Here is a 143,055-nt window from a genome sequence, read left to right on the forward strand (position 1 = left end):
TTCCAGTCTTTAACTGTCCAGTTTAGTTGAGCCTGTGCCCACTGCAGCCTCAGCTTTCTGTTCTTGATAAGGATGTGACAATGTCAAAAACCATTAACCATTAAACCATTAACCTTTAACTGATTTTTGACATTGTGACACTATTTTCAGGAGACTTAAGGACAGTTCACTCCCAATTCTCATTACAGTAACATGTCTGGATGTTGTCAGTGATGATACTCAAATGACCGTAACAGTCATTTATTTATTGCAATAAAAAAGATACTGTTGTACAAATATTTTTGTAATTAAATTGAGTGAAAATGAAAGGCAGTAGTACTACAAAGATGTGTAAATACTTTATCTTTAAATAATATTTCATTTTGTTCTCATTGCTGTAAGAATATCGTATTTACCATCCTTTTTGTGTTACTTTAATGAGAACTGGGGAGTTAAATATGTGTAACAACTGTCAAGATAAGCAAAGGGGGAAACTTGATAGTGTTTTATGTTGTGTTATTTTGGCATTTAGAACCGATTCTGTTACGCTGGGTTATCTTTAGCCACTTTTCCACCATTGGGCCGAACGGTTTTGAGCACAGTACAGAACAGTTACAGTAGCATTTCCACTTGAGCACGGTTCGGCACGGCAAGATCATTCGGCACAGTTAGCTAACTATACTCAACTGTGCTGGTGAAATGGCTTTAGTATGTGCCGCCTCGTTTAGTGTATCTTCATGATTTTATTATCATAGTTTAATGAGTATTGAAGCCTACATTTTTTCCACTTGCCTTTTTTGTCAGGGAAGTAGATTGCTAGCTCATTAAAACAATATATTCTAATATAATTTTTCATATAAAGCTTATATAATATTTTGCCAATAGATATCCTTTTTAGCTAGTCTGGGACCTTTCTGCATGTTCATCTCTGGTGTGTTACTGCTGTCCAAACCTTGTCATGTTTGTGATGTTTAGTGGTAATTGCTTTGTCTAAATCTAAAACATTACATTCTGTTTGATGATATTGCAGAAATCTGAATAATGATATAAAAAAAAGTTATATATATAGTTCCACATATGTGGTTCCACTGAGCTTTACAAAGCGCTTGGGAGCCGATAAACAGTGAAAAACAACAAAAAATCAATTTTCCAGACCACTAAAAACATCCTCCATTTAGGCAATGGAATGAAACACCATGCCCATTACACCTGTACTATTCAAAACATCATATTGTTTCAGGTTGCCATGGAAACTTGTACAGGTTCTATTCAGATCCTCATTTGGATGCTTTCATTCTTCGACAGGCGCACACACTCATTATTTAATACCAGTCATTTAGAAGGAATATTTCCATGCTTTTGAAAGAAATGGATTTTGCTCACATATCATGCTGCTTTGAATAAGTGATTTTACACCGTCGACTGAGGCTGTTAAAAAGGCTGCAGACCTTTCATTCAGAATTAAGACAAATCAAAAGCATGAAACGAACATCTTGAAAATGGAGAATAGCAGCTAGTAGTGAACTGTATTATACAGTGAAGAGGTAGACACTAAAATCAAGCACAGAAAAGCTTAAAACTAGGGATGCACTGATATGAACATTTTTGGTCAATACCGATTTGAACAAAAAATCATAGGTCGATACTTGTATTTTGTCACTCACCTTATTTTTTCATTACATCACTGTTTTACTTAAGAATAATGCTTAAAATAATTAATGAGGTAAAAAAAAAACAACTTTTTTACTGTTCTAATGATATTTTCTATTGAACATGGATTGTAACTGTTGAACACGACAGGCCAACATTTTAAATAAAGCCACCAATGAAAGATAAATAGAAGATAAACATATGTAAAAGGTAAAAATAATAATAATAATAATAATAATAAATATGATAACATGATTATTGAAAATAATGTTTTTTTTTGTGTGTTTTTTTGTTGTTTTTAAATCCCTTTTTCTCCAAATTTGGAAAGCCCAGTTCCCACAACTTAGTAGGTCCTCCTGGTGGCACGGTTACTCACTTCAATTCGTGTGGCGGAGGACAAGTCTCAGTTGCCTCCGCTTCTGAGACTGTCAATCCACGCATCTTATCACGTGGCTCGCTGTGCATGACACCGCGGAGATTCACAGCATGTGGAGGCTCATGCTACTCTCCGTGATCCACACACAACTTACCAAACTCCCCATTGAGAGCGAGAACCACTAATCACGACCACAAGGAGGTTACCCCATGTGACTCTACCCTCCCTAGCAACCGGGCCAATTTGGTTGCTTAGGAGACCTGGCGGGAGTCACTCAGCACACCCTGGATTCGAACTCTCGACTCCAGGGGTGGTAGTCAGCATCAATACTCGCTGAGCTACCCAGGCCCCCTGAACAAATGGTTGTTTTAACAGATAATGAATATAATGCCATCCAGACCGCTAGAGGGTGCCGCTTGCCCACGCAGCTCTGACTGAAGCGCTGAATGCAAACTAGATTTTAAATTTAAACTTAGCCTTTTAAGGTTTAGCAATCATGCGAGGCAACATTGTGATTTCAATCTTAATTCAATCGATCATGCAGCATGGATGGATATTATACCGATGTCTCTGAAGTCAAAGTCTGCTGTGCTGGATTCAAAGGGTTTTGGATGGTTTCCCTTATCATGTAGCCTATAGCAAAGTTGTGAAAGTGCCTTTCACAACTGTCATGTAACTTTTTGGTGCTTTTTCTATATTAACGTGAGAACGGGAAACATTACAAATTAAATATTACATGTTCTTTAGAGTGCCAACCCTTCTATGTCTTGTGGCTATTATTATTTTGTGACTCTTGAGTTTTTACAAAGTGTGTTACTACTTAATTATAAATAAAAAAAATTTTTTTCATGCTTATAACAAATAACCAATTGGTTGGTTTTAATTTGGTCAATAATTGGGCGATTAATATCGGCAGCCGATACATCGATGCATCCCTAATTAAAACAATTAAAATGTACATACTGTATATGCATTCGCCTGTCCTCTTTTACACTAGGCTATTGATGAATAGTTCAAATTAAGGAACTTATCATATAACCAAACAAAACTGGCATGAATTATGACTCATTATGAATAATCATTCCATTATGTGTGACCTCTTTTCCTTCTCTTTGTCTTCAGTGAAAGCCATTAACAATCACCCTGTCACTTGTGACAGGCTTGATGAAAGCAAACCTTCAGCACTTTTTATGTGAAGCTTAGACTGAATAGATTATTTATGACAAAGTCTCACTTATGACCTGGCAAATGGTTAAATTCTGCATTCACAGCAGATAATGGCTTTTTAAAGAGGGCTGACTGGAGGTGTGACATTAAAGGGATAGTTCACCCCAAAATGAAAATTCTCTCATCATTTACTCACCCTCATGCCATACCTGATGTGTGTGACTTACTTTCCTCTACAGAACACAAATGAAGATTTTTAAAAGAATATCTCAGCTCTGTAGGTTTTTACAATGCAAGTGAATGGTGACCAGAACTTTAAAGCTCCAATAAGGACATAAAGGCAGCATAAAAGTCATCCATAATACTCCAGTGGTTTAATCCATGTCTTATGATGTGATATGATAGGTGTTTATAAATATTTATAAAATATTATAAAATATAATTGAAACTTATTTACTTAAACGGATTGTCTGTTTACAGCCCAATAGTCTGATGAAACCACAAGAATATACGACAAACTAGGCATCGCTGCAGTGGTGTGGGGTGTAAAGATGATGTGAATGTGTAGAGTTGTCCTAGTGACCCCGGTCCGATTCTACCTTTTGTCCCACTCTTTTTCCCACCCTGTTTCGACTCTTAATATTTCCTTTAATACTACTTAAAATAATAGATGAAAATGAATATAATTCTTGATTTCATCGCAATGATTTGGTCACGGTGAATGTCGAGGAGTGCAGAGAAGGGTCTGATGCGGAGGCGGGGTCTGTCGATTGCACTCGTTCCCACGGCTTGGCATCGCTTGTGTGATTGCAACAATGTGTTAATTAATATTGTAGTAACCATATATTTTTTGTTGGCAGAAACCATAGTTTTAATGCAATTAACCACGGTGTTACAGTACACAGTAATGTGTTGTTAATATAGTAACTATGGTTAATTTTAAGGTTACTGTAAATTTACAACAAAATACCATGGTGAAACTGGTTACTGTAGTGAAGCAAAGGTAATATATTTCTAAGGTAAGGTTAGGGTTAGGTTTAGGGGTAGGGGTTAATGTAGTGTTTCTGTGGGACTCACACTGCAGTGATGCCTTATACTGTATGTTAGTATTTCAAATCAAATCACTTTATTGTCACACAGCCATATACACAAGTGCAATGGTGTGTGAAATTCTTGAAAATATTTCTGACTGGGGGGGCAACTGTAAGGAGGATAAGAATTGTGAACAAAACAAACAAAACACTACTATGTTGTGTCGGAGCTCGCAACGCAGCAGCCATACTCGCCGCCATCTTGAAACACTATTTAAATAGTGGTGCAAATAATATCTACCACTATTTGCACTGGAGTGTAAATAGCATATACCATTATTTGTATCAGGGTGCAATTATCATCTGCCTCGTTTAAGTCCTTTTTTTACTAAAATCTCCTTCCTGCCCAGTAGGTGGCGATATGCATGAAGAATGTGAAAGTGAAGGTGGAGAATGATAGTAAAAAAATGACTTATAGATTGATCTGTTTCTCACCCACACCTATTATATTGCTTCTGAAGATATGGATTAAACCACTGGAGTCTTATGGATTACTTTTATAATGCATTTATGTGCTTTCGGAGCTTCAAAGTTTTGGCACCCATTTACTTGCATTGTTTGGACCTACAGAGCTGAGATATTCTTTAAAAATCTTCATTTGTGTTCAGCAGAAGGAAAAAAGTAATATGCATCTGGGATGGCATGAGGGAGAGTAAATGATGAGAGAACTTTCATTTTTGGGCGAACTATCCTTTTAAGAAACACTGCACAGATATCAAGCTAATAAAGACATTACTTTTATTAAATTAAAGAATATATGTCCAGGTTCTCATTTGATAGCTTCAACCTTTATATATGTTGAGAAAAAAAAATATTATGGTAATGTTGTTTATGGATGAAGCAAAGGTGTAGTACTAACTGAGTACTAATTTGTCAAATAGTTTAGGATTGAGAATTGTTAAGACAATACACATATTATTAGACTGCATGAGTATATCATTAACTATTTATTTAGCAAAGTTTTTTAAATAGGATAGCAACAAATGTATTACATTTTAATGATTTAGCATTTTTATTATAATCTTTATCATCAATGAATGTAGTTTTTGTTGATTGTTTTTTTTAAATGATAGTTTAAATTGAATAACTCAAAATAGTAATAATTACTTATCTTCTAGAGCAATAGATAAATTACTTTCCTTTATTTATTTTATTTATTTTTTTACTCTAACATACTTCGAAATATTTTCAGTTTAGTTGAGATAAGTTCAGCTTTAATAGAATCTAGTATGCTTTAGTAAAAATCTAAAATACTTAAAGCATTTAGCATGCGTATTTAGAGCTGCATACAGGCTACTTCTTTGTGCGTAAGTCTTGATTAAATTATTACATAAAAAAAAAAAAAAAGTTTTAAATATCTCGTGCTAGTATCTGTTAAACAGCATATTTAATGAGATACTACATCTCCCAGAGTTCACCGTGCGAAAGTTCTCAACCAATCGTCTCGTACAGCAATGTAAGCGCGTAATTCGAAATTGCATCATTCCAGCCAATGAATCGACGCCTTTGGTCTGTTTTGGATAACGGACCAATTGCGTTTCGAGCTTTTAGTTCCGGCCAATCAGAGTGCCGCATTGACCGCGATGGGCGTATCCATTTTTGGGCCAATGAGCTGCCCGAGTTGATGTTTAAACTGTCCGCGCAGGCGGGGCTAAGCGCATGTGGGAGGGGCTTAAGGGAAGTTTCATGGTTGAATGTGAGAGTTGTGTTTTAAACAGTGTAACACTACTAGTTTACAGGAACTGAGTAGGTTAATCTGGTAAACTGATTAAGTCAGGCATCGGATCCAATAATAACTCAGTTTGGCTCTCTGTAAAGCATTATTGCTGTAAACTGACTTCTTGGATCTGCCTTGAAATGAAAGCGGGTGGTGAGTAACTGCTATAATCTCATTTAATGATTAATTTTAAGGTTGTTATCCTTCTTAATTGCGTACATAAATATTTAATAAAGATTATTAGGCATTTATCTTTCGATTTTATTATAACTGAGGCTAAATATTCTGAAGTAATTTCAAAACTTTAGACATGGAGCTGTTACTGACCCGTTTAGCAGTATATTATTGTAATAATCTATTAATAACTTAAGTATAAACCTTCTATTAATCTGATGTGTGTTAATAAACCTAGTTTAATTTACTCTGAGATCAGTTATGATGTCTACCATCCCTGCTTGATCAATAAGGAGCATTGTTACTCTAAAAAAGTAATCAATTACTTACTACTAATTACATCTTCTACAGTGTAATTAGATTACTGTACTAATTACGCTGTCTGAAAAGTAATTGCATTACTTATTACTAATTACTTACTAAAACCCTTATTAACCTCGACCAGATGAAAAATTCAAGGATAGACATGAAACTGTTAATCATATAAAATCAAATAAATTATTCATGAACCGGCCAAAGAATTTAAAGGGGCAGTGTTAAATTAGAAAACATTAATTTTAACATTAGGCTTTAAATTCTGATTTTAAATTCACTATTGTTTTATATAAAATTGTTCTAGAGTCTATACAGTAATCCCTTACTTTACTTTTTTCAATGAAAAAGTAATTTAATTACAGTAATTAATTACTTAGTAATGCATTACACCCAACACTGATAATGAGGGAAAACTGGGTATTAAAACTCCCATTATACAGTACTTTAAAGATAGTGTTTTTTATTTATATCAATATATCTTGAAACTTTATAAAACCTGTTTTATTTTTATGTATTTATTTTTATCCCTTTTTCTCCACAATTTTGGATTGCCCAATTCGCACTATTTTAGTAGGTCCTCGTAGTGGCGTGGTTACTCACCTCAATCCGGGTGGCGGAGGACAAGTCTCAGTTGCCTCCGCTTCTGAAACAGTGAATCCGCGCATCTTATCACGTGGCTCGTTGTGCACGACACCGCGGAGACTCACAGCATGTGGAGACTCATGCTATTCTCCGCGATCCACGCACAACTTACCACACGCCCCATTGGGAGCGAGAACCACTAATCGCGACCACGAGGAGGTTACCCCATGTGACTCTACCCTCCCTAGCAACCGGGCCAATTTGGTTGCTTAGGAGACCTGGCTGGAGTCACTCATCACACCCTGGATTTGAACTCGCAACTCCAGGTGTGGTAGTCAGCGTCAATACTCGCTGAGCTACCCAGGCCCCCAAACCTGTTTTATTTTAAAGCTATTTTGCATGTATTTTTAAGATGGTACCATGGTAATACCAGGGTACCATGTATATAAAACTTGGTAGAGACTCTATTTAAATATAATTGTATGTGAATTTGGTTGAATAATCATTTCGTGCCATTGTATGTAACAAAGAACCATGGCATTACCGTGGCAACAATTTTTGTTGTTGTTGTGGTCGACCAATATGTTGTTAAAATATTATTCCACACAATATCCACCCAAAGTAATATTGTTATAGGTAAACAAAATGTATGCAATATTGGGCTGTCAATATAAAGTAAATCATGTTGTAGTAACACTAGGCTCAATGTATGCTTCTGTTGAAGTCGCACTCAGTCATTTTGTCCTCATTAAAAAGTTCTACAAGTAAAGAAATTAATTGTAATTTTGAAACATTTATTAAATCATAACCACTCACATGAGATGAAGAATTCAGTCATATCAGTAGCCTAAAAAAAGCTGTTTTATTCTACATGGAGAGGGTCCCCTTATGGAGGCGGCCATGTTAGGATCACATGACAAGCCGAATAGAACTCACTTTATCTCAATAACCGTTCAGTTATTAGACACTTTCGCTAATGGATTAAATTATCATGGCTGACAGGCCGATTCTGATAATCTCAAAATTATCTCTACTGAATAGATCATTTGTCTTCCTCTCTAGTGCTCCACTGTCGATGTGCCAAATGTTTCTCTCTGCCAGTACGGAAGCGGGTTCGAAAGCGTCCATCTGCCGTGACGCTGCTGTCTCTTCCTGAAGAACTGCTGCTATGTGTCCTCCAATGCCTCTCCGCTGAAGATCTGCTCGCCATCAGAGCGGTTAGTGCTTTTTTGCCTGTTTCATGATCTATAAAGTGTCTGTAGTGGGTTGTAATGTTGTATGATTCCACAGGTACATTCTCATCTTCGTGGTATTATTGATAGTAATTCGAGTGTCTGGGCTCGAGTTAGCTTCAAGGACCGCTGGCCGGCCCCACGTACTGTATGGCTGTTTGAAAGGTATGTTTGCTGGTAAAGCTTGTTTTGGTCCATTTTAAAACACAGTAGTTTGGAAAATATTGAAATGCATGGAAATATGGCAACGCAACAGGCATGATTTGGCAAGCACAGTTTTTGGCAAAACCATGAAAATTTGGCACAGGGTTTGCAAATCGCAAGATCATAGAAAACAAGCAATTTTGTTTCCAAGCTATGGAAATTAAAGGTTAAGCTCACTTAAAAGCATTTGTAGCACAATGCTGATTACCACAATAAATTAATTTCGATTTACCGGCAGTGTCGTAGCCCAACGGCCCACCCAAATTAGACCCAGTCCCACTCAGAATATTAGAGATTATTCTTTGACTTCAAATATATATTCATAAAATAGTTTTAAAAAATGCATAAATTCCGATTTCTGAATGTGTGACAGAACCGTGTGAATTCGCTGCTTCTCTGTTGTTAATGAAAATTTGGAAAAAATAAAATAAAAATTAGGGTGAAAACTTGGCCCATCTATTTTGGTTGAGGCCTACTCAAAAGTAATTTCCTGTCTATGTCCTTGCTCACTGGTAAATCTTCAAAAAAATCTGGGTTACAGTGAGGCACTTACAATGGAACTGAATGGGGCCAATCCATAAACTTTAAAATACTCTCTGTTTTGAAAGTATAGGCAAGGCAAGTTTATTTATATAGCACATTTCCTACACAATGGCAATTCGAAGTGCTTTACATAAAAAGGTTAAAGAAAATACAAAATATATAAAAAATATTTTTTAGTCAGTTAAGAACAAGAAATAAGAATTAAAATAAATTAAATAAATAAAAAAAATGATTAAAAATGAATAAAACAGGAAAAGAATAAAGAAATAAAATTGTGCAGTGCAATCAGTGAGTGCAGCACAGTGCTCAGTGAAGAAATGCACAGGTGAACAGAAGTGTTTTCAGTCTGGACTTGAATGTGGCTACTGTCAGGGCACATCTATCCTCTTCTGGAAGCTGGTTCCAGCTGCAGATGGCATAATAGCTAAACGCTGTCTCACCTTGTTTTGCGTGAACCCTCTGTATGTCTAACTGACTTGATCCTAATGATCTGAGAGGTCTGTTAGGTTTATATTCAACAAGCATATCTGAAATGTATTTAGATCCTAGGCCATTGAGTGATTTATAAACGAGTAATAGTACCTTAAAATCAATTCTAAATGTAACTGGAAGCCAGTGTAAAGACCTGAGGATTGGAGTAATATGCTCAGATTTTTTGGTTCGTCAGGTGTCTAATGGTCTTTTTGGGAAGGCCGGTGAGGAGTCCATTGCAGTAGTCCACCCTACTGGTGATTAATGCATGAACAAGTTTCTCTAAGTCTTGACTGGATACAAAACATCTAATTTTGAGATGATAGTAGGCTGATTAAGTTATTGCTTTGATGTGACTACTGAAACTAAGGTCTGACTCAAAAATGACACCAAGATTTCTGACTTGATTTTATGTCTTTAGGCCATGGCAGTCAAGGTATGTGTTCACCTTGGGAATTTCGACTTTGTTGCCAAATACAATGACCTCTGTCTTGTCTTTGTTTAATTGAAGGAAGTTTCGGCACATCCAACTGTTAATTTCATCAATGCACTGGCACAGAGGGTCTATGGGGCTGTGGTCATTTGGCGATAGGGCTAGATAGATCTGAGTATCGTCTAGATAGCTATGGAATGCAATTTGGTTATTTTTCATAATTTGGCCTAGTGTGAGCATATACAGGTTGAACAGGAGCGGTGCAAGAATTGAGGCTTGTGGGACTCCACACGTCATGGATGTCCACACAGATTCATAGTTGCCTATGTTCACATAATAACCCCTCCCTGCTAGATATGACCTGAACCAGCCGAGGACCGTCCCAGAGAGCCCTACCCAGTTTTCCAGTCTGTCTATGAGAATGTTGTGGTCAACAGTGTCAAAAGCAGCACTAAGGTCCAGTAATACCAGCATTGATATTTTGCCTGAATCAGTGTTTAGCCAAAAATCATTAAGTATCTTATTGAGCGCCGTCTCTGTGCTATGATGCTGTCGGAAACCAGACTGGAACTTGACCAAGTAGCCACAAAACAAACAGCTTGCGTGTAAACATGTTTTTAATGTGATAAAATCACTAATTAATCTTTACTGTGTAAAGTTGCATCCAATTTTACAACTTCGTTGCCATGGCAACTTAAAAAGAAGGTAAAAACGACTATTTATCCAACTTAACGGCTTAAATAATACAGTAGTTTTAACAGAAGAATTAATGTAAGTGCTTTTATAAAATTATAAGCTTCACATTTCTAACTTTTAAACCCACCAAAAATTGGTCCCCATTCACTTCCATTATAAGTGCCTCAATGTAACCTTGATTTTTGCTGTTTTTAAAGAAATGGAGGAATGAGTCGAAATAATATTTTGTGTCGAAATCAACATTATGCCACAAATGCTGTCGGTTCTGTTCGAGAAATCGTTCAAACCTGGTTCAAAAATCAGTTTGAATCCCAAAATCCTTATCATGTCATCATAAGTGACTGGAAAAGTCAAATAAATGAATTGGTCAAAAAACATGAGATTCCTAATCTCTAACTTTTCCCCTCCAATCTTCAGAGCTGCGGAAAAAGGAAACTTCGAAGCCGCTGTGAAACTAGGAATTGCGTATTTGTACAATGAAGGACGTAAGTTTCTCCTTTCATTATTCCCCCAGTGCTCCTGTGTCATTTTAGATTGAATAGCGACTGATTTGATTGTTGATTAATTGACCGCGGTGATGAAAGCGGTTTAACTGTGATATAATCGTGACGTGTGAATGATCTCGTACAGCTTCGCTCAGTGAGGAGGGGCGAGCTGACCTGTGCGGCCGGATGGCATCTCGATACTTCAGTCTGGCTGAGAGTCTCAGGTCACCGATGGCCGGCCCCTTCATCTGGCTGTTCATCCGCCCACCGTGGTCCATGTCCGGCGGCTGCTGTAAGGCCGTTGTGTACGACCACCTCAAAGCGGAATGTGACACCAACCTGGTAAGTGCCTCTTAACTAATTGTGAGAATGTGATCCCAGCATTCCCTGCCTCTACATTCCACTCCCTCCAGACCCAACGCACAATTTAATTTACTTGTTTATTATGCAATCTTGTTAATTAAACTATGTAGTAAAAGGTAAAATGATTACGATACTATTTAAGTTACAGCTTTAAAGAGATAGTTTGCCCAAAAATGAAAATTCTGTCAATATTTACTAACCCTCTTTTTGTTCCAAACGTGTTTGACTACCTTGGAACAAATCCTGAAACAAATCTTTTTCTTTTCAGGGGCGGAAAGGGATGTTACTACATTGTCTGGCTAGAGTCCTTCAGCTGTTTGATGTAAGTTTTGTTTGTTAGTAAAACTTGCAGTATTAACTCGGTTACAGCTTTCAAGTCCAAGAATAATTGTGTGGCTCTGATTGGATGCCATTAGATGTTCAATCATCTGATGCCTCTAAAAAATCTAATTTGCATCACAACATAACATAATTATTTATGATTAAAGGAAAGAGAGTACAATACTACTACTCTGCAGCAACATCCACAATGTGGTAATATTCAGTATGGCATCATATGCAATTAGAATATTACTATCTTCAATTACCTATAGTTTTCCATTACATATTAAAGGGGTAGTTCATCCAAAAATAAAAATTCTCTCATCATTTACTCACCCTCATGTCATCCCAGATGCTCTGACTTTGTTGACTTTGTTTCTTCTCCAGAACACAAATGAAGATTTTTAGAAGAAAAGTTCAACTCCATACCATGCAAGTGAATGGTGATCGGATATTTGTAGCTCCAAAAATCACATAAAGGAAACATAAAAGTAATCCATATGAATCCAGTGTTTAAATCCATATCTTCAAAAGCAATATAATAGGTGTCCTTGTGAAACAGATCAATATTTAAGTCCTTTTTACTCTAAATCTCCACTTTAACTTTCACTTTCAGATGTGAAAGTGAAACTAAACAGGCACCACATGTGACTTTCAGATGTAAAAGTGAATGTGGAGATTTAGAGTGAAAAAAGAACTTAAATTTTGATCTGTTTCACAGGGACACCTATTAGATGGCTTGAGTCTTATGGATTACTTTTATGCTGACTTTATGTGCTTTTTAGAGGCTTCAAAATTCTGCCACCATTCATTTTCATTGTATGGACCTACAGAGCAAAAATCGTCATTTGTGTCATACACTTCTGGGATGGCATGAGGGTGAGTAAATAATAAGAGAATTGAAAAAAGTTTTGGGTGAACTATCCCTTTAAGGGGCTGTTCACACATGGCATGTTCATGTGTCTGTCTTTGCTGTTTTTTTTTAAATTTATTTTTATTCTATGTAAAAGAATGAGTGGCACATTTTTTAGATGGCGTGTTAAATTAAAAAAATATGTAACCACATGAACATTTTTGCTTTTGCTCAATTGTTTATATAATGTGCTGGACGGATGTTTTTGGCCATTGTGCAGTGTCTTGCATTTTAGTGCAAGAATGTGTTTGATCTGAACGGCCCTTAAGTCTTTAAAAATGGTCACCAAGACTTTCCAAGAATGAAACTTTCCAAACTGACTGAAATATGTCAAGTTTTCATAATTTTTTTATTTGTTCCTAAAGCAAGACACACAATCATCCAGGAAACACTTGTGTTAATTAGTAAAGCTCCTCTTCAGGTTGTATTGACGTTGAGAGCTGAGAAATCAAACGAGCTCCTCATAATGCAGCAGGTGTTAAAAAAAGATTCATGATTGTGTTTATCAGGATGAAGAGAAGCGGGCTGAAGCTGTGGCCATGTTGGAGGAGTCCGCCGTTTGTGGTAATGTTCAGAGTTCTTATCTGCTGTGGGAGCTGAACTGCGGCGCGTCGGTAAGAGCCTCTTCAGCGCTCATGATATTAGCACTTCTGTATCTCTGTTGATTGGTGGTTATCGCGTGTCCCTGCTGATTGTGCTTTGATTTTCTGTCCTAAGACGGCTGATCCCGGCAGGTATCTTCAGTGTGTGCGTACACTCAGGGACTATGCTGCCAAAGGATGCTGGGAAGCTCAGGTGAGCGGAGATGTTGTTTCAAGTGGTTGACCGATATATCTGTTTTACCACAATAAAAAAAATACATAACTGATATTTACTGATATAACTGGTTTTAGCAGTATATCTGTGCCGATAGTTGCTGTTTGGAACTATCGGTTATCGGCAATATTTGATGCCGTTTTTTTTTTTTCTATTATTACTCCTCCATTTCTGGCGCTGGAGGGTTCTACAGTTTGAACTCCTTGGTTCTATGGTAAAAGAGCAGTATAACAGACTCTAGAGGTCAAATTAAAACTTTAAATAATAATAATAAATAAAATAAAAAAAAATTCTGGTCATTGTTGGGATTTTGTGCACAGTAAACTGCATCTGGGATTTTATTCATTTCGGACTCTTGTTGCACCTATGTCTGCACCTGTCAAAGTAAGGAAAGATGTCTTTTTTTTTTTTCTCAACTTTCAGTAAATCTATTTGTAAAAACGATCGTCCGATTAATCGGTTATCGGCCTTCTCCACTAGCTTGATTATCTGTTTTGGCAAAATCCACAATCGGTTGACCCTTATTTCGTATATTAAAGTCAACGACCTTTAAATTCAAAACGTGAAATCAAAATAGACCCATTTTACTTTAACCCTATTGCACATATGTTTTTCGCACTGGTTTGATCACACTAGGCTGGGCTCGATCAAACCGGTGCAATCTGCATTTACGCTGCTGTTTACCAGCAGAGAGGGACTGAAGCAGTTGTCATAATGAATCATCTGCTCAAATAGTCTTTTCAACATCATAATATCTTTCTTTTTCTGCTGTATGTTACAAACATTCAAATAATCACCAAATAAAAGTATAAAGCCGTTTCCTTCGGAGCTACCTGTTTGATGCAGCGCTGCGGCCATGTTTTCTGATGTCAAACAGAGAATGTATAAACTAGTCAGTCCACTTGAGCCTTCTCTCCTTCCGTCCGTCACTCATTCTCACCACTTCCGGTGCTGGGAAAGTGGAAGGGCTAGGTTTTTAGAACCTTCTATGCTCCGCTTTGTATGCTTCTATGACGAACTCAGAATCCCATGCTGCATTGCAATGTAAACTAAATGTCATACATACCCGGCAATAGCATTCACGATCGCATCTTATCTATCGTAATCAATCATTATAGACATCTGAAAACCATATTACATGTTTTATAATATATAATCTGTCCTCCAGTGCATCTGCTGTGATTAAAGAACTTGCAATGAGGGATCTGTCAGTACAGGAGAAACTCATGTGCGAAAGGGTTAATGCATGTTTCTGTGCATGATTCATCTGTGTTTGATTTTTAAATAATTTTTTTTAAATTAGTTTTAATTTTCTTAATTAGTATTTTTGTCTTGTTTTCCAGTAAAAACATCTAAATATTCTTAATACAAGATTTTTACTGGACATGCAAAAATGGCATAAGATATTAAGTCTTGTCTTCAGAGAAATCTGACAAAATGTATTAAACTTCATGCTTAAAAATAATAATTAAAAAAATCTGCCAGTGGGTTAAGAAAATAAACTTGTTTTCCCTTTTGAAATAATACAATTTTTCTTATCCCATTGGCAAATAGTTTTATTGTTTTAAGCAAGAACCTCACTAAATTTAGTTAGATTTAAAGGTGCACTCAGTAATTTTTTTCCTCATTTAAAAAGTTTTACTTTTGAAGAAAGAAACAGTGATTTTGAAACATACAAAATCATGAGCACTCACATGAGAATGACTCCCTTCAGGTCTTTCAGTAACCTCATAAAAGCTGTTTTATTTTCCTACATGGAGAGGGTCTCCTCATGGGGGCAGCCATGTTATGACCAGCCGAATACTACCCACTTAATCTCAGTAACCGCCCTGTTGTTAGACATGTTCATTCATGGATTTAATTAATCATGGCTGACTGTAAATAGTACATTTCTACAATGGCATCTGTAACTGAAAACTATTGATTTTGAATGATGCTGCATTCACACCACTAGGTGTCAGTGTAAGTCCAAGATGACACAAACAAAAAGATAAAAGAGTGCACCTTTAATATATTTTCATCATTCAATCAATTCCCTATATTTCATTTTTTTTTCTCATTTGAAATATTCCATTTCACTTGGAAATTACAGAAGTGAAATGGTTCCATGCTGATTTTTTTAGGTCACTGTTTTTTATTTCCAGCTGTCATTTGCGAAATCTTGTGGCACGTCAAATCCTCTGGGTCTGAAACCACGGGCCTGCGCTGAACTTGTGTCACAATTCTTCCTCTCCGGCCCGAAACCAATGCGACGACCGCAAGAACTGCAGGGACAGGACATCACCACTAAGAGGTATGACCTTAAGGTTTAAGATGCTCTCCTTTCCCAAAATTTCCTAAAAGTCTTCCATTTCTCAGAATTTGATCCCCTCAGAGTCGTGACTAGCCATGTAAACACTGGCTTTCTGAACTAAATGAGTTCAAAAACTAGAGGTCAACCGATATACCGGTTTTACCGATTAATCAGTTCAGATAGTTGCTTTTTGAAGCTATTGGTTAACGGCAAGAATCGATGCCAGAAGTTGCCGATAGTTAATCCACTATCGGTCGAAATTACAGCATTATTAGTTCACTCAGTTTGGCTAAGATACAGTTATCTTTAGATGTCACAGCAGTAGTGCACATTGATTGCAAAAAATAGTTTTCTTAATCTGTATTTTTGTCTTTTTTTCCAGGTAAAAATATCTAAATATTCTTGAAACAAGAAACATTTACGTTGCATAAGATATTAAGACTTGTTTTCAGATAATCTTGTTTTAAACATGAATCTAACCAAATGTAAAGAGCTTTTTGACTTAAACAAGTGAAAACAATTTGCCAAAAGTAAACTCCTGTTAAACTATTACTTAGCAACAAAAAAACTGCCTGTAGAAGGTATATATTTTACACCATTCATGCTAAAGCGCTATTCATAAAGCAATGCAAGCATGTTCTAGCACATTTCGGAATGCAACAACATACGAAATCAAGCTTGCGTAATTTCGAGCCTTCGCGTAATTGCGTAGACTAGTATAAAAACAGGTTTGAATCTGGATTGCATCATGTCCTGACCACATTTTTTTTTGTCTTCCTCGTGTGTCCTAAGGGGACGTGCACAACAAATACGTTTTTTTTTTCATTGTTTTTGTTATGTAAACATGAACTAGACGGACATCTTTGAATGTTGCGCCATCTCACACCATAGCGCCACATTTTTTTAGATGCCGTGTCAGGTAAAAGATGGGGCGTCAACTATTAAAAGCTTGACTAGAGGTCGACCGATAGTGGATTTTGCCGATACCAATAAAGAAGGTGGTGGAAAAGGCCAATAACCGATTAATAAACCGATAGTTTTTTAAAATGGATGGCGTGGCAGTGCGCTCAGCAAGCCATGTGATAAGATGTGTGGGTTGACTGTCTCAGACGCGGAGGCAACTGGGATTTGTCCTCCGCCACCCAGACTGAGGCGAATCACTATGCAACCACGAGGACTTAGAGCGCATTGGGAATTGGGCATTCCAAATTGGGAGAAAAAGGGGAAAAAAACCACAAAAAAAAAGGAAAAAAAAAAAAAAAAAAGTAGAGCACAGACATTGAGGCTCTAAAATTAATAAAATCCCAAAAGCAATTTATTTTGCAATCAAAATCCCAATAATGTCCAGAAAAATTAAGATCGGATGTATAACACAGGACTTTTAACTATAAACATATACTTTACTATAAATATATATTTCACTAGATGAGCTTTATTGATTAAAAAAACAGAAAATTATCGGCAACAATCTGCATAGATTTTTCCGGTAACCGATAGTTCCAAAAAGCAACTATCGGCACCGATTAATCGGTAAAACCGATATATTGGCCTACCTCTAATCTTGAGACCTGCGTTTTAAGATGTTCAGATATTTTCTTTATTAAAGTTAATGGAACACTGATGATGATGTATATTGAAAAGGTTTTGTCTTTGCACTGAGCACATTTGACACTTTTTGGCCTCTTAATAAACAAAATTATTGTAAGACTTTTTCTACACATTGTGTGCGAGCTTCCCCTCTCTTTTGGACCCTTTATTAAATGTATAATTTGTCATGTGCACTCCCCTGAATGTCATGTGTCCATTTCTATTTCACATAGGTACATTCTAGTGGACTGGTTGGTAGAGGTGACCACCATGAAAGACTTCTCCAGTCAAGTTCTGCATGTAACCATTGGATGTGTGGACCGTTATTTGGGGCTCAGATCGGTACCCAAAGCTCAACTACAGCTCCTGGGCATTGCCTGCATGGTCATCAGCACACGGTGAGCTATGACAAACACTGACCACATGAAAGAGACTCTATTAAATGTGTTTTTGCACCTGTCTAATCTCTATTTAAACCCTTTATCCCCTTAGATATATCAGTAAAGAGATTCTGACCATCCGTGAGGCTGTGTGGCTCACAGACAACACCTATCAGTATGAAGACCTGGTGCGAATGATGGGGGAGGTCATCTCGGTGTTAGATGGAAAGATACGGGTCAGTTACTATGGATCTGAATCCCCATTCTCTTGTTTTCACTCTCATCGAACACACACAAAAACTCATTATAGGCTGCTGAATCAGATTAATGTAGCTTTGTATCTGCTTTGAAAAGTGTTGCTTTCTGCATCAGATTATATTTGGTTTTTGAAATGAATATAATACACAGGGTGAAATTAAGGTAAATCTGGCCACTTTTTGCCATCTCACTAATGAAATGTGGCCCAACTTACTTGAATTTAGCCTACATCATGATTCAGTATATTTAGATCCTAATTTGATCACAAATGTTTCTGCTGGAAACAAATTGTGAAAAAGTTGCCATATTAATTTTGATAAGAGGACAAAGATTAGTAACAGTTGTAGTAGTCCAAGGCCTTGTTTACACCTTCGATAAGTTTATCTACATTTTCATGTTTTGCTTTGACATATTTAGCAAGGGTGCTTTAACAGCGCTGGGTAGATTACTTTTGAAATGTATTCCGGTACTCATTACAAATTACACCTGAACTATTATCAGTAATGGTATCTTTTGGATCACACTTTTTAGGTAATCTAATCGCATTACTTTTGATATCTGCTAGGCCTATCACACATATTTCTTGCTCAGATACTCTTTTAAAATATAGTAATTTACACCCTAGTTGTTGCCATTAGCTGATTGGGAATGTAATCATGTAATGAAAAAAGCATCAGTGATCTGATTACACATATAAAATGAAATGTAATTCAATTAGAAGTACTCGGTTTTTGATTTGCGTGCTAACTAGCATGCTAACAGCATGCTGTGCTTTGTCTGTAAGTCATATTGCAATGTAAAACCCCCTTGGGAATAGTTGCATCTTGAACTTCATCCCCTCGAATGCTGAAGTATGTAATTTCTGCGCCACTGAATGGAATTTCAAAAATAAACGTTTTCAACAACTTTCTGAACACGCCCCCCACCTGCAGTTGTTCTTAGGCTTTGTTCACTCTGCAGGAAAAATCTAATCTGATTTGATTTTTAGACTGACTGTTAAACTGCAGGTTATATGTGGACAGATCACGTTTTTTTTTGCTGTTCAGAATGTAGTTGCTTTTGCTAGCACGTCCCCATTAGTTGGCATAGTAACAATGCAAATTTACAAATGTTCACCATGCATGAGAGTTTAGCTGTGGATGTTTTTCATGAGGGCAGTATCCAAATATTAGCACATTCATAAAAGGAAATGGCTTAAAAAATGGGAGAGGTGGCATATGCAATGTTTATTGCTGCTAGGGTTGACAACTGTCCCGTTTCTGCCAGACGTCCCGTATATTATCCCATACGGGACACCTTGTCCGGTATGTCAGCGGGTAGCGAAACATCACTTATTGAAGGCTTTATGTCCCATATTGAAGCATAAAAGGGTTGTGAGACTCTTGAAGAGGACTCCCATCCTGTATTGAAGCGCTCACAATGCTCAAGCGTCCCTTATTCGCATGAGACATTCAACCTTATTGCATTGTGGTGGCTCGCAGCCGGTGTGGGTTACCGCACCTTATAGCGCATCTCTTTGTGTGAGTAAAGCCAATGTTTGTATTATTTTAAGAGATTAGCACTGCTTTGGCTGCCCTGTAACATGTATATGACATATGGGTGCGTTCCATTCAGAAGAGATCACCAGTCCCTTTCATAGGCTTTACCTTCCACTATTAGGGCTGAAAGGTTTAATAAAATGGTCACTCACTTTTTAAGTCATTTAATTTTTTTATTTGTATAGCGCTTTTCACAACACAAATCCTTTCAAAGCAGCTTTACAGAAGGTCAGGCATTAACAGAAAATGAAAATGTAATATCTATAAAGTCTTAGAGTCATCACTGTGTAGTTTGATTAAATATGATTGTAAATTGTGTATAAAAATGCAATAATTAATAATTGTATTTAGAGCCCCAGTGAGCAAGCTGAAGGCGACTGTGGCAAGGAACACAAAACTCCATAAGATGTTTGTTAATGGAGAATAATCACCTTGCGAGAAACCAGGCTTATGAATCCCGAGGTTGAGACAGGGAAACAAATAGAATAATATTAGCATAGATGCCATTCATTTTATTGCAGATTTATAGAAAATGAAAAGTGTTTCCGGTTCCGACAATTGTGAGTTGAAGGATAAATTAGGTGTATTCCTGGCTAAATAGATGAGTCTTTAGTCTAGACTTAAACTGAGTGAGTGTGTCTGCATCCCGAACAGTGTTAGGGAGACTATTCCATAGTTTAGGAGCCAAGTATGAAAAGGATCTACCTCCTTTTGAGGATTTTGATATTCTAGGAACTATTAACAGGCCAGAATTTTGCGATCATAATGAACGTGATGAATATAGCGTGTCAGAAAGTCACTTAAGTACTGTGGAGCTAGACCATTCAAAGCTTTGTACGTAGTTAACAAAAATTTTAAATTAATACAAAATTTAACAGGTAGCCAATGTAACGACAATAAAATGGGGCTAATATGATCATATTTCTTGGTTCTAGTCAGCACTCTGGCAGCTGCATTTTGAACCAATTGAAGTTTATTTATTGAACTTACTAGAGATCCTTCCAGTAATGCATTACAATAATCTAATCTTGAGGTCATGAACACATGAATTAGTTTTTCGGCATCAGCAACAGAGAGCATGTGTCATAATTTAGCAAAATGTCTGAGGTAGAAGAATGCTGTTCTACAAACATTGGAAATTTGATTTTCAAAGGACAGATTAGGATCAAATATAACACCCAAGTTCTTCGCTGCAGAAGACGACGTAACAGTACATCCATCGAGAGTCAAATTATATTTTAGCGGCTTATTTTTTAGAGGTTTTTGGTCCAACAATTATTAAAAAATGTCTTGTAACGATCCTACTGCGTGGCCATCACTATTATTTTCCCTTCGAAATGTCCTCTGAAGGAATCATTTATGCTGTTTGGAACGCATTTTATTTCTTCTCGTTGCAACACCTGACGAAACAACCCATCACACACAACAAATAATGGCTTTTTTTCAACCCAAGAACACATTTGGTCTGAATGGCCCTGTAGATATTCTATTGGATGTGTTAGAGTGTTTTTATAACGTCGTGTCCAGTTAAAACGAGTCCAACTTTTGTACAAATCACTTCATGAGACCCCATGCAGTCTGTTCTATTTGGACGTGTCTTATGCATCCAAACAGGGTCAGGTGAACCTGAAACCAGCCCAATTATTCAGATCGATTAGCTGTTCTAGAAACCCACCAACTATTGGTTTTTAAAAATATATCGTTTTGTACGTTGCTAATATAAAGTCTTGATGTTGTCTTTCAGACCCCTACAGTGTTGGATTATGGTGAAGTGTTGTTGTCTCTTTTGCCCATGGAGCGGCGCAGTGCTCACCTCTTCAGCTACATCTCTGAACTCTCCCTCCTTTGCTCACCTCTGACTGTACCTGGCCCGGCCCAACTTGCCAGCGCCATCCTGCTTCTCACCAGAGCATTGCATAACTATGGTACGAGAATCCCATTGATAATTCTACAACTGGTCCAAACCCTTTCATTTTTTTTTTTATCCCCAATTTGGAATGCCCAATTCCCAATGCGCTCTTAGTCCTTGTGATGGCGTAGTGACTCGCCTCAATTCGGGTGGCAGAGGACGAATCTCAGTTGCCTCAGCGTCTGAGACCGTCAATCTGCGCATCTTATCATGTGGCTTGTTGAGCGCGTTACCACGGAGAATAGCGTGAAGCCTCCACACGCACTATGTCTCCGCGGTAACGCGCTCAACAAGCCATCCATGCACAACTCACCACGTGCCCCACCGAGAGAGAACCACATTATAGCGACCACGAGGAGGTTAACCCATGTGACTCTACCCTTCCTATCAGCCGGACCAATTTGGTTGCTTAGGAGACCTGGCTGGAGTCACTCAGCATGCCCCGGATTCGAACTCACGACTCCATGGGTGGTAGTCAGTGTCTTTACTTGCTGAGCTACCCAGGCCCCCCCAAACTCTTTCATTGTACCTCAGACAAAGTTTTCTTTTACAAAGGTCTTTTTTCACACGTGTATTTCTACAGTTCCCATTTGGCCGACCCAGCTGGAAGAAAACACTGGTTTCTCCAAGCTGCATCTGGTGTCCTGTGCATTATCACTCTACATCAAGTGGTAAGTGTCCATGGCAATTTGTTCAACCGTTTGCAAGTTGTGACGAGTTAACGGCAGTGTTTATAGGAGTGATTTGTTTTATAGGGTTTGGTTTTGCCTCACAATGTGAGATGCATCACAGAACAGGGGTGAAGTTAAGGTCATTTGGGCCACTTTCTACAGTATCTCAAAATGAAAAAAAGTGGCCCATATTACCAGAATTCACCCTACATCATGATTCGGTATATCACAGTATCATAAGTAATCTACAATTAGCCAACAACTCGTGCGGAATTACGTTGAATTGGGCAACAATGACAGCAGAGTTGGAATTTCTATGCTTTGCACTGCTAGAATTTCCCAAGGCAATTAACCACATATGTAAATACTTGCTGAGAAAGGCCCTCAAATAACAATAATTCAATGCATAACGATTAAAATATTATATGTAAATCATTATAAATATAATAATTCAGATAATTAAAGTGCATTACATTATTGCGGCAGACAAGTAAAGCAGTCCACGGCGATCCATTTTGCAATTGAATTTGTCAGTCTGTCTGAGATAAATGTATTAAAAGGGCTTTTCTAAGCTGTACACATGCATCAGACGGACGTTCATGGAGTGTCTCACTTTGGTTGCTTTGCATCATAAACACAGCATTTTAGGTCGCTGATTCTAGTTAAACGTAGTTTGAAATTTAGAAAAACGCATCTCGAGATCCCTGCAATCAGAATTGGCTCCATCCAGCTGTTTGAACGCAAGAACGCGTCCTCATTTTGTGCTGTCACTAGTGTCAGTCAAGCCCATGTGGTTTGTTCTCTGTACAACTGCACGTTATCTATACAGCTGGAGTTTCGCTTACTGCCCCCTGCTGAAACCAGGTGGTACTTCAAGCGTGAATTGCTCTGATGGGAGGAATATTCCTCATTACGGTCCGTGGACATGATTAATTGCATATAAATATTAATCGCACTGAATTAACATGTTTAATCCACAGCCCCAATTTGTACAAATGGAGCTCCATGATTATTCTGACCTTTTGAAAGGTGATCATGGCAATAATTTGGCATTGCTCTTGTGTCGTTTATCATGACTGGTGGTCCGTTGAGTGCATGGAGGCAGGGGAGTGCAGCCAGACCATTTTGAGCTGCACAATCAACGCCTCCTTCCCACTTGTCCGCGTTTCATTAGCCGGATCTCTTCAATGCTGTTGGCACATTACACAACTTGAATCAATAGGTATATTGCGCGGCGTGCAGATACTTTGAGCACACATTCCCTATACTAGCATATATAGGTAGATCGATATATCGGTTTTATGATTAAACAGTGCCGATAGTTGCTGATAGTGTGTTTTTTTATTTTTTATTATTTCTTTGTGGTCCTCTGTTGTCGGCACTGGAGGACTCTACAGTTAAAACGGCTTGGTTCTGCAGTATAACAGCGACCTTTAGAGGTGAAATGAAACAATCGCTGACACCTCATGGGGATATGCTATATTTAAATCTGTCATCATTGACAATATTCATCTATATTTTTATCCTCACTTCAATCCATATTTTGTTATTTTGATTAGATAAACAAGTGTAAGGAAAGTCAAAATTCACTATCGGTTGACCCAGGGACGCAGCTACCCATTTCTGAGCGTGTATGCAAAACTAAATTTTGTGGGGGGGTTGTTGTTGGAGTGTTGTCCATTATAAGCGCCTCCACCTTTACATGGCACCCCTATGTGTTACATACCTTACATATATGGTTTTTGCGCCTCTGGGTCGACCTCTACTAGCACACTACTCTTAGTATTTCTGATATATCTATATACTAGGGATGGGCATTTTCAAGTAATTTTTGAGTAATTCATAAAAAAACAAGTACTTGATTACTTGTAAATTAAAATGTAAGTACAAGTATGATACGTACGTGAATGTATATTTTATTTACAAACGCTACCAAGAACTGTTTCAAAATAAGGTAACTTCAACAAATTATGCTTTCCTTTTGCATAGAAAAAATTAAAGGGATAGTTCACCCAAAAATGAAAATTCTCTCCCTCATGCCACCCCAGATGTTTATGACTTTCTTTCTTCAACAGAACACAAATGAACATTTTTAGAAGAATATCTCAGCTCTGTAGGTTTTTACAATGCAAGTGAATGGTGACCAGACATGTGTAGTTCCAAAAATAATATATGGTTTAATCCATGTCTTCAGAAGTGATATGATAGATGTGGGTGAGAAACAGATCAATATTTAAGTCCTTTTTTTACTCTTAATCTCCACTTTCACTTTTTACATCTGAAATTCACATGAGGTGCCTGTTTAGTGTAACTTTCACATCTGAAAGTGAAAGTTAAAGTGGAGATTTAGAATAAAAAAAGGACTTAAATTGTTCTGTTTCTCATCCAAACCTATTCTATTGCTTCTTAAGTTATGGATTTAAACACTGGAGTCGCATGAATTACTTTTGTTTCCTTTATGTGATTTTTGGAGCTTCAAAGTTCTGGTCTCCATTCACTTGCATTGTATGGAACTAAACAGCTGAGATATTCTTCTAAAAATCTTCATTTTTAGTTCTGCAGAAGAATGAAAGTCATACACATCTGGGATGGCATGAGGGTGAATAAATGATGTGAGAATTTAAATTTTTTGGTGAATTATCCCTTTAAATGAATAATATGCATTAATAAAATGGGGGTGGTTTGGGATTTTAAAAATAACAGTACAAAATTTGCACTTACATTGAAGCAAATTCTGATGACATGAGGGTAATGCACAGATTTAAACTCTGAGTCTACATAAAAGCTCTCATTTTTATAATTTCACATGTTAATATGCAGAAAAACACTAGAACACCAGAATTTGAACAGAGCCATTATCTCCCATCCGTTTGGGCATTTTACATTTTGTCTAAGAGTGAAGCTTTCAAAAAACTCTGCTCGAATATGTCGTGTACACTTCAGGTGGGGATTTTAATAGCTCTGCTGTTCCGCCAGATCCGACAGGAAGAAATGAGATGCCTTTTCTCGTCCTGCACTGTCCAGGCATCTGCCCGTACATGCCACAACAACCATTTTATTCCCTCTTGCTCTGATTGATCTTTGCAAGTTCAAGGTACTGGGATAAATAGGGAGTGTCTCAATGATATTGTATGCAGTGGGGTCTTGAGGTGGTACGGAGAGGAGTTGATTTAGTTTGGTTGAGGATGTTGCTGCGAGGTTTATTCACTCTACACTCACCATGGGCTTTCTCAGTGGAAATGAACAAGTGATCAGTCAAGTGAGTTCACCTTTATCAGTCTGCAGTGATCAGTTTTATTTACCAACACACACCAATGCTTCTATTTTTAGTTTGTCAATTGTGTTTCTTAATTTTGAATCTACCAATCTACAATGGCTTATTGGTAGAAAATGCTGGTTCCTCTTGAAGTCATCATTTTAAGACATTTTATTTTTCTTCAATTAAGTCTTCTATCAAATTGACATCTTTCACTCCAATCACAGTTTTGGTCAAGATGTGCCCAAAGACTTCAGACACGTGTCTTTAACTGGAGTCAAACAGAGGTTTGAAGATGACGCGTACCAGCAGATTAGCAAAGATACAGTGAGTATTGCCTCAGATTCTTCTGTTCAAGATGAATCTGTTGGATGAGGTACAGCAGCTGAACTCTGTTTTTGTCTCAGGTTATGTGTTTTAAGGAGCTCTGTCAAGTGTTTGAGGTCCCAGAGGTGGAGCCGCAAGTGGAGGCGTCCAACGCTAGCGGGCAGCTGACAGAAATTCACACGTTCCTCTCATCACCCGCCAGCAACAGTAAGAGGTGTGAATCAAACATTCGACGAGCAGGATTTATTTTTTGTGATGTATCTGATTAAACTGTACCCTAAAGATGATTGTGTTTTGTGATGTGTGGATGGAGAAATCACACTTGACGGGAACACGGCAGTAAATGTAACTTGAATAGATTATTACATTTTCTGAAGAAAATCTAAGTGTTGCTAGCCTGTGCAAAACTTGTTGCCTGGATATGGTCTGTGATGGTTATGTAGTTACTACTGGGGTGAAAATGAAGAAAATGTTCTGGTCATATTTAAAGTGATAGTTCACCCAAAAATTTTAATTCTCTCATCATTTACACACCCTCATGCCATCCCAGATGTGTGTGACTTTCTTTCTTCTGCAGAACACAAACAAAGATTTTTAGAAGTATATTTCAGCTCTGTAGGTCCATACAATGCAAGTGAATGGTGACCAGAACTTTGATCTCCGAAAATCACATAAAGGAAATAATAAAGTAATCCATAATACTCCAGTGGTTTAATCCATGTCTTCTGAAGTGATGTGATAAGTGTGGGTGAGAAACAGGTCAATATTTAAATCCTTTTTTACTCTAAATCTGCACTTTAACTTTCACTTTCAGATGTTAAACTGAAACTAAACAGGCACCACATGTGGCTTTCAGATGTAAAAGTGAATTTGGAGATTTAGAGTGAAAAAAGGACTTAAATATTGATCTGTTTCTCACCCACACCTATCATATCACTTCAGAAGACATGGATTAAACCACTGGAGTCTTATGGATTACTTTATTGTTTCCTTTATGTGATTTTTGGAGCTACAAAGTTCTGGTCACCATTCACTTGCATTATATGGACCAACAGAGCTGAAATATTTTTCTAAAAATCTTCATTTGTGTTCAGCAGAAGAAAGAAATTCATACATATCTGGGATGGCATGAGAGCGAGTAAATAATGAGAATTTTCTTTCTTCTTTTTTTTCAGGACACTTAAAGTGATAGTTCACCCAAAAATGAAAATTATCTCATCATTTGCTCACCTTCATGTCATTCCAGATGTGTAGGACTTTCTTTCTTCTGCTAAACACAAATGAAGATTTTTAGAAGAATATTTCAGCTCTGTAGGTCCATACAATGCCAGTGAATGGTGACCGAAATTTTGAAGGTCCACATAAAGGGAGCATTAAAGTAATCCATAAGACTCCAGTGTTTAAATCCATATCTTCAGAAGTGATATGATAGGTGTGGGTGAGAAACAGTTCAATATTGTAGTAATTTTTTATCATAAATTCTCGTCCCTGCCCAGTAGGGGGCGATATACACAAAGAATGTGAATCATCAAAAACAGAAGGAGAAAGTGAAGGATTTAAAAAATGTATCCGTTTCTCACTTACCTATCATATCGCTTTAGAAGATATGGATTTAAACACTGAAGTCATCTGGAGTACTTTTATGTTGTCCTTAAGTGGATTTTTGGAGCTTCAAAGTTTTGGTCACCATTCACTTACATTGTTCTGACCTACAGAGCTGAAATATTCTTCTAAAAATCTTCATTTGTGTTCTGCAGAAGAAAGAAAGTCATACACATCTGGGATGGCATGAGGATGAGGAAATGATGAGAGAATTTTCATTTTTGGGTGAACTAACCATTTAGCCCCCAATTCTCATTACAGTAACAGTCATTCTTTACTGTATTACAGTAAAATGATGCTTTTTTGTACAGTGATATTTTTTAATTAAAATCTGCAAAAATGTAAGGCAGTACCAGCAATGATGTATGAATACTTTACTATTTAAATAATATTTTTTTTAAATCCCTCTCTTTACTGTAATGAGAACAACATAATATATTTTTCGCTTTGCATTAATGAGAATTTAAGGGTAAAATGTGCGTAAATGTCATTAAAAATAATATCACAATGTAAACAAATCTTAAATTGCCATAAAAAAGGCTTCATCTTCTAGATGCAATATATATATATATATATATTATTTGTTACTTTTGTGGAGTTATAGGACGAGGACATTTTCTTGACAGGTGTTGTGAGAATCACCCTAGGTCATAGCTAGATGGAATTTTTCAAATCCCTTACCCCAAGTGTGATCATGATTACTGGTGATGCATGCCTAATGATCGTTTCCTTTTAGAACACAAACCTCTTCTAGAGGGTGCTTGAAATATAGATTTAGATAGGCTAATTATACAGTATATGTTAATTGGCATTCTACCCATTTATTCTCTTTCTGTGGTCTAACAGGAGGCGAGAGGACAGCATGCAGCTGCACAGAGGCAGCTTCCTGGCCACGCCCACTGCTGAGCTGTCCACTCAAGAAGAGATGCTGCTGGGAGACATCCAAGACTGGAGCCTGGACACTTCCTGTTCTGGATACGAGGGTGACCAGGAGAGCGAGGGAGAGAAGGACGGAGAAAGTGAGTGGCTCATATTTCAAATGCATCATTTTCTTACTCAAAGGCAATTAGTCAAACTCAATTCATATTGATGTGTTAGTCACATCATGAAAACCAATGAGGTTTGATGTTCTTGACCTAGTTGCCATATTTGATTTCAGTGCTTTTTTATTGATTTGAGAGTGAAACCTATTCAGTCCCATTCGATTAAAGGGATAGTTCACCCAAAAATGAAAATTCTCTCATCATTTACTCCCCCTCATGCCATCCCAGATGTGTATGACTTTCTTTCTTCTGCAGAACACAAATGAAGATTTTTAGAAGAATATTTCAGCTCTGTTGGTCCTTACAATGCAAGTGAATGGTGATCAGACCTTTGTAGCTCCAAAAATCACACGAAGGCAGCATAAAAGTAATTCGTACGACTCCAGTAGTTTAATAAATGTCTTTAGAAGTGATCCAACTGGTTTTGGGTGAGAACAGACCAAAATGCAACTTCTTTTTCACTATAAATCTTGACAGTAGTCTCCTTGGCGATCGTGATTTCAAGCTCGATTACACTTCCTAGTGCTTCATTTGTGTTCTGCAGAAGAAAGAAAGTCATACACATCTGGGATGGCATGAGGTTGAGTAAATGATGAGAGAATTTGCATTTTTTGGGTGAATTATTCCTTTCAGGTTGAAAAGGCCATCTGATGAGTAACAGGCATATTTCTTTCTTCTTTTCCTTCACAGTATCGGCCATGGATGTGCAGATGGAGCTGCCCATTGAGTCTGGTGATTGGCAGATGCATTGTTGCGCGTTCTCCAGTGACGACGACAGCCTTTGTGAGGAAAACAACAACAACAATAATGAAGATGCAACAGGCGGGAGCAGCAGTCGCAGCAGACCCTGGCTACGCCACCTGTCCTCTTCCTCCTCCACTTCCTCATGCCTGTTCTGCACGGACCGCCACAGCTCTGGTTACTCCTCCATCCAAAGCGTGCCCAGTCCGTCCGTTTCTTCATCCGTGGTTCCTTGCGTCTTCTCTGCCCCTGGCCTACCCCAGAATTCCGCTTCTGATTTCCCCCAGAATTCCGCCTCTGGTTTCCGACTGCTGCTGCCACCCATGCAAAGAACTCGTCATCAAGTAAAGAGGAAAAACACAGCTGCACACAGCGAGGGAGAAGCGGAAGGTGGCCAGGAGAATGAAGACGATGGTGCCAACATGGCGTTCCTGAGCTTGTGAGCGGAGGTGGCAAGCAGGCTTTGGCGGAAAGCTGTTGTCCCTTTACACATCACTTCCTGGCCTCCCATCCAGAAGCACTTTCATTCATGGGTGCTGATAGTCTTTATCTCAGAGGGTTCACACACCAGCTTTCAAAACGTCCCTTTTGTGGAAGGTTGTGGAAAAACAACGGTCATGTTTTTTGTCCAGTAATGCATTTCACTTGGAGCCCAAGGTGGGGGCGGGGGCACACTTTCCTTGAACATTGCTGACGGCAAGCAACATGATTAATGCCTGCCAATTCAAAGTGTTCAAATCACTGGAACTGTCACTGCTTTTGATGTCTTGTTAATGTGCTAAATATTTCAGAATTTTTAAATACTTCTGAATTATTAAATCCAGACTGTTTACAACAATCTCACAGCCCAAGGACTATTTCATACTTTGAATGCAGATTTTCCTTCGTGAAAATGTTCTCCGAGTTACATGCAGCTAAACGAACTTTATTTCAAACTATGAAGTTTCATGTCATTACATGCACTGTCCGTACAAAACTGGTTTGTTTACACGTCATTTCAGGGCACAGATATGTTTTTTCTTCATGTATCTTGATTATTTATCGCAAAGTGGATTAAAGTACTCCAGTGTTTTTGTATTGTGTTGTGTTATCTACATCTTTTGTCGTGCTTATGCCAAAGTTTTTTCCAAAGCTAGCATATTTAGCATCTGTTGCAACAGTCCCGAATCTATTATTGTATGAGCGATTGTATGAAACGTTTTGCCAGCATTTTAGCAAATAGATGGACGTTTTGCGAAAATGCCAGTGAAACGTTTATGAATTTGTTTCTAGTTTTTACTAGCATAGCTAGCATCTGCCACAACAGTCCCGAATTCATTATCATACTAGCAATTTCAAAAACGTTTTAGCAAATAGATGGACGTTTTGCGAAAATGCAGGGTAAAAGTTTACGAATTTGTTTCTAGTTTTTACTAGCATAGCTAACATCTGCCGCAACAGTCCCGAATTCATTATAGTACTAGCAATTTCAAAAACGTTTTATCAAACAGATGGACGTTTTGCGAAAATGCCGGCAAAACGTTTACTAATTTGTTTCTAGTTTTTACTAGCATAGCTAGCATCTGCCACAACAGTCCCGAATTCATTATTGTACTAGTGGTTTTGCACACCTTTTGTCATTGTTTTTGCAAATAGATTGGCGTTTTTTTTTTTTTTTTTTTGCAACTACGCCGGTGAAACGTTTATGAAATCGGTAGTAAAATAATGGATTCTTTACCAGAAGCGTTTTGCAAACATCCTGATTCTGATACCACTGATATTTTGACCTGTGAAACTGAAAAACCTACAGTAAATCTGTAACAATTTTTTGTAATCTTTTTTTATTTTTATTTATTTTTTTATTTTTTACAACGAATCCAATGCAACAGCCTAACAATGTGATTGTTTGACATGCTTTCCGTAATGACCTCGAGAGCACTTTAAATGACCAAATGCTGGAAAGTGAAACGTTGCTTTGTAACAAGACTTGATGTTTTATGGCGAACTTTAATATGCTTGAACAATCAACCATATGTATAGTTGTGTTATACAGTATTCATCTGGTATTATTACAATACCTGTGTTTGAGGTTATGACACTAAAAGCATTAAGTTATTGTTGTTGTGCAGGTCTTGTTCATACTGTATGTCGAACATCACTACGGATTACGACTGTAAATAATTATTCCTTGTTTATAACTGTAAATAAATGTATGAAGCTGTGAAAGGCTTGAACACTATAACTCTGTGGTTTGACCTCATGACTGTTGCTGGTCAAACAGTTGTTCAACCTGACAATTGTAAGAGTACAAAGGCTTTTTCACACCACATGTTTTGTGCGATCGAGATTAGGAACAGAAAAAATACGTTCCTGTAGAGCTATTCATACCAGAGAACATTAGCCCGTAAAAACAGTTGATGAGGTGTCTCATCAATTTTTTTACATTTTTAATTTTTTTTAACTTTAAATTCAACCATTGAAGTCGCAATACGAAAGTTTTGGTATTCTAAGTTGATTTTAGTAAGATGATGCCAATCTGCATATTTAAAAAGTAATGAAAAACAATGTTAAATGCAAATGTGTTGTAATTTGCAAATGTGTCCAGACTTAATGCACGTAATGTGCATTGTTTCAGTTTGCCCCAGTACAAAAGTCGCAATACAAAACAATATATAGTTTTACTGATTTGGTTGTAGTAAAATGATGTCTGTTTTTCCACATTAAAAAAATCCTTCAACGATAGTATTCTCATGCAAAAAGACCTATGTTAATATATTCCAATAATTGTGTATTAAATAAGAGAGCATGTAATTTTGCATAGTCAGGGCAGATGCAATGCCATGAACGCAGGTGTTTATAACAGTTAAAGTTCTTTATAAATGAATAATCCAGGTTTGATACAATTTAAGCTCAATTGATAGCATTTGTGGCACAATGCTGATTACAACAGAAAATAATTTCATCTCGTCCCTCCTTTTCTTTAAAAACAAAAACAAAAAAGAGGCAACAATCAAGGTTACAGTGAGGCACTTACAATGGAAGTGAATGGGGGCCAAATTTTGGAGGGTTTAAAGGCAGAAATATGAACCTTATAACTGTATAAAAGCACTTAGATCAATGACTTCTATTAAAACGAATGTATATTTTGAGCTGTAAAGTTGTTCAAGTCATTGTTTTTATGGTTGTTTCACGGTTGCGCTATGACATCAGGGCAGCCAAGTTGTAAAAACTGGGGCCTGGGTATCTCAGCGAGTATTGACGCTGTCTACCACCCCTGGAGTCGCAAGTTTGAATCAAGGGTGTGCTGAGTGACTCCAGCCAGGTCTCCTAAGCAACCAAATTGGCCCGGTTGCTAGGGAGGGTAGAGTCACATGAGGTAACCTCCTCGTGGTCGCGATTAGTGGTTCTCGCTCTCAATGGGGCGCGTCGAAAGTTGTGCATGGATCGCAGAGAGTAGCATGAGCCTCCACATACTGTGAGTCTCCGCGGTGTCATGCACAACAAGCCAAGTGATAAGATGCGCGGATTGACGGTCTCAGAAGCGGAGGCAACTGAGACTTGTCCTCCACCACCCGGATTGAGGTGAGTAACCGCGCCACCACGAGGACCTGCTGGGTAGTGGGAATTGGGCACTCCAAATTGGGGAGAAAAGGGGCTAAAAAAAAATTTTTTAAAAATGGTTAAAACGTTATCACACTAAAATCATTTGAACATGCATATTGTTTACGTCTTGTGGCTATACTTTTGAAACAGTGAGTATGTTAACCAAGGGCGTAGCCAGGAAATTACTTTTGGGTGGGCCTCAATAAAAATGGATGGGCCAAGTTTTCGCCCCAATTTTTTTTTTTTTTTTTTTTTACCAAATCTTCCTTAACAACAGAGCAGCAGCCCACCCTCGGCTACGCCACTGATTTGAAAATTCACAGATTGGCCCCCATTCACTTCTATTGTAAGTGACTCACTGTAACCCAGATTTATGTTTTGTTTTTTAAGAAAAGGAGGGACAAGTCGAAATTATTTTTTGTGATAATTAACATGGTGCCACAGATGCTGTTGATTAAGCTTAACTTGTATTAAACCCAGAATATACCTTGAACTTGACACGAAGTCTAAAAAACGCTTAAAAAAACAGCAAAATAACGCGTTCGTTGTGGATGGGCCCTTTATTTTTTTTAAAAAATGATGCATATTTAAAAATGTATAAAATCATTATAGCCTACATACGAATTCTAAATACGAAGCTTTTTGTATTTTGTGTGAAAATAATTTTTTGGTTTTGTTTTATAAAATAAATTATATTAATAAATTATGCGCAATGACGTAACGCCCACCCGCGCTCCCTACGCGGTTCACAACAACAGACGGATCAGTCACGTGACCGCAAGCGGCCGCCCAGCTGGTGGAGTGTCACATGACCGCATTTGTTGTGTCGGTACCGCAGCAATGTCATTGTCTTTATTTATCAATATTATCGTCCTTATGACTCATATGTACTGACCGGGCACTTTCGATTCTGGAGCCCGAACATTTATTCAATGCTCTCGGATTGAAACAGACGATATTAGTGGCCTGTACAGGTGAGACAGACGGAGTTAAAGGTGAGACACCTTTGTTTTCACACCTGCTACTAGAGTGTGTATTGAATGTGTTCATTTTAGGATGCATTTGCGTGCATTTGTTTTACATTGTGTTTTGCTGTCGGTTTGGGTTAATAAACAAGCTGTTGATCCAGTCCTAAAGGCCTGTGCATTGATCAGATATGAGAAAACACATACATAATATAGTCAAAACAGTGCACTACCATGCATTTCATATAGAGACGAGAAAGCAAATAAATGAGAAACAAATAATGCATAAGGCTTATATTAAGGCTTGTACTATCCAGTTTAGAAATAGACGTAGCTGTGCATTTTAATTATCATATAAACTGCTTAAATTCCAAAGAAAGTGATGGGTTTACTTTAATGACATAAAATCAGTTCAGACAGACAGCCACATGATGTCATTCCCACGTATGTGATATTTATCCTACTGTATGTTAATAATGACCTTTAAACATGCCTTTACCAGAATGGGTTATAAATGGTACACTCAAAAAAATAATAAATAAGTAAACAAATAAAAGACCAAAAAAGCCTATTTTTTTTTTTTTTTTAGATTTACACATTTCAATATCGTAGCAAAATTCCATACACATTTTAAGTTTTTATTTTTAACTAAATTAAATGAATAAAGCTTATGAAAATAGTTATATTTAATTATATTAAGATGACTTAAAATGAAAGTTAGAAAAAATTTAATTAATTTTGATTCAATTAAAAATGAGAAAATGTTAATGAAAATGTTATGAAATTAAACTGCGTAAATCTTAAAAAAAAAAAAAAAAAAAAAATCTGATTTTTTATTTTATTTTTTATCGTTGGGGATAATAAATGTTTGGCTGTGCAAAGACCATCATAATAAATGGCTTTATTTAATAAGCATAAAGTTTAATAGAGACAAATTAAATTGGAACTGCATGACACTTAAATAAATGATTTTTTTACATATAAAATAGGCTACTCATGATTTAATTCAGGGTGAATAATTGGGACACCTAACTGTAATAGCAGTTGACATTAAATACTTTTGGATAGTTGACATGTCCTGAGGTGTTGTATGCTATACTCCATCTAAATGGATTTGTTAATTCTTTATATACACTTACTATGCATACAGTTTAATGACCTCATTAAACATGAATAGATTGCATTTCTCATTTTTAAGTTGTTTTGGATAAGTGTCTGCTAAATGAATGTCTATGGATCTATGTAATATCCATTAAATTCACTTGGATGAAGTTGAAGTGTTGGACATGACATTGTTGTCACACATTGTATTAGTTTTAACTAGGTTTCCCTCACTGATTCATATGCGTATTTGATCTTGTCAGTGTGGCACACTGCTAATATTTCTACTGAAACATCAATAAGAACTAAAATGGCAAATATTTTGTTTGTGCAACTTGTTAAATGCTTGAAATATCAGTCTTATACTCTGAGTATGTGGGCTGGATGTGAAACACTCATTTTGTTTACAAGCTTAACATTGCTACAAAATTCCAGGAATAGCTCTGGTATAAGTAGTTTGAAGACTTCTGCACTGATCTGGTGTTTATTTCCTTTTCTTCCAGGTTGTGGAGTTGTGTATGCTGAAAATGGCCGTTTGGCAACAGTTTGGATTGCTACTCTGGAAAAACTATGTTCAGCAAGTACGTATTTTTCTTCATCCAAACGCTACAGTGTGTGTCATGATATTTTTCTTTTGTTTCAAATCTGGATGATACACTTATTCATGGTTACATTTAATTATATCTTATACCACTGGTCTGTTGAATGCTTAATTCTGATTGGTTGGCGGACATTCTAAGGTGTGCAATTATTTTCCAGTAAACGCACGGCTATGAAGTAGTTCCAGGTCTTGACCGCATAACGGTTCCGTATCACTTCGCCAAATTATTTCAGTTATTTCAGAGAGCCCTACAGGCTACCACAACAAAATAACCAGTTAAGACATTGGTTAAGTACATAGGATAAGAATTACAAACAATGTCTATAATATCCTAAATTTATTTCAATTTAGATTGAAAAGCGTCTTTGGGCTCCCTCTCTTTCTCTCTCTCTCTCTCTCTCTCTCTCTCTCTCTCTCTTTCTCTTTCGCTCTCTTCTCACTCCCCCCCCCCCCCCCCCCCCACACACACACACACACACATACACACACATATTACAGGCTACCACAGCAAAATAACCATATAAACAAAGACATTGGTTAAAGTAAATCAGTTAAGAACTTCAGTCAATGTCTATAATATCCTACATTTATTTCAGTTTCGGTTGAAAAGCGCCCTCATCTCCCCTGCACTTACACACGCTCACACACACACACACACACACACACACTTGAGACTCGTGTCACGACCAACAAATAGAGCCGCACCCCCGTGACTTAATCAGTACAACTATTATAATATTTTCTATTATCCAAAATAACTTTTAATATGTGAAACTTTTTATGTTTCAATGTATTTTGCCCTAATCAGCCTCACATAGCTATAGTGGAAAACACCGTTCTACCCCTCCCCCTCTTTCTTACACACGCGCACACACACGCACACAACCCTGTTACTCCTATGCTGAAAAGCAGCACATCCTCCGTTGCTAGTTCTAAAGTGACGTTTTCGAACTGGTAACATTGGCTTGAGCTGTATCAGAGCTAGATACACTTGATCAATACAACAATTTTTTATATTATCGGAAATATCTGTGGGAAACACCCTCTCACTCCCCTCCACCTCTCTTAAGCTCTCACACACACGTGGACACATACACATGTACACATTATGCACACACTTACTCGAAAGCTAGAAACAGAGCCGTCATGTCAGTCATTGGCATCTCAGTGGGGTTAAAAACAGTTGTTAAGGTTTACGGAAATATGGCGACACTTGCTGCTGCTGAAAAGTGCTTAAACTTACATCTTGGCGATTTTGAAGCGATGATACTTCTGACGAGAGCTGCAACAAATAAAGGTAATCCCACAGTTTCTGAGTTTCTTTCGATCCCTCAAAAACAAATTCACACTCACATGCACAAACGCACTTCTTTATTACTCCAGTAAGTGCTCCAGTAAAGCAGCGCACACCTGAATCCTCCGTTGCTAGTTCTAAAGTGACGTTTTCGAACTAGCAACGAAGGTTTGAGCTGTATCAAAGCTAGATGCTAAATCCGTGCCGGAAGAAAGTAGTTCCACTCACAAGAGCGTTTTAGAGACACAAACCAGAAGATGTCTTGAGATAAAACCCTGAACGATGCCTTAAGTTGTGGTAACTGGGGTATAAGTGGAATAATTGACTCCGGCCTGTTGAGTTGTTGAAAAATAATGCACACCCGAGGTGGTAATGCCGTTATTTTTCAATAATTCAACAGGCCGGAGTCAATTATTCCTTACATAATTATAGAGTAAGATTCTGTCATAAGGATTATTGGGCAATAACAGACTATATGAAGAGCTCGTCACACTATGCTTAATCCTGGGTTAAGCAACGCTCCACACTTGTACATTTGTTTTCGAAGCCTACTGATTTGTGCTGCTAAATGTGTACAGTATGAAAAAGTTTTTGTTTAGCTACAGACAACCAAAAATAAACTAAACAATGCTTTCCTCATTAAATATTAATGTACTTAGTTGCATAAACATGGCAGCAAAAGAGTTTTTGTTTTTGTTGTATATCTTAAGAAGTTAAGAAAACCAATTTACATGCCGACTTTTCCTCATAGACAAGCATTAAAATGGATTGCATCCTAGTCCTTTGACCAATTAATGTTATTAACCTCATGAATATGCAAATAGGAACATTAATCCTGGGTTTACAAATGCACAGTGTGAAAACTGGAAACAGACTCCCTAGGATTTATGGAATGTTGAGCTCAGTCGCATTTGTGGCATAATGTTGATTACCAAAAAAAATATATTTCGACTCGTCTGACCTTTTATTTAATGAAGCAAAAATCTGGGTTACAGTGAAGCACTTACAGTGGAAGTGAATGGGGCCGATTCATAAACATTAGTAACTTACTACTTACTAACCGCTTAATAACCTTGTGTAAAATTACTGGATGTAAACTAGAGGTCGACCGATTGTGGATTTTGCTGATACCGATAACTGAGCTAGTGGAAAAGGCAGATAACCGATTAATCGCTAGAATATTACAAGTTTTTCTTAGTCTTTCATTACTATGATGGGCACAGACATAGAGGCTACAAGAGTCCAAAATGAATAAAATCCCAGATGCAACCAAAATCTCAATTATAGCGGAAAAAAATTACGATTTGGAGCTTAACGCAGGACTTCAAACAAGACCGAAACGCACCAGGGGCTCTTTATTTTGAAATGAGAGAGACTTGGCTCAGTTAAAATGCTCTATATTTAAGTATTTATTTTTTATAGCCTATACAGTATATTCATCAGATTAAGGAGTTTGTAGATAAATGCATATTTCTCCAGATGAGTTTTTTTGTTATTATTCGCAAGATATGATGTTTGTGATGAAGGGGCATGTTTCTATATAGTCGCTAGGAGGAATAAAAAATAATATCGGCAACTATTGTCATAGATATTTGCAGATAACTGATCGATCTAAAAGCAACTATCGGCACCGATTAATCGGTAAAACCGATATATCGGTCTACCTCAACTTTTTGGCCCCATTCACTTGCCTTGTAAGTGCCTCACTGTACCTCGATTTCTTTCTTTTTTTGAGGTAATCAACATTATGCCACAAATGCTGTCAAGAACTGTTTAGTCAGATAATTGGCAGAATTAATCTTTAAAAACAGCTGATTTTATTAAGCAGGTATATTCAAAGTTATATGTGAAGATGTTTCAGAAACCCAGCTAACATGATACCAGTCCATACGCCAGTCGACCTTAAACAATTAGACATAGAAGCAAAGCGCTTTTGCCCTCCTTAAAGAAACAAGGAAATGTTCTGTGGTTTGCTGTCAATAAAAATACACACGCATTTGGTGTCAAATGTAATCATTACCCATGTTCACCTTATTTGCTTCAATGATTTAACTTGGCAGTACTTTGGATCTATTAAATTACTTTTGTGTGCCTTCCTGTATTTGACGTCATAGAAAAAATGTGAGGTCTTTTTTTTAATGAAAGACAAAAAGTGGTCTGTTTAATCATTGCATGACTGTGCGTATCTGTTTCTCGCTCTCATTATGCTGTACATTTGCTCTGTACACTTGTGGATGTTTGCTGTGTTGTGTAAGATCATGTACAAGTTAAAGCTATATCAAATGAGCTTTCAAAACTATCAATTAAGCTCGATCAAAGTGCTGTAAGATGACTAGGGAATCGGTCCAATTCCCTCCTGATTGATGGCTGTTTGCTCACGGTTCGGCTCCGGCTGTTGCTAGGAAACTCAAAGTCAGCAGAGACATTAAACACAGGGCCCTTCATGGCTTCACTGCAGCAGACAGTGCTGCCTTTCAGGGGTTCAGGGGTCAAAAGTTCTTCATTGATCTTAAGTCTTCAGGTACCTGAAAAAAGTTTACACTTATTTATTTGACATATGGCTCATGTGTAATGAAACATACCTCTTAAAATAAATCAATGTGGCATTCACCTGTAGGCAGTGGTAGTTAATGCAAACAAGCTTACACTTGTACAATATCATTGTTTTCTAGATCAGGTTTATTTTATCTAAGTATAATGACTGTAAAATCATCAATTCCACTGTGATTATTAATTTTAATTATAAGGATGACATAATTATTTTTGTTTATTGCCCAACTCCGACAGTTATGTCAAACCTTAGCCAAACACAAAAAAGCCAAAAATTTTGTTTTGTTTTTTGTTTAGAGTTTTGTCTTTTGCATTTTTGTTTTGTTTTTATGTTTTGTAGTTTTTTGTTGTTGTTTGTGTTTTGTATTTTGTTATTTTTAAGTGTTTTGTTTTGTCTTTTAGTCTTTTTTGTTTTGTAGTTTTTATTTTTTATTTGTTTTGTTGTTTTTAATGTTTTGTATTTTATTTTTAAGTGTTTTTTGTTTTGTTTTTGTCTTGTTTTTATGTTTTGTTTTTTATGTTTTGTAGTCTGTATTTTTTGTTTGTGTATTGTTGTTTTTAATGTTTTGTATTTTGTTATTTTTAAATGTTTTTTGTTTTTGTTTTGTATTTTGTCTTTTTGTTTTTGTTTTGTTTTTTGTTTTGTAGTTTACATTTTTTGTTTGTGTTTTATTGTTTGTAATGTTTTGTATTTTGTTATTTTTAAGTGTTTTTTTGTTTTGTATTTTTGTGTTGTTTTTTTATGTTTTGTAGTTTTTATTTTTTGTTTATTTTGTTTTTAATGTTTTGTATTTTGTTATTTTTAAGTGTTTTTTTGTTTTGTATTTTTGTGTTGTTTTTTATGTTTTGTAGTTTTTATTTTTTGTTTATTTTGTTTTTAATGTTTTGTATTTTGTTATTTTAAAATGTTTTTTTTGTTTGGTTTTGTATTTTGTCTTTTTGTTTTATTTTATGTTTTGTTTTTTGTTTTGTAGTTTTTATTTTTTGTGTGTGTATTGTTGTTTTTAATGTTTTGTATTTTGTTATTTTTAAGTGTTGTTTTGTTTTGTTTTGTGTTTTGTTGGGTAGTTATTAAAGGGTAGCTCACCCAAACCAGTCGTAGTGAGGATGCATCGAACGCGTCCGTATGGGCTCACGGTCAAATGAGTGTACTTTGAAAGGCTGAATGCTCGACTGTGTGAGACTGAATGGTAGGAGGAAAAACAAAGTATACCCTAGCCTTAAATGATGGCAGAATTTTAATTTTGAGTTGAACTACTGCCTCACTTAAAGTGATAGTTCACCCCAAATCTGAAAATGTAGCCATCGTTTACTCACCCCGTTTTTTACCTCCTGTCAAATCACACCATTTTTAAGGTTGTTTTAAAATTCTTATAAATGTTCAACTTGGGTTTTTGTCAGCGACTATACTATATAATCATAAATCTACCTAAATTGCCACCCGCCTCATTGACTATGTCTCCTTTGTCTGCAGAAGCGTCAGATCTTGGTAACTCTGGTGGAGATCGCTCTACCTTTGCTCTTCTCAGCCGTCCTGATCGTTCTGCGACAGAAGGTGTCATCCACAATCAACCCGAATATAACGCACTACCACAGTTTCTCTGTGAACGAGCTGCCGGACAAGCTTTGCCCCCATGCCCTGGATCTGCAGCTGGCCTATGTGCCTGGCAACGCCAGCGTGGTCCAGAAAATCGCAGAGGATGTTCAGCAGAGCCTGAGGTCATGCATCAAGTCCGGTAAGAGATTTCGATTTCTGTGCGTTTTAGTGCTCTAAAATAATCATATTATTGCTGTGTTCACGTCATGTTGGAATTAATGTAATTACAGGATTCTGATTTGTGAAAATTGTTCATGTCTTCTTAAAACTCATAATTTGAAGCTGTAAACTCTAAATGCTATTAAAAAACATGGTGACTCGACAGTTGTCACGTCATGTAAGAAGACCCAATGGCAGCCGCCTCAACAGTTTCTGGTAGTTTTCATACAGAATATTTCTGATTTATATCATAGCCAGTGTGACCGGGAGCACTTTTTTGTTCTTTAACATTTAGCAAGAATATAGGTGAATTAAAGTAGTAATTAAAGCCGCACATGGATGTGTTTTTGGCATCATACCCGTTGCCATCGAAAAACAAATAAATTCTCAGTCCGAGGACGTGAACACAATCTGAATTGCCATCTCGTAATTACAGTAATTCCAACAGGTTGTGAACGCAGTACATGATGCAGCCCATGCTTGTGTGTAGTTATGGCTCACGTCATTGGCTGATTCCGATTGCCGAAAGCAAGCCGAAAATGTTTTTTTTGTTTTGTTTTGTTGTTTTCTTTATTTCGTTTTTTTATTTGGTTTTGTATGTTATTTTATGTTTTGTCTTATGTTGTTTCTGACTATTACTAAACTGACTATTTAGTAATGGCTGAATAGTAACCCTCGTTCTTGCGAAACTCTCGCAAGAGCACATTTGCCGCAACCAGTGGGTAAGGTTAGGGGCTGTCAGACCGAACGCATTTGTACATTTAAAAACAAAATAACTAGTTGCTGCGCAACAAATGGATCAGAATGCGGGTGTCTCAGGCATATTTTTAAAAACTGTTCTTTTAACTTGACACAGCATTTTAAAAACATGCTGCAATTCATAACACAAGTCCGTGTTGCATTCACACCGTTGCCACAAGGGGCGCTCTAGTGAATATTAGTGTGAGCTGTCCACTTCTATGGTGAGTTTACTTTCAAGTCAACTACTGTCATGGCGGAGCAACTGTTTGAAGAGAATATTGCTGAGCAAGTAAGTTAAAGTCAATATATTTATAGCAACTTTCCAGAATAATAACACATCCAGTTTAATGGTGCAGACTTTTGAAGGTAACTCTATCACCCCCTTGTGAACTGAGGTTTGTTCCCGCCACAGTAACGCAAGAACGCACGTATAGCATGTTCATTGGGACTGTGCGTTGACTCTGCTTACTCATCACATACTTGTGTAAAGTATGTTTCTGGCCTTAGGATGATGATGCTGTTGTCTCCACAATATTTGCACAAGGAGTTTCCCAGGAGTTTAATGAATGAATAGATATGTCGTGACCTTACCATAAACATCTTGCCAAGTTTTCCAGACATAAATATCTTCTACCTGTCCCTTGAATTCTCTTGGTGTTTATGTTTTTATGAGCTGCTATAAAAGTCCTGTGGTTAAGGGGCATATGCCAATGGTAAGTCAGAAAATAAATGTTTCTCTGGTCTGTTGTGATATTGTGACTCATGCCCGACCCTGTTTACCTTCTCCTCTTGGATCTGAATGGATGAGATCCATTATCAGCTGAATAGCTTTGATATCTTGTCAGGATTAAATCACTGATTGAACATGCTAGTTTAAAAGCGTCTGCAGCGGCTGTTTGTTTTGTACTTGATCTCTGAAATAGTGAGAATTCAAGTGATTTGTGATGTTGCACTCAGTCTTTTTGGATAACTGGGAAGAGGAAGTTTCAGAGTAATGCAGAATTTCTCTGAAATTACAGCATGTCAGGAAGTGAGTTAAATATTTACCCTTTATTTTACGAGGGCGGTCCGGCTGAAACATCATCATCAAAAATGATGATGAAAGAAAAAATACGAACATAGGTATTATTGTTTTAATGTAAATAATTAAAGGTACATCTTTAGTTTCAACAGAATTTGTACTTCAGACCTTTGTGTTGTTGAACAAGAAAACTAACTTTATACCATGTGACCCATATTTGGCTTTAGGCCATTGAAAATGAGTCAAATGTAACACATTACACATGGAGCCACATTGAGAGCCACATATCTCTGGGATTTAAGCATGTAGGGCCTATAATATTAGGATACAAAAAGGAAAGTTTGTCCTTAACCAGAATCTAAAAGGATATTAAAATATCTTAAATGCTTATAGAGTTATAGACACTTCAACTTTAGAAAAAAACAACACAAAGCCCCCCCCAAATTACTAAAAACTAAATAATGATTCTGGCACCTTTCCAAGGTTATTTGTTTACCTGTAGTTTTGCTCCACAATCATAGGCGTAAATTGTCATTTTGACCTCCCTTTAAATTTTAGTCAATATTGATCCATGGCAGTTAATAAGGCTTTCACCATCAACTGTGTATTTCTTTCACCAAATTATCACAAATTTTGAGCCGGCTACCTCTATCTGAGTTGAAATGGAATGACCCAAAAACCTTTTTGCATTTGTTGTGAAGTCCAAAATAAATAAGAAATTGCCCAATTTACAAATTCTTTCCATTTCAAAATCACTTGAACTTACATCACATTGTATTATGACTTCTGAGCTTGTAAGTAGTAACTTTTTAAGAGGACTTGAAGGCAGAATCAGTGTTAGTTGTGGTTAACGTCTTGATGAGAAAGAACAGAGATTAAAAGGGGAACAGAATACAAAGAGTCTTTCCGAATAGTTAATATCACGAGATTGGGTGACGACAACAAGATGAATCGGCACAAAAAAATGTCATGTACTGTGGGCTCCATATAGGGCTGGGTGATAAAATGATATAGATATTTATCTAAAGAAATCCATTTTCGATATCGATGATAAAATTTTGAGTAATTTTCGATATTTATGTTCTACATCAAGACGATCGGATCAGGTACGTGTGGCTAAAAACGCATGCAAAGTAATACACACAACTAGCTAACCGAATCACAGACATGAAATCAGCCTGTTAGGAAGTATTAGCAGGCAGCCCTGCTGTCAAGGAATCCAGTCAGGCTCGGTAGCCGCTAGCCATTAGCTAGCTATCTGGTTAATTATTGTTGTGTAGCAAACAAGACAGCACTGACAATGCAACACAACAGCTGTCGACTGAACACAACAACTCAGACATCAAAACCATTTCTGTTTATTTATGCACTATTTAGTTAACAGTTTTTTCATGAAACATAGTGTTGTCACAGGCAAGAAAGTTTTCTTCTTGTGATGTTCATTGCCGGTGGGCAATCCAGTTTATGGTGCATTACCACCAACTACTGAGCTGGACAGTGAAACGTCACAAGAAAGTCTTTCAATAGAGTCGAACATCAGCTGAAGATAATGAAAGAGGTCACACACCTTATATACAGTAGGATTAAATCCTAAACTGCGTGTACTTGAAAGGTAGCTTACCCTATGGAGTTTACTTGTAAACAAACAAGTTATGTTTAATTCATTCTTGAGGTCTAACAAACATGTGGAATTCAGTTCTGCCCCCATTAATGATATGACATGTATATCGTGATAAATATCGATATGGAATGATATGAACAAAATATTGTGATAATTTTGGCCATATCACCCAGCCCTAGTTCCAAAACTCTCAGACCTTTGAGTAAAAAGTTGAACTGAAAAGTTGAAATGATGAATTTCAGCATGTTTCCAACAGCAAATAAACTGCTGCTGCAGTTAATCTTTGTTCACTATCATTAGCTTTCATTTAGCACTTTGCTCACTGCTGTGTTTGCATTGCACATTTACAACAGATGCTTCCTGGTTAAAAGTTGACTCTTGATGACACTAGATTTGCATGTTGGTCCTCAAATATAGGGAGATCAAGACAGGCCACTCCTCCGGAGAGGGCAATCAAAACCTTTCAGGAGACAGTATTGTTTTTCTGTCCTTTTTAACAAGCTCAACTTGTTTCTGTATCCTTGGTTTAAGCTACAGGTGAACTGAGAGGCAGTCAAGTCATGTAATGTGAGGACAGATGGTTACATGTTTAAGTAATACTTGTCACTGTACAATTATCACTATTTACCCGTGGTGTATGAAGTACTTGAGTAAAAGTACAAATACCCTAATGAAATATCAATTAAAAAACATATTTTAGACTTTTATTTATTTATTTATTTATTTTTTAAAGATTTACGCATTTCAATTCTATCAAATAGAATTGTGTAATTTTTTTTTATTATTATTATTATTTTCACCCCAATTTGGAATGCCCAATTCCCAATGTGCTCTAAGTCCTCGTGGTGGCATAATGAATTCAATGCGGGTGGCGGAGGACGAATCTCAGTTGCCCCTGTGTCTGAGACCGTCAATCCGCACATCTTATCAAGTGGCTCATTGTGCATGACACCACGGAGACTCACAGCATGTGGAGGCTCATGCTGCTCTCCGCAATTCACGCACAACTTGCCACGCGCCCCATTGAGAGCGAGAACCACTAATCGCGACCACAAAGAGGTTACCCCATGTGACTCTACCCTCCCTAGCAACCGGGCCAATTTGGTTGCTTAGGAGACCTGGCTGGAGTCACTCAGCACACCCTGGATTCAAACTCGTGACTCCAGGCCCCCAGAATTGTGTAAAGTTTAACTAAATTTAATTAATAAAACGTAAAATATTTGTATTTTTTATTTTTTATTATTAAATATTACTTAATTAAATTTGATGGGAATTTGTTATGAAATTGAGATGCGTTAATCTTGAAATAATGTTTTTCAGTGAAAGTGCTTGTTTTAAAATTCTACTTAAGTACAAATATACTTTTGAATGTACTCGAGTATCAAAGTATTGAGCTATTACAACTATTGTTTATTATTTTTTTCATTCCAGTATTTAAAGGTGCACTTGTGCTTCATATTTAAAATCTTTTGAAGTCATATGATAACTTTGAGTGAGTAACAGAGCGAAATTTAAGTGTTATTAGCGCCGCACGATTTCAACAAAATATTAATTGTCAATTATTCCCATTAATTTTGCAATTGAGATTAATAGAATGTACATTAAAATATTATTTTGTCTGGGCCGTGTGCATGCCATATTCGTTTATGTAGGCTACACCAGTGGTTTTCAAACCTTTCGATGCCTAGGACTCCCAAATATGATTGTCCACTTGCGAGGACCCATGTTCCTAAAATATATTCTATTAAATTCAAATGTTTTTGTTTAGCGTTTTCACATTAAATATTGTTCCAAAGCCGCTTCACAGAGAATATGGTCTTACAACACCCAGTAAAAAAAGGTAAAGGTGACAGGTAAATGTTCAAGAAATATTGCAGTTAAAAACTAGAGCTGTCAATAGAATAAAATAATCATGATTAATCTCATGATTTCCAGACAGTCTTTAGAAAGCCGAAAGAAACAGTAATGATGTGTTTTTTTGTTTTTTTCTTAACATTTTTATTTTTATATTTTTTTGCAATTTTCGACAGTCCACCAAGCACCAACTTGCAGCTCCCTGGTGGTCCTGGACCCCAGTTTGCAAACCCCAGGGCTTTCATCAATAATCAGTACATCATTAAATCAAGACAAAACGGTGCCTAAATGGCAAACTTCACATTGACTCTCTTAACAGCATGTAAAACAAAACTTATTTATATACTGAATAAATTAAAAACAGAAAGCAACTATCTGACATGTCTGTGATTGGTTACAATACTCATCCACTGCAAAAAAATAAAAATGGAAGAATAGAGCTAAATGGAATGCTTCAATTGGCACTTTTCACGATTTTTTCAGGTTTGACGTCAACCTGAATTTGTTGCCGCATGTCTCTTGAACAGTTGTGTAGTGGAAATGCACAAATGGAATATGTGGTCACAGTGAACTGTAGTTGTATGGAAAAGAGCTTTGTAAAATGTCTACATTTGTGTTCCAAAAAAAAAAAAAAAAAAATATATATATATATATGTATAAAAATACAGCATATATCTTTAAAGAGAGAGCTGAGAAGATGGTACTGTCGTTTCAGATCAAAAGCATGTGCCATTTAATTGGATTTAGGACTTAAACCCTCATCGTTCCCGGTTTTGTCTGTTGTTGTTAGCTTTTCTTTTAACATTATTTTGTCTTGGAAAAAATACCTAACAGCCATGGTATCATTAACATGCAATCTTTACAGTTGGCTGGCAATGGTGTGGTCAAATGGCAAGTCAGTGTCCACACAGCTCTTATAAAGTTCGCATGGTTTAGTTTGATTGGAAAAATAGCTAAATTTCAAGTTATTTTAATCACATTTTATCAGTTTAATCTTCAGACTTTCTTAGCACTGAACTGATTGCATTTAACAATACAAACAACCAGATGAGTGGTGTTTGCCTTTGCGAAACTCGCCTCCACGATGCTAGGGGTGTTATGAGTGGTTGCCAGGGTATTGCCAAGTGGTTGCTAAGGTGTTCTGAGAGGTTTTTAGTGTGTTGCCCCCAATTCACCTCTTTTTAACAAGCTGCATGATTTGCATTATAATTAATGTCGCTTAACGTGCTAATTCTTGAATTAATTAGGGTTAGGGGTTCGTTCAAATCAGAATGAGTAATAGTAATGCTAACTCTATTGATGACAATACGAATGAACTTCATATGGCACTTAAGCCGTGTCTGCCTTTTCTTTCAGTCCGTGGCTTTGAAACAGAGGAGCAGTTTGAGAAGTTTGTGAAAACAGACCCTGAATCAGGGAAGATCTTGGCGGCTGTTGTCTTCGAGCATTCTTTCAAACATGATGATGATCATCTTCCTCTGCAGGTGAGTCGTCGCCCCATCAGTCAACTTTCAGATGGGACAGACCTGTGTTTTGACACATGAGAATTCCTTTAAACTGGCACCATTTACTTGTTCACCCAGATCAGCCTGTATGACTGCAGTGTGAACACATGATGGTATCTGGGTGAATCACATGAGGAAATGTCCAGGTCATACACGTATTTCATCTTAAAACTGAAAGAAAATTATTTAATATATAGAAAATATGTTATTATATAATATAATAACATATATTTATATAATATATATAATATAATATTTTATATAATATATTATATCTATATCTATATCTTTCTATCTATCTATCTATCTATCTATCTATCTATCTATATATATATATATATATATATATATAATATATTTTTTTAAGGCTGTCGATTGAATGCAGTAATTCAGTGCGATTGAATTATTAAAAAAAAACAAAAAAACACTCTAAACAAAAATTAGCACAATTTATTATGTCCCCCGAACCGTAATATGGAATATTCTTACCATCTGAGAAATTCAAGTTTGAAGTACCACCTGTTTTCTGCAGGGGGCAGTCAGCACAACTCCAGCTGTATAGACAACACGCATCTTATACAGAGAACAAACCACATTCAGGCTTGCTTGACACTAGCAATGGCACAAAATGAGGATGTGTTCTTGTGTTCAAACACCACTGGATGGAACACAACTCCGAATGCAGGGATCTCAAGATGTGTTTTTCTTAGTTTCAAAATGTTTAACTTGACACAGCGACCTAAAAATGGTACGTTTATGATACAGCGCAACCAAAATGAGATGCTTCAAAATCTTCCGTCAGATGCATATGTACATTTACATGTCCTTAAAGGTGCTATATGTAAGACTGACAACAAGTGTTTGAAATGGGTACTGCAGTCCAAATTCAAAATATTGGAGAGTTGTCTGCCCCGCCCCAGACTCGAAGCTCATGCGGGTTGCCAGAATGTTGAAACGCAAATTAGCCAACTCAGCATTCGTTTTATAGGATTTCAGGGCTTTAAGCTGTCTCCATCATCCAAAGGCATCTCCAATATTTATCCTTATGTTCAGTAAAATGGGAATAAACAAATTAGTGGATTCTAATGCCAATTTTTGTATTGTCTTATCAATGCTTTAGTCCTGTGCCACAATAAAGTAATGCATTTTAATTATCCAAATTATTATCTTTAAAATACATTTATAATTTTTTTTAATGTAACTATTTCAATTTATTTAATCGTCATATATTGAATTGTTATTTGAGGGGCTTTCTCAGCAAATATTTATATATGTGATTAATTAGATTAATTAGTCAGTGTATCATGTAACTCATCACTGGCCTGGCCCACCCAGTCATGAGCTTGGCCCACCTTGGCAACCACACTCCCAAAAATAAAGTCCTAAAAATAAGTCCTAATATATTATGCAATTTCGCTTCTCAAATAAATTGATCTTATGTATGTAGATATACTGTATATATTGGTAAACAAGACATCATTTTAACTGATATAATTTGTATTTATATTTTTGCAGTGTTTTCCATCAAAGTAATGAGAATCTTAAAATGTGCTTAATTGTCATGAAAATGTTACAATGCAAATAAATAAAATAAAAAAAAACTAATAGTGTTAAAATAGACTTTGTTTTCATTATGCAAAATATAACATCTTTGTTCATTTTGATTTTTGGAGGAAATATCACACAGTTTTCTTTATATCCATCCATTTACCTGTCATTCATGATGATAACCTGTAAATGCATCAACTATTTTGGAAGAAAATGTTCTTTGTTTTCCACAGAACCAGAACATGCAATCGAATATAGCTGAAAGTAGCAGGCCTTTAGCACTCCTGCCAATACCCACAAACAATTTTAATGTCTCCAGCCGCCTGCTCATGTGTTTATCAACTACTCTTTCTCATACTTGAAGCTGTTTAGCTATTTTAGTCATGTGCTTTCAAAGGGTTCTCCATGTGCCTAATGGTGAGTCGAGGCCTGCTCTGGTTTTCATTCTCCTGTGGACGAGTGAATCATCTCTCTAGATGAAAGTTCGGGTCGTAAGTCCATCACTAAGAGTTTTAATGGGTTTCCATTGACTCCAGTGCTGGTCTTGCCTCAGCGTCACTAGCGAGGTGTGGATGAAGAGAAGATGTAGCTAATCTCTACCATCTCTTGTGAACTGTTCCCAGAAACCTTAGCTTTGGCACACCTTTCTGTATTAAATATCACCCATTTTGGTGGTATATCTTAGTGTTTAAGAATTGACCTTAGAGAAGATGGTGAATTTAAACAAGGCTGTAAAGGAGAGCAATAATCTCCAATCCCTTGGATTGGCTTCATTTATGAAACATGAGCAGTTAGTAAATACAAAAATGTATGTGTGATTTTGTTACAATTTATGTAAGAATTGTTATACTTTCCACCATTTTTCAGTGGACAAAGAGATGTTTTTATGTCAAACAATAGTGGCACATATTGAATTGAACATTGCGATCTTCATTTGAATGATCCCAATTTACACCTTTTTTTTATTTTTTTTTATCCCCTTTTTCTCCCAATTTGGAATGCCCAATTTCCACTACTAAGTAGGTCCTCGTGGTGGACAAGTCTCAGTTGCCAGCGCTTCTGAGACAGTCAGTCCGCGCATCTTATCATGTGGCTTGTTGTGCATGACACCGCGGAGACTCATAGCATGTGGAGGCTCATGCTACTCTCCGCAATTCATGCACAAATTACCACGCACCCCATTGAGAGCGAGAACCACTAATCGCGACCACGAGGAGGTTACCCCATGTGACTCTACCCTCCCTAGCAACCGGGCCAATTTGGTTGCTAAGGAGACCTGGCTGGAGTCACTCAGCACACCCTGGATTCGAACTCGCAACTCCAGGGGTGGTAGTCAGCGTCAATACTCGCTGAGCTACCCAGGCCCCCCAATCCCAATTTACACTTCAATATTTGGTGAAAATGCAGATGAGGTATTAATGTAAACAGTCATTTATTTTGTGGGACAAAAAAAGAGGATTTGTATCACAATATCGGACTTGAGGTGGAAATGGAGTCAAATTGACCTGGCGATTTGTTAATTTTGTTAATATTAATCAAAAAACAGTAACAAGAAAACAAGAAACCACTTACGGCTTATGGTTAAATAACTTTTTTAATCATACAGTGAAGACCAGTAATTTAAGAAGTTTTGTTACATTTAATTATAAATATTTGTATAATATATTTTTCTTCTTCTTCTTCGGGAAATCTGTTTGGATACCCTATTAAATATTGCATGATCTGACATAAATCTAAATTAAACAATATTTAGAATTAACAGTAACAGTACGGGACTATAACTGTAAGGCTGTTCGAACCCTGCATGGTGCAAACCATGAATTTTCACCAATGTGACATTAAGACACAAAAAAATCAGGATAATAATTGTATTGCATGTTACTTTAGATTAAACAATGTGCTAAATAACTCTTCTCATATGTTGTCAGGTCGGCTATCATCTGCGCTTCACGTACAGCCCCCGAAATGCACCAGAGAGTGAAAAATCGGAGTTAAACCCAAACAATGATCTAAACTGGCACACCCTCAGCCTGTTCCCCCTCTTCCAGCTTCCCGGACCACGAGAACAGCACAAGGCACTCGGCGGCACGCCAGGTGAGTCTACACTGATGCTTTGTGGGAAATATTAGATGAATGCATCTAGAAATAAACGCAGTATAATACATAACTCATTGGTGTCAAGTGAAAAACAGTATAAAATGGTTTCACAAATGCAATTTTCTTTCCTGTGTTGACGTATATTCTGTTGAAACAGGAATAGGTGGGACATATCATAACTGTGTTTCTTATTTCACAGAGTATTTTATGAGACAAACAAATTGTACATGCTTTAAACTGCATATATCTGTTAAAAGTTTGCGCTGTTGTTACATTGGTTTGATTGCTCGGTCTGAAACAGTGTTTGATTCGAAGAATGCATGCTGCTCTCTGAAGGCAATTTATTCGTAGACAAGCAGCTATGAGAAATGCATTATTTTATAATAATTGCAACCAGAAGCAGGATTAAAATGCAAATAATATGGCAACAGTCGCAGTTCTTTTCTGGAATTTCAGAGGAATTGTGTTCATATCAACTGGGAACTGTACCGGAGTTCACATGAATCCCCGACAACCCTTTCAAGTGGACTGAAGTGTAGTTCAGTAAAATAAATCGAACAATACTGTTTATTTTTTTATTTTGTTTTTTACAACCGATATGATTATTTTTTTTGTATGATTACATGTCCAATAACCGATACGCAGAACCACTATCTTATAATTGTTTTATTAATGGTTTTTTGCACTATGGTAATTAAATAATCTTTTACCAACAGTGAGTATCCATCCAGAATAAGCTTTCTGCCGCCACGATCACCGCGTTAATGAGTCATTAGCAGCTTTAAACTGCTAAGGGGCGATATAACCATAGAATTTCAACAGCCCAGAGCTGAATGCCTCAAAGCTGTTTCTCGCAATGTCACGACCATTCAGTTTGAGGTGGTAATGCTTTGCCAACGGACATAAAATAGAAGAAGAAACAAGAAGAACAAACACTGATTTGCTGGAGGCACGCAGCAATGAAGACCATGATAAACATTTTTCTACAACATTTAGCGTTCGCGAGAATGCCCACGCATCGAGCATCATTAGGCAGCATATTTAAATATATTAAACAATTAGCAAGGAACTTCCGAAAACTTTTAAGACATCTATATCAAATATTAATATTTATGTGAATAAATGCATATAGAAGCCTTTATTTTGTCACATATTATACATTTTGCACATATACAGTGAAATTCTTTTTTTTCCCTCATATCCCAGCTAAGTTGGGGTCAGAGCACAGGGTCAGCCATGATACGGCGCCCCTAGAGCAGATAGGGTCAAGGGCCCAACAGTGGCATCTTGGCGGCGCTGGGGCTTGAACCCCCGACCTTCTGGTCAGTAACCCAGAGCCTTAACCGCTGAGCCGCCATGCAAACAAGATATACAACCATACTGTATGCAGTTAAGTTGAGGTAACAGTTCTATGATGATGACACAATCAAACGCTCAAGGTGGGTGTTAAAGGTGGGCTAATATCTACTTTTGGTGTTTCCAATCCCCCATGCGAACACAGACAAAATCATGTGGGGGGCTGTGACGCTTCAAAAGATTAAAAGAGATTTGGATGTTTAGATTTTCACCAGGATCTTTGGAAAAATACAAGTGAAGTACCCTCACGCTATTGTTCTGTATTAATTTAATGTTGAATAATAATCTTATCATGTAACCATGAACGCTGCCGCCCTATGCTACTGTACTATGGTTTACCTTTTAAAACACAATCAAATATAAAAGTAAATGTATTAATTCATTAATAATTAGTTTGTCCATATTAATAAATGATATAATTAATTAATAAATTATATGCAGTATAAAACCAAATGACCTATACAAATCTTACAGGACACAGAGTCAGTACCAGCCACAGTGCAAAATGGAATGAAATGCAAACAAAAACCATGCAATGCTGAAATAATGTCTGCATTTTTTTGACATTTGAAATTAACTTGTCAAATGTTACAATTTATTTGTGGTCGAATGTGTATTCATGCAATAAAGGCATATTGTTTGACTGCTAGTTGCATTTTACTTTTGCACACATACAAACCAACCAGATAAAGAACTTTAAAATAAGCACATACTGTATATATTTCATTACACTTATCAGAAGGGTTTTATTTGAACCACTCTATTTTAGTCTGTCACTACCAACTAGTCGGGTCAATTATAACACGGGTTAACGGTGTTAATGCATTGTTGTTTTTTCAGTATGGCTAACAATTTAAATTATGAATGTTCACAATGTATTTTCATTTTTATTTTCAGGAAGATAATTAGATGATTAATATCTATGAAGCAACAGTTTTTGATTTATTGAAAAATATCAATTCTGTATATCAATTCATGAGCTAACTAAGCTATAACTTTAATTCTGCCATTAATTTTGCATTGTTAGATCGCCTTCTACACGTCAAAATGTAAAATAATATTAACAATGTTAATCAGAATAATTCTCACTTTCTTCACACTACTATACGATGGTGACAAAAGTGTCCTTTTGCGCCTCCTGTGATTTTGCGAACGAGTCTCACGTGTGAGAATGTAAAGTTTTTACGCGGCGGTACTTCCCGCGGTAAAGAGTATCAGTTTCATTGAGTACCCACTGTACAACAATAGAAAAATAATAACGTCGGCATTTGTGCCATGTTAAAATTTAAGATTAAGTTAGGATTTCGAGAATTAAATCATAATGTTTTAAAAATAAAGTTGTAATGTTACGGAAATTATGAGATTAAAGGTGTAAAATTAGGAGATTAAAGGAGTTTGTTGTATAAATAAAATAGAATCATTTCGAGAGACCCCCCCCCCCCCCCCCGCCACACACACACAATATTACGAGAAATGTCGCGAATATCACAATAGGAATAGCTAACATTCATTCATTCATTCATTCTTAAAATGTTACGACTTTCTTCTCAAAACTTTGTTTTTACTTTTGTAAAAGGCCTATAATGAGATTATTCTCAAAACATTACATCTAAATTCTAACAATGTTGTTTATTCTTGAAATCGCAGATTTTTATTTTAATGTGGCACTAAAACACTGTTGTACATAATAGCTTTAACCTATGAATATTTTTATATAAATAATATAATTTAATACATATACAACACAGAGTTGTAATTACGTTGATGAGGATAAATTACAAGTACGAAGTAAATGTTACAGTATATGTTAATTTTGAAAATAACAACCAAGCAAATGCACACCTTAGATGCAAGGCATGGAAAAGTCTTTTGAAAAAAGAAAGTATAACTGCACAACTCAAAATATAGGCTCTTTTATTTTTCTTACCAACGTTTCGGCAATCAGCCTTTGTCAATGTATATGATTATATATACTGTATATGACAGTATATGTTAATGTAATGTTGGGAGTTTTGCATGGGAGGATTTTTTTAAAAGCTCTGGCTGTTCAAGGCGGCCAGATTAACGTTAAGTTAACATTTAAGTAACATTAAGTTAGTTTACTTGTGAACACCACTGTTTTTGGTTGAACACTCAGTAGTGTAATAGCGTCTTTGGTGCTGTCATTTATCGGTAAACTTGATAGTAAAAGACTGATAACCGATTGAAATGAAAAGTATAAATATCAGTTAAAAAACATTGTTAAAACCAATCTTCATTTGCACACAAGTTCGGAAAGCACCAACCAAAACAAACCAAACTCTGTCAGCGGATTAGTGTGTGCACCAAAAGTGCTAGTGTGAATGCACCCTTTTCTTGTCAACTTTTATATGTAGATTGCATTCAGACTAGCACACATAGACTCAAAGATGAAAAACTCACTTTTTGTGGAGTCAGTTTTTGTTTTCGTGGAGTCTTTAAGCTCACACAGTTGAACTAGTACATTAAAACGTTCTTTCATTTAGACCAGCGTGTTGACTTGTAAATAAGAATCACGGATGTCTTTATTTGTCACTTCCTTACCTTCATGAACAGACTGGTAAAATATTTCCCTGCTTTTGGTTACCTCTCATAGAGCAAACAAGATAAAACTGGCCTGTTCGCTCTCCTCTGCTTCCTTAACTATCTCTTCCTGTACTCAAGTGTTCCTGTGACAGCGATAGCTATTGATTAGGATGTGATTTGGATTAGTTGGCGTTCCCTCCGTACGACGGCCCACAGTGCTGCCAGCAGCATCGAAACGCCTTCATTGATTCTGTTATTAATCATCAGCCCTGTGTTAACGTTAAACTCATGATTGATCTTGTTTGCTCTTGCAGAGTGGAAATCATCTTTGATGAGTCAAACTCCATTTTTGGAATGGCACAACAGATTATGGCATGATCTCTGCTTCCATGACTCCTTTGATCTACATTTAATTGCATTTTAGTTGTGAAAGCGCAAAACTACACAGCAAGTATTTTGATCTCCAAGGGTCATTATGGTTTGAAAAGCCGTAAGGAGAAGTGAGGAATTCTCAGTGGGTGTTTTCAGTGGCAGGAAGTTAGTATTTAAAAAAACTAATTAGAAAAAGCTGTTCTGTTTTTCGATTTAATTAAAATGCTCAGTGTTGATGCCTGTTTGTAAAATGTTGACAGTTGTTGTGTTTCAAACATTAGTGAGGTGGGGCCGATCACACCAAAGACCAATATATCGGTCTGACCATTAATCATTGCTGTTAGTTGATTTTTGGGACTATCGGTTATCGGGAAAAATCTATGCCAAGAGTTGTTTTTTGGAACTGTCGGTTATCTGCAAAAATCTACACTGATAGTTTATTTTTTGAAACTATCGGTTATCTGCAAAAATCTCTGCCGATTGTTGCTTTTATGGAACTATCGGTTATCGGCTAAAATCTATGCCAATAGTTGCTTTTATGGAACTATCGGTTATCGGCAAAAATCCATGCCAATAGTTGCTTTTATGGAACTATCGGTTATCTGCAAAAATCTATGCCAATAGTTGTTTTTATGGAACTATCGGTTATCGGCAAAAATCTATGCCGATAGTTGTTTTTATGGAACTATCGGTTATCGGCAAAAATCTATGCCAATATTTGTTTTTATGGAACTATCGGTTATCGGCAAAAATCTATGCCGATAGTTGTTTTTTGGAACGATTGGTTATCTGCAAACATCTCTGCCGATTGTTGTTGCTTTTATGGAACTATCAGTTATCTGCAAAAATCTCTGCCGATTGTTGCTTTTATGGAACTATCGGTTATCGGCAAAAATCTCTGCCGATTGTTGCTTTTATGGAACTATCGGTTATCTGCAAAAATTTACACTGATAGTTTATTTTTTGGATAGTTTCTTTCTCCTTGTTCCTCTGTGGCCAGTGCCGGAGGATTCTACAGTAAGAACAGCTTATTTATACAGTATAACAGCTGCAGAAGTGAAACAAAAACAATCACTGACACCTAGAGGTGATTTGCTTTCTCTGAATCTTTCATCACTGACAATATATAAAAATGTACAATGTATTTTTATCCTCACTTCAATGCATGTTTTGTTGTTTTGATTAGATAATCAAGTGTTCTAATTTGAGGGTTTGCAAAGAAAAATGCGACTAAATGGAAACATGCCCCGTCAGCAAGTACATTGTGTCTTGAATGTCTTTCATGTATTGTAAGTAATTAATATTCCTCATTAAGCCTCATCTGGTGAAACATATACAGTGTGTGTGTGTGTGTGTGTGTGTGTATATATATATATATATATATATATATATATATACACACACACACACACACACAAAACCCTTCATATTTTGAATATATAGGCTTTAAAGTTTTTATTTAATTTATACTTATTATAGAGCATTGTTACAGGGCCAATTCTCCGTCATTTCAAAATAAGAGTCCCCAGTGTGTTTCGGGCTTGTTCATAATTTAAAATCCTGTGTGATGCACCAAATGTACATTTTTGTTTATTTGTTTTTGGTTATTATTGGGATTTTGTTTGAACAATAAACTGCAACTGGGATTTTATTTCCACCACCTTAGTTATTGGTATAGACAAAATCCACGATTTGTCGACATATATACTGAATGTGCCCTTGAGCTGAAAAAGCTAGATGTTGTGCCTCGAATACAACAGAACGCAGGTTTCTTGAGATGCGTTTTTTTGAAAGTTGAAGTTCTATTTAATGTTGTAAGGTGTCTAAAAAGGTGCAGCAAGATGCTGAGAAAATAATGAGATGTGGTGCAATGGTCAAAGACGTCCGTCTAGCAAATGTTTCCATTGAGAGGTAACTTAGAAACGGTTTAGATAGACGCAAAAGTGCATTCAGTGGCACCGTCTACATAGCAGCTAACTTCTAACTGAAATCTTTTTTGCATCATCCAGCAGTGTTTCTCAATTGTTTTACTATGTAAACATGCGTTAGACAGACATCTTTAACCAGTGTTCCGCATTTCACTGTTTTTCAGTGTCTCATGCAAAGAACTTAAAAAAAAAAGTTATATTCGTGCTCTATTCATGCCGCTACGTCAAGCTTTTTTTAGTGCAAGAATGCATTTGTTGTGAACGGCTCATAAGGCAGCATCCTAACCGAAATGGAACCCCATAAGTGACTGATTTGAAATGCTCCACATGGACAGTTGCTCTGATATTTTGTTATAAACTCATGCATATTTCTCTCATATTTCTGGACAGGATATTTCCGCGAGGGTTTCCTGCAGGTGCAGCATGCAGTGGACAGAGGCATCATGAAGGCGTACAACAGCACGGCAGCGTCGGCCCTCTTCAAACAAACCCAAGTGCTTCTGTCCCGTTTCCCATACCCAGCGTTCATCTATGATGTCTTCATCCTGGCCATCCAAAACCAGCTGCCCCTGCTGCTCGTGCTCAGCTTCACCTACATGTCTCTGAACATCATCCGTGCTGTGGTACAGGAGAAGGAGAGGAAACTAAAGGTCAGTATTAGATGAACATTAAAGAGATAGATCAGTCAAAAATGGCACTTCGGTCATCATTTATTCTCATGTTGTGACTGGAGAACATTTGAAGAATATTCAGGTAGGTCTTTTCCATATAATGACAATCAATGGTGGCTGGAGCTGTCAAGCTTTAAAATGCCTAAAAAAAGCAGAAGTAAAAGTTGTTCACATAATTCAAGTGCTTTAGAGGTTAGCCAATCATAACAGAGGTTATTTACATATAGAAATCTTAGGGGCTGTTCACACAGAATGCAGTTTTGCTTCTGTGAGCACTATTTTCCTATTGTTTTTCTAAGTAAGCATGCGTTACGGATGTTTATGACCGTTGCACTGCGTCTCACACAGTAGTGCCGTGTTTTTAGACACTTTAAGTTCAAAAACATTTCTTGAGACACCTGCATTTAGTTTTATTTGCTGTGCTGCTTCTAGGTTTTTGGTACACATTTGGACTGAACAGCCCCTTAAAAATGGTGGAAAATGGTCACTAAAAACTAAATTATAGAAAGTTTACTGCAGAGTAAAAAGAGTAAAATATGGCCACTTTTAGTTTTTTATTGGTTTAATAAAAAACTGCTTTGTCATATGTATATTTCAGGAGTACATGCGGATGATGGGTCTTAGTAACTGGCTACACTGGAGCGCCTGGTTCCTCATGTTTTTCCTCTTCCTCTTCATCTCCATCTTCTTTGTCACTCTCCTCTTCTGCATCAAGGTAAACTAAACTGTTTGTTGTTCAGAAGTGTGGCGTAAAATACTAGTTATGTAAATAAAACAATAAGTGTTTTTTTGTGTTAACAGATGAGTCCCAATGGAGCGGTTTTGACGTACAGTGACCCCACACTGGTGTTTGTCTTCCTGCTGGTGTTTGCTGTGTCCACCATCAACTTCAGCTTCATGATCAGCGTGTTCTTCTCCAGAGGTGAGTTCCAGATCTGCTCCATCAGAGTATTATTTCTTCTTGTATTATAGAGCCGAGTGTCTTAATAGCATAAAGCCTAATTTATACTGTGGAAGAAGCTGAACTTTTTCTCCTGAACAAAATATAGCACCCTAGGTGATCGAATCGATTAAAAATGCTAAGGAAAATAAATAAGGAATGCCTCGTCAAAACCACACCCATTAGTTTGAACTGTCTTCGACTAGCCGAGTTCTCCTAGGTCAAGATTTTCAGGGGTGTGCACGAAATATCACCAATGAACCCTTTTGCAGAACGGAAACATCAGTGCATTTCGTCATAATTTTAAGCGAACTAAAAGAAACCTGTTCACCCAGTAAGTGTAAATTACCCAAATCAAGAGTTACTGTTTATTTTTTATTTTTTTGTTATTAACAATTTTTTATTGATTCCATGCAGCAATTCAAATAGACACAACAGAAAATGCTAAATCCCCCCGAACATTAACCCCACCCCCACCCGACACAAACAAGCACCCCAGTGGTCAAAATCCAACTGACAAAGACTCACAAATAGACAATAAAACAGCAGAAAATATTTAGAAACATAAATGCCCCTCCCCGAGAGCCTTCCAAAAAGGCTAAATAGCTGCCCCATTTCCTGATGTACATATCCAGGTTGCCTAGCCTTCTACATGCCATCTCAAATGCGCCCAACTCGGCTCACCACTCACGAAATGAGAGCGCATCAGTCGACCTCCATCCCCTGAGGATTACCCGCCTGCCAATCGTCACACCGGTCAGGACCCAGCTCTCCATATATCCATCACCCATATTCAGGTCCGCCCCAACACCCAAAATACACAGTCTGGGGCAAAATGAAAACTGAGTGTCCACTAGGTCACACATAAAGCTCTGAACCCTCAACCAAAATTCTTGGATCTTAACACATCCCCATGAGTTACTGTTTATTAGTAACTTTTACTGTGCACACTGTTTATTATCAGTCCGCCTGAAAACAAAGCTGTGTTTACAAGATACCGGGTTGATAAAATGAAGGTTTTTGAAGATTAACCAATCAATGAATTTGCCCATGTTTGCCATGTTAATGACGTTAAATCTTTGAAAGATATTCCGAGTTTTGATTGAGCCAATTAGTACGTCAACATGCACTTTAAAATTACGATTTTAGTCGGCCTAAAACAATAATTAATTCACGCAAAGATCACAGGCGGCCTCGCAATCTGTATTGTTTTCATATAATTCATATTATTGCCATACAATTCTTATTTCATCGCAACACCCCATACCATAATTAGAAAGGTGCACTCCAGCTTCGATTTTTCACCACAGTTTTACTATGTAAATGTTACAGGGACTTCTGTGTAAAGCATAAAAATAGTGTATTGACTGATGGAACATGTTGTAAATAAATAAATGATTATGGCAGTAAATGGTTGATCTATGTTTTATGATGTTGTTTTTTTATTTTTATGAATTTACGTCAAGATCGTGATTTCTCTCGCTCACTGCGACACACACAAATCTTTCTTCTCCAATAACAGAACTAGTAATGGAAGTTTGAGCTGTTTCGATGAATGATGCTTAAACAGTGGTGTAAGAAATGAGTTTTTACACACAAAAGCATTTTTTGGACGAAAACCTGATTTTGTTTTTCTAGTTATAAACATGTATTTCCTAGAACTGTTGGCCATTTTTAAAGGTGCGCAAAACGTTGGAAACGTCCATTACCTTCATTGATGCAAGTTTCATGTGAACACTGGGACTGACACGTCAACCCGTAGCTAATCTCCTACAAACCTGTTTGAAAACATTGGCACCTTTTTGCACTAGAGAGAGAGAGATTACACGCTCATGGCTGCCAGATTGTACAAATAAAGCATAGCACTGGCAGAATATGATTGGGGGATTTCCTCTCTTGATATCTGGCAACCCCAAATACGTTGAAATCTAATTCTGATCGGCTAATCGCCGTCATTTAAAGTCTGTTATTTGTCAAATGTACAGAATAAAAACATTTTACTTGGATGATTAATTCTATGTAAGTAATATTTGACACAATTGATCTAAAGGGATGGCAAGTGGGGATGGTTTTTGCCATCTCTTTCAACAAGAAATGGAAATGACATCCAAAAAAAGATTCTACTCTCAAGTGATGCCGTATTGTAGCTTGATTATAATTACACATGTAAACGTAATTAGTTGCAAGTAAACTAGGTATACACAAGCACAACTGAATATTCTGCATTGTTTTCTTAGTTAACTCTGTGAAATTGACTACACTGGATTCTTGGCCAGAATAATCTGCAGTATGGACCAGCTTTTATGTCGTTAAACTGCAAAACTCCAGTATAATGGTCATTACGTGCTTTATGTAATGACCACAAATTGTTTCTTGTAGTCCTGATTCGTGCACACTCATACAGCTGTTTCATCAGGTCTTTTTTCTGTGAGCAACAAAGACAAAATAAGATATTCTCTCTCCTGATTGTTACCTTCATATGTTCCATTGCAAAACCACTCTCACAAAGCTTTTGAAAATCAGTTCTCCATTGTCTCTAACCTGCTGTACTTCTTTCTTTTCTCATCCAGACAAAAACCTTAGATTACCACAAACGCCCGTTCATAAAAGCAGGTAACCACCAGTGGAGAAAACCACTAGGTTACTACAATGGCCTCACAAGAAAAGTGACCCTTTTAGTGATTTTGGACTTTGTTGCATTTGATGGGAGCTTTTGTGGACCTCCACATATTTGTTATTAAGCTACGTGGCAACTTTAAGAGTTCACTCCTGATGGGAAGCAAGAATAGCAAATTAAACATGCGTCAGTGTATAAACCCCCCATGCCATGAAGATTTATTGTGGTATTGTGTTTGTAAGTGACTCATTATGATAGCTACTGATTTGAGAATGGGTCATTTTCTTGCAAAGGAGTTGGTCACATTTTTCCACACAAGTTCCCTGTCGTTCAGGTACTTTTGCCACAAGAGAAAGGTTTTAAGTTAAAAGAATAGTTCATTCTAAAGAGAGAATTCGGTCATCATTTCTGCATCTTCATGTTCCAAACCCGTAGGATATTTGTTTCTTCCATGGGATACAAAAGCAGAAGTTTTGGAGACTGTTTGACGCTGCTTTTTTCAATGCAATGAAAGTGGAGAGTGACCTTAGCAGTCAAGCTCCAAAACTTAAGCAGTTTATTACAAGCAAATATTACATATATTTTATATAAATATACAGGTGTGTGTGTGTGTATATATATACAGTATATATATCAGTATATACTCTGGTGGCCAAAAGTTTGGAATAATGTACAGATTTTGCTCTTATGGAAAGAAATTGGTACTTTTATTCACCAAAGTGGCATTCAACTGATCACAATGTATAGTCAGGACATTAATAACATGAACAATTACTATTACAATTTGAACAAAATGTTCAGAACTTCTTAAACTACTTCAAAGATTTCTCATCAAAAAATCCTCCACGTGCAGCAATGACAGCTTAACAGATCCTTGACATTCTAGCTGTCAGTTTGTCCAGATACTCAGGTGACATTTCACCCCACACTTCCTGTAGCTCTTGCCATAGATGTGGCTGTCTTGTCGGGCACTTCTCACGCACCTTACAGTCTAGCTGATCCCACAAAATCTCAATGTGGTTAAGATCCATAACACTCTTTTTCAATTATCTGTTGTCCAATGTCTGTGTTTCTTTGCCCACTCTAACCTTTTCTTTTTGTTTTTCTGTTTCAAAAGTGGCTTTTTCTTTGCAATTCTTCCCATAAGGCCTGCACCCCTGAGTCTTCTCTTTACTGTTGTACATGAAACTGGTGTTGAGCGGGTAGAATTCAATGAAGCTGTCAGCTGAGGACATGTGAGGCGTCTGTTTCTCAAACTAGAGACTCTGATGTACTTATCCTCTTGTTTAGTTGTACATCTGGCCTTCTACATCTCTATCTGTCCTTGTTAGAGCCAGTTGTCCTTTGTCTTTGAAGGCTGTATTATACACCTTTGTAGGAAATCTTCAGTTTTTTGGCAGTTTCAAACATTGTACAGAAATACTCAAACCAGCCCCATCTGGCACCAACAATCATCCATGCGATTATCTAATCAGGCAGTCGTGTGGCTGCAGTGCATAAAATCACACCGATACGGGTCAGGAGCTTCAGTTAATGTTCACATCAACCATCAGAATGGGGAAAAAATGTGATCTCAGTGATTTGGACCGTGGCATGATTGTTGGTGCCAGTTGGGCTGGTTTGAGTATTTCTGTAACTGCTGATCTTCTGGGATTTTCACACAAAACCATCTCTAGAATTTACTCCGAATGGTGCCAAAAAACATCCAGTGAGCGGCAGTTCTGCAGATGTAAATGCCTTGTTGATGAGAGAAATCAACAGAAAATGGCCGGACTGGTTCGAACTGACAAAGTCTACGGTAACTCAGATAATATTTGGCATCATGAGGGGGACCTACACAATATAAGCAGGTGGTTTTAATGTTGCGGCTGATCGGTGTAGATATATTGTTACGGCACACCTTCCTTGGTCTAGGAGTATGGGAAGGTGGGTAACAGATGTTTTGGAGAGAGTGCAAGAGTGATCCTGTCTCCAGGTCCCAGAGCAACCACAAATTACATCAGCACGTGATATGGCAAAAATATAACACATTTATTAAAGAAAACAGTGGGATAAACAGACATAGACTTCAGGGGTGGAATCGGCCAAAATAACAAACAAAAAACATTCTTCCTAGAGGGTGGGGAAAATAAATAAACAGGAGAATACAGAATCTATCAAAGTAAATGGCGTCCACCTCCCTACTAAAGAATCCCACAACATAAGCAACTTAAATGGGTTACACAAAATAAAGCTGGTGTAATAAAACTAGTGTAGAAATTGCATATTCAGCTGTCAAGTTTTTCAAGAGGAGTATAAGCAGTACACCACTGCAAATGACAAGATTGTTACACTACTCACTTTAACATAACAACAAATGTAAAGCTGGGACCAAGAGATAGAATAACTCTTGCAGCAGAAAATATTCTCTGTGCGTCTCTCTCCAAGGTGTAAATCTGAATATAAAAATGAAACTGAATGCATTATTATGTTATAAGTCTGAGTATATAAATGTAAATCCAGAATTTATAAATGTAACTTTGAAACTTAATGCTCGGGCATTTTGAAAGACACACACTCATTTATCACTTTTTATTGTAATGATGATAGTAGGCCAGTTGTCAAATTTTTGACTTATTTCAAAAAGACTTATATGATGACTTACCATATTTTGAAAGCCATAGTTTGGAAGTGGACATAATGTCAAGACATTCATACATATTAAGTGTATCTTAAGTGTCCAAATACTTATTTTGGGGGGCAACTGTATATGATTCAGAACAAGGTTGTCTATTTTTTTTCCCTCTGTGTCTTTACCGCACAGCACGACCACATGTCTGAGATTGTAACGCTCTGCCTCAACATCCTCTTTTATTTTTAAACCCGTAGAGATTTGTCCTCTGTCAGGTTTATAGAGGCTGAAAATGGGCCTTAATCAACACGTCCTGCTCTGCCAGTTCAGCCCATTCAAATGCCAAATGACATACTGTTGAGTCTAAAGAGCTTCTCTGCATCTCTTTGTCCCTTTGAGATGTGATTGTAAAAATAGCACAGTGTGTCATTTTGGTCCATTTGTCGAACAGCAGTGCCACACTATTCTCCCGTCACCTCGGTCTCATCCCCTCTTTTGTGGTTGTGGGGAAGGAGATTCAAGTGTGTGTGTGTGTGTGACTGTGTGTCTTGAAGACCCTTGCACCTTTTACAGGAAGCATTGCTCATAATATTCTTGATAGCACTCATTGTGAATCACATGTCCAGGTCACAATGTACCCTGAAATAAAAAAATAAAAATAATTTTCCCTCCCAAATGTTCACTGTAATTCATCCAGATGTTTTTCTTTTTGGAGTTTTGATTTGAAGTTGGTGATTCTCATTAGATTCTCTAATTTTGACTGTATTATTTTAATATAATTACTGTAATTGTAATACTATTCAGTGTAAATTAAAGACAGTATAACAAATACTACCATTGTTCAATAATACTAAGACTTAAATAATGAGGAATGAACAAATAAATAATACTTTCAGTCTGTGTATGTTTTGAGTAGTTTGATTGAGGAGAAACGAGAAGAAAAAACCCCTGGAAAAACAAGAATTTGGCTTGATTTTTATTTTTTTGAGTAGTGGGTAGAAAATGGATAAACGACTTGAATATTTTATTTACACATGTGGGTGGGCATGAAATGCCCCTTTCCACTGATTTGTCAGCCCACGCCATGCGACAGAAGAAAAGTCCACCGCTATTACAGTTGTACGGATTCTCAGGCTGCTCAAATGATATTGCAACTACATATTATCTCTCTCTCTCATCAAACAACCGGACTAAGGAGTGCCTGTGACACAAATCGTACTAGTCAGAGCTGGGACTAGACGGGTCCGTGGCCATGCCAGCTTTCTTCTGTGTAGACATGAGTACAGCAATCTACGCTTGGCAGAGAACTATAAGTTGTCAGTTTTAGAAATAGCCTACTGATGTCCCTCGCATCTGCACACAAAATTACCCCTTAGTCTTCATCTTAGTTTTATTTAGCTGTCAGCTATCAACATGTGTGAGTGTGGCGAAGCTGTGCAAACACAACCCACAGTGCGGAGTGGATGCATTTACATTGTAGTGACTGCAATTATAATATCTCTTAGTATCCACCAAACTTGTGAGCCGTTTTATCCCTTAAATGCATACCTCAGATCGTTAGCGACCCGGGACATCATTCCACCCCCACTACCTCACAATTTTATTACATTTTTTTCAGTAATGCCCCCCAACTCTTCAGTATTCCTCAATCTATCTGTTATGAATAGTGTAACTTTAAAATGCAACTGCAAAATATACATTCTTTTATAACCACGTTCTTTGTTTTACAAAAATTGTTTAGGGTTGCATGCGACCCGAGATAGTGTAGTAGGCCTAATATATTTGCGTTTCCATTAATCATATTTCATCATGCTATATTGATATTAAATCACATTATTTCGTATTTATGTAAGTTTACTATCACAGCACATCTATTGTTTTGCTTATTGTTCTATTATTTTTGAGTTTTTTCATGCTTAGAGCATATACAAATGAGTCATCATCAATTATCTGCGTCTCAATGGAGAATTTCACTTGCATGTTATGCGTGTATATCATAGGCTACATGCTATTTGTTTCTCAAGGTGGTACTGTTGTTTCAGAGCTTGATTTGATTGACACGTGAGTTCGACTTTGATGCAAACAATACAAAAATGATCAACCAAATTACTTTCATCATAAAAATGCTCCTCTCTTGGTCTTTAATCTATAAGCACAACATTTTCCCACATAGAAGTTACATTTGGAGTAATAAATAGCCTATATTTGGTTTAAATCCAAGTCCTTATTATTATTATTTTCTTTTTTATAATTTAAGGGTTTTTGTTAAATTATTCAGAACGTTTATCAAAATTCAAATCACTCCAAAAGAATTTGCTGTAGGGAGACCAGGAGTAATTGTAACGCTTAATAAATGTAACTTTGGAAAAAACATAAGCTACAGTGCGCATACTGCACCCATTTCACACACTTTGAGAGATGTTGATAGCTGACAGCTAAATAAAACTAAGATGAAGACTAAGGGGTAATTTTGTGTGCAGATGCGATGGACATCAATAGGCTATTTCTAAAACTGACAACTTATAATTCTCTGCCACGCAGAGACCAGAGATTGATGGTGTCTGAGACCATCAATCTGCGCATCTTATCACATGGTTTGTTGCTACGGAGACATAGCGCGTATGGAGGCTTCACGCCATCCACTGTGGCATCTGCGCTCAACTCACCACGTGCTCCACCGAGAACGAACCACATTATAGCGACCACGAGGAGGTTACCCCATGTGACTCTACCCTCCCTAGCAACCGGGCCAATTTGGTTGCTTAGGAGATCTGGCTGGAGTCACTCAGCAAGCCTGGGATTCGAACTAGCGAACTAGCAAACTCCAGGGGTGGTAGCCAGCGTCTTTTACCACTGAGCTACCCAGGCCCCCTTTATTCCGGTTGTTTGATCAGAGAGAGATAATATGTAGTTGCAAAATAATTTGAGCAGCCGATCAGTGGAAAGGGGCGTTTCATGCCCACCCACATGAGCAAATCATATATTCAAGCTGTTTATCCATTTTCTACCCACGTCTCAAAGAAAAAAAAAAAAGACAAATTCATTTTCGTTTCTCCTTATCTTATTTCAAATTGAAAATCAAACTGTTAATCAAACTCATTGCAATAAGGGAAATGTGATTTTTATTTTTCATATTATGGCAATGCAAATTAGCGGCAAATTTGCCCCCAATTTTGATTGACACAATATGAATACTTCTCATTTCCATTACTTCAGCGATTCATTTTTTTATTGAAATAAAAAAAAAAATGTTAGCAATACATTTCTGTATTTTGTCACTATGCATTGATTTTCAGATTGTTTTGTATCATTGCCATAATGCAAAACAATCTGATTCTCATCACTGTAATTTTCATCGCTGTAATTTTTGGTATTACAGATTTTGCTAACTGTAATATAATAAACATTTCTGTATTACTGTAATTGAAAAATTAATAAGAAGATTAATAAGAAGTACAAAAAAAAAAAGCAGAAGTTAACATCAGAATTCTTTACAGTAATCAAAATATGAGAGGGAAATGTGTTTAACAGTCATGAAAATAATGTCACAATGTATAAAATCTAAACTAAAATGTATTTCTTATTTCTGTCTTTTCAATTCTGGGGTGAAATATGACCCGTTCCTGACAGGTCTTCTTGACAGCTTTTTAACGATTCACCTGTAAAGATGCCGATGTTTAAGTCATTTATGTACAATTCAGATGAAAATGTAAACAACTATTCCTTTCCTTCCCTCCTGTAGCGAATGTGGCGGCGGCAGCAGGCGGCTTCATCTACTTCATCAGTTACCTACCATATATGTTCCTGTCGCCTCGCTACGACCTGCTGTCACATGCACAGAAAGTGTCCGCCTGCCTCATATCAAACGTGGCCATGGCTATGGGAGCACAGCTCATTGGCATGTTCGAGGGCAAAGGTCGAAGAATTTTTTTATGCTGTCATGCTCCAGAAATCCTTTTTTTAAGCCTCGCTTTTGTGAAAAAGGAGGTTGACAATCATGTCCCATATTGTCCTTAGGTACTGGGATCCAGTGGCATAATATGTTTGAGTCCGTAACCGTGGACGATGACTTCTCCATGGCTCAGGTGCTTGGTCTCCTGCTGTTGGATGCCTTACTGTACGGCCTTGTTGCCTGGTACGTGGAGGCTGTGTTTCCTGGAGAGTATGGAGTCCCTCTTCCATGGTACTTCTTCATTCTGGTACGTGTTACCTACGTATACATTGTGTACTAGTCATATTGTACACAAAAATTGTGAGAACTGGATAAAATTGCCAGTTGCAGGCGGATTGGTTGGCTTAATGCAGTTTTAAGGATTTTAAGGAGTTTTTGATACAACTTGACACAAGTACACAAAAACAGACGCAAATGCTTGGCCAATGCATTGCTAACACATGCGAGTCCCGTATCACATACTTGGCATGCGTTCTTGCATCACTTTTGCAGTTCAAACCTCAGTACTCAAGGGGGCGATAGAGTTACCTTCAAAAGCTTGTGTCACTAAACTGGATGTTATTATTCAGGTAGCTGGCTATAAACATGTCAAAAGTTCACTTGCTAGACTACTTACTTGCTCAATGAGATTCTGTCCTCCCCCGAAAAAGAAAACTATAGAATGTATTTTACGCTAATGCACGCCATAGCGCCCCTTGTGTCAGCGTTGAAAATTCGATGCCGCGTTGCATTATGAATTGCGTTCTGACACATTTCGGAGCACTTTGATGTGAAATCAAGCTTGCGTAGATAGAAGTTTTTATTTGTGCACACTTACTTGCATAGTGTATGTTTTAGGACTAATAGAGCGCAATAGTGCCCGCCCACTTTTTCAGGCGTTTTGGTTCCGGAAGTATTTATTTATTTATTTTTTTTCATTTTTTTTTTCATTGGGAGTTTGAAGACATGAACCAAACCAACCAGCTCCGTGGTTAATCACAACATTACAAACATTGATTTGAATAAAAAAGTAGTTGAAAATCGAAGAATATCTCAGCTCTGTAGTTCCATACAATGTAAGTGAATCGGTGACAAAATTGTGAAGCTCCAAAAGCACATAAAAGCGTCATGATCCATACGACTCCAGTGTTTAAATCTATGTCTTCAGAAGTGATATGATGGGTGTGGGTGAGAAACAGATCAATATTTAAGTCCTTTTTTACTATAAATGCTCAGCTCAGTCAATCTCCACTTTAATTTTCACTTTCACCTTCTTCTTCTTGTGTTATTGGTGATTCACATTCTTAATGCATAATGCCCCCTACTGGGCAAGGAGAAGAATTTCTAGCAAAAAAGGACGTACGTATTGATCTGTTTCTCACCCACACTTATCAGTTCACTTCTGAAGATATGGGAGTGGTATGCATTACATTTATGATGCCTTTATGTGCTTTTTGGAGCGTCAAAATATCGGCCACCATTCACTTGCATTGTATGGACCCACAGAGCTGAAATGTTCTTCTAAAAATTATCATTTGTGTTCTGCGGAAGACAGAAAGTCACACACATCTGGCATGTCATGAGTGTGAGTAAATGATGGGAGAATTTTCATTTTTGGGTGAACTATCACTTTAATGTCTTTAATGAGGGAATGACCTACAATCCCATCAAGCATTGCGACTGAGGTAATCGAATTAAAAACAATGGAAAAATATAATTAAAAGATAATTGATTATAAGGACAGAAACAATATATAAATTGTGTTGCAAAATATTAAGAAATGAAGTATTTTGGAAGTAGGCGGTCGCTGCATAGCTCTTTCGGTGTGCTTTGTTCGCTGCAATCCTCTGATTGGTGGATTGTTTCCCTTCAGGATTATGGGTAGTGTAGTTCTTCACCAGGAGTTCCACTATTAAACATGATATTTGTTGAAATAACATAGACTGATAGCTTCAACAAAAACATACAGTATACCATCGATTAACATCCTCAGAGCTCATGGTACGTCTGTCTTTGAAGGTTTATAAATTATTGTTAGTAATCAGTTCCCCTATGGGATTTTTACTTCTAGTTCTAGACTGTTCTGCTCTGGAGTGGTTCTTTTACACCGACAGTCAAAAGCGTAGCTATGTGAGACTCCTACAGAACAGTAAGGTTTTCTCAACCACTTGATATTTCTAAACATGAAAGTGTTGATACTTTCTTCTGCACTCAGCCTGTAGATAATGCATTGATTATTTCCTTAATTAAATAAGTTTTGATGACTACATTTCCTCATGCGCATCACAAGGCTTTGTGCTTGCGAAACTCAAAATAAGCTCCTTGTGAACTTGTACACAAGAGGCCAGCGGTTCACCAAAGGGAAGTTTTAAGAGTGAGGACCAACACGATTGCATCTAGAGAATGTCTCTTAGCTGCTGCTCTCCTGACCAGTGGACCCTTGAAAGACGGGAAGCATTCGGTCTTGGCAGGAAAAGCTTGCTTATGTCAACAAGACAGCATTTACAAGCACAGGAAATGCGCACATAAACTTATCTCCAGACTGAAAAGATTTACTGTCGGGTGTGGAGAAGAAAGGCACAGAGAATGCCGACAAGATTTGCGTAAAGCTTTTTTTTTTGTGTGTGCTGCATCAATTGTTTATTCGCAGACTAGCTCATCAGTGGGGCGACAATAGAAATCATGCTGGAGTGAAGGTGTTGTGGTACTATGGCCTCTAATGTCACACTTTTCAGTTATTGGTGTCTGGCTGTCTGGCACCTTTCCCACAATGCTTTTAAGTTTGGACTGAAGTGTTACAGGGATAGTTCAACAAAAAATGACAATTCTGTCATCATTTTACTCATCCTCATGTTGTTGCAAACCTGACTTTCTTTATTCTGTGGGACACAGAAGGAAATGTTACCATTCACATTAATTGCATCATTTTTTTCATACAATGAAAGTTAATGGTGACAGAATGTTCATTTTTGTGAAATAAATCTTTAAACACTTACTGGAAGCTCTATATTGCATATTTTGTCATGCATTCTGAAACTAATGTGGTGGTAAAGTCATGAGACAATTCATCAGCAGCATGACTGCGATTTTTGATGTGTCATGTTAAACTCAAAGGACAGGTGCTGTAATGTACAGTATACACTGATGAACCAAAGCATTATGACCACTCACAGGTGAAGCGAATTACATTGATCATCTCCTAACAAGGCCACATGTCAAGGTCTGGGTAGATTAGATAGTAAGTGAACAATCAGTTCTCGTAGTCAGTGTGTTGAATGCAGGAGAAATGGGCAGGAGTAAATACCTGAGTGACTTTAACAAGGGCCAAATTGTTATGGCCAGATGACTGGGTCAGAGCATCTTTAAAACGACAAGGCTTTTTGTTGGTTTCGTAAAATATATACAAATATACAGTTATACATACAGTACATATATATATATATATATATATATATATATATATATATATATATATATATATATATATATATACACTGGCAGCCAAAAGTCTGGAATAATGTACAGATTTTGCTCTTGTGGAAAGAAATTGGTGCTTTTATTCACCAAAGTGGCATTCAACTGATCACAATGTATAGTCAGGACATTAATAACATGAAAAATTACTATTATAATTTGAAAAAAATGCTGATATGAACTTCTTAAACTACTTGAAAGAGTTCTCATCAAAAAATCCTCCATGTGCAGCAATGACAGCTTTGCAGATCCTTGACATTCTAGCTGTCAGTTTGTCCAGATACTCAGGTGACATTTCACCCCACACTTCCTGTAGCACTTGCCATAGATGTGACTGTCTTGTCGGGCACTTCTCATGCACCTTACAGTCTAGCTGATCCCACAAAAGCTCAATGGGGTTAAGATCCATAACACTCTTTTCCAATTATCTGTTGTCCAATGTCTGTGTTTCTTTGCCCACTCTAACCTTTTCTTTTTGTTTTTCTGTTTCAAAAGTGGCTTTTTCTTTGCAATTCTTCTCATAAGGCCTGCACCCCTGAGTCTTCTCTTTACTGTTGTACATGAAACTGGTGTTGAGCGGGTAGAATTCAATGAAGCTGTCAGCTGAGGACATGTGAGGCGTCTATTTCTCAAACTAGAGACTCTGATGTACTTATCCTCTTGTTTAGTTGTACATCTGGTCTTCCACATCTCTTTCTGTCCTTGTTAGTGCCAGTTGTCCTTTGTCTTTGAAGACTGTAGTGTTCACCTTTGTATGAAATCTTCAGTTTTTTTGGCAATTTCAAGCATTGTATAGCCTTCATTCCTCAAAACAATGATTGACTGATGAGTTTCTAGAGAAAGCTGTTTCTTTTTTGCCATTTTTGACCTAATATTGACATTAAGACATGCCAGTCTATTGCATACTGTGGCAACTCAAAAACAAACACAAAGACAATGTTAAGCTTCATTTAATGAACCAAATATCTTTCAACTGTTTGATATAATGGCAAGTGATTTTCTAGTACCAAATTAACAATTTATCATGATTACTCAAGGATAAGGTGTTGGAGTGATGGCTGCTGTCTAGATTTGATCAAAAATGACTTTTTTCAAATAGTGATGGTGCTGTTTTTTACATCAGTAATGTCCTGAATATACTTTGTGATCAGTTGAATGCCACTTTGGTGAATTAAAGCGACAATTTCCTTCTGAAACAGCAAAATCTGGACATTTATTATCTATATATAAATGTGAAGTAATGCAATCATCAAGTAAAAGGTAAAGTAAAATGTAAATACTTTCCTTGCAATTTGAATACATTTGAGTGTTTACAACTTAATTATCATTTTAAATAATGTTTTTTGTTTTTTTAAACATATTTTTCAAGGTAAAAAATATTTGATAACTTTACAATAAGGTTCTATTTGTTAACATTAATACATGCATTTGGTATCATGGTTTAACAACAAACAGTATATTTTTACAGACTTTATTAATCTTGGTTAATGTTAATTTATGAAAATATAATTTTTAGTTAATGTTATTTATATCGCAATAGCTAACAAATAGAACTTTAAAGTGTTACCAAACAAGGTTAATAAAATTATTGAAGTATTGTTCATTATTAGTTCATGTTAACTAATTTTAACTAATACAACCTTATTGTAAGTTGTTACCAAATATGTTTCACAAATATCAGAAAGTTTTTTCAGGGTTACTCCATTTGACTTGAACGAAATGTGCTTTTTATATATATATATATATATATATATATATATATATATATATTAAAAAGCACATTTCGTTCAAGTCAAATGAGTAACCTGAAAAAACTTATATATATATATATATAAATGTCAAAATATCTGATATATATTTTTAAAGCTTCACACATTCATGTCTAGTTCATGAGTGACTTTATTTTTTACACTAAAACAGAAGGGCTACCTACATATCGGCTAAACCATCTGACTTTTATTTTGGTGGACAAACATTTTTCAAATATTAATCATATTTTATTTAAGAAATAATAAGATTTAAGATAATTCCAAACTACTTGTCAACATTTCATTTTTCAAGAATTTCAGCTTTTAATGAGTGACTTTTTTTGTGTCTGTGGATGGTTGCACCACTTTGAAAAAGTGACACCCCCTGAAAAAAGATCAACATTACTTTGAACTCAAAATTGAAAAAATGTCATCATAGTACAGGTGTATTCAAGTGATTGTTTTGTGTGGATTTAATTTTTAATGTCTTTTTTTAAATTTTTTATTTTTCCTTTTTCACCCAATTTGGAATGCCCAATTCCCAATGCGCTTTTAAGTCCTCGTGGTCGCGTAGTGATTCGCCTCAATCCGGGTGGCGGAGGACGAATCTCAGTTGCCTCCGTGTCTGAGACCATCAACCCGCGCATCTTATCATGTGGCTTGTTGAGCGCGTTGCCACGGAGACATAGCGCGTGTGGATGCTTCACGTCATCCACCTCAGCATCTGCGCTCAACTCACCACGCGCCCCACCGAGAATGAACCACATTATAGCGACCATGAGGAGGTTACCCCATGTGACTCTACCCTCCCTAGCAACCGGGCCAATTTGGTTGCTTAGGAGACCTGGCTGGAGTCATACAATGCAAATGTTAAATTTTTGCCCTCTCCATCTGCTCTCAGCCTTCATACTGGTGCAGCAGTCCTCGTGTGGCCCTGCTGAAGGAGAAGGAGGAAGAGGAGGATGCTGAGAAGGTGCTAAAGGGCAAGTTCATTGAAGAAGAGCCAGCTGGACTGGTTTCAGGGGTGAAGATCAAACACCTGGCAAAGGTACTGTAGGAACTGCGAGTGTGAACGAACTTTAATATTATTATAATTAGATTCATAGCGGAGAGATGGTAGACTCTGTGTGTGGACCGTTAGCATAAGGTCAGTGTGACCGAGACATGGACTAACTCTAGAACCCGTTGAGAAGGTAAACATGTGAATCATTCTGTCACAGGTGTTCAGAGTGGGGAATAAGACCAAGGAGGCAGTGAGGGATTTAACACTCAACATGTTTGAAAACCAGATCACCATCTTACTGGGTCACAACGGTGCAGGCAAGACCACCACCCTATCTATGCTGACAGGTAAGAGACACTGGAGTATTTGAGTCCTTCGCAGATGTTTTTTCACGTTACATTTGAGTTCTTAGCAGATGTTTTTTCATGTTATATATCAAAAGCTTGACTGTAGTTGATACACTATGAATTGTCAGTCGCAGTTTTAAAGTAGCTTTACCTACACTAGAATATGCACACCCTCAATGACTTGGAATGTACTGGGCCCAGCTGATTGGACTTGGGTTAATGCAATGTCCCTTTAAATTACACAAATACTCTTGCTAAGTCAAGGTAAATGTTTTTTTCCTACAGATAGCAGTTATATTACTGATTCTTCTGTTAATGGTAAACATTAATAACAAATATCAGTCGGGGCCTGGGTAGCTCAGTGGTAAAATACGCTGGCTACCACCCCTGGAGTTCGCTAGTTCGAATCCCAGGGCGTGCTGAGTGACTCCAGCCAGGTCTCCTAAGCAACCAAATTGGCCCGGTTGCTAGGGAGGGTAGAGTCACATGGGGTAACCTCCTCGTGGTCGCTATAATGTGATTTGTTCTCGGTGGGGCGCATGGTGAGTTGAGCGTGGTTGCTGTGGTGGATGGCGTGAAGCCTCCACACGCGCTATGTCTCCGTGGCAACGCGCTCAATAAGCCACGTGATAAGATGCGCGGGTTGACTGTCTCAGACGCGGAGGCAACTGGGATTCGTCCTCCGCCACCCGGACTGAGGCGAATCACTATGCGACCACGAGGACTTAGAGCGCATTGGGAATTGGGCATTCCAAATTGGGAGAAAAAGGGGAAAAATCCCCCCCCCCCAAAAAAAAAAAAATATATATCAGTCGGAGGTAATCACACAATTCAATCTCTCTCTGTAATAATGGTTGCTTTTTGTATTTTCCTTCCTCTCAGGCCTGTTCCCACCCAGCAGTGGTCGTGCGTACATTAATGGTTATGACATTGTTCAGGACATGGCTCTCATCCGCCGCAGTCTGGGTCTGTGTCCACAGCATGATGTGCTCTTTGATAATCTCACTGTTCAAGAGCACTTGCTCTTCTACACACAGGTAAACACAGATCACATTCTGTTTACATTTACATCCGTTAAACATGTTCACAAATCTTTGACTTGGAGAGTCTTTCAAGACCAAGTTTTAAAAAGTCTCAAGTCTAAGTAAAGTCTGCCTAACTTTTCTCCCCGGCTTATTCTCTCTTTCTTTCATCTGTCTTCTCTTCAGCTGAAGGGTTACCCACGTGAAAAGATCCCAGACGAGGTGGACCGCATCATTCGGATTCTTAACCTGGAAGACAAGCGGAACGCACGATCCAAGACCCTCTCTGGCGGGATGAAGAGGAAGCTTTCCATCGGCATCGCCCTCATCGGAGACTCAAAGGTCAGTATGCACAAACATTGTTTAAACAAGACTGCTAATTTGTGTATCATGACAGTGCCTTTGTATTTCACATGTGACGTTTTGTGTGCTTAGCAGATGAATTTGTTGCATTACACTCAAGTTCTTTGCAGATGTTTTTGTTACGTTATATTTTAATTCTTAGGAGACGTTTTGTTACGTTACATTGGAGTTCTTATAAGATGTTTTTGTTATTTTACATTTAAGTTTTTTGCAAACGTTTTTGTTATGTTACACTGAGTTCATATCAGACGTTTTTGTTACATTACATTTGAGTTCTTAGCAGATATTTTTGTTATGTTACATTTGCATTTTTTGCAGATTTTTTTGTTACGTTATATTCACATTCTTAGCAGATGTTAATGTTACGTTACTTTTGAGTTCTTAGACATTTTTGTTATGTTACATTTGAGTTCTTATAAGGTATTTTTTAGCAGACGTTTTTGTTACGTTATATTTGCATTCTTAGATGTTTTTGTTATGTTACATTTGAGTTCTAAGCAGATGGTTTTGTTATTACATTGGCGTTCTTTGCAGATGTTTTTAAGTTACATTACCGTTCTTTACAGATGTTTTTGTTGTTACATTTTAGTTCTTAGCAGATGTTTTTGTTACGTTACATTTTAGTTCTTAGCAGATGTTTTTGTTGTTACATTTGTGTTCTTAGCAGATGTTTTTGTTGTTACATTTGTGTTCTTAGCAGATGTTTTTAAGTTACATTACCGTTCTTTACAGATGTTTTTATGTTACATTTGAGATCTTAGCAGATGTTTTTGTTGTTACATTTGAGTTCTTAGCAGATGTTTTTGTTACATTTGAGTTCTTAGCAGATGTTTTTAAGTTATATAGGTGTTCTTTGCAGATGTTTTTAAGTTACAAACGGTTCTTTGCAGATGTTTTTAAGTTACATGTTTTTAAGTTACATTGGCGTTCTTTGCGGATGTTTTTAAGTTACAAACTGTTCTTTGCAGATGTTATAAGTTACATTTGCGTTCTTTGCAGATGTTTTTAAGTTACAAACTGTTCTTTGCAGATGTTATAAGTTACATTGGCGTTCTTTGCGGATGTTTTAAAGTTACACTGGCGTTCTTTGCAGATGTTTTTAAGTTACAAACTGTTCTTTGCAGATGTTATAAGTTACATTGGCGTTCTTTGCAGATGTTTTTAAGTTACAAACTGTTCTTTGCAGATGTTTTTAAGTTACAAACTGTTCTTTGCAGATGTTTTTAAGTTACATACTGTTCTTTGCAGATGTTTTTGTTGTTACATTTGTGTTCTTTGCAGGTGTTCATTTATGTTACATTCAAGGTCTTAGCAGATGTTTTTGTTACGTTACATTTGCGTTCTTAGCAGACATTTCTCATGACATTTCTCATGAATTCCATGCTTGTCTTGGCTAGTTAATGCTGGTAAGTGCTGGTTTGGTGCTAATCTAGCTGGTTGACCAGTATGGCCAAGCCGTTCACCAGCCAAACTTACCAGCAATGCTGTTTATATTTTTCCAGCATGCAAATAAATAAATTATTTTCCATCGGTAGATAAGAGTTCCCGTTAGCGTTAGCCACTCAAATGCTGAGACTGCACATCTGTTTTCCTCTTTCCCTGTAGGTCGTGATGTTGGACGAGCCCACCTCAGGTATGGATCCCTCAGCTCGTCGAGCCACCTGGGATCTGCTGCAGGGTGAGAAACGCGGTCGTACCATCTTGCTCACCACACACTTCATGGACGAAGCCGACCTGCTAGGTGACCGCATCGCTATCATGGCCAGTGGAGAGCTGCAGTGCTGCGGCTCGCCACTCTTCCTCAAAAACAAATACGGTGAGACACAAGAAGTTCTTTCACAAGATATTTTCAGAAGAATTAAGTTTCAAGAGAATGATTTAAAGAAAATAAAGATGAGCAGAGAAAATTTAGCTTGCTCTTGACTACTCAAAACAAACAGAGCAATGTTTTTGTAGCGCCACAGTGTTATAGTTTTCTGGAGAATCATCCTATGAATGGTTTACTTGTAGTTGACTACATATTAAGCTGGGATACAAGAAACCAAATGAATACGTTTTTTTTAATTAAAAAAATGATATGCTTTAAGGGTATTATTAAAGAATAGGTGTTTATAATGTTTTCTTCTGTAATTTTCAGGTGCTGGTTACCACATGGTGATCGTAAAAGACTCTTTTTGTAACGTGTCAGAGATCACTCGTCTAGTCCACATGTATGTGCCCAATGCCACTTTAGAGAGCAGCGCAGGCGCTGAACTCTCCTACATACTGCCTAAAGAGAGCACCAGCCAGTAAGACACCTGCACAGATAACCACCTAAACCACCTCAGAAATCCTATTCTATCACATAGACATGATGTTAACCATTTTAGAAAAAGAAAGCTAATGAGCAAGGGCTCTTTTCTTGATGTTTCACAAATAAATATTGGCCAATCCATGGAGCAATCAGTGTCTAAAAACTATTTACCTTATGTCAGTGTCATTTGACAATCTGTAAAGGAGCCAGATTAAACATGGACTCAAAAGTACTGTGTTGTCATCATTATTTCCTTTAATGATTAGCCTTGATTACACAAACTCAACTGATAGTAACAAGAAAACACTAATAAAAAAAAGAAAAAGAAAAAAATGTGACATATCCAAGTAAAGCAAATCAGATTTTTGTTTGGTGATTCTTGTTAACAGATAGATTAAATTTACCCATTGCCTTGAAACAACACGCTTTTCTCTCTTGACTTACTCTGTCTCCCTCCAAACCACCTACAATAAGAGAGAAGTTTCAGAAAAATCATATATTTTTTTTTGTACTGCACCTCCCCTTAAAGGAACAGTTTATCCAAATTAAAAAAAAAAAAAAAAATCTTGAAAGTAACATTTTAGAGGGAATTTTGGAGAGTTTATCAGAATGTCCTGGCAGCTCTTTTCCATATAAAGAAAGTGGATAGTAACCAGTGGCTAAACGTACTGAAAAACAGCTTAAACCAGCCTTAGGTGGTTAGATGGTCTCCCAGCCTCCCAAGTTGGTCAGGCAGTTATGTTTTGATGGTTTTAGAGGGAATTTGGCCACCTGTGAGCTGGTCAGGGTGAAAGACCAACATACCGACCAGTTTAACACCATGTTTGCCAGGCTGGGCCATGTTTGACCAGCTTAAACCAGCTAAGACCAGCAAACCAACTTTGGCTAGTTTAAGCTGTTTTTTGTTTTTTTTTATCAAGGGAAGCTCCAAAAAGGGCAATAATGTACCATAAAAGTAGTCCATAAGAGTCCATGTCTTGTAAATATCGCATTTGATTGTGAAGAAATATTTTCAGTGTGATTGGCAGTGAATAACAACTTATATTTCATAATTATCACTTTAAATTTGGGTCCGTTTCATGCACAAAGTTATCATATGGCTTTTGAAGACTTAAAACATAACTCATGATTTCTTTCGACTACTTTTATGGTACATTGTGAATGTTTGAGTGATTTTCATTTTGGGTGAACTAAAAAAATATGGATGTCGTTATCTGATGTTTCTCAACAGGTTTGAGCTGTTGTTTGCTGAGCTGGAGATGAACCGAGAGGAGTTGGGCATCGCCAGCTATGGAGCATCTGTCACAACCATGGAGGAAGTTTTCCTCAGGTACTTAGTAAAAAAGAAACAAATAAAAATCCCTAAAGCATTGAGAAGATTCACAGTGGACCCAAAAATATTTAAGTCACTTAATAATGTTTGCATGTAATTGTATTAGACAAAAAAAATATATAATTAAGTGTCATCTACGCTGTAATGTTGCTGGAACTAACTCCACTTTTCTGATTTATTTTTGCTCAATGAATTTGTCCCAAAATACTGAAATGTTTTAAGTCGACAACAGAAGATATGGTTTTCTCCTTTGTTTTAAATGATATTAAGCTTATTTTGCTTTCCCAACTATGCACAATTATATGGTTGCCATGGACATGCACATAAATTATGCATACATGGTTTGCAGATTGTTGGGTTTGTTCTCTTGCTTTGTAATGTCTTTAAACGTATTTGGGTCCAGATATTTCATTCAATTGCGTATCCAAGTAAAGCATTGAATGTGTTTGTACTCTCAGGGTCGGAAAGCTTGTGGACTCCAGTCTGGATATTCAGGCCATCCAGCTTCCAGCTCTACAGTACCAGCATGAGCGCAGGTCACATGACTGGACGATGGATGACTCCAGCAGTGTAAGCGGTATGACCGACATCACGGATTTCACTGACAGTGGCACCCTGATTTCAGAGGACGGCTCCAACATCAAACTCAACACGGGGGTCAGTGTCTTTATATCTGAGGTTCATTTAAATGAGGATTAAATGTGTTAAATTAAATGTAATGATAATAATTATTATTTTTCTGTTTTGTTGACTTGAGATTAAAACTTATTTTATTGCATCTGTAGGTTTCTGTTTTTTTGGAAACAGTGATAAATGGGGTTTGCTAAGGCAAAAATCATTATTGCTCAAATCGAATGGCTTGTTGAGTAGAGGTGTGCTACTCAACTAATCGATTACTTTTCCAATCGATTAGACTTATGCAAACTAAATATTATATGAGCTAATATTGTGTATTATTTTCCATTTACTGTAAATGAGGTTTGCCTGTTACTTAAATGTGGGATGTGTCTAAATACATAAAAAGGATAATAAATATATAAATGTTAAAACCCTGACAGCAATAAACATTAAATGAACATTACATTAATAAAACGTATACATTCAAAAAATAAATGAATTAAGAAAAATATGTCAAAATGGGTAACAGGGTTGCAGAGATGGCTAGTTAGCTAGTTTATAGCTTGACAAAAGTCAAGTAATTTATATTTGTGTAGCGCTTTTCACAACACACATCGTTTCAAAGCAGCTTTACAGAAAATCATGCATAAAAAAAAATGAAACTGTAATATCTATAATGTCTTAGAGTCATCATTGTGTAGTTTGATTAAATATGATTGTAAATTGTGTATAAAAATTAAATAATTAAATAATAATTGTATTTAGAGCCCCAGAGTGCAAGCCAAAGGTGACTGTGGCAAGGAACACAAAACTCCATAAGATGTTGGTTAATGGAGAAAAATAACCTTGGGAGAAACCAGACTCACTGTGGGGGTCAGTTCCCCTCTGGCTATCATCATGAATATAATGTCAATATTAGTTATTTATGTGCAGTGCAGGTCATGGTTTAAGATAAACTAAGTAAGTGTTAAGGTCCAGTGTTTAAAAAAAAATTTTTTTTGAGCGCAGATTAATGACTAATGTCTTTGAAGTTCATCCTGGATTAACTGCAGAAGTTCACATAGATGCATTGTCCTTTGTTAGTTGGCTGATGAAGGCTTTTGTTGGCAATTAATTGATAGTCTATGTATTCCATTTCAACAGTGTAGTCCATCAATAGACAAAGGTGATGCAGGCAGAGATCAATGAGGTGCATCGCAGTTCAACCGGCAGGTCATTTCAGTGAGGTTCAGTGGGGTCCATCCTTAGTCCAAGGTTCAGGCATATGAAGTATCCCATGTCTTACAGTTGGAGTTGGCATCAGTTCATCCTCTGAAGTCCATCGTAAAAGACTGAAGTGTCTTGTGCTCCATTTTTCTAGCTGCTCTTTTGAGAGTGTGATCATTGTACCATGGTGCAGGGCTTTTTTTATTTTTTATTTTTTTTAATTGAAGGGGGGCGACACTATCAAGAGTGCTAGAGAAGACTTTATTTATATTTTCTGTTATTTCATCAAGTTCTTCTAGATTTTGTTTAAGAGTATGTGAGACATTTCTGGAAGATTATTAGTGAAGCTATCTTTAGTGGGCGAAAGAATAGTTCTACCTGAACGATAGCGTGGTGTAGACTGAGTAACATTAGCTGATCGCAGCATACAAGAGATGATGTAATGATCCGAGATGTCATCGCTCTGCGGCAGAATTTCTACATATTAACATCAACTCTGTATGACAGAATTAAATCTAATTTATGATTATGGCGATGAGTTGGTCCTGTCACATTTTGTCTGAGAATATCGATAAATGCTAATCCCAATGTGTCATTTTCATTATCTATGTGAATGTTGATGTCACCAACAATTAAAGCTCTATCTACAGTAACTGCTAGATCCGATGGAAAGTTTGCAAATTCACCAAGGAAATCTGAATACAGCCCGGGTGATCTATATACTGTAGCAAGGGCAAAAGACGACAGAGTTTATTTATATCTGACGGTGTCATATTAAGCATTATTAGTTCAAAAGACAAACTTATATCCTGTCCTCTGAGTAACACCAAAAACTTGTAAATTGTAGCAACACCTCCTCCTCGACCCTTCAGATGAGGCTCATGTTTATAATAAACATGGGGGAGTAGATTCATTTAAACTAATATATTCATCCGGTTTAAGCCAGGTTTCAGTCAAACAGAGCACATCAAATCTATGATCTGTAATAATTTTATAATAATTTACAATTAGTGTTTTGGTAGAAAGAGATCTAATGTTTAGAAGCCCTACCTTTATATGATGTTTATCTATTGTGTTTGGTAGTTCGGGGAGCAGACACAGTCACTAAATGATATGTGATACAGTCTCTATGTGTTGTAGTTTATGTGACCTGTGTCACAGGTCAACACTAAAATTTGCAGTCAACACTAAAATTTGTGCAAATATTAAGAAAATTAGATGAGATTATTTACTTGTTTTGCATAATTCTGTAGAAGGGGTCAAAGTGATATCACTTATTGGGTACCATAATTTTATGATTTAAAAAAAAAAAAATTTATAGAGGCAAAATCATACAATAACAAGGTTGCCATCAAAATGTGGGACACAACTAAATAGTGCATTTTTGGTAATTAAAATAAGTTATATATATAATTATTAAATTAAAGTATAAAATATAATTAAAAATTAAAGTATATATATTAAAATAATAATATAAATAAACATATCGAATAGCTCTTTCCTAAACCCTTCTGTTCTGTGAACAATTTCCAAACAACTGTTTTGTGTGTGTTTTCGTGTGTGGTTTTGCAGATACCGATAACTTTGGTGGCGGGAAATGCAGATAACCGATTAATCGACCAAAAGTTTTTAAAATAGATTTATACAATGTCAAAAATGTTACTTATTCTTTACGTACTATGATGAGCACAGACAAAGAGCCCAAAATGAATTAAAACACAGTTTTAGTTCATTGTTCAACCAAAATCCCAATTATAACCAGAAAAATTAAGATATGGTGCATAATGCGGAATTTTTAATTATAAACAAGCCCAAAAACAAACCGGATACCCTTATATTGAAATCATGAAAAAACTATCGCTAACTATCGGCATAGATTTTTGCCAATAACCCATAGTTCCAAAAAGCAACTATCTGCACCGATTAATCGGTAAAACCGATATATCGATCTACCTCTACTAGTAACCATCCAAAACACAATGACATTGCATAAATATAAATAAGTATCATGAAAATGTTTATTCTTTTTTTGTTGTTGTTGCTTTATTTAGTCGTTGTTGTGGAAAGGTGTTTTTACTAAATACTAGATTACTAAAGAGTAGTTTTTTTTTTTTAAATCTGTTTTCAACTATTATACGGGTATGCATAACAAAACATAAAAGGAGGGTTGAAGGACATGGAATGTACCCCTTTTTTTTTTTATAATGGCATAACAATTTGTACCATATTCTTGGAAGCTGCCAGACCTTAGAGATCAGCTGCTCTGAATGGATTGTTCCACATCTGTTTACCCCCAGGCCAGACTCTACATGCAGCAGTTCTATGCCATGTTGCTCAAGAGGGCACTCTACAGTTGCCGCAATTGGAAAGTCATGGTGGCTCAGTTTCTGGTACCACTCATTTTTACCGTGGTGGCCCTTGTGGTGGCCCGCACCATCCCTGGAGGCCACAATACTCCCCAACTCCGCCTGGCACTTAAACAATACGGCTCTACACGTGTACCAGTCGCCCTAGATGCCAACGCTGGGCCATTAGCTAAAGCTCTAGCTGAACTCTACACCTCACAACTGCCAGCCCAGAATGCCAAAGCTGCCACTAATATATCAGGTAATATCGCACTTAAAGGGATAGTTCACCCAAAATAAAAATTCTTGCATTAGTTACTCTCCTGTTTGACTTCTGTGAACAGAGGTAAGTAGAGTAGCCAAAAACTGTACTCAAGTAAAAGTACAATTATTTAAAAAAAATACTAATCAAGTAGAAGTAAAAGTACTAACATAAATAATAACTTGAGTAAGAATAAGAAAGTATCCAATTAAAAGAGTCCTCAAGTAGTGAGTAACTCGTTACTTTCACAAACGACATAATGGACGTTAACTCCCCTATATTCCATTACATAATACACATTTAACATATATTACAGAATTATTATTTTTTTTATTATTATTATTGTTAATGGAAATTCTGTCATCATTCACCATGATGTTGTTCTAAACCCATATGACTTTCTTTCTTCCATGCAACACAATAAGGAGTTTTTAGACAGAATGTTAGCCTGAGTCACTAATTACTTTCAGTGAATGTGTTTTTGTTTTTTTTTGGTCCATAGTTTGAAAGTGAATGGTGACTGAGACTGTCAGTTCCTAACATTCTTTCTAACATCTTTTATGTTCCACAGAATACAGAAGGTCACACAGGTTTGGAACAACATGAGTGTAGAGAAATTATGGCTGAGCTAACACTTTAAAGGGATAGTTCACCCAAAAATGAAAATTCTCTCATCATTTACTCACCCTCATGCCATCCCAGTTATGTATACTGATTTTTAGAAGAATATTTCAGTTCTGTAGGTCAGAATAATGCAAGTTAAGGGCTCTTGTCAGATCTGAAAGAATTTGTCAAAAAGAAGAGAGGTTTGGAAACCTTTTTAGTAATTATTATGGTGAAAACATGAACAATGTCCCACAGGGACATTATGTATAATGCTGAAATATAAACCAAACCAAGATCATGCTTTATTAATGCCTACTTTTGTTATTTCATAGATTTTAAAGTCCTGCGTGGATTCTTAGTTCAGTGTAGTTACAGTTTTCAGTGTCAAAAGAATTTAGATCATTAGCTCTGTACAGCAGTACTGCTGCTCCCTAAACGCAGAGTACGCAGCCTGCATAGGGCACAAACCCCGGTCGCGCGACTCTCTTCGCCATACGATCGCCATACGATCGCCATACGATCGCCATACGATTGCCATACGATCGCCATGCGCTTGCACATCTCAAAGCATTTACATTTATCTTGGATGTTTACATGAAGTTATACAGTTAATCAGCCCAAAGTAGCTGCGATAGTTTCCAGTACCCCTGCGAGGGCGCCGGTCAAATGCATAAATACTGCTTATGACATGCGGGACTTGGGACAAAGCGCACTGATATATTGCTGCACTGATTTAAAAATGTACACTTAAAAACGTATGCCATAAGAACCCATATTTACAGAATCACCTTGAAAATGACCATCACCTTGTCACAGAAAAGCCCGCGTTATGATTAGAGCCACAACTTAGCTCAACAACTTTCTGCCGTAAGTTGAAGCTGCAATTTTAATCTTGAAATATCCGCTTGTCTTGGTTTTAAATGAAGGCATTGCATGACGAAACTATTCTTTTTTCACTGTGCTGAGCAAAGAAAGTGTTTCACTTTGTTTGAAGAGCATGATGCAGCAGCAATGATGGACTCGGCTTGAGTGACAGACTGTGACAGTGCACAGCTGTGTGAACTTCCGCTGTCGTAAAAGTCCCATTCAATAATCTTTCAATAAATTACGCATAAATTAAAATTAAAACCAGTAATGTAACGACAGGTACGTCACCCGTTGTAATGAAGTAAAACATTTTCATTAGAAATTTACTTGAGTGAGAGTAAAAAGTATCCACTTTTAAACCTACTCTAAAAGTAATTTTTCCCAAAAAAAGTTACTCAAGTAAATGTAACAGAGTAAATGTAGTGCGTTACTGCCCACCTCTGTCCGTGAACATAGCTGTGTCTAAGGGGGGACTGGGGAGGCATTGCCCCTCTAGATTTTCCTCGTGCCCAGCAAGAATGTTCTGAAATCCCCCTCCCGGTCTGATGTAGGGACAAGCACTTGCCCACCTTAAAGATTGCATCTTAGTTCTGGCCCAAAAGGAGATGTTTGGCAGAATGTTAGCTTGGGTCTCTATTCAGCTGCCTCAACAGATTTGTAATATGAATATTGTTTTGTAGATTTGTCGGAGTATATACTGTACAATGCCGAGAGGGAGGGTGGAGCTTTCAACGAGCAGTGCGTGGTGGGTGCAGCCTTCAAAGGCAAAACCAAGAAAGAGACGGAGTTCATTGGCTACTTCAACAACCAGGGCTATCACACCCCGGCTACGGCCCTTATGCTGGTCGACAACGCTCTTTACATGTTACTGGCAGGACCCAACGCCTCCATCCAGACTGGAAATTACCCGATGCCCCGCAACATGTCTGAGACTGCTCAGAGCCAGCTTTCTGAGTAAGTATCACATTTGATATATTTGATATACAAAGGTGATTGTTCTAGTGAAGATATTTGTCTGCATTTTTAAATTGCTTAAAAAACATTGTTGCCAACTACATTAAAAATGTTTAAAGCAAAAAGTAGAATATAGTAAAAGCTAATTAAAAAATAGTTGAGGATTGTTTCCCACTAAATGAACAGAAGAATATTTAATCATTATTTTTATTTATATGAACCAATACAGCAATGCATAAAATAATAATAAATGATTACCTTCATATACTGTTTTGCACTGAGCTAATTACAACAGACGGTTCAGAAGTAGTAGTTCGTTGAAATTAATCGAACTTCCCAACACTAATGCTGTTTTTGCTACTGAAGTTTAAATTAGAGACACAAATAAAACATCGCTGTTTTAGAGCTCTCATCCCATTCATTTTTTCCATAGGTGAGTTAAAGTTTCATAAGTTAGCTTATCACTAAAATTAAAGATTGACCTACCGTGAGCTCTGACGTTGTCAATCAGTGGTAAATGCTTCAGTTGAAGCCACCAGTCCGTGTTATTTCAACTGAATTTTTGGGAAATCAAGTTTAATTGTAGAATTCCTGGTGAACAAATTCACTACCTGTCAATCCTGAAAAGAAACGATCCACCAATCGGAGAACTGCGGCAAACAAAGTGCGCCAAAAGAGCTCCATCCACTCTAATTCCCTACACGTTCAAACTACTTGTATATTTGCAAATAGCTGAATATTTTACAGTGAATTTATAATCAACAACTTTAAACCAATAGTTACATTTGATTACATCATTTGCAATGCTTCATGGGATTGTAGTTCATTCCCTCATGAAAGACGTTAAGTACTTAAGTCTTGTACTTTTTTTGTCCGATTGGCAAATACTTTTTTGCTTCAAATCAAAATGTATGATGTTGTGATTCACCTCGGAGCTGATTGGTTTGGTTCATCGCTCAGAACTCTTTATTGAAAGATTTTATGAAATTGCTATTGGAAAAATGAATGGGGGGAAATCCTTCCGGAAACAAGACAGCTGTAAAAGTGGACAGGTACTGATTCGCTCTATTGTGACACAAGGAGTAGCTGCGAAACCAGTCTGCTGCCATAGTCTTTATGAAACTTAATTGGCAAATAAAAAGCATATTAAAGTCATTACAATATTCACAATGTTGGTTGTTTACTGTATATTGGCAACAAAATAATATTGAATATTTGTAAAGAATTTATATATTTATTTATATATATATATCTTTACCCTAATATGAATGGAATATTTTAAATAAAAATGTCACAAGTCCTTCAGTATTGCTGGAATAAGCATTAAGAGATAGTTTAAAAGAGGTAAATATGTTAAACTGCTACCTAGGCAAAAGTCAGTCCTACTAGGTTAATTGAGATTGTATTCATCCCGTGACTGTAAAGTGAAGATATTTAGAGATCTAGTTTCTAAAACATTCCATTCTTCCCTTCATACTTCTAAGTCTCTTGTTATACATTTTCTCTTGATTTCTCTCGGCAGGAGTAAGACTGGCTTTGCCATTGCTATAAACCTCATGTATGGCATGGCGTCATTGGCCAGCACCTTTGCTCTTCTCCTCGTCTCAGAACGCTCAGTGAAGTCCAAACACGTGCAGCGGGTCAGCGGGGTCTACCTCTCTAACTTCTGGTTCTCTGCTCTGCTGTGGGACCTTGTCAACTTCCTGTTGCCCTGCCTGCTCATGCTGGTCAGTGTGAATGCATCCTTTTGGGGATTCTGAGCTCTTGACATGCAAATTGAACATATTTGTCCTAATTTGAACTTCATAGATCTAAATCTGAGTAGACATTGCATTTAATTTGATATGAATTTGAACAGGACTGTTAGGAATAGAAATACAGTCCATTTTATGTTATATTGTCCTTTCTTGAACCCTACCCCTTGACTCAAATTACAAAAATAGACCTTATTCACGCTAGCGCCATCTTTGATTTTTAATGGGAATGACAACGAGGCAGTGGGGGATAGACTTACCATCTCCTCAATGGACTGTACTGCAGTTTAAAGTGTTTTTGGATCGTTCCACGGACAAAACATTGGTAAAATATCTGTTCAAGAGCATTCAGTATACAAAGAACTCCAGACAACATGAGTTGTGGAAAATCAGATGTGATCTAGGAGCTTTTTACAGCTTTATACCATTCGTGCCATTGAAGTGACGGTAAGTCTATCCCTCACAGCCCCGTTTTCATTCCTATTAAAAATCAAAGATGGTGCTACTGTGAATAAGGTCTATACTCCAAGTTAGGTCTATGAATTTTAGATTGAGATGCATTCTGCTTAGCTGTTTCTTTGTTTGTTTTGTCATCGTTTTCCCTCAGGTGGTGTTTCGGGCATTTTCCTTGAGTGCGTTTGTTGCAGAAAACCACTTGGTGGACGTGTTATTACTGTTGCTGCTGTATGGCTGGGCTGTGATTCCACTCATGTACCTGCTCAGCTTCCTGTTCAACACGGCCGCCACCGCTTACACACGCCTCACCATCTTCAACATCATCAGCGGTACCGCTACCTTCCTCACCGTCACTATCATGGCCATACCAGGTGAGACATCCATCCACACTTAGCTTCTTTAAACATGACAGGGCTTTTTAAATTTAATTTAGCTCATATTTGTAAATTTGTGAAACTTTGCCAAGATGCTATTATTGAAGATGGGTCAGTTAAAAACTATATTACAGCTGACAGCAAACCTGCAGCTAAGCGCTCTTGCTCATTTTACATGTGAAGGGGGTGTATACATAGAAGTCTTTAAGGCACAGCTGCAAGAAAACAGCGTGTTTAATTCTAAGGGTCAGAGAGAGGGTGGAAAAATGGTCATGAACACAAAATTATGGCTAAATGAAAATGTGTCGTCTTCCCCATCTCAGAGCTGAATCTGCAAGATCTCTCTCACCTGCTGGACAAAGTCTTCCTGCTCTTCCCCAATTACTGTTTGGGCATGTCCTTCAGCCAGTTCTACCAGAACTATGAGGTCATCACCTTCTGCACCTCCAGCCCCATTGCAGAGATAATCTGCAAGTTTTACAGTGAGTGTCAGAGCAAAATACCCGAAAAACAACCTGCATGTACACTTTAGGAGTCAAGCCCTGTTCGCAATAGGTTTTTTGAAATGTTATGTACAAAACACATGCACAAGATTTTAGAATGAATCAGTGCAATAATAATCTCTAATAATATCCTTTACACGAGCAATACTTATTATTTTGTACATGATATTGTACTGCAAAGATTAATTTTTATTTGTATTTTATTTTATTTATTTTATTTATTTAATATATTTTATTTGTGTTTTGTTTTTTTGTTTATTTTTTTAATAAAAAAAAATTTAAATTAAAAAAAATAATCCAGCAGCAGGAAATTGTTACTGTATGTTTTGTTTTTTGTTTTGATTTTTTTTGTTCTGTTTTTTCTGTACTGTGCTTTGCTTTTGCTTTTATTTTGTGAAATGTTGAAACAAATTAGATGTTAGAATTTCTAGGCATTAGAAATGTATTTGCATGTTATGTTTTAATTATATGCTAATTATAATTAATTTATTAATTAAATGTTAATTATATTATCTTGTGTATTTCATTAGGGTCCCAAAATACCAAGAATCGCCATTTATATGTTAGAAATGGCTGGTAAACCTTTTAATCTCGTCAGTAACTAAATATTAATTGACAGGCTCAAACACTGATGTCTCTGAGAATTAGCTAGCAGTGCTAGCATTAGAAATTAGGAGTAGCATTCAGAGCAAATCTAGACTGCATTGTCAAACATGTTTTTGCTTGTTATCTGCAGACCTCACGTATCAAGTGAACTACTTTTCTATAGAGGAGCCCGGAGTGGGGCGCTTCCTGGTGGCCATGTTCCTGCAGGGTGTGGTCTTCATCGCCCTGCTCTTCCTCATCGAGCTCCAATGCATCCACATGCTCCTAAACCTCTGCAGGAGATGCAGGAAGGTGAGAGAGGAAATATTTCTGCCGTATTAAAAGTGGCAGCGGTGTTTGTATGCCCATAATCACAATGGTGGACGTGTGTTTGTTTGTCAGACTCAGCCGTTGGAGGAAGAAGCTCTGCAGCCCGAAGACAGAGATGTTGCAGAGGAGAGGAAAAGAGTTTTGGATTGTCAGCCAGTGATTGAGTCTATGGTGGGCAGCCCACTCATCCTACATGAGCTCAGCAAGGTATTAACACACTAACTATTAAGATTAATTATGTTTAAGATTTAATATGAGTTTAGGTTTAATAACACATTTTTAAATTTGACATTAAAATGGAATCATTCTATTCTATTGAATTTCTAATGATATCACAATCCAATCTATCAATAAATGATCAATATTTATTTATCAATAAAATTCAGTGTGGACTTTAAAGGTCAACATGAATTCTCAATGCATTTGTTTTACCATCACATTTGTTCTTAAAAAAGTCATTGTTTTACGTGAGATTTGTGGTTGTGTTACACTAGGTATACTCAAGCGGACAGTCGCTGTTAGCAGTGGATCGCTTGTCCCTGGCGGTCGGGAAGGGCGAATGCTTTGGTTTGCTTGGATTTAATGGGGCAGGGAAAACCACAACATTCAAAATGTTGACTGGAGATGAAAGCATAACTTCAGGGGATGCCTTCATTGACGGCTACAGCATTGTCCGAGACGTTAAAAAGGTATTTTATTTTCTGATATTAGCATTTTATTATGAAGACTAATTCTTCAACATAGGATATTGACATTTGAATACTTGGATTATTAATCATAGTCTGCATAGCCTTACAAAAATGTAGTGATCTGGCAAACCCTTGCAAGGAATGGTATAGGGTTCAATACAAAAATAAATAAGACTTAAATGGCTTCCATAGGTGCAGCAGAGAATCGGCTACTGTCCTCAGTTTGATGCAGTTTTGGATCACATGACAGGGCGGGAAACACTAAGTATGTACGCCAGACTGAGGGGAATCCCTGAAAAATATGTCTCAGCCTGTGTAGAAAACATCCTGCGCTCGCTGTTGCTTGAGCCTTACGCTGACAAACTTGTCCACAGCTACAGGTATGAACATAAGCCCAGAGAGATGGACAGAGGAAGGTTGGTTAGAAAGAATGGATGATGGACCTTACAGATGATAGATGGATGGATGGTTGGATGGATGGAGAGTAAGATATGATGGGATGGATGGCTCGATACGACGGATGGATGGATGGATGGTTGGATGTATGGAGAGTAAGATATGATGGATGGTAGGTTAGAGAGAATGAATGGTAGGTTAGAGATGATGGATGGTATGATATGATGGAAGGATAGTTAGATATGATGGATGATGGATGGTTAAGTTCTCTATCTGCTCCTCTGCACAGTGGCGGCAATAAGAGGAAGTTGAGTGCAGGCATGGCTTTGATTGGCGGGCCGCCAGTGATTTTCCTGGACGAGCCGTCCACTGGCATGGACCCTGTGGCCAGACGGCTTCTATGGGACGCAATTACACGCACCAGAGAGTCTGGCAAAGCCATCATTATAACCTCACACAGGTCAGTCACGCACCATCAGACTCCTGCAGGTATTAACACATGAAGTACAAAGCAGAGTGTTAATGCAGAAAGAACTGAGCATCTATTTCCCACTCTCTGTAGTATGGAGGAGTGTGAGGCATTGTGCACACGGCTGGCTGTGATGGTGAACGGTCAGTTCAAATGTCTGGGCAGCCCACAGCACCTGAAGAGCAAATTTGGGAGTGGCTACACGCTGCTGGCTAAAGTCCACATGGAGACAGATTTAGAGGAAACGGACCTTCAGCTCTTTAAAGACTTCATTGAAACCACTTTTCCAGGTATGTAGATGATGCATTTTGACTAGTTTTATAATTAACAGCTTTAGCTGGGAGAGAATTTCTTTCATGGACATTATAACTGAAATATACCCAAATGAAGCAGAGTAGAATCAAAATCAGAATGGAATTGAAAGCTTGTGAATCGGTACTGAATTTGGAAATCTGTATCAATACCCAGCCCTGTTCTGTAACCCCTCACCTTTTATGGCTCTCACAGGAAGTTTACTGAAGGATGAACATCAGGGAATGGTGCACTACCACCTGACTGACAAAACCCTTACCTGGGCACAGGTGAGTCTCTTTTGTACTTATTCACATAATCACAATAGGTCCGTTCGCAATGGCATACCATCATACTACTCATTTATGTATACTGTGCACAGTATGCCAATATGCAGTATACAAAAGAAAACACTGCTAGAACAAGGCTCTTGACTTGACCTTCCATTTTCATTGCAATAAATTAACAAACAAAATCGAACATGATTTTTGACTTAATATTTCGTCAGCTTGCCAAACAGTTGACGAAACACATTTAAAATAACCATATTTATTTCTAAGATAATAGATGGACGGCACTAGCAGAATTAAATGTTGTGAGGTCATGTGATAACAAAGTAACATACTACAGTTTGAAATGTTTGTTGTCGCTATTTAAAGGTGCATGAAGTTAGTTTTTGAAGTATGTCGAATTATGGCTTACACTGACATCTAGTGGGCTGGATGCAGCATCATTCAAACACCGTAGTTTTCAATTACCCACACCATTGTAGTAATTCTCTATGCACATTAAGCCTGGATTAATTTAATCCATGAATGAAAGTGTCCAATAAAAGGGCAGTTACTGAGATTAAGTGAGTAAAATTCAGCTGGTCATGTGATGCTAACATGGCTGCCCCCATGAGGTGCCGCTGTCTCGTGTAGAATAAAAGAGCTGAATAAAAGGTTACTGATATGACTGAACATTTCATCTCACATGAGTGGTCATGATTTTATAGATATGTTTCAAAATGACTGTTCGTTTCCTTAGAAGTATAACTTTTGAAATTAGGAAAAAAAAAACATTAGGCCGTGTATAAGTATATACTGCACAGTGGTAGTCTTTATTCTGAACAGAAATGTCACATTTCTTACATGCACGTCTTCGTTTAGGTGTTTGGGGTTTTAGAAACAGCCAAAGAGAAGTACTGCATCGAGGACTACTGCGTGAGTCAGATCTCTCTGGAGCAGGTATTTCTCAGCTTCGCTCAGTTTCAGCACTGTTCCGAGAATCACAGGAAATGATATGCTCCAGTGCGAAAAGGGGGGTGCGCTCCTCGAATTCATCTCCACCTGTTGAATGGGAAGTACAGCCTGGGCTAGCTGACCCTCTGTGGAGTCACACCACAGGACATTGCTCAGGTGTCTATCTTCACATACACATTTGTTACATGATCACACACATAAACATACTCCCAGACTCAACCACTCTGTCACATGGAAGCAGGACCACTCATGTACGATCTTGGCCAGTTGGTTATCTGTATACGGTGTTTATTTAAAGTATGTATGCTTTTAAATAGGAAGTCCATCACACCTACTGAAACCGTCCTCAATGGTGCATCTTGGATTATTGTGTCCTGACTTTTTAATTGGTGGGTATGTGCACCACTCGGCCTGCAATGAAAGGACATTTTTTCATGATTTACAAGTGTGACAGGCAAGATGTTGTTTGTGTGCACTTATGTATGATTGTTTTATTATTTATGAATGTCTTTTGTTCATTTGTTTTTCTCCACTTGTTTTCAAGTGTGGTCTTAATGCAGGAGGTGCGTGTGCTTCGCCCCTTTCTGAAAAAATATGCGAAAAGGGTGGAAATATATCTAAATATGGGACATCCAGAACAAGAATACAGAATAATTCTAAATAATACTGCACCTTTGGGCTTTGCGTTGTTATAGGATATAAAATCTACAGAGCAAGTTACTAAGTATAAATTCTTAATTTTATAGAATAACTTTAATTGAAGAATGTATGTACAAAAACTTTGTTCCACCTTATTTAGTCACTTAAAGTCTGCATTACAGTTGTTTACCAGGTATCAATTTCTCCTAGAGAAAATCATTGTCAAAATAGGTTCTTCTTAAAATTTGTATGGCAAAATAAATTAAGTTACTGCTAAATCATTCCTCCATTTTTCAATCAAAACGTTTGTGTTTTAAAAAAGACACTTTTAATCTCAAAGTGTCCAATTAAGACGATTATTTTTATTGTATGATTGCTGACTCATCCTCTATTTCAGGATTGCTGTAAAACGTCAAATAATAATTTTTTTTCTAAGAAGTGTGAAATGGGCTCTCCGTAGATGACCACTATAGTGCTTTGTGTAATTCCATAGATGACCACTAGAGGGCATACAATGCCTTAATTTTATATTCACATCAAACTCAAATGTATCTGTTGATGCACTAAATGCCTACTTTACCCTAACTTGGAGCAAGCCCAGCAATATTTACACGTCTTGTTAATAAATGCTTTTGTTTTTGTTACTGTTGACGCCAGCACACTATTCGATCTTTATTCTGCTGTGTTTGTGTTTGAATCTGATATTGATTTGCACTATAAATGTGGACCAATTCACACTTTTAGAAGGATCCATAGAAAAGAGCTAACAGACCATAAGGCGCGAAGTATCACAAAGCAAGAGGGTTTAATTTGAGATTAGTTTCTAACTATGGGCTTCATTCATGAAACACAAATGCAGTGAATTTGTGGAATTGTTCACAAAATGATTCTTATGGAAATTGTCGCATTGAATTGAACTCAGCGGTGGACCCAATTCATAAAATGTGAGCAGAACAAACCTCTGAGTAAATCGTTCGCAAAATGTTTTCATAAATTGTTTAAGTAACGTTTAATCCAGTTAAATTCAATACAACAATTAACAAAAAAGCAAATGGGATTTTTGAAACTTTTATACATACATGTATTCTACTTGTGTTTCATGATTGAGGCCCAATTTATTTAAGAATGCTTTTACAAATGATTTGCACAGAAATGTGTTCTTGTGTTTGGTGAATGGGGTCAAATGACATTACCTAAGGCTGAACTTCTGCTTTAAGGGCCTTGTCTTACGAAAAAGCCTTTTCTAAAGTTGTGTCACCCTCCGGTCCATTCCTTGATTAAGAAAGAAGCAGCGCTAAGCTAATTTCTCAAATGTATTGCACTCCTATTTAGGAGTCAATATTGAGTCAGATTGGAAAACGTCAAGAGTCTTCGACATCATTATATATCTGTGCAGCAACCTTCTGAAAATCTTCTTTGATGGAAAGTGGAGCTGAGACAAAACTGACATCACTGTAGCTTGCCTAGGTCCACTTTCCATCCAGACTCATGTTAATTGAATGTACTTTCATAGCCGAGGGGAAAAACATGGGTTTATTTGCCACCTTAACCCTCTCCAAACTGACGTACTGTAGATAAAATAGGGCTTAACGGTGACTTGACCACAGATTGTCTTTTTCTATGTTTTTGTCGTTAATTCGTAAGTTTGCACAGTGCTATGGCTGTCATGTCTGAACTGCTTGTTATGAAATTGACATATTGCATTTTAAGGTCAGACAAGCAAAGTTGAAAATGTTCATGATTATAATGTTGATTTAAATGGTAAAATGTACCATAATGCAACAAGGGAATTGTAATCTTGTGTACTGTATGTCTAAATTAACTGTGTACAATGTATGTATTGCCATACCACCCCCACACCCTTTTTTTTTAATTAAAAATGCCTTATGCAAAGGAATTTATTAAGTAGTTTTTTGTATATGCTGTTCTGTGTTCACTACCTTGGTGATAAAGATACTGTCCATTTAATGGTTAGCTATATAAATCCATGGGTTTAAAGTGCTGTACGTAAGTATTATTTTGGGGAATTTGCACTTCATTAAGTGCTATTAAAACTGAATACTTCTCAGATAGCACATGCTTATCTCTGAGACATTTTAATTAACATCTGCTAAACATCTTAAAAAGATCAGATATACAAACATTCTAAATCGTAAACGTCTCAAAGACATCTGCTGAATGTTTTGTTGACATCCGAGAGGAAACGTCTTATAGACATACTGCAGATGAGCAAAAAATGTTAAAAAATACAAAAATGTATGTTTTTAGTTAGAAGTTCTTAAACGTTTAATTGAGTTCAATCTTGACACTGCACCCAAACTGAAGTACAATTTCTCTGTAGGTTTTACACCTGTTTAAATTTCAGTAAAGTTTTTACTTGAAACTCTAAATTCTACTATTTAAACTATTCACCTCAAATCTATTAACGCAAGTGCATAAGAAGCACCAAAACACATTTTACAGCCTCAGTATACCAGTCAACCCTTCACACAGTGAATCATAAAAGCTAATCATCCACCCATGTTAAAGGAGGCCATCTGTTTAACTTTAAACGAGTTCAAGACAATATATAGCAACTGATTGTAGACAAACAATGGAAGATATTTTATTTACACCTACAGTATATAGGATACAGGATATTGGAAAGACCAATAATTATGTATTACATCATAAAACCGTGAAGCATGGGGGTGGCAGCATCATGTTGTGGGGGTGCTTTGCTGCAGGAGGGACTGGTGCACTTCACAAAAATAGATGGCATCATGAGGAAGGAAAATGATGTGGATATATTGAAGCAACATCTCAAGACATCAGTCAGGAAGTTAAAGCTCGGTCACAAATGGGTCTCCCAAATGGACAATGACCCCAAGCATACCACCAAAGTTGTGGCAAAATGGCTTAAGGACAACAAAGTCAAGGTATTGGAGTGGCCATCACAAAGCCCTGACCTCAATCTGAAAAAGCGTGTGCGAGCAAGGAGGCCTACAAACCTGACTCAGTTACACCAGTTCTGTCTGGAGGAATGGGACAAAATTCCAGCAACTTATTGTGAGAAGCTTGTGGAAGGCTACCCAAAATATTTGACCCAAGTTAAACAATTTAAAGGCAATGCTACCAAATACTAACAAAGTGTATGTAAACTTCTGACCCACTGGGAATGTGATGAAAGAAATAAAAGCTGAAATAAATCATTCTCTCTGCTATTATTCTAACATTTCACATTCTTAAAATAAAGTAGTGATCCTAACTGATCTAAGACAGGGAATGTTTTCTATGATTAAATGTCAGGAATTGTGAAAAACTGAGTTTAAATGTATTTGGTGTATGTAATCTTCTGACTTCAACTGTAGCCTATATATATATATGTGTGTGTGTGTGTGTGTGTGTGTGTTATGTATGTATGTATGTATGATCTCCTGAGACACCCCCCACCCCCGTGACTGATGTGTGCATTAACTAGTAGCAGCTAATAAGCATGCAAAATAATAATAATAAATTATAGAGCAAATAGTTTTCCTAAAAACTGATGTCACATATGTGGAAAGCAGGACAAAGTTGTGAAATTGTAATTAATACCAGGCTATGGAATATTTCATCCAATGCTTTATCGTGTGTCCAGGAGTGTTGGTTATTAATATTTTTGAGACGTTACAGACATTACAGATGATTTTCTGTAAAGTTGAATAAATAATAATTATTCCAAGTAATGGCCAGCATCATCCAATCACTGCCAACCATGTTGAAATAAAATGTTGCATTATAAAATTATGAATCTATGTACTGATAATCATTGTCCCATGTCTGTCAAACATGTTGAGTGGTCCAAACATCATCTGCAGCCTGAAATGGTCAGATTTTAGGAGTGAATGATCTTGGTTGCATAGAAAGCTATAGGATGCACCCTTGCTCCCTATTTAGTGAATGACTTAACCTTCAGTGTGCTGTCTGTCTGCACTGGTCTCAGAACAGTTAGAAATGCACTTTATTTTCAAGCTACCTCCATAAAAAGCCTCTAAATGCAACATTTTTCAGCTGTTGCATGAATACATTTATTCTCAATGTGAAAATGCACAGTAAATCTATAGGAATGCATTTACTAATGTTAATGAATAGAACTGTATTGTACAGTGATAATAAAATAAAATGTTGCAAAATTATTATTAAAATGAAGCGAAATGACCCACAGATGTGTTATAGTTGAAAATTATTTAAAATAACTAACATGTTTTTTTCAAATTATGAGAGAAAATGGTCCCAGTTTCCACATATGTGGACTTCGTCTTAATCAGCGCGCTGACGTGCAAAAAATGAATGGATTTTTTAAAGCGGCATATCAGACGAAACTAGAGACGCTACTCTTTACAATCAAACAGGTTTCAATAAAAAAAAAAAACGTAAAGACGTTTCTTACCAGAGGCACTTTTTGGTGGTGCACCTTTAGTAATGCTTCCTGGAAATCAATGTCTGTTGCTGTTGTGTCATGTGACACGGTGCGGCAGAAGTTTAACCACTAAATGACAGCGCAGAGTCTTGTGAACAGTATTCAGTCGGTTTTAATTCATTTAAATTATGCGTTGTGTATAGCGAAGCCAAAATATAACGTCCACACATGTGGACGCGGGGTCACATGAGGTTAATATTTCATCAAGTGATATTAAGGCTATCCATTATCAACAGTTTTTGCTATTTTTTTGCCACAACCATGTATTATAACCCTTTAGCTTCAAATTTACATTTTCATAAACTGTATCTGTGAGCAAAGGTCTTCCTCATTTCCTTGTTCAAAGCCACACAATTCAAAGCTGAGTGAAAGATTGACATTGATATTCATGCATTTAGACTTCATACTAGACATCATAATTAAGTCAAGGAGAAAAGTGAACTTTGGTTTTATTGACAATGTCCAGAGTGCTGAATCAGAGTTGTTTTATACTCTTAACAGTTATACTCATTGAAACATATGTCAAGCCCAATAAAAGGTGACAGTAGGTAAGAGGTTACTTTAGTGTGAAGTTTAACAAAGTTTACAGTAGCTCTGTGTGTCACAGTTCATCATATTTTTACCCTAGAAAGCATATGTAACCTTACCCCCAATCAATGCACATGTGGGTCAAAAAAGACCCAGGTGAAATCTAGATGCTTATTCTTTATACAACTTTTTTTTTTTTCAGGGAAAATTAACTCTAATGATAATTTCATTAGTAATTTACATTTTAAAATAGTTCATATTTCTTTTATTCAACGACACATTGAAAATTGAGTAGGAGTTTTGGGTAACAGTGTAAAAAAGGCTGGATTACAGAAATACGGGCAATGTTTGGTGGTAAAATATGAAATGTTTCAACATATCTACCCACACAAACACATACAAATAAGTACAATGGACAAAGGCATAATTTTCGAAGTTTCAGGTTCAAACACACTAAGACGTGGTCCAGGAGATTTGACCAGTGTGCCCTTGCTGTGAACAAGGCATCTAACCTCAGGCTGCTCCATAAAGACTGTCCCTGTAATGGGTAGGTGTAATGGATATAAGCTTCGTCTGAATGACAACTTTCTATACTTGAATACTACACATAAATACAAACATGAACATGGTATTTAACATATATTTAATTGCACAACAAATGGAAACTGAAAAAAAAAAAAAAATCAATGTTTTACAAAAATAATACCAGTGTAAAATGCATTGAATACCACAGGAAACACTAACATATGCATTATACAGGACCCACATATGCATTCTAGTAGAAGTAGGGGTAGTGATGCAAATTCTCCTATTATTGAAAAAATATTCAACTAAATATTAAAAAGATTACTTCACACAATTGAATGCACCTTAAATGAGTAACACCTGGAGTGGCAGATCAAAAGACCACTTCATGTAAAAATTATGTCCTAAAAACTAGACGCTGGGTCATTTTTGACCCACATATGCGTTCTAGGGTTAATCATGTCAAGGCAATAATATTAGAGAAAAAACGTTTTAACCTGTATTCTAGCCTCAATGGGTTTACTTGGAAAATTTTGTTGAACAAGCTGAATAATATAACTCAGTTATTCATCGAAGGGTGTCATATATCTATGCTGACTCAACCATACTGTTCTCATGGTTTCTTTGCTTTGATGGAAAACTCCCCCACCCAGAATCACATGAAGGAGGAGAGAACCTTATGTAACTATAAAGGTTTGATTACAGTTGGCAGATGTGCAGAAGAGTTGAGCAGCATTTTGCCATTAAGCTTGACTGTACAATGGCTGTTGTGGAGGCACTTCTGCAGTTTTCCAGCACAGGAACATTATTGGGTGCTTTTCTGTTGCTTCTGGTATTATATCTGCTTTCCACTAGCTCCAAACCTCAGAAAGAAGGTAAAGACCCACCAGGACCCAAACCACTGCCACTGCTGGGAAACCTGCTGACACTTGACCTCGAAAGACCCTTTGACACCCTTTGTGAGGTAAGGAATTGACATAGACATCTCTATGCAATGATAATAATAAACATTTCGAAATTTGCAAATGTCTTACTGTGTTTCCTTCAGCTGTCCAAAACCTACGGGAATGTGTTCCAAGTGTTTTTCGGTCCCAAAAAAGTTGTGGTCTTAGCTGGGTACAAAACAGTTAAAGAAGCCCTTGTGAACAATGCAGAAGAGTTTGGGGACCGAGATATTGGACCTAGTTTTAGTATACTTAACAAAGGACATGGTAAGAACCCTGAATTAACTATTTAGACTTTTTTTAGAGGCTTATCAACAAACTGATAATGCACAATTCTTTTAGGTCTAAAAGTTAATGTCTGTGAAACACTGTTCTGTTTTGATCAGGGATCCTCTTTTCTAATGGGGAGAACTGGAAAGAGATGAGACGCTTCGCTCTCACTAACCTGCGGGACTTTGGGATGGGCAAGAGAGGAAGTGAAGAGAAAATCATAGAGGAAATTCAGTATTTGAAAGAAGAGTTTGAGAAGTTTGAAGGTACCACCTGCAGCACACACCTGGACATCTGCAATCTTCTTATACTTTTATGATCCATTAAAACAGACTATTAATTTGCTTCTTTTTTCATTTTCAGGGAATCCCTTTGACACAACACAGCCCGTGAACTACGCTGTATCAAACATCATCTCCGCTATTGTGTATGGCAGCAGATTTGAATACACGGATTCTCGATTTAAAGAAATGGTCGACAGGGCAAACGAGAACGTTCGGGTTGGTGGATCGGCATCTATGCGGGTATGCCAGTATGATTTATCCAACCTGGTTTTATAGAATCACGTTATAATTCCTACATTTTGGCAAAATGATTTTACGTGGCTTGTACTGTACATATCGTAAAATGAACACTTTTATTCACAAATCACAAGTAAAACTGCAGATTATCAATTCATAAACACTTTTCGCCCTGTTCATGCTGTCATATGACTAAAACACTTTTATTACTAGCCAATAAGAGAATTTCTACAAATATCCACTTTTCAGTAACCAGTTTTTTACAAAAAAAAATAAAAAGCATGGTAACACAGTTGACACTTTGAGCTTTTTCCCAACAAACACACATTACAAAAACTGAGATAAAGCCATGAAAAATTTCATAATCCAAATTTACATCACTTGCCTTGTAAGCATAAACTAGCATATGCGTAAAATCTAAAGTATACTTTGGCCTTTAATGTCCATATTAACGCATACTATGTTAATGTGGGACAATAAAGGTTTTCAAACTCTACCAAGTTGTAGCTGGCATCTCTGAGGCTCTCATTAAATCTCTTTGTCCTGTCTCTGACTGTGTGTTTATAGCTTTACAACACATTTCCATGGTTGGGCCCTTTCCTGAACAGCAAAAAGACTGTCATAAGAAATGCTCTGAAAAACAGGGTGGCAATAACTCAGTTGATCAAGGGGCTACTGGAGACTCTGAATCCACACGACCGCAGAGGGTTTGTCGATTCTTTCCTCATCCGTAAACAAAGTGACGAGGTACGAAAATCACAACGTTACATTATTTAACTCCACTTTGCCCAAACATTTGAATCAATTATGCTCTTTATTGTAATTATTAGAAATGCTGGATGAAGCTATTGAATTAAGCTTTTAAGGTGAGTGAATAGAATTGTGTGAATTTTTATTTTTCAGCAATCTGGCGAGAAGGACTCGTACTTCCATCAGGAGAATCTTCTAATGACAGTAGGAAATCTCTTTGTAGCTGGTACTGACACCACGGGCACAACTCTGCGTTGGAGTCTGATGATTATGGCCAAATACCCTCATATACAGGGTACAAACACAGTATTGTAAAGACTTTTATCTCCATGCTTCAATGTTTATATGGATGTTTTCTTCACCTGAATTCAAAGGAACACTGATGTGCTGTATTTGTGTGCAGATCGGGTTCAAGAGGAGATTGACAGAGTGATCGGTGGACGTCAACCCGTTGTGAACGACAGGAAGAAATTACCATATACAGACGCTGTGATCCATGAAACCCAAAGACTGGCCAACATAGTGCCCATGAGTCTCCCCCATACGACCAGCTGTGATGTTAACTTCAAAGGATATTTCATCAGGAAGGTCAGTCAAAAGAATAAATATTTTTGAGGCCAAGACTATTTTTATTAAAATATTATAAGTGAACATCAAGACATTATTTCTAAAATTGTCTTTCCTGAATTTTCCAGGGTACTACGATATTTCCTCTGCTGACGTCTGTATTAAAGGATGAAAGTGAATGGGAGAAACCGCACAGCTTTTACCCAGAACACTTCCTTGATGAGAAGGGCCAGTTTGTTAAGAAAGATGCATTCATGCCCTTTTCTGCAGGTACAGTGAACATTTAAGCTCTCAGTAGTTCTGTTCCAAAACCAAGTGAGCTGCCTACCTAGAAAGCATTTTAAGACATCATAGGCGTGCACCTAAACAGTAGGCAGCAGTATTATACTGCCTTCTAAGGTAACAATTTTTGCCAGCTTCGCATGTATCCTTCACGAATAAGGCAATACATTATGCATTGCATCAAAGGCATCACAGGCACAATTCCGAAGACTGTTCTGGACAGTTGGCACCAAAATTATGCTGCCTTCTAAGGTACCTAAATTTGGCTGATACTGTATGTAAAGCAGCTTCGCATACATGCTTCACAGATGAAGCAATCCCAAATGAATTACGAGGCATTCAGTGCCAATTTAAAAAAAGAATGGGACCCACTTTATATCAGGTGCCTTTAACTACATTTGATACAGTTTACTTATTATATACAAATGTGTTGTTGCATCGTACTTACTTTAAAGTACCTGCATTTAAATACATCTGTAATTACACTGTTAACCATACCCCTAACCCTAAACCTAACCCTACCCCAACCCTTACCCTAAACCCTAACCCATAACCCTAACTCCTAACCCTACCCCTAAACCTAGTAGTTAAAGACACCTTATATAAAGTGGGATCAAAGAAAGTGCTTAAATATATTGTTAGAAAATAGTTCCATCTAATAAAGCTCCACCTACTTTGAGATTAACAGCTAATTCCCGTTAAATCAGTTAGGGTTAAGTTAGGGTTAGAGTTAGGGTTAGAAAATAGGGTTAGGGTTAGATACATACACATTATCTACAGCATATACTTTATGATTGAGAGAGAGAGAGATCATGTGACAGCTGCCTTGAAAACCAGCATTATTTACTTCCCAGTCAGATTTGACTCGAACACAATAGATGTAGGTGAAAAGTTTGACATTCCATAAACATAAATATAAACAAATATGTTTTTTTTTTTTTACATATTAATTTAGTCACTGTTGAGGAAAGCCCAAAAGCATTTTGGCTAAACTTAAGATTAAGTTTTTCACTGTTTTTAACTCGTCAAAAATGACCCGAACATAACAGGAGGGTTAAACAGATTCTTTTACTGATCTTGTGTGAAGGGTTAGGAGGAGGCATGAAGTCACTGATAACACATTTATAGTCATATTAGTTGAAGTTTTACATGTAGTCTTGAGTGTCCTCATATTTAAATAGACCTCTTAATGCCTCCCACAGCGGTGTGGCGGGTGTCTCAATGTTTGCAAACAGTATGTCGTTGCTCAGCTGTTTCTAACTTCTTTTTACCTCTGAACGAAGAATGAAGAAGAACTTCTCCGAAAGTGTGCTAAGGCCTTTAGAAGGCATCTGCCTATGTGGACAGTGAGGTGGATCTATAGGGCTCTCAAGCAGAGTTAATGTCACACATTTGAATTGGAACAAAATGCTTTCTGTGTCTTGTTTAGGCCGCAGAGTGTGTGTGGGAGAGAGTTTGGCCAGGATGGAGCTCTTCCTGTTCTTCACCTCCCTCCTTCAGAACTTCCGCTTCACTCCTCCACCTGGAGTGTCTGGAGATGAGCTGGATCTCAAAGGGATAGTGGGAATCACATTGAATCCATCACCACACAAACTGTGTGCAATCAAACGGTCCTGATCCATGACAATAACATTGATCCTTAGAAGAAACAATAGACCCAACACATTTCACCTAATTTAAAATAGAGAAGGAATGATTTTAACACAAATTTTACTCATGCTGAGTAAATCCGCAAAATGTCAGTATGTAAATAGCGGCAAAAAATCTGATGTGTGAAACCACTTTTGACTTTTTTTGCATTATAAAACTTGTTTTATAACTTGTCTTTTAACAGAAATAAAATATTTTGCAGCTACTTGAACACATTTATGAAGACATTTTCTAGTAGAAATACAAATGTGTTCCACTTTGCACATGAATAGAGCGCAGCACTGACCTTTGTCAATGGCCTTGCTTCCGAAAATGTTTTCATGTCTTCCATGAACATTTCAATAAATTCTTCAATAAAGAGTTCTGAGACATGAACCAAGCCAACAGACACAGAGATGAATCACAATTTTACTAAATTAGATTTTAAACAAAAAAGTACTTGACAATCATAAAGAAGAGAGATGTATAAAATTATTTGTATGTTGGTACAATATAAAAATATTGACTTGTCATTTATTATAAGTAGGCCCAGACATAATCTGGAGACAGTTTTTCACATTTTCTGCCCTAATTTGGGGGTAAAATCTGGAATTCTGCAGAATTGATTTAAACTTGCTAAAATGTGCTGAACTGAGTTGAGACCCTTACACACTTACTGGTTGTTAAAAGTATAATTAAATTACCCAAAATATTGAATAAATGAACATACGAGGGATGTGGGTTATGTATATCTTTCTGAATGAGTCTTCCGATTGTGTCCGCTCAGATTATAAGTATAAAAACAATATATTTTATCTCACTGCTCAATATTCAGATACAAATATACAGTATAAGCTGTTTTAGTGTATGTATATCGACTCCATTACATCATTCACAGTGCTTTATGGCAGTCATATTTCCAAAGAAACATTGTCAAACAGCAACACCAGCAGATGTGGCAGGCAGCGGCTGCATTCGAAAGCTAACACAGTTACTACTGCACCTTGCTGTCTAATCATTTAATGGCCTAACCAAAAGTGTTTTTGTACGAATGTACCTCTTAAGTAAACTGGTCACAGAACAGTTTCATATGCACCTTATTTTCATCCTACCTCCGTGTACAGCCTCCCAAGTCTGCTTTTTCCAACATTTGGATGCAGCCAGCATCTCTCTCGCCTCCCTTGAGCTCATTGCTTTTTCATTGAGCTCTTACCCACAGTTCTCCTGTGGCACTGGGCAGGAGCATGATTCTGATTGACACTGGACTGTTTTCTGCTGCCAGTCTCCATTAGAAACAAGATAAAAATGACAGAAACAAGCCATCCAGAGGGAGAACAACAACCATTTTAAGTATTAGTTGGACTGAAAATATTTTCAGGTTCTGCTTGTGAAGTTGTTGGCCATCACAACAAAGTAGTTAATTATATCAACTTAACTAACCTTGGGCTATAGTTTCATGTCATCTACCCACTTGACGGCACTGATGAAAGATGGTCATTGGAACTCTGTATGGACAGTAGCATAGATAGAAACATTTGTGTGGATGTGCCAAGAGAAATTATCAATTGAATGAGGTCTGTAAACTTTTTATTTAGTTATTTCGATTTATTTTTAATGTTTAGCTAATTGTTTCCAGGGGAATATTTAGGATATTTAGCTACTAAAGCTTGTTTACTTTAAGAATATTAAAAGATCAATCAACAATACTGCTGGCAGACATTTCACCCTGCAGCTTTCACCTGGTTACCCTCTGAAGCTAAGCAGGGTTGAGCCTGGTCTGTACTTGGATGGGAGACCTCCTGGATAATACTAAGGTTACTGCTTGAAGAGTTCTCTTTTTGTCATAATTCATAGGCAGTCTGAGTCAAGATGTTTTTCAGATTTTTCTTGACTAGATAGTTTACGTTGTTGAGCTGTGCAATATTAGTATATGCTGGAGTGTCGGGAAGACTGGCCTGCGGTTGTATCAATAAGTCCAAGGGGCCTCTGAGTGGTCTACGGAGATTAAGTTCAGCAGGTGTGACACCAGTGGATTCTTGTACAGCTGAATTGAGAGCAAAACGGAATTCATGAAATGCTGGTCCCAGTGAGTGTGTTGGGTTCCTACATAAGAAGCCACCATGGTTTTCAGTGTTCAGTTAATTATTTCAGTGAAGTTCGTTTATGGGTGGTGGGCCGTGGTAAACTTTTGATTCAGGTTCCAGCACTTAGAGGTTTCCACAAAGGTTTCTGACACAAACTGAGGTCCTTGGTTAAACAGCACATAGTCTGGGACTCCCCAACAATGATTTCTTTGACCAGTATCTTTGAGATAGTCTCAGCGGTAGTTTTTCGCAAGGGAAAAAGTTCCATTCACCTGCGGTAGTAGTCAATAAAGACTAGTAAAATAAGAACATAGCTAGGAACTCTAGGAATCTTGAAAATGGGCCCATTATATCAACATCAAGCATCTCCCAAGGTCTGGTTACTGGGGTTTGTTGTAACTTACCTGCTGGCTTCTTACCCTCTGGTTTGTAGCTTTGACAAATTGGACAATTCTTGATGTAGCTCTTGACATTCAAACTCATACTGGGTCAGTAGACAAGGGCTTGCAATCTCCTATAGGTCATGTATCTCCTCCTAAATGTGGAACAAACACAACAGCCTAGAACCTAGGCCTTCAAAATAGTACCTCCATTTCTTCAGGACCCAAACCTCTGCAAGGCACTCTTGTTCTAGACAAATATTTTCGTTCTGCCCTGTTTAGCATTCGACTAGCAAAGGCAAGAAATTCTTCTGACCCCAAGCCTCTTTGCTGAACAAGCACTGCTCCAAGAACAATGTCACTAGCTTCTGTGTAGATCACAAAAGGTACGTTAAAATCAGGGTGGCCAATATTGGCGGTCTCACCAGGTGATCCCTAAGAATGTCCAAAAGCTCTCTGACACTCTAAATTCCATTTAAACAATACTCCTTTTCATTTCAGGGCAGTAAGGGGCTCAGCTATTTGTGAAAATTAGGCACAAACCTGTGATAACAGCCAACCATTCCTAGAAAGTGTTGTAGGGCTTTCAGAATGGAAGGTACAGGAAAGTTACGGATGGCTTGAGTCTTTTCCGAATCAACTTGAAGAAACAACAAATCTTTAGAAACAACATGGCCAAGGAATTTCAAGGCGTTCTGAGAATTGAATCCCGTCTCTTAATTTATCCAACAGCACTTGCAGGTCCTGGAAATGTTGTTCATTTGAAGGGGAAAAGACGGGGATGTCGTTTAGGTATACTAAACATATATTGCCCCTGAAGTCCCCTAAGGTGATCTCCTTAGGCATTGGAATGTGGCAGGGCATAACGTTGAAGTGATATAGCCGATAGGAGCACACAAAAGCAGTTTTGTCTTAGTAGATTTGCACCTGCCAGTATCTGCTATTTAAGTCAAGAGATGTGAAAACAGCAGTGCCAGCTAGGGATTCTAGTATTTCTTTAATTGTAGGCAAGGCATATGCATCACTGTGAGTAATTGCATTTCATTTTCTGTAATCTACACAGAATCATAAACCTCCTGGTTTGGCCCAACAATTTGGTGTGGCCCAGTTTCGTTGTTCACACATCAGAATTTTGACGCAGTTTTTCATGTTCCTCCATTTCCATTTAGACCAACAGTCTCTGATATTAGCAGTTCATGGTTTGAGGCCAGCAAACTTTTGGCTGTTGGTGGAATAGGGGCATAAGACAGTGATTGGGTGGGCCTGAATGCCCAATGGGTATCACCGGCCATCCCAGGCCCACCTGTGGCTACGCCAGTGAATATGGAGCCACATGTTTTTTTTATTTGTCCGCCACATGCCACTCAGTAGGAGCAATATTAAGAAGCAAAAATAACTTAGATTGTTAATTTATTAAAATGTTTAATTAAAATTTCTTCCAGCTGCATCTTATGTTTTTTCTTAAAGAATAGATAATTATCCATTCAAATCAGATTGAGACTTAGTGGTTAAAAATCTGGAGCTATATGCATAAAACCTCTCAGAAATGCTGCAGAGAATAAGCCTTAAGCTAAGTGTCAAATATTTCTTAGCAAAAAGTAGGACTTGTGTAAGAGTAAGCTTTTTGTAAAGAAGCTAAAAGTTAAGTAACTTTCAGCGAAGTCTAAGCTTATTCTTAAGTGCTGACTGAGGTGACACTTCAGTGTTGTGAAATAAGCAATATAGTAATGTCTACCCAAAATGGCCGCCCTTAACCACTCAATCAGCCAATAGTGGACATGCAAGGGTAATATGTCAGAACAGCATTACACCATTCCTTTATGATTTAATACAACACACTATATAAAATATTTGGTTGCACTTTATTTTACACTGTGTGTACATTTAGTATACAGTACATACATTGTACTAAACCAAGAAAGTACTGAGTAATATTATGTAACTACATGTACTTAATATGGGTCAAGGTTTGGGTTGGTGTTAGGTTTAGTACCTAGAAATGACTGTAGTTGTTGTAATTATATTGTATTTAAATGTAGAACAGTACTGTAAAATAAAGTGCTACCAAATATTTTGATAATAGATTAATTTGTCAATCAATTCTTTGTTAAATGAGAAAAGCAAATTTTGCGCAGTGTTCTCCTCCAAACAATGTGTGAATTAAAGGCTAAAAAAAGTATAAAGTGTTGTCTATTGTGTGCAAAAAAATAATTAATAAAAAACAGTGCAATATAAATTGCATATTGCTTTTAATATCCTGATAAAAACAGAACAATCGTTTAATGCAGAAGGACAAATTAAATCACTAATTTAAATCATAATAAACCAAAGTCAGCAGCCATATCACCCTGTAGCTCAAGATCAGTTGCCCACTGAAGTTAAGCAGGGTTGAGCCTGGCCAGTACCTGGATGGGAGACCTCCTGGGGAAAGCCAAAGTTGCTGCTGGAAGAGGTATTAGGGAGGCCAGCAGGGGGTCCTAATGCTCCAGTATAGTAATGGGGACACTATACTGTAAAAAGGCACCATCCTTTGGATGAGATGTTAAACTGAGGTCCTGACTCTCTATGGTCATTAAAAATCCCAGGACACTTCTTGAAAAGAGTAGTGGTGTAACCTCTGTCTCCTGGCCAAATTCCCCCTATTGGTCCTTCTCAATCATGGCCTCCTAATAATCCATTAATTGGATATATAACTCTACTCTTTCCTCTCCACCAATAGCTGATGTGTGGTGAGCGTACTGGTGCACTATGGCTGCCGTTGCATCATCCAGGTGGATGCTGCACACTGGTGGTGGTTGAGGAGAGTCCACTGTTCACTGTGTAAAGCGCTTTGTGTGTAGTGTCAGAAAAGCGCTATATAAATGTAACGTTCATTCATTCAAAGTCTTTATGGCAATCCTATTATGGTTACTGTTCTTAAATTATTACTTGTGTTACATACAAGATTTCAATTAAACATGTTCCAACTTTTTTTTATTATTATTATTTATTTTTATTTTTTTACGTAAATTGGACGTTCATCATATCAACAATCTTTGATAAAAATTTATATTTTAGTCTAAATCATTTCGGTCACTTTCTCCGCACGTTGCGCTTCGTTTGGTTGACAAGCATTTGGGTGCGCTCGCTCCATGAATTAGGCCTATTTGAAGTAACAACGATTTGGTTGCTTTAAGGACAAGTTGTTTTGCAAAAAGGAAATGTAAACTTGCATGACTTTGATGCTTTTAATATTTAAAGATATTAATAAATCATTGAAATTTAAGTTATGCACTGAGGATAAACATCTCTCAAGCGCATTAAACAGCAGAAGGAACCTGTCAAAGCATCTGTCCATTTTTCAAATGTCCTTTTTTTTTTTTTTTCATAGAAATGCTTTTTCACATAAAAAAGTTACATTGCTGACAGAGGTTCTCTGTGATAGAGTGCAGATATCCAACTAATCAATGAAATTAATTGTTGATTACTTTCATTATTGATTTTTATAGTTTTAGTGATATTCAGATTTTATCAATTGTTGCAGCACCCTGAAAGATTAGGGGTGTTGCCCATAGTTTTTTTTTCCAAATGCTTTGTGTTGCTGTACATCTCCAATAATGAGTTTTAGTGTATTCATCAAATAAAAAAATTTGATACAATTGAAAGATTATGTTGATTTAGTCTGCTCAACTACGAATCACATCATATTGGTTCAACTCATTCTGTCTTTGTCGAAGAGTGCGTGATCTCCGCATAACACGGTAATCCTTATAGAGGATACATCTCCAGGGCTTTAAATTTACAAGCTGAGACCAAGTCTTAACAGTTAAGAACCTTTATGCATTACATTTATACTTAATTCTAGAAAAAAGAGATAGGAGAGTGAACTTTGATTTGAAGTGTAAAGAGCGCTGGATCAGAGTTTTGTTCTCTTAACAGTTTTAATACTCATCCAACTGTGTGCCTAGCACAATAAGTGTCACTATATCTTTGTATATATATCTTAAGGATGTCAATCGATTAAAATTTGTAACCAAATTAATTACGTTATGTGCCGATTAATAATCAAATTAATTATCTCAATTAATCGCATATCAATATTTAATAAGAAAAGGCCCAACATAATTGTTTTAGCATATAATAATTAAAATAGTGATAAATATGATATATAATAAATATTATAAATCAGATAATTCAAATACATGATATCTTGTACATATGTGGCAACAGACCAAAATAAATGAAAGTAAAATAAAGCATTTCGACAATACAAAAAGGGGCTTTAAAGTGATATTATTGTTTGTTTGTTTCCATATCATTGAACATAAGCCAATTATTGACTTCCCTCTGCTCTGTTTAATTGCTCTATCTCAATTTGTTTGGGTCACATCTCACTTGTTTTCAGTGTCTCCAGTCATGAGGGCTGTATTTTTAGGATGATATTTAAAGTTAAACGTAGTTTGAAATGTTAAAAAAACGCATCTCGAATTCCCTGCATTCTGTCGTGCTCTGTCCAGCTGTCTTCAAGCGCAAAAGCGCGTCTGTGGAAGGCTGTGTGCTTGTTGATTTGATGAGGCATGTTGCCTTTACAGCTGATGCGCTGACTGCCCCCTACTGCATCAAGGTAATACATCAAACTTGAATTGCTCCAATTGTAGGAACATTCCCTGTTACGGAATTTACGTGCAAGTCAAGGGGCATGATTAATTGCGTAAATTTTTTAACGTGTTTTTTTTATATAATTACTTGCACAAAATTAAATTGACATGTATATCAGTTATCATGTTACCACTCTCTGATGTATTTATTTTATTAATTTAAACCCTCTGGCCTCTATGACTTTAGTGCTTTGAATATTTGTTCTTTTAGTACTTGTCATCTATAAGCTGAAGAAGCTTAATCATCCATGGAAGGGTGACATATAACTAGATGCTGACGAGAACTGGCAGGTGCATCATGTACTTTACCTTGTTTTTTTGTTTGTTTTGTTTTAGGGGTCACCGGTGGCAGTACTGACTCACTGGTGCCCTAGGCACCATAACCAAAAGACAAAGAAAACACTTTAATAACATAGTAGTTCATTTACAAATGTACAAGTCTAGTGGTACAAGATGTGTTATTCTAGTGGTCCAGTTTTTCGTTAAATGTGTAAGAGGATGTGGGTTCAAATCCATAACTCTTAATTTTATTTGTATGCATAAAATTTGTATTTCTTTTTAATAAACCACTCAAACTTGCAACTGAGCTTAACAGCCAGTGATCACTGTTAAAAAAAAAGTCATAAAAGTTTGGATCATCATGAGGGTGGTGTTTGATGAATTTTCAGTGTAAAGCAACTGATGAAGTTGCAACTCAATTGGACTGGCTAAAGACATGTGAATATGTGATTTCTGCTACATCGTTTTAGACAAACGCTTGCCCACAGTAATCTTAAAACTTGGCTCAAGAGTCTGCATGACACTTGACTTCTGCCCTCTCTTCTTATGATTACTTGGGTTTAAAGGATATCTTCACCCAGAATCATATGAGGTCCCTCCCTGATGTATCTAGAATAAAATGTTTGGATGCAGAGTTCTGCAGCACTTGGCTGCTCAGCTCGATTGTACAATGGCTGTTGTGGAGGCACTTCTGCAGTTTCTCAGCACAGGAACATTACTGGGCATTTTGCTGGTGCTTCTGGTTTTATATCTGCTTTCGTCTGGCTCCAAACCTCAGAAAGAAGGTAAAGACCCACCAGGACCCAAACCACTGCCACTGCTTGGAAACCTGCTGATGATTGACCTCGAAAGACCCTTTGACACCCTTTGTGAGGTAAGAACTTAACTTTTAAACAATAATATTAACATTTTGATATTTTTTTACAAATGCCTTGCTCTGTTTCCTTCAGCTGTCCAAAACATACGGAAATGTGTTCCAAGTGTTTTTTGGTCCCAAAAAAGTTGTGGTCTTAGCTGGGTACAAAACAGTTAAAGAAGCACTTGTGAACTATGCAGAAGAGTTTGGGGACCGAGAAATTACACCTGGTTTCAGAATATTTAACAACGAACATGGTAAGAACCCTGAACTCTATGTTTGCATTTTAAAACAGTTCATAATTTATCACCCATGTGTATTGAGTGATCATTTTGTTTTATTATGTGGCCAAACATCAAACCGGCAAAGCTCATTTTAATTAACACATCTAATTTCAGTCAAAGTTTGATAGCGTCAAATAAGTATGCTATTTATGTGTAGGTTAATATCTAATAATCATTCAGTGGAGACACGTGAAGAACAGCTGTGAATTTTACTTGAACCTATAATATTTTTCCTTGTACCTGTCCATGTTGTCGTTATTGTCGTGAACGACTCGCACAAACTTCAAAGTGGAAAATAACCTGGGTTGCTCTTTAACAATTGTTCAACTTAAATAAAGCCGGTGGGTTATAAATAAACAACATTGGATACAAAAATATATTTTGGGGATTTCATCTAAAGGCTCTTTAAAAAATTTGTTTTTTTAAATGCGGAATTGAAAAAAAAAATGAAATACGGTTGAGGCTAATGTAAAATGAAAATACAAACAGGGCATTAGCCTACCCATATGCCTAAGAATACATCACCTTAATACATGCTTATATCCCTCAAAGAATTTTATGATTTTTTTAACCAGGCTTTAAAGACATGTATAACAGTTTAAAACAATTAAAATTCTCATTACACATGTTCACTTAATTGGAAAACACTCTAGCCTATAAATCATTAAATGAGATTCAGAAATGACATACCCAGTCCTCGCATGCGCACAAACGTGGTCAAACTCCACATAAGCATCCTTCATATGTTTAATGATATGACTGTATGGAGACCTGATTAACGAACATTACTTACTTGATTAACTTAAATCAGTCAAATAAACTGCAAAATTTAACTTACACGCAACAGAAAAAAATTATTTAAAAAAATCACATATATTACAATTCTGATGTTTAAGTCACTTGAAAAGAGTTTGATTAATGAACAAATTATTTATTTCAAGCTCTGGACACTGTAGCCACCCTCCCTGTCTGTGTTCTAACTCAATAATTAATCATTAAATCAGGGCTTTTCTGCTAGAGTGGAGTCTTGACTTATGGTCACATGGTTCTGTTTTGATCAGGGATCCTCTTTTCCAATGGGAAGAACTGGAAAGAGATGAGACGCTTCACCCTCACTAACTTGCGAGACTTTGGGATGGGCAAGAGTGAAGAGAAAATCATAGCAGAAATTCAGTACCTGACAAAAGAGCTTGAGAAGTTTAAAGGTACCACCTGCAGCACACACCTGGACATCTGCAATTGTGCTATGCTTTTTAAGATCCATTGAGAGAGACAGTTTGTCTTGTACTCTTTTCAGGGAATCCCTTTGACACAACACAGCCTGTGAACTATGCTGCATCAAACATCATCTCATCTATTGTGTATGGCAGCAGATTTAAATACACTGATTTTCAATTTAAAGAAATGGTCAAAAGGGCAAACGAGAACATTCGGCTTGGTGGATCGGCTTCTATTATGGTATGCCATCCACTATTCAATAATCATTTTAGCTTACAAATCATGTTGTTCAAGCAAAGTTCAATTCCTGAAAGGATTATGGTGTGATTTTGAACAGAACAGTACATTATATTAATAAGATGGAGTTACATTATTTAATCTCAAATATATTCACCCTCAAAGTCAACCACCAATACCCTTTCAAAACTTTAATGAGCATCTCTCTCACCTGTCTCTGTGTGCTTGAAGCTTTACAACACATTTCCATGGATGGGCCCGTTCCTCACCAAAAAACATTTGTTTTTAAAAAATATGATGAAAAGTAAGGCAGAAATGACTCAATTGATCAGTGAGTTACTGGAGACTCTGAATCTACACGATCACAGAGGGTTTGTCGACTCTTTTCTCATACGCAAACAGAGCGACGAGGTACGGAAATCACAATCTTGCATTAATATCTAAACATTTTCACACTTGCCTTACTCAGATCATATGGTTGCTTCATTGTTTACAAAGTATTTGTTCTCAGAGTCAGACTGGAAGATTTCAATGGAAATTTGAAAGATAAATGTACTTTGTGGATTTTTGTTTATCAGCAATCAGGCAGGAAGGACACATACTTCCATCAGGAGAATCTTATCGTAACAGTCGGAAATCTCTTTTCAGCTGGTACTGATACCACAGGAACAACTCTGCGCTGGGGTCTGATGATTATGGCCAAATACCCTCATATACAGGGTACAAACACAGTATTGCAAAGAGTGTTTCTCCAATTCTGAATTATGTGCCCTCCAAAGGAACACTGATGTGCTGTATTTGCATGCAGATCGGGTTCAGGAGGAGATTGACAGAGTGATTGGTGGACGTCAGCCAGTTGTGGACAACAGGAAGAAATTACCATATACAGACGCTGTGATCCATGAAACCCAAAGACTGGCCAACATAGTGCCCATGAGTCTCCCCCATACGACCAGCTGTGATGTTAACTTCAATGGATACTTTATCAGGAAGGTCAGTCAAAAGAAACAAAAATATGTGTGAACCGTGTGAATCTTTTTAAGTGCACTTCAAAACAGTCTTTCTAATTTGGTCTTTACTCAATTTTCTAGGGTACCACAGTATTTCCTCTTTTGATGTCTGCATTAAAGGATGAAAGTGAATGGGAGAAACCGCACAGCTTTTACCCAGAACACTTCCTTGATGAGAAGGGACAGTTTGTTAAGAAAGACGCTTTCATCCCCTTTTCTGCAGGTACAGTGAAAATGTAAGCTCCCAATATCTGTTCAAAAACCTAACATGCTGCCTACTTAGAAAGTATTTTAAGACATCTCAGGCATGCACCTAAACAGTAAGCTTTGTATAGTAACTAGTTTTTGCCAGCTTTGAATGTATCCTTCACAGACAAGGCAATATTTATCTCTGCTTTAGCTGTTTTTGTGCTTTGTAGTGTATTGCATAGTTAGCTTAGCAACATGCTAACAGGTGAGTAGAGTAGCCAAAAACTGTACTCGAGTAAAAGTATATTAACAAGTACTGTGACGTAATGTGTGGTGTGTTGCTGAATCAGTGCTCACGTTCCAGTTGTCAATCATGTGAATGGCAGAGCAAAAGGCATTTATTTACACTTAACTTGGATGTTTACATGGATATATACAGTTAATATGCCCAAAGTAGCTGTGATAGTTTCCAGTATCCCTGCGAGGGCGCGGGGTAAATGCATAAATAATGCTCATGACATGCGGGACGTGGGACAAAGCGCACTGATATACTGCTGCACTGATTTAAAAATGTACACTTAAAAACTGATGTCTCAAGAGCCCATATTTACAGAATCACCCTGAAAATGACCATCACACGACACAGAAAAGCCTGCATTATCATTAGAGCCAAAACTTTGACGTGCTGCCTTAAATTGAAGCTGAGATTTTAATCTTGAAATACCCGCTTGTCTTGGTGTTAAATGAAGGCACTGCATGACGAAACTATTATTTTTTCACTGTGCGGAGTGAAGAAAGCATTTCACTTAGTTTGAAGAGCATGATGCTGCAGCAGTGATGGACTGTGACAGCACATGCAGCTGTATGAACTTCCGCTGTTGTAAAAGTCCCATTCAATAATCTTTCAATAAATTACGCATTAATTCAAATTGAACCCAGTAATGTAACAACAGGAACGCTGCCCAAAATTTACTTGAGTGAGAGTAAAATGTACCCACTTTTAAACCTTCTCTAAAAGTAATTTTTTCCCCAAAAAGTAACTCAAGTAAATGTAACAGAGTAACTATAGCGCATTACTACCCACTTCTGCATGCTATCATCAGACTCTACTGGAATCAACTGTGACCATTAACAGATTTGCTGCTCATGAATATGAGTGTTTCAAAATCAGTCACTTAATGGGTTCCATGATTGCCTTCGAAAGTAGCTGACTATAAAGACAGTGAAGCTGCTCAGTAGGCTTTGTAACAAAGCTAGTACACACATTTGAATTCAAATTAAACTGAATTCTCTCTCTCTTAGGGCGCAGGGTGTGTCTAGGAGAGAGTTTGGCCAAGATGGAGCTCTTCCTGTTCTTTACCTCTCTTGTTCAGAACTTCCGCTTCACTCCTCCACCTGGAGTTTCTGAAGATGAGCTTTGTCTCAGAGGAATAGTGGGAATCACATTGAATCCATCCCCACATAAGCTGTGTGCAATCAAACGTCCTGATCCATGACAATAACATCAATCTTTAGAAGAAACAACAACAAGAAACAACATTTCACCTTGTTTAAAATGGAGTTTGAGATTTTAGCACAATTTGTACGTATTCCTAGGAAATGGTCATATTGTACATATCTAAATAATGGCAAGAAATGATACGGTAAGAAATGTGCACCACAAGAATGTGTATATGTTTTGATTATTATAGATCAGTAGTTGCTTAGTTCTCTTTCCTGCTCTATCTAGTCTTATTATGGACTTAATTAGGAAGATTTTCAGGTATAGATTTTAAATTCTAATGAAGTCATTAAATCAGTTTGGTAATTCAAATTCTTTCCATTTGTTTGTATATGTCTTTCTGTAGTTCATGGTTAATCATCCAAAGGTTGTTGGCTCAAATACCAGAAGTGTTTTATGAACTACCACTCATTACTAAGGCGGGGTATCACCAACCACTTCACTACATGATACGTATAGCAATACATTCAAAATGTCACTATTTAATATATTGCTTTGCATCACAATTTAATAATCTAATTGCAAATGCAGAAAACAAAAACTTATAATAAAAAACCAGCCCAATACATATTTTGTGAGTAAGAGTTTCTATAGCACATAAGAACAGAATAGTGTCAAGATGATAATATTCCTGATAGCACATATACATCACCCAGACGCCTATATAATGTGTGTGTTTACATCTGGAATACATGCTATTAAGATTGTTTGCTCATCTACAATATGTCTATAAGACATTTCCTCTCGGATGTCAATAAGATATTCAGCAGCTGTCTGAGATGTTTATCATTTAGAATGCATGTAAATCTGAGTTTATCAGATGTTAATTAGAATGCAATGCTTTCCAGATGAAACAGAGATGGAGATGTACATGTGCCATCTGGGTAGGCACATTTACCATACATCTATGCTTGGATTAGTATCAAAAAGTAGCACACAACAGTTCAGAGTAATTGTGAGCAATTACTTATCCACTCTGACAGGCAAAACTCACTTATATTTGCTATTACAAGACAAGTTTCAAGACCAGATTTTCCCTCTTTACTCTTCCACTGTGGGACAATTGCTGTGCATGGGAAAATTAAATCACGACTCCCTCACGAGCTGCTGGTGGTGCTGTGTGAGGTGATCTTTGTCGTCTCACTTTGTGATCAAAGGTAGCTCATTACTCATGATTCTGCTCGGTCTTTTCTGATAGTTTGTGTAGAACCGAGAGAAACAACTTTCTTGTATTTTTTATTTTTCTTGTTTATCGGCGATTGAGACTTACAAGCTAAGTGACAGTTTGCTGAATCACTTCAGCACCTGACAGTGCCTATCATCTGTTGTCGCAGAGAGAAAGGACCACGGCTCACAAATAATATTGCAGAGTGATATCGTCAGAAAAAACAGCTGAAAAATAAAGTTTTAAGTTAATTTTAAGACAGTCACGGTAGACAGTAGATGGTCAAACAGCGCAAATGTGTGGACTAAACAGCGCATTTGCTTTTAGCAATTTCAGTTAATCTAAATAAGGAAATAACGTCATGGTTACTTGTGTAACCTCCATTCCTTGATGGAGGGAACGAGACGTTGTGTCGATGTAGTGACACTAGGGGTCACTCTTGGGAACCCGAGACACCTCTGGTCTTTGATAAAAGGCCAATGAAAATTGGCGAGTGGTATTTGCATGCCATTCCCCCGGACATACAGGTATAAAAGGAGCTGGTATGCAACCACTCATTCAGGTTTTATGCGGAGGAGCAGGGACAAGGTCCGGCCATTTCAGCGGGTAGTTCAGCGTTGTGGCATGAGGGACACAACGTCTCATTCCCTCCATCAGGGAACGGAGGTTACACAAGTAACCATGACGTTCCCTATCTGTCACTCACTCGATGTTGTGTCGATGTAGTGACACTAGGGGTCCCTATACGAAACGCCACAACTGGTTGAACTGTGTTATGTGAAATGGCGGTGTGTGGTGGGCAGACCACTGTGTGCCTCATAGCCAGCACACCAGGTCGACATGTAATCTCCCCCAACATAGTTATGAGTGTCGAACGGCCCTTTGGGGACAAGTCGACTACCCAAAAGATAGAGACAGGCTAACCCAGTCATGGCCTCTTTTCCCCTTCTCTTTTTCCACTCCCTAAAAAAGAAGGGGGATTATCCGACTGGGCCACCAAGTCTAGTTGGGGGGTGTCCCTCCCAAGGGGAAGACACCGCGGAGACCACACCTCAACCAAAGGGGGGGGGGTATTTAAGTGGAAGAATACGTCACATGGTCTTTCCGACCATGTGGAGAGTCTTCAAGGTAGATCCTACCCAACGGGGGAGGAGTTACTACAAAAATGGAGACTGGGGCAGAGGGGCTCTGCCCAAGGAAGACGCAGTTTGCCAACAGGGAAACAAATTAGCGGAAAATATATATCACATGGGGTTAGCCTTAGAGGGAACCGCCACATGCGGAGCACCTACCCCAGAACAGGACTCTTAGTTAGCACGTGTACTGGGCCGGCAGCGTGTCTCTCCGAAAACTCGACTGCCACAGGGCTCGGAGGAAGTCAACCAGGGAACAAAGTTTGTAAACACTACTGGGAATTAATGGCGCATGTCTTCAGCTCAAAAGGAGGTGGAAGGCGCTATGTGCAAGCGATACACCTGGCCAGCTATCCCGGGCTTATCCGCTTGTATTGCGTGCCACTACCTGGGACGAAACTGGTACTACCCGGAGGTTGTAGAACCTTGCAAATGTGTTGGGTGTTGCCCAGCCTGCTGCTCTGCAAATGTCTGTTAGAGAGGCACCCCTGGCCAGGGCCCAGGAGGCTGCTACACCCCTGGTAGAATGGGCTCGTAACCCTACCAGGGGCGGCATGTCCTGGGCTTGATATGCCATAGTTATGGCGTCAATGAGCCAGTGGGCGATCCTCTGCTTGGAGACAGCGCTTCCTTTCTGCTGTGCACCAAAGCAGAAAAAGAGTTGCTCAGAGATCCTAAAGCTCTGTGTGCGATCCAAATAGATGCGTAGCCTGAGTGATCGTGTCTACCAGCGCTTAGGTCTTCCACGTCCCGTCCAGGGGCCAGACATGGAGTTTCCAGAGGTCTGGTCGCGGGTGCCAGATGGTGCCCCGTCCCTGAGAAAGAAGGTCCTTCCTCAGGGGAAACGAGCCGGCAGACTCATCCGACTGGGGCAGACGAGCATGCTGGGGAATGGGAGGTCCGCGGGGGGATACCCAGCGGAGGCGATCCCATTGGGGTCCCCAAATCGCTCCCAGTGCTTGCCGCGCTGGCCTCATACCCGTAGGTAGAAGGACCGAGGCGGGGAGCCGCGACCGCAACGTTGCCATGGTCATGTTCTCGCAATGAGTAATATATGAATAAATGACGAAACATACCTCTGTAAGTGTGATTTACAACAGGAGAAGACAGACACATCTCACACGTGCCACAATCACGTCATTAACAACTAATTGTTCAGTTCTGTTTTGTACACACTGCGTGGAATGTTTGAAAATGCGGTTGTCACAACCTTCATTTTTCAGAATTTAATTCAGTTGTAGAATGCAGTTGTCACTCCCGTATTTTACAGAACTGTGTGTGTACATTTTAAGTCTAGGCCTTCAGTGCGATTCATGTCATTAAGAAAACACAATTTCACAATGAATAAGACGCTATTTCTATCATACATTATGTGGCAGTCAAATAATAATACCAACTGACATTTTAAAAACACGTCCACGCACGAAAGCCAAAACTTGAAACGACACTTAATGTTCAAGCAAGCCTAATTTTAACTGCAGCATGACTGTTTTGTGAAATTAATGTCAAAAATCATAATTGAATCTACCAAGGAGGTCTATAATACCTTCATTGAATGGCTGTGCTCCTCGTAATCTTGAAATGTAATCTGAATATCAATATTTGTGAGATATATTCCATCCAAACAGTTTTTAGGTTAAATGATCCTCCGTTTTAGTTTTTGTCATTGGAAAATAGTGATCTGTGACATTCTATAATGTTGGATATTAAAAATGTATTTGTTAATGGGGGATCTGTGTACCCAGTAAAGCATTTAGATATTTTATATATATATATATATATATATATATATACATATATGTGATTATGTGTTTTATGCATTAGGCTACATATAACCTAATTTGAGTAATACATACTTTTAAAAGCTATTTGTCTGGTACTTTTAGTGGCTCACATATACCAGTAACAGAACATTGGATTATTTACAATAGCTAATTTATTCCAATGCATCTGAAGTTATCCGTTAAGCCATACACGTCAAACTTTTCAGTGAAAAAACCCAGAAAACCAGAGGCTGAGACACCTTTAACGTTGTCTTGAATCAGTCTTTTTGTTTGCATGCACATGGTGTGTAATTTAGAGTATTTCCACGAAAGCTCTTGCTGATTAGAGAACAACTGCACCTGGAGATTTTATCTGTACAACCTCTCGATTATCGAATATTATATCCCAGTATTTATCTTTATAAATCTGGAGAGGACTAAAATGAACGTGACAGTTCGAAACCGAAAGTTGTTGTGCAGGGCAGGCTTGGACGCACCAGGAAACGAAGTCAAAACGACGCCATACAAAAGGGTGGAAAGGTTGAGTCATTTTCATATGTTAAGGTAATATATCGCGTGCTGTTTTTATCGTTATTGTGTCTTTCTTGAAATATCGTATCAAAGATTTTGAGCAGATGGTTCATGCAGAAGACTAACGAAACAGACATAGAATAACAAATCAGTTAGAAGACACGTTTATGATAATATAAGACTACACTTTGGCACTAAAATGAAACAATAAACTAACATTATGGCACATGAAACGGCCATCTTTCAAGGAGAAATGACAAAAACTCTACTGTGATCTTGAACGATTAACAATGAGCACGATTGTAGAAACACCTGTGGCGATTGTAATGATGTTTTTGTGCAAAGAGTTGGGGATTCATTGTTCTCGTTTTACAAAATAAGACTTATTTCATAAATACACATTTAGACCTTATTCACTCTAGCGCCATCTTTGATTTTGATTGGGAATGAAAACGAGGCTGTGAGGGATAGGCTTACCATTTCTTCAATGGACTGTACTGCAGTTTAAAGTGTTTTTGGATTGTTTCGTGGACAAAACATTGATAAAATATCTGTCCAAGAACATTCAGTATACAAAGAACTCCAGACAACATGAGTTGTGGAAAATCAGATGTGATCTAGGAGCTTTATACAGCTTTATACCATTAGTGCCATTGAAGAGACGGAAAGCCTCGTTTTCATTCCCATTAAAAATAAAAAATGGCACCACTGTGAATAAGGTCTTACTTCAAGTGACCAATCTGAATGACAGTGATATGCTCCGGAGGGATTGCAATTTTGTCACCTGTTTCTTTATACATCAGTCTTATTTTGTACTCTATATTAGATGCACAGACACATCTGACAGGCCATGGACAACGAGGAGGGCGGCGTTGACGGAAAAATTATCCCGTATAAGGAAACAAATATGGAGGACTCTGTTCCGACCCAGAGAGCAGTATCTCCAGAACCCAGCTGTGTGTCTATGAAGAGTAACAGCTCTATGATAAAACCTCCTGTCTTTAGTGATGAAACAGTGACCTCTAACCTTAGGTGAGTGTGATCATGTGATATGTTTAATGTTTAATGTTTTGTTTAGTGTAATATGTTGGTGCATGTTTCCCTGGCTGATATGATGTTGTTATTTACTCTAAACTGACACCTATTGGAGTGGATGCAGCATAAGACCAAAATAAAAGTTTTCAGTCACCGATTGAGAAACAGTTGCAGACAGAGCTCCAAAAATGGGCGAGAGCTTCAGATCGCCAGCAAAGATATAGGGAGCCCCTTACCCAACTCTTTCCCTAACCCTAAATGTCTGTGGAGGTGTCACCCCCTTTTTGAGTTGGCACAACCCCCTTTTGGAGTAACCCCATCCCCTTTTGTAGAAACCACACCCTATTTTGGAGATTCCGCCCCCATTTGGAGATCTCTGGCCTGCAGCTATACCTACTTGCACTGATTGCAATGTTGATGCACATTTGTCAAAAATGATATATCGAAATTAAGTGTGTACTGTAGAAGCCTACATCATGTGATGTCAATATGGCGCTTCGGTGAAAATGCTCCCAGCACCATGTCGATGTACATAATTGTACATAATTTTAAACATAGTTGTCAAAAATGTTAGTCGTTTCTTTAAGTGCAAATATTTAGCAATTAGCTAAAAATTTCAGTGCACCTTGAATGTGGGAATCTGTAGACTGACTAACAAGTAATGCACAAAGTGTAGGCTTTATACACAAACTCAAAAACATGAACCCAAAATGTATGGAAATGAGATCATCTCACGTTGATGTCAGTTTACAATCTCCAGGTGCAGTTCTTTCCTAATCAGCATAGGTTAAGGATCACATCCAGTAGTTTACTACCATCAGACTTGAGGCCCCATGTACCAGTCATTTTAAACAGAACCGTTATGCAGCAACCTTAATGGTTAGATTTGCTGAAGCTTTTAGACTAATGAGAATTGAGATATCTCAGGACTGCTGCAATTATTATACCACAGTGTAGACTAGTTTTGAAGTTCTTGCTTGTTTGACTTCCATTGAATTCAAATTGTTTGGAAAATCAAGATTGTAAAAACATGTACAGTACTGTGCAAAAGTTTAAGGCACTTGAGAAAAAACATTGTGAGGTGAGGAGGACTTAAAAAATAATTCCATTAACTGTTGTGCACTAAACACAGAAAACAAAATTAAATCAGTATTTGATGTGATCACAAATTCACTTGTGCACAGTTTTTGATGGCAGTTGGCAGGTAAGGCCGGGTGTACAAGGTGTGAGTTCTGACACTCGGGAGGTCGTGAGCCCCTGATCACGTTACCCCCCGAGTGTCCCCACGTTAACTGTGCCCCTGCACAGTTAGATAATCGTACAGATGCAGTGGTACACGACATGACTTTACGACCTGGGAATTCCGAAGCAATCGCATGAGTTTTCACACGATTTATCATTACAATACATAAAGCCAGAGGAGGACTTTGCTTTAATGCCTTGCAACTTGCGATTTAGAAATAAAAAAGAAGACTGTCATGGCCAGGGGCTGCATTAGCTGAAAACAAAAACAAAACAAAAAACAAATATGGATTATTATTACAAATGCTGTCCGACATTTGACAGAATCAGATTTCGAAGGGAGGCTGTGTGATTCCATGACTGCATACATCAGTTGTCAGTGTGTTGCTGCTGCCAGTTATTTAAAAAAAAGTATTATTCCTCTCACATGATGCGAGCCGCGACCACACGAGCACCATCGATTTCCATGCAATCTCTCCCGACTCTCCCGGTGCTGTTGGCTTGAATTCGTGAGGTGAGTGCGGTTGAACGAGCCGATTTAGCGATCTGTCTGAAGTTGACCAATCAGGAGAAGGTGTCACAACTCACACGATCAATGAAAACAATCTTTATCACTCTGATGGACAAAGTTTTTAAATTTCCATCATAGTCTATTTTTATTAGTAAAACTTGCATTTGTTTCAGTTCTAGGGCTACATTTAGGGGGTTATGTATGTAGCATCTGTTATAATTGTATATGCACACAAGTGGATATGTGACGGATTTTTTTCAACTCCCCAAGCTGTCTGGTGAAACCAAGGACTTCTAGGTTGAAAGTTCTACCTGTCAATCAAACGCTGCACTAAAACAAGATTTTTAAACTTTGCTCCGTTCGGCTTTAAAGCGCATTTACATGGACAAGACCTCACTGATCTTCTTCAGAATGTCTGCTATCAACATTCAAGCGGTGACACAGATGAGAGGGACGTAGCCTACATCAAACCTGAATAATACAGGTAGCCTACAATAACTCAGAATTCTGCACTAAACGTCATATTTGCGCTGAAGTTAAATCCAAGTATAACTGGCAGGAACGGTGCGTGAATTTTCCACACTTTCTTATTAATCTTGTAAATTTTGTGCAATTTATTATCATGCAGTAACTGGCAGCAGCAAAGCACTGACGTTATGATTAATGCAGTCATAAAATCACACAGCCCCCCCTTCGAAATCTGAATCTGTCAAATGTCGGACAGCATTTGTAAAAATTATCCATATTTTTTTTAAATCAATAGATGAGTTTTTAGCTAATGCAGCCCTTGGCCATTCCAGTCTTCTTTTTTTTATTTCTAAATAAATTACAAGGAATTAAAGCAATCTCCTCCTCTGGCTTTTAATGATAAATAGCGCAAAAATTCTTGCTATTGCTTCGAAATTTGCCAGGTCATAAAGTCATGTCATTTACCACTGCATCCGTACGATTATCAGATAATCTGACTCGTACCGTGTGCAGGGGCTCACAACATGCCAAATGTCAGAACTCGCACAGTGTACACCCGGCTTAAGTTGTTTCAAGTATCTTGGAGAACTTGTCACAGTTTTTTAAAGGATTTATGCTGTCTCAGTTGCTTCTGTCTCATCATGTAACTGACTTAATGATTTTGAGATCAGGTCTTTATAAGGGCTAAACTATCTGTTACTATCTGTCATTAACAGCACACAATTTCACTGGATTATTACACTATGTGCAAAAGGAGTGTTTGGAAATGTAAAATTGATATTCCTGCACACACTAAAGCAGAAGATATAAAATAACCGTGTAAAGACAAATGTTTTGTTAAACATCTAACATGCCTAAGACATTTGCACAGTACTGTATGCTGCAAAAAGAAGCCTACTAATATATTAACACTTACAACAAAATGTTACCAGAGTGCAGACACAGAGAGCAGCATCTCCAGATCCAAGCTATGTGTCTATGAAGAGTAACAGTTCTATGATTAAACCTCCTGTCTTCAGTGATGAAACAGTGACCTCTGACCACAGGTAAGTGTGATCAGGTGATGCATAATTCTGTTTATATATAGGCAATATATATGAAAAACAAATATAAAAGATTTCATACATAAGGTCTCTATGGGAGACCTTATGTTTGAGCCAGTGGAAGTGCTACACTAAGATTGTGTTATTAATATACACACTTTTAGTGTGTGGACAGGCTGCTGTCATTCGGATCTCCCTTTAATGATTTCGGGCTAATATTGCTAAAGTTATGTTTATGGTCACTCTTCATCTAAGTTAAGTTATTCTCTTAAATTATTTCCAGACAGCAGACCCAGAGAGCAGCATCTCCAAGAGCAGCATCTCCAGTAACAAGCTGTGTGTCTATGAAGAGTAACAGCTCTATGATCCTGAAACCTCCTGAGTTTAGTGATGGAGTTGAAACCTCTAATTTTAGGTAAGACATTTCTTCATATCAAGCTGATGGGGAGTGGAACTACCTAATAGCTGATTTAGAATGGCTACATCCACACTAATACATTTTCAGTTGAAAAATTCTTCCTAAGAACCAAATGTGCAGAATCAAAATTCTCCACAACCGGCAATTGAATTTCTCTCTTTTTCTAACTCATCCTAGGCCATTTGTCTGATATGTATGAATTTGCCATGCATTATCTAGACACCCTAATGACAAAAAGTTATGAAAATAATTTTGACTTGTCAAATGGTTTTGCAGATATAGACCAATGAAATTTGGGTGTGGCACTCAATGACTAATTGACCTATGATGCTAAAAGCAATTTCCAAACTTAACATGGAATATATAGACATCAGGACATTATGATGATGCATGTCAAATTGTGTTAAACTCTGCCCATTGTAGGCACTAAAACTAAATAATAATTGTATTGATTTGGGATGTCAATATTCCATCAATGTGCTGTGCCACTTGATTTGGTTGATTTATAAAGTTAGTAGTCTATTTAATTTGTTTTTAAAAAGCAGTATTCAGGGCAATTTTATTATTTTTTTCCAAGGTTTTCAATCTTTTGTTTTCTTATTGTCTTTGTAGGGAAGAGAAGGAGACTGGAGACCAGCAGAATGATTCTCATCATCCAGTAAATTATGTCCTTCAGAGAGTCAAAGACACTCACAAAACCAGCATGAAGAAGAAGTATGAGAGCCTATATGAGGGAATCAAACTACAAGAAAATCAAACCCTCCTGAACAGTATTTACACACAGCTGTACATCATAGAGGGAGAGAGTGAAGGGGTGAATCAAGAACATGAGGTTTTACAGATGGAGAAAACACCAAGGGCACAACCCTTACAAGACACTCAAATCCACTGTAATTACATTTTTGATCCCTTACCTGAACCAGTGTGTAAGGAGGAGAGAAAAGGTAAAATAAAGACTGTTCTTACTAAAGGCATCGCTGGAATTGGGAAAACAGTCTCTGTGCAGAAGTTCATTCTGGACTGGGCTGAAGAAGAAGCCAATCAGGATGTAAATTTCATGTTTGTGCTTACATTTCGTGAGCTGAACTTGATTAAAGATGAGCAGTACTGTCTTCACAAACTTCTTATGGACTTTCATCCTGAACTTCAAGATCTGGACTCAAATGTATTTGATGAGTATAAAGTTGTGTTCATCTTTGATGGTCTGGATGAAAGCAAAATTAAACTGCAGTTTTCAGACTGTGACAGAGTTTCTGATGTGACTGAGACTTCATCAGTGGGTGTGTTGTTGACAAACCTCTTCAAAGGAGAGCTGCTTCCCTCTTCTCTCATCTGGATCACCTCCAGACCAGCAGCAGCCAATCAGATCCCTTCTGAATACATCAACCGTCTGACAGAAATCCAGGGATTCACTGATCCTCAGAAGGAGGAATATTTCAGGAAGAGAATTAGTGATGAGCATCAAGCTAGCAGAATCATCTCACACATCAGAAGAGCAAGAAGCCTTCACATCATGTGCCACATACCAGTCTTCTGTTGGATCTCAGCCACTGTGCTTCAAAACATCCTGAAACAAGATGACAGTACAGAAATCCCTAAAACTCTGACTGAAATGTACATACACTTCCTGATTATTCAGACAAATATGAGAAATCAGAAATATGATGAGAGAGAAGAGAGAGATTCAAAGAAACTCCTGCAGTCAAACAAAGAAATGATTCTAAAACTGGCTGAACTGGCTTTCAAACAGCTGCTCAGGGGAAATATCATGTTCTATGAGGAGGACCTGAGAGAGAGCGGCATAGACATCACTGAGGCCTCAGTGTATTCTGGCATTTGCACTGAGATCTTTAAGGAGGAATCTGTGATTTATCAGAGAAAAGTCTACTGCTTCTTACATCTGACCTTTCAGGAGTTTCTTGCAGCCTTTTATGTCTTTTACTGCTATGTACATAATACTTCTGAGACCTTGAAAGTTTTCGATTTGCTTCATCATTTGCATAAAGGAGTACTGGATAAAGCCCTAAAGAATGAGAATGGACGGATGGATCTTTTCCTCCGATTCCTGCTGGGCATCTCACTGGAGACCAATCAGAGACTCCTACAGGGTCTACTGACACACACAGAGGACAGCTCGGAGAGCATTAAGGAAACTATAAAGTACATTAAAAACAGAATCAAAAAGTGGAAAAACACTTTCTCTTCCGAAAGATCCATCAATCTGTTCCTCTGTCTGCTTGAAATGAATGATCAGACTCTGTATAGAGAGATTCAGGAGTTTCTGAAATCAGAGAAACACTCAGTGAATAAACTCTCTCCTGCACAGTGTTCTACAATATCCTACATACTTCAGATATCAGACGAGGTGCTGGATGAGCTGGATCTTAAAAAATACAACACATCAGAGGAGGGTAGAAGGAGACTGTTACCAGCTGTGATGAACTGCAAAAAAGCTCTGTGAGTATTATTTTCAATTTAAATTAAATTCATGTATAATGCTGTTAACTATTAATGTAATGAAACTGGATATAGACTCATCTTTGATGTTTTTGTCTTATTTACTAATGATGACCAAAAGGAGAGTAAACTGTTCTTTCTATTCCTTTTTAGTGTATTTATACACAAACTATTGTGCCTTAGTTTTATTATAACCAACTCTATGAAAATTGTGTTTATCTTTCAGTTTTGCTGACTGCAATGTCACTGATCAGTCTTGTGAAATTGTTGCCTCAGCTCTAAAATCACTAAACTCTCCCATGAGAGAGCTGGACCTGAGTAACAATGACCTGCAGGATTCAGGAGTGAAGCTGCTCTCTACTGGACTGAAGAGTTCAAACTGTAAACTGGAGATACTGAGGTATGTACAGTAGAGTCTTCACAAACTTCTGAAGACTTTAATCCTGAACTTCAAGATTTCTACTCAAAGATTTATGATGAGTGTGAGGTTGTTCATCTTTGATGGTCTCGATGATAGCAAATTTAAGAGTTGAAGAGTTCAAACTGTAAACTGGAGATACTGAGGTATGTACGTATCTATTATTATAAGTTAAAGGTGAATTTATGTGACTCCAACAGCACCAAATGAATGTGCAAAAAATAATGCCTGTTTTCAAACAGGTTTCACAAACACTTCCCCCATTCTAAACTAACACCACTGTTTGTTGCTATTATGTGCCACTCAAACAAACAAATGTTTTGAGCAATGTTTTGAAAGCTCTATTGTGTTTTAAACTTTTCAGGGAAATCAAATGACAAGTGGCTTATTTAATTTTCTCTCCAAATTAAACTGGGATAGGAGAATGTATTTTAAAATTGAAAAATGTATATACATCAGCTTGAACATTCATTGAAAGTTTAGCCTACTTGTTTCTGAATTCACATGCAGTACAATGAAATACAACCCCAATTCCGAAAAAGTTGGGACAGGATGAAAAATGCTAATAAAAACAAAAATGTGTGATTTGTAAATTATATTCACTCTTTGCTATATTGAAAGCACTACAACTACACATTATATGATGTTTTACCTTGTGAATTTCATTTTGTTTTTTTAAATGTACAGTAATTTCAAATCAGATGATTGCAACAGGTTCCAAAAAGTTGGGACAGTCGAGTGTTTACCACTGTGAAGCATCACCATTTCTTCTAATATCACTAAAGACACAAGTTTGTTAAGTTAAGAAAGTGGAATTTTCCCCCTTTCATCCATTATGCAGGTCTTCAGATGCACAATTGTATGGGGTCTTTGTTGCCGTATAGTGTGCTTCATAATGCGCCACACAGTCTCAATTGGAGACAGATCAGGACTGCAGGCAGGCCAGTCTAGCACCCACACTCTCTTCTTATGCAGCCATGCACATGTAATCCCGGCAGCATGTGGTTTGAAGTTGTCCTGCAGTAAAATGCAGGGACGTTCCTGGAACAGATGGTGCTGAATGGCAGCATATGTTGCTTCAAATCTTTCTGCATTAATGGTGCCCTCACAGATGTGCGAGTTACATATGCCATGGGCACTGACACACCCCTGGCCCATACAGACACTGGCTTTCAGACCTGACGCTGATAACAGCTTGGATGGCCCTTTTCCTCTTTGGCCCATAGAACATGATGGCTGTGTTTTTCAAAAACTATTTGAAATGTGAACTATTATTATTATTCATGTGTTTTGAAGTTTGATGGCTTTTGTGAGATTCACCCATTTAGATTTATTTACTGTTTTTGTGTTTAATTGATACAAGAAAAAAAACACTCTAAATCTTGTCTCTCTGTAGACCATCTTTTCTAATGAACACGGCCTATAACTGTTGTGTTGATGTCTGTCTTTATAGATTATCTGGCTGTATGGTGACAGAGGAAGGCTGTTCTTATCTGGCTTCAGCTCTGAGATCAAACCCTTCACACCTGATAGAGCTGGATCTGAGCTACAATCACCCAGGAGACTCTGGAGTGAAGCTGCTCTCTGCTCTAAAGGAGGATCCACTCTATAAACTGGAGATACTCAAGTATGTTGCATAGCTGTGATTGTATGTCTTGTACAAACTAAATTATGTACTGTACAAAATATTGCAAAATAACTGTTGCTTTATTCATTTTGATAGATTAAACGAGAGGTTGTCATGATTAAAACTGTCATGAGTAAACCAATGATTAATAATGGTTATTTAATAATTTTTAATTATTTATTTTAATGTAATGTTGGAGTGAGGAGGAAGATAGTTAAACATAGCTAAATCAGTTTACAGATTTAAAAAGCAGCGCACCAGTCTCATGTAAAACATAAAACTCGCCTACATTTGTTTTGTAATGATTGTAAAACAAATGATTTGACTAAAATGAACCGTAATCAATGGCAATAGTGAACAGAAGATCATAGCGGGAAAATAATGCTCTTATTTTATACTGGGGCTGCACAAAAAATCACGATTACGATTATGGCTGCCACGATTATGTAATCGTGAAAACTGACAATTACAGCATTCAATTTAAGTCTGCTCCTGTTGCGTCAATGGTTTCTATTTGTAATGTGTTTTTGCAGCGGTTGAGTATTCAAACCAATCACAAAGATGTCCGTTGTGCATTGAAATGGCAATGGCCAACCAGAGATGTTTAAATTAGTTCTCTGTCCTTTAAGTAATGACAACTGATCCTAATGCACAAGTTTTAAACCATCTGAATGCCCAGATGCTTGCTTTGTTTCACCTCTGTTCACAGTGGCACACACAAATTAATACTGAAGAAACATCACCTGACACTCGAAAAGAAGCTGATGAACAAAAGTGAAAAGCACTTTGGAATTATTTTGGATTCATTGCATATTGCACCGCTCACTTTGAACATAGATGGTAAATACACTGCAAATGAGCAACAGAACAAAACTAAAATGCTCCCGTTCTAATCAAGGCATAGTCAAGGCATAAACGCGGTGTAAGTAATTGATTTATTATGCTGATTAGACAGCTTTGTTTTTAATGAGAGCTTTCACGAGAGTGCAGAACTTTGTGCAGAGCATCAATGAGCTTGTGTCAAAATGCAGGTCTCAAACAGTGTAAACCTGCAGTGAGTGACAGCAGTCATAAACTTTCCATCCATGGCATTTAGCGCATCAAAATAAAGCTGATGGAAACGCAAATTATCGCTAAAATTTCACAATTGTCGACATAATATTTTTCCATTTAACTCTAGCGCATAAACTCAGATGTCACGAAAAACTGGTTTGGAAACACTTTGTTGGCAATTAGCCAGTTAGTATCTGATAGGAGGTGTACTGAATTGGAGGTGTACCTGTGGATGTATTTTAAGGCCTACCTTCAAACTCAGTGCCTCTTTGTTTGACATCATGGGAAAATCAAAAGAAATCAGCCAAGACATTAGAAAAATGACTGTGGACCACCACAAGTCTGGTTCATCCTTGGGAGCAATTTCCAAATGCCTGAAAGTACCACGTTCATCTGTACAAACAATAGTACGCAAGTATAAACACCATGGGACCACGCAGTCATCATACCGCTCAGGAAGGAGACGCATTCTGTCTCCTAGAGATGAACGTCGTTTGGTGCGAAAAGTGCAAATAAATCCCAGAACAACAGCAAAGGACCTTGTGAAGATGCTGGAGGAAACAGGTAGACAAGTATCTATATCCACAGTAAAACGAGTCCTATATCGACATAACCTGAAAGGCTGCTCAGCAAGGAAGAAGCCACTGCTCCAAAACCGCCATGAAAAAGCCAGACTATAGTTTGCAAGTGCACATGGGGACAAAGATCTTACTTTTTGGAGAAATGTCCTCTGGTCTGATCAAACAAAAATGTAACTGCTTGGCCATAATGACCATCGTAATGTTTGGAGGACAAAGGATGAGGCTTGCAAGCCAAAGAATACCATCCCAACCGTGAATCATGGGGATGACAGCATCATGTTGTGGGGGTGCTTTGCTGCCGGAGGGACTGGTGTACTTCACAAAATAGAAGGCATTATGAGGAAGGAAAATTATGTGGATAAATTGAAGCAACATCTCAAGACATCAGCCATGAAGTTAAAGCTCGGTTGCAAATGGGTCTTCCAAATGGACAATGACCCCAAGCATACCTCCAAATGGCTTAAGGACAACAAAGTAAAGGTTTTGGAGTGGCCAGCACAAAGCCCTGACCTCAATCCGATAGAAAATTTGTGGGCAGAACTAAAATAGCGTGTGCGTGCAAGGAAGCCTACAAACCTGACTCAGTTACACCAGGTCTGTCTGGAGGAATCGGCCAAAATTCCAGAAACTTATTGTGAGAAGCTTGTGGAAGGCTACCCAAAACATTTGACATAAGTTAAACAATTTAAAGGCAATGCTACCAAATACTAACTGGGAATGTGATGAAAGAAATAAAAACTGAAATAAATAATTCTCTCTACTATTATCCTGACATTTCACATTCTTAAAATAAAGTAGTGATCCTAACTGACCTAAGACGGGGAATGTTTTCTACAATTAAATGTCAGGAATTGTGAAAAACTGAGTTTAAATGTATTTGGCTAAGATGTATATAAACTTCTGACTTCAAATGTACATGTGTGTACCGAATCGATATCGTCATATCAAACGATATGATACAATTACATTTTTTTTACACCCCTAGATCCCCTAGGTTCTCTAATGATTTTAAAACACTGGACATTTTTAGACATATATCAAAGCAATCGATTTCATAAATGTAATGGTGTGTGCTTGTGTTTTTTCCAGTTTGGATCATGGTGAACATTTCAGAATCCGACCAGGACTCAAAAAATGTAGGTCCTTTTTGCTCCATGCACACACATTTATTACATGGCTCTCTGCATAACTTGTTTCTGATTGGTCAATAACTGCATTCAGCTGTCAAATATTTCTGTATAATGATGATTTTTCATGGCAATCAGTTTCCTGCGTAGCTGTGCTCTTGTTCTGTCTCTTGTATCACTCCACAGTCTTTCTATAAAATAATTTCAATTCAAATAAATATTTTGTGTCCATTTATTTCTTTATTTGGTAAGTGGTCATGTAGTAATTAGGGTAATGTACTGTCAGCCAGTCATTATCGCAAAATAAACCCCTTCCTTGTGATACAAGACCATTTGGCTTTGTGTTTGGGTTTATTTTGCAATTATGACCAATTGACTGCACACTATCCCTAACATAGTTGTCATTGAAAGTCTGATCTCTCTTCTAATGTATAGATGCCTGTGATCTCACACTGGATCCAAACACCGCAAACAATCATCTCTCTCTGTCTGAGGGGAACAAAAAGGTGACGCGTATGGAAGAGGAGCTGCCTTATCCCGATCACCCAGAGAGATTTGACTGCTTTGAACAAGTTCTCTGTAGGGAGAGTATGTCTGGACGCTTTTACTGGGAGGCTGAATGGAATGAGAGGGGCGCTGGTTTATCAGTCACATATAAAGGAATCAGGAGAACAGGAAGTGACTGTAGGTTTGGCCTCAATGAAATGTCCTGGAGTCTCATCTGCTTTGATAACAAATACTCTACCTGGCACAGTAATAACAGAACTAATTTAACCACCCCTTCGCCCTCTTCTAACAGAGTAGGAGTGTATTTGGATTGGACAGCGGGCATGCTATCCTTCTACAGTGTCTCTGACCCACACACACTCATTCACTTAGACACTTTCCACACCACATTTTCTGAGCCCCTCTATGCTGGATTTAGGCTTTATCCTGACACTTCACTTTTTCTATGTCAGACTGAAGAGCATAATGTGAGGAACAACTGAGATGGCAAATTTTCTCTGTCTCACTGTTACATCCTTAAATGTGATTTATGTATTTATTGTATTTATTAGTCTTATATGCTTTGTTTGCTAGTTGTGTCAGTGTGTATCTGGGTGTGTTGTTTGTTTTCTTGTCTTCTGTTCCCATTCTGACCAGTTGGCTGTCTTCTCCACATTTGCTCCATCAGATGCTTGTGTCTTATATAACCTTGTCAACTTATTCATAATGCACATTTTATTTCTTAGACACTGAACAATGAAAATACTCACTGAATAATTATTTCAATTTTCTCCCCCATGGGAGTCTATGGCAGCCCTTTTAAAGGGGGATAGTTCACCCAAAAATTACAATAAGTATGACATTCTTTGTTCTGAAGAACACAAATGAAGATTTTTAGAAGAATATTTCAGCTCTGTTGGTCCTCACAATGCAAGTAAATTGTCACCAGAACTCACAAGGTCCAAAAATTACATAAAGGAGGCAAAAAAAACAAAAACAAAAAAAAAACAAGAAAAAAAGTTAACCCTAAGCAGTGTTGTATAAAGTATCCATTTGTCATACTTAAGTAAAAGTAAAAATACCTTCATGAAAATTGACTCAAGTAAAAGTTAAAGTAGATCATGAGAAAAATACTTAAGTACATTTAAAATCAGTTACTTCAATACTTAAGTACAAGTAAATCGCATAAATTACAGAACAGCTAATTAGTTGCCCATGCCATCCCAGATGTGTATGACTTTCTCTCTTCTGCTGAACACAAAGATTTTTAGAAGAATATCTCAGCTCTGTAGATCCATAAAGTTAATGGTGACCAGAACTTTGAAGCTCCAAAGAGGAGATAAAGGCAACATTAAAGTATTCCATATGGCTTTAATCAATGTCTTCTGAAGTGATCCTTTGAGAACAGACCACAATTTAACTAATTTTTCACTGACATGTTGCCATTGCAGTCTTAAGGCATGATAATAATTTAAGCTCAATTAAACTTCCTAGTGCCTGACGAATGTGCAGAGTGCTAGATGGCGCTATAGGAAGTGTAAACGTGCTTGAAATCATGATTGCCAAGGAGACTGCTGTTAAGATGTACAGTGCATCCGGAAAGTATTCACAGCGCTTCACTTTTTCCACATTTTGTTATGTTTCAAACTTATTCCAAAATGGATTAAATTCATTTTCCTCAAAATTCTACAAACAATACCCCATAATGACAACATGAAAGAAGTTTGTTTGAAATCTTTGCAAATTTACTTAAAAATAAATAAATAAATAAAATAAAACAAAATCATATGTACATAAGTATTCACAGCCTTTGCGCAATACTTTGTTGAAGCACCTTTGGCACCAATTACAGCCTCAAGTCTTTTTGAGTATGATTCTACAAGCTTGGCACACCTATTTTTGGGCAGTTTCTCCCATTCTTCTTTGCAGGACCTCTCAAGCTCCATCAGGTTGGATGGGGAGCGTCAGTGCACAGCCATTTTCAGATCTCTCCAGAGATGTTCAGTCGGGGCTCTGGCTAGGCCATTCAAGGACATTCACAGAGTTGTCTCGGAGCCACTCCTTTGTTATCTTGGCTGTGTGCTTAGGGTCATTGTCCTATTGGAAGATGAACCTTTGCCCCAGTCTGAGGTCCAGAGCGCTCTGGAGCAGGTTTTCATCAAGGATGTCTCTGTACATTGCTGGATTCATCTTTCCCTCAATCCTGACTAGTCTTCCAGTTCCTGCAGCTGAAAAGCATCCCCACAGCATGATGCTGCCACCACCATGCTTCACTGTAGGGATGGTATTGGCCAGGTGATGAGTGGTGCCTGGTTTCCTCCAGACATGACACTTGCCATTCAGGCCAATGAGTTCAATCTTTATTTCTCATGGTCTGAGAGTCCTTCAGGTGCCTTTTGGCCAACTCCAGGTGGGCTGTCATGTGCCTTTTATTGAGGAGTGGCTTCCGTCTGGCCAATCTACCATACAGGCCTGATTGGTGGAGTGCTGCAGAGATGGTTGTTCTTCTGGAAGGTTCTCCTCTCTCCGCAGAGAAATGCTGGAGCTCTGTCGGAGTGACCATTGGGTTCTTGGTCACCTCCCTGACTAAGGCCCTTCTCCCCCGATCGCTCAGTTTGGCCAGGCGGCCAGCTCTAGGTAGAGTCCTGGTGGTTCCAAACTTCTTCCATTTATGGATGATGGAGGCCACTGTGTTCATTGGGACCTTCAATGCTGCAGACATTTTTCTGTACCCTTCCCCAAATCTGTGCCTCGATACAATCCTGTCTCAGAGGTCTACAGCCAATTCCTTGGACTTCATGGCTTGGTTTGTGCTCTGACATGCACTGTTAACTGTGGAACCTTATATAGACAGGTGTGCACCTTTCCAAATCATGTCCAATCAACTGAATTTACCACAGGTGGACTCCAATCAAGTTGTAGAAACATCTCAAGGATGATCAGTGGAAATAGGATGCACCTGAGCTCAATTTTGAGTGTCATTGCAAAGGCTGTGAATACTTATGTACATGTGAAATTTTATTTTTCATAAATTTGCAAAGATTTCAAACAAACGTCTTTCACATTGTCATTATGGGGTATTATTTGTAGAATTTTGAGGAAAATAATGAATTTAATCCATTTTGAAGAAAATTATGAAAGATTTTTCATTTTTGAGTGAACTATCCCTTTAATGAAGCATTCAAGTCATGTCAGAATTATCATATTTATGAGATTAGTGTACATGAACACCACCAAAAGTCGTAAATCCAGTGAGATTGTCTTTGGAGTGCCGGTTTTCTGACATGGGGGCATTTCAGTTTAAGAAGCATGGCAAGAAACAAGCAAATTGGTGACTGTGCAGTTTATATTAAATGTGTTTTTGTCCTATTGATGAAGAATAAAGCTTGCCAGAAAATAAGACTAATTTAGCTAGTTTATATGAGGTGACAGGCTTGTGCAACAAAATAACATTTACATTTATGCATTTGGCAGATGCTTTTATCCAAAGCAACATACAGTGCACTTATTACAGGGACAATCCCCCTGGAGCAACCTGGAGTTAAGTGCCTTGCTCAAGGACACAGTGGTGATGACTGTGGTGATTGAACCAGCAACCATAATTACCAGTTATGTGCTTTAGCCCACTACGCCACCACAACTCCAATACATTTCCCATCAGTATATGTGACCACACAAGAATGATCAAATAAGAAACACCTAATATGCAGTGTGCATGTGAATACATGTTACGTCATTGCATTGAATGAAAAACTGCAAAACGGGCCCATTCTGTCTAACTAAACTAACTTGAATGCTCATTACATCAAAATGACAACTTCTGAACTTGTAAGTAAGAACTTCCCAGGAGGACTTGAATGCAGTTTAAACCACAGCATAACTGAAATAATGTTTATATTTGCTATGTGCTAAACATATGTGGATTAGACATATGATTGGGGGAAAAAAAACAGTCCATAATAAATTGTAACATTGAAGGGAGCTGAGTCATATTTAGTGACCAGAATAGAGACTGGGCTCTTTTCATGTGGGCAAATAAGTAACAACCTTATTTTATTTTGTTTTATAAAAAAAAAAAAAGCCTGGCCTGGCCCCGCCCTCATCCTCATCACAATGACATACTAATTTATTCATCCTCAATGGAGACACACTCAGCACTTCCGACAAGTCTTGCAATGCATTAAGGACAACCTGTTATCAAATCAAAGTCAAATCCCTTTATTGTCACTCAACCATATACACAAGTGCAACAGTGGGTGAAAGTCTTGGGTGCAGTTCCAAGCAACATAGCAGTATGACAATTACAATATTACACATTACATAGTTTACACATAACAGTTTACACATCTTGTTACACAACACAATATACAATATACACCTAATAATATACAATATACAGTATACACAAAATAAGAAGACTGTATACAATAAAAATAATATACAATATACAGTATACTCAAAATAAGAAGACTATACAATAAAAAATACACTGTACCCCCACCCCTCCACGTCCCCCCATGTAATCAGTAGAAATAAATATGAAGTGTGTTGACATTCAGCTGTCGGTTGATAGTCAGTTGCCAGTGTGTTATTAAGAGAAGTATAAAATGTGAGTCCAGTCTGAGGCTAATAATGTGCAGTGCTGATATATGTATCATGAGCGATCAAGAGTTCAAAAGTCTGATTTCTTGGGGGAAGAAGCTGTTATGAAGTCAGCTGGTGTGGTCCTGATGCTGCGATACTGCCTGCCTGATGGTAGCAGTAAGAGCAGCTCATGGCTCGGGTGGCTGGAGTCTCTGATGATCCGACGAGTTTTTTGCACACACTGCCTGGTATAGTTAAGCTCACCTCCGATGATGTGTCTGGCAGTTCACACCACCCTTTGCAGGGCTTTGCGGTTGAGGGCAGTGCTGTTGCCATACCAGGCAGTGATGCAGCCAGTCAGGATGCTGTCTACAGTGCTGGTCTAGAACCGTGTGAGGATGTGGTGATTCATTCCAAACTTCCTCAGCCGTCTCAGGAAGAAGAGGTGCTGTTGAGGCTTCTTCACAACGGTGATGTGGACACCGAGGAACTTGAAGCTGCTGACTCTCCACTGGTGCTCCATTGATGGTGATGGGGCTGTGTTCTCTGTCTTTTCTCCTGAAGTCCACCACAAGCTCCTTGGTCTTACTGACGTTGAGGAAGAGGTTGTGGTCCTGACACCAGCGTGTCAGAGTGTGCACCTCCTCTCTGTAGGCTGTTTCATCATTGTCAGTGATCAGACCTACCACCGTCATATCATCAGCAAACTTAATGATGGCACTGGAGCTATGTGTTGCCTCACAGTCATGTGTGTATGGGAGAGAGCAGTGTGTAGTGTAGATGCAATGGCATCATCAGTGGAGCGGTTGTTGTGGTAAGCAAACTGCAGTGAGTCCAGTGAGGCAGGCAGCACAGAGCAGATGTAATCTCTGTTTAACAACTCAAAGCATTTGCTGATGATGGGGGTCAGAGCAACAGGATGCCAGTTGTTTAAGCAAGTGATTTTGGATTGCTTTGGTACAGGCACAATAGTGGACATTTTAAAGCATGTGGGGACCACAGATAAGGAGAGGGAAAGGTTGAAAATGTCTGTTAAAACACCAGCCAGTTGGTTTGTGCATGCTCTAATGACGTGGCCCGGAATGCCGTCTGGTCCAAAGACATGAGTCAAGATGCTTTGCTTGCGAATCACACTCATTCTGAGGGATGATTCAGCCTACTGCGCCCTGCCACCTGCCTCTTCTGTGACTCCCGAGGGATCACACGAGGAGGCATGACAGCTAATATGGACTCGTGGCGAGCCCTTACGGGCGTTTCCGGCTGGGTGCTAAAAATGATCGAACATGGTTATACGATCCATTTGCACGTCAGCCGCTCATTTCAATGGCATTCTTTCTTCCACAGTTCCGTCCGAAGACACGCCGGTGTTACACAATCTCCTCGCAAAGACACGATAGAGGTTGTTCCACTTTGTCAAGTCAACAAAGGATTTTACAGCTGCTATTTTCTTGTCCCAAAGAAATTGGGCTTCGGCCAATTTTAGAGCTGATGCATTTGAATCGTGCACTTGCAAAGCACCCATTCAAAATTATTACTCGGTTGTGGATCTTATTGCACATTTGCCAACGAGATTGGTTTGTGTTGATAGATCTGAAAGATGCATACTTTCATGTTCAAATTGTACAACACCACAGGATGTTTTTGAGATTTTGCCCTTCGGATTGTCCCTAGCTCCTTGAAACTGAGTGGAATGCACATTTTTAACTACCTCGACGATTGGTTATTACTGGCCCAATCGGAGGATATATTATGCCAGCACAGGGACCTATTGCTCCAACATCTGAACAGTCTGGGCCTCAATGTCATATGGGTGAAGTGCACGCTCTCCCCCAGCCAACAAATTTCCTTTTTGGGAATTTATCTAGACTACGAGCAAACACGCGCATCTCACGAGTGAGTGCGTTCAGGCCATTCTCCAGTGTCTGTCTCAGTTCAAACTGGGGAGAACGCTTCCACTGAAGCTGTTTCAAAAAGCATTGGGAATGATGGCAGCAGCATCCTCCATCATTCCATTAGGTCTTTTACACATGAGACGTCTTCAGTGCTGGCTCAAGCACCACAGCATGCCTGGCCCCAAGAGTGCATGCGCATCACTATATCTCACCGCTGTCAAGCTGCTCCAGCACCTTGAATAGCTCCTGCCTTCTACCAGCAAGGTGTCATGCTGGGGCAAATTTTCAAGTGGAAATTGGTGACCACGGACGCTTCCAACACAGGTTGGGGGGTGGTGTGCAACGGACACTCGGCTATGGACAGGTGTGAAAAGGGCATGGCTTATCATCACCTGGAACTGTCGGCTATTTTCCTAGCCTTGAAGGCTTTTCAGTCTGAAATAGCAAATTATCTTGTTCTGATTCACTCGGACAACATGACAGTTGTGGCATACATAAACCGCCAAGGCAGAATTCATTCCCTGCCAATGATGAGACTGACGAGTATCATCTCCTCTTCTTGCGGGTGACACATGTCCCAGGCCGTCTGAATTATGGTGCGGACCTATTGTTATGCCAAGGAGTGATGCTGGGTGAATGGAGACTTCATACTCAGATTGTCCTGAGGATTTGGGAAATATTTGGCAAAGCAGAGATCGATCTATTCGCCTCTATAGAGAATGCCCACTGTCCCTTTCAGTACTCCAAGTCCCAAGCTCCATTAAGAATGGATGCAATGGCCCACAAATGGCCTGTGAAACGCAAATATGCATTTCCCCCGATGTGCCACCTCCTCTCTGTCATATGCAATGTCTGAGCGGACAAGGAAACGGTTCTATTGGTTGTGCCGAAGTGATAGAGATTCTGGACAGCCCTCCATGGGACATACCACTGAGGAGGGATCTCCTCTCTCATGCACAGGGCACAATCTGGCATCCCCAGCCCAAGCTGTGGAACCTGCATGTGTGGCCCCTGAACAGAGAGCACTAAATATGACTCAGTCGGTTATGAACACCATTTTACAGGCTAGAACGCCATCTGCCAGACGCCTTTACACACTGAAATGGAATGTGTTCACTAATTGATGATTTTCACACGGAAAAGACCCTATATCTGAAGTTCTCATATTTCTTCAAGAGCGATTGGATGAAGGGCTCAAAGTCTATGTGGCGACTATATCCATATATCATGCACCTGAAGCCGGCACCTCTATAGGCAATCATGACTTAATCATAAAGTTCCTTAGGGGAGCGAGGTGGTTAATCCCCCTCACCTGGCTACAATTCAAACTTGGGACCTGTCTTTGGTCCTAAAAGCGTTGCGGGGCCTCCCTTTGAGCCTCTGGACTCAGCAGAATTGCGTGTGCTTGCTTTTAAAGCCACATTACTGCTGGCTCTGGCCTCAGTAAAACGGGTCCGGGATTTGCAAGTACTGTCAGTCAACAGTTTATGTCTGGAATTTGGTCCAGGTCTTTCAAAAGCCAGTGTCAAACCCAAAAAAGGCTATGTGTCTAAAGTTTAAACCATGCCCTTCAGAGCGCAGGTGGTTCTCCCTCAAACCTTTTCCTCTCCTTCATTTAATTCAGATGAGGAGAAGTCCTTACATTTGTTATGCCCTGTGTGAGCGCTACACACATATGCTGAATGCATCCGCCAGTTCAGACTGTCTGACCAGCTCTTTGTGTGCTATGGAGGATGCATGAAAGGAATGTCCATCTCCAAGCAAAGACTTTCTCACTGGATTGTTGACGCGATCACCTTGGCTTATGAGTCACAGGGTGAGAATTACCCAATTGGTGTTAAAGCACATTCAACTAGAGGCATGGCCTCTTCATGGGCAT

The 143,055-nt window shown here is 37.7% G+C and overlaps 5 protein-coding genes across 6 annotated transcripts; all 5 read left to right on the plus strand.

The window, feature by feature from the left end:
- Positions 1–5,974: 5,974 nt before the first annotated feature.
- Positions 5,975–31,354, plus strand: ccnf (cyclin F). Its single transcript, XM_051713272.1, has 17 exons — positions 5,975–6,133; positions 8,114–8,268; positions 8,342–8,448; positions 11,048–11,115; positions 11,261–11,457; positions 11,747–11,800; positions 13,222–13,326; positions 13,430–13,507; positions 15,673–15,821; positions 17,642–17,806; positions 17,901–18,024; positions 21,329–21,509; positions 22,077–22,164; positions 25,648–25,747; positions 25,828–25,961; positions 28,196–28,368; positions 29,083–31,354. Exons 1-17 carry the CDS (start codon positions 6,121–6,123, stop codon positions 29,574–29,576), a joined length of 2,385 nt encoding a protein of 794 aa, XP_051569232.1. The 5' UTR covers positions 5,975–6,120; the 3' UTR covers positions 29,577–31,354.
- Positions 31,355–33,522: 2,168 nt separating this feature from the next.
- On the plus strand, positions 33,523–97,746 carry abca3b (ATP-binding cassette, sub-family A (ABC1), member 3b). 2 transcript variants are annotated; one of them, XM_051713270.1, is made up of 31 exons: positions 33,523–33,689; positions 35,285–35,362; positions 40,701–40,962; positions 47,576–47,703; positions 51,201–51,366; positions 57,960–58,219; positions 58,839–58,955; positions 59,042–59,162; positions 68,151–68,324; positions 68,426–68,607; positions 74,463–74,609; positions 74,782–74,911; positions 75,794–75,948; positions 76,120–76,275; positions 77,902–78,112; positions 78,434–78,584; positions 79,821–79,919; positions 80,381–80,579; positions 84,044–84,353; positions 86,507–86,780; positions 88,303–88,507; positions 89,142–89,361; positions 89,688–89,846; positions 90,604–90,764; positions 90,855–90,989; positions 91,277–91,471; positions 91,664–91,851; positions 92,157–92,327; positions 92,430–92,626; positions 92,844–92,917; positions 93,779–97,746. In XM_051713270.1, exons 2-31 carry the CDS (start codon positions 35,300–35,302, stop codon positions 93,908–93,910), a joined length of 5,142 nt encoding a protein of 1,713 aa, XP_051569230.1. In that variant the 5' UTR covers positions 33,523–33,689; positions 35,285–35,299; the 3' UTR covers positions 93,911–97,746. The 2 variants fall into 2 exon arrangements, with proteins under 2 accessions (XP_051569230.1, XP_051569229.1); XM_051713269.1 differs by having other exon boundaries at positions 33,523–33,710; positions 93,779–97,745.
- A 3,018-nt stretch (positions 97,747–100,764) lies between these two features.
- Positions 100,765–117,772, plus strand: LOC127449749 (cytochrome P450 2K1-like). Its single transcript, XM_051713273.1, has 15 exons — positions 100,765–100,968; positions 101,053–101,215; positions 101,335–101,484; positions 101,582–101,742; positions 102,307–102,486; positions 106,700–106,709; positions 113,058–113,221; positions 113,298–113,460; positions 114,549–114,692; positions 114,785–114,945; positions 115,174–115,353; positions 115,521–115,662; positions 115,751–115,935; positions 116,034–116,175; positions 117,444–117,772. Exons 1-15 carry the CDS (start codon positions 100,765–100,767, stop codon positions 117,635–117,637), a joined length of 2,343 nt encoding a protein of 780 aa, XP_051569233.1. The 3' UTR covers positions 117,638–117,772.
- On the plus strand, positions 102,840–105,199 carry LOC127449754 (cytochrome P450 2K6-like). The gene is made up of 3 exons (XM_051713279.1): positions 102,840–103,077; positions 103,185–103,326; positions 104,768–105,199. The coding sequence occupies exons 1-3, from the start codon at positions 103,018–103,020 to the stop codon at positions 104,953–104,955; spliced, it is 390 nt and encodes a 129-aa protein (XP_051569239.1). The 5' UTR covers positions 102,840–103,017; the 3' UTR covers positions 104,956–105,199.
- A 5,312-nt stretch (positions 117,773–123,084) lies between the features above and the next one.
- LOC127449755 (NLR family CARD domain-containing protein 3-like) lies at positions 123,085–135,479 on the plus strand. Its single transcript, XM_051713280.1, has 8 exons — positions 123,085–123,266; positions 126,423–126,536; positions 126,817–126,948; positions 127,564–129,408; positions 129,635–129,808; positions 131,280–131,453; positions 134,177–134,223; positions 134,650–135,479. The coding sequence occupies exons 1-8, from the start codon at positions 123,085–123,087 to the stop codon at positions 135,201–135,203; spliced, it is 3,222 nt and encodes a 1,073-aa protein (XP_051569240.1). The 3' UTR covers positions 135,204–135,479.
- Positions 135,480–143,055: the final 7,576 nt, after the last annotated feature.

Source organism: Myxocyprinus asiaticus, chromosome 13 (assembly GCF_019703515.2).
Source record: "Myxocyprinus asiaticus isolate MX2 ecotype Aquarium Trade chromosome 13, UBuf_Myxa_2, whole genome shotgun sequence".
In the NCBI taxonomy this organism is placed as follows: Eukaryota; Metazoa; Chordata; class Actinopteri; order Cypriniformes; family Catostomidae; genus Myxocyprinus; species Myxocyprinus asiaticus.

Excerpts from the sequence above, each read along its gene's own strand:
- ccnf (XM_051713272.1), top strand. Across the intron at positions 11,458-11,746 it reads CGGAATGTGACACCAACCTG|GGGCGGAAAGGGATGTTACT; the intron begins GTAAGTGCCTCT and ends TTTTCTTTTCAG. Across the intron at positions 25,748-25,827 it reads AGCAGATTAGCAAAGATACA|GTTATGTGTTTTAAGGAGCT; the intron begins GTGAGTATTGCC and ends TTTTTGTCTCAG.
- abca3b (XM_051713270.1), top strand. The coding sequence starts at position 35,300 with ATGCTGAAAATGGCCGTTTGGCAACAGTTTGGATTGCTACTCTGGAAA. Across the intron at positions 74,610-74,781 it reads AGATCAAACACCTGGCAAAG|GTGTTCAGAGTGGGGAATAA; the intron begins GTACTGTAGGAA and ends ATTCTGTCACAG. Across the intron at positions 91,472-91,663 it reads TTGTCCGAGACGTTAAAAAG|GTGCAGCAGAGAATCGGCTA; the intron begins GTATTTTATTTT and ends TGGCTTCCATAG.
- LOC127449749 (XM_051713273.1), top strand. The coding sequence starts at position 100,765 with ATGGCTGTTGTGGAGGCACTTCTGCAGTTTTCCAGCACAGGAACATTA. Across the intron at positions 101,216-101,334 it reads TATACTTAACAAAGGACATG|GGATCCTCTTTTCTAATGGG; the intron begins GTAAGAACCCTG and ends TGTTTTGATCAG. Across the intron at positions 114,946-115,173 it reads GTGGATCGGCTTCTATTATG|CTTTACAACACATTTCCATG; the intron begins GTATGCCATCCA and ends GTGTGCTTGAAG.
- LOC127449754 (XM_051713279.1), top strand. The coding sequence starts at position 103,018 with ATGAGTCTCCCCCATACGACCAGCTGTGATGTTAACTTCAAAGGATAT. Across the intron at positions 103,078-103,184 it reads AAGGATATTTCATCAGGAAG|GGTACTACGATATTTCCTCT; the intron begins GTCAGTCAAAAG and ends TGAATTTTCCAG. Across the intron at positions 103,327-104,767 it reads ATTCATGCCCTTTTCTGCAG|GCCGCAGAGTGTGTGTGGGA; the intron begins GTACAGTGAACA and ends TGTCTTGTTTAG.
- LOC127449755 (XM_051713280.1), top strand. The coding sequence starts at position 123,085 with ATGGACAACGAGGAGGGCGGCGTTGACGGAAAAATTATCCCGTATAAG. Across the intron at positions 131,454-134,176 it reads TATAAACTGGAGATACTCAA|TTTGGATCATGGTGAACATT; the intron begins GTATGTTGCATA and ends TGTTTTTTCCAG. Across the intron at positions 134,224-134,649 it reads CCGACCAGGACTCAAAAAAT|ATGCCTGTGATCTCACACTG; the intron begins GTAGGTCCTTTT and ends TCTAATGTATAG.